The sequence below is a fragment of the Chelonia mydas genome, chromosome 1 (genome assembly GCF_015237465.2).
Source record: "Chelonia mydas isolate rCheMyd1 chromosome 1, rCheMyd1.pri.v2, whole genome shotgun sequence".
NCBI classification, from domain to species: domain Eukaryota; kingdom Metazoa; phylum Chordata; order Testudines; family Cheloniidae; genus Chelonia; species Chelonia mydas.
The window spans coordinates 341,952,258-342,075,194 of record NC_057849.1 but is presented as its reverse complement, the minus strand read 5'-3'; the positions used below and the strand labels follow the sequence as shown (position 1 = coordinate 342,075,194).

General features: G+C 46.5%; 4 protein-coding genes and 1 pseudogene across 10 annotated transcripts in view; 2 read left to right on the top strand and 3 right to left on the bottom strand.

Moving 5' to 3' along the window:
- Window positions 1-2,243: 2,243 nt before the first annotated feature.
- Window positions 2,244-43,896, bottom strand: CEP41 (centrosomal protein 41). 2 transcript variants are annotated; one of them, XM_043521143.1, is made up of 11 exons: window positions 43,592-43,896; window positions 26,154-26,217; window positions 22,366-22,413; window positions 16,931-16,992; window positions 15,711-15,780; window positions 14,551-14,695; window positions 13,067-13,233; window positions 12,529-12,596; window positions 10,348-10,462; window positions 8,849-9,064; window positions 2,244-7,132 (listed from the first exon to the last, which is right to left on the bottom strand). In XM_043521143.1, the coding sequence occupies exons 1-11, from the start codon at window positions 43,655-43,657 to the stop codon at window positions 6,987-6,989; spliced, it is 1,167 nt and encodes a 388-aa protein (XP_043377078.1). In that variant the 5' UTR covers window positions 43,658-43,896; the 3' UTR covers window positions 2,244-6,986. The 2 variants fall into 2 exon arrangements, with proteins under 2 accessions (XP_043377078.1, XP_037745332.1); XM_037889404.2 differs by lacking the exon at window positions 43,592-43,896 and adding an exon at window positions 27,066-27,469.
- Window positions 43,785-75,665, top strand: MEST. Of its 6 annotated transcripts, none has more exons than XR_005223826.2 (12): window positions 43,785-43,871; window positions 50,192-50,346; window positions 53,147-53,226; window positions 54,760-54,837; window positions 55,885-56,021; window positions 57,398-57,456; window positions 58,287-58,327; window positions 60,025-60,095; window positions 62,671-62,772; window positions 69,594-69,670; window positions 71,517-71,639; window positions 74,097-74,182. XR_005223826.2 is itself a non-coding variant. In XM_027818307.3 (12 exons), exons 1-12 carry the CDS (start codon window positions 43,801-43,803, stop codon window positions 74,212-74,214), a joined length of 1,053 nt encoding a protein of 350 aa, XP_027674108.2. In that variant the 5' UTR covers window positions 43,785-43,800; the 3' UTR covers window positions 74,215-75,665. The 6 variants fall into 6 exon arrangements, 5 of the variants coding, with proteins under 5 accessions (XP_027674108.2, XP_027674109.2, XP_043377090.1 ...); XM_027818307.3 differs by having other exon boundaries at window positions 71,576-71,639; window positions 74,097-75,665; XM_043521155.1 differs by lacking the exon at window positions 43,785-43,871 and adding an exon at window positions 44,401-44,848 and having other exon boundaries at window positions 71,576-71,639; window positions 74,097-75,665.
- COPG2 (COPI coat complex subunit gamma 2) lies at window positions 75,616-111,878 on the bottom strand. Its single transcript, XM_007055945.4, has 24 exons — window positions 111,697-111,878; window positions 107,147-107,199; window positions 106,235-106,315; window positions 105,199-105,270; window positions 100,953-101,032; window positions 99,988-100,063; window positions 99,341-99,433; window positions 97,476-97,562; window positions 94,202-94,359; window positions 93,289-93,422; window positions 92,232-92,299; window positions 91,249-91,437; window positions 89,989-90,084; window positions 89,239-89,482; window positions 87,039-87,114; window positions 85,319-85,422; window positions 84,250-84,375; window positions 83,177-83,239; window positions 82,533-82,672; window positions 81,967-82,138; window positions 78,964-79,061; window positions 77,732-77,870; window positions 77,175-77,273; window positions 75,616-76,063 (listed from the first exon to the last, which is right to left on the bottom strand). Exons 1-24 carry the CDS (start codon window positions 111,731-111,733, stop codon window positions 75,933-75,935), a joined length of 2,616 nt encoding a protein of 871 aa, XP_007056007.1. The 5' UTR covers window positions 111,734-111,878; the 3' UTR covers window positions 75,616-75,932.
- An 8,797-nt stretch (window positions 111,879-120,675) lies between these two features.
- Window positions 120,676-121,508, top strand: LOC102937941 (annotated as a pseudogene).
- A 1,426-nt stretch (window positions 121,509-122,934) lies between these two features.
- Window positions 122,935-122,937, bottom strand: part of TSGA13 (testis specific 13) — a 9,389-nt gene continuing 9,386 nt past the window's right edge. The window contains exon 5 of the mRNA XM_007055960.4: window positions 122,935-122,937. This exon is cut by the window's right edge and continues 194 nt beyond it. Coding sequence (XP_007056022.2) covers window positions 122,935-122,937 — 3 coding nt within the window.

Below are 122,937 nucleotides of genomic sequence, written 5' to 3'. Positions count from 1 at the left end.
ACTATCGTCTCTCCCATCCTTTACCTGCACCTCCTCAAGAAATCTCCCCTTCATTTGATACCTTAGACTGAAAGCATCCGTATCCTTCCGAATGCTGCATCCTTAACTGCAACAGGGACGACTTATTCTATGAAGCCTTATTCTATGAAGACTTATTCTATGGAGGGGATGTGATGGGTTGGGTCACAGAAACCCCCTTGGGACTGCCACCTGATGTGCTCAGACTACCTCTGAGCCTGTTTTTCCTGGCAGCTTGGGTCTTCAGTACCCTGTCTTGTTGAGCCAGACGTGCTAGCCTGCTGCAAACACAGACCCAGGTCTGAACCATGTCGCCTACAAGCTACAGACTTAACTGAAAACAGCTTAAGAAGTGCTCCAGTCTCTAGCACCCAGACACCCAGTTCCCAACAGGGTCCAAACCCCACATAAATCCATTTTACTCTGTATAAAGCTTATACAGGGTAAACTCATAAATTGTTCGCCCTCTATAACACTGATAGAGAGATATGCACAGCTGTTTGCTCCCCCAGGTATTAATAAGTAAAAAGTGATTTTATTAAATATAAAAAGTAGGATTTAAGTGCTTCCAAGTAATAACAGACGGAACAAAGTAAAATACCAAGCAAAATAAAACAAAAGCATGCAAGTCTAAGCCTAATACAGTAGGAAACTAAATGCAGGTAAATCTCACCTCAGAGATGTTCCAATAAGCTTCTTTCACAGACTAGACTCCTTCCTAGTCTGGGTCCAGCAATCACTCACCCCTCCGTAGTTACTCCTTTGTTCCAGTTTCTTTCAGGCACCTCTTTGGGGTGGAGAGGCTATTTTCTGAGCCAGCTGAAGACAAAATGGAGGGGTTTCCAGGGCCTTTTATATTCTCTCTCTTGTGGGCGGAAACCCCTTTGTTCTCCTGTGCAAAATCACTGCAACAAGATGGAGTCTGTAGCCACCTGGGCAAGTCACAGGTCTATGAATGATTCAGCTTTTTGCAGGCTGACGCCATTGTTTACATGTTAGTTTGAACATTCCCAGGAAAGCTCAGATGTGGATTGGCGTCTCCCAAAGTCCATTGCTAGTTAAGTACTCCCAATTACTTGAATAACCCCTTCACACTATGTTGTCCAAATCTGCCTTATGGGATTCCTACAGCAAACACTTTAAATGCAAGCATAGAGCCAACGCTCATAATTTCAGATATAAAAATGATACGTGCATACGAATAAGATGAATATATTCAGTAGATCATAACCTTTTCAAAGATCTGTTACATGGCATATCTAACATAAAACATATTCCAGTTATGTCATATTTACACTCATAAGCATATTTCTATAAAGCATTATGGGGTGCAACGTCACGGGGGAAAGGAATAATTCCACTCCTTGCTGTGCCATTTCTGTCTCTAGTGACTGGGCATGTAATGTTAGGACTCTTAAGCACTGCTGGCAAAGAGAAACCAAGTTACAGTGAGTTCCAGGCCCACTGTTCATTCCGCACAACGCACGTGAGCTTGATCATGCCAAGATACAGTTCTTTTGAGTCCAGCTTTCCAAGTGACTTTATGACAGCTGGAAACTTATGTTGGGATCCCATCACTTATCAGTATCCTCTGTTGTGTCAAGGAAGAGCGATGTCCACACCGTGTCCTGGGAGACAATGCAGGGGCTAACAATGGACTGACCGGGAGTCTTAAAAAAATGGTGCTAGTTTTTGATCTACAATGAGCCACTCATCTAAACATACATAAAGAACTGAGCTTGGTCCCATTGGGCCTCAAGGGAGCAAGACTGGAGCCCTGCTTTGTAACAGACCAGAGAGCTGGCTAGATCCTTTGCTCTGCTGGTTCAAAGCCAGGACAGGCTGGCAAAGGCTGAGAGTCATTAAGTGCAAGCCAGATGGGCTCAGTTCTTAATGGGCAAGCCCACATCTCACAAATATTAATCAGAGAATTAACTCCTCTCACCCATAAAAAGAGATTGCTAGAGTTTAGGGCTGAGGCACGCGGGTGGGCAAAGCTTGCCTATGCTGTATTTTTTTTAAATGCTAAACAGAGAACAGTCTCCGGCACGATCCTCTCCCCACACCCACTATCAATTCCCCTGCCACACTGTGGGGCTGGAGCAAAGCCCCAGCCAAGGCCCTTTTTGGCACCCTGGCTCTGCAGTTAGTGCCCCACATTGATTTTTCTGTTAGCTCTTAAGAAAAAAAAGAAAAAGAGAGTCAATTAAAACGATACGCAGCCATCCTGCATCATTTGCTTTTTATTGAATCAAACAATTTAAAAACCAGAAGACTCTATAGAAATCTGTGCCATCCTCCTCCCCCCGAAAACAAAACAAAACAAAAGCACCAACCTAATCATATGACACAGTTAAGCTAAGATGCAAAACATATGAACCCTCAAAGACAATAAGAGGATCAGAAGATACGTTCATCAGCTCCTCCTTCGATGCACAGGATTAAGAGGATCTTAAACAACCCTGACTGGCTCAGACTCTTCCTCTGATGCAGAAAAGAGTTTCCTAGTAGCCCAGGGCAACAGGGGATTTCAGACCCTGGTACTGTAGCTGGATAATAAAAATCCTTTCCCTCAATATCACTATTTCATTTCAACTGAGACACTCTATCCTTCCCCTCCCCTCCAATTTTACTCTGTGCGTGTGTGTGTGTAACAATCCTTTTGAATGCTTGCACACTTTAGATACCTTGTATTCAGACATAAAATGTGTTCTTTTTAAGTTGCATTGGTCCCAGTGTTTTAAGCATGTAACTAACAAACATTCTCTTTATTCCCTCCCCCCACTCTTATTTTAAACATTCAACAACATTGACCAGATGCAGCAATTTTTAGGGGCACAACATTATTGTCAACTGTCTTAAGCAAAAAGCTAATTGGATTCTGTATGAGATGCCATTTAGCTCAAGCTTTTATTTCATGATAGAGTGAAAAAGTCAGACTCTTACCGCCTGGAGGGGAGTGATGAATGCAGCCCATCAAGCTAACATGCAAACCAGCACGAGTCAGTTTTAGCCCTGATGTTCAAAATTAGTAAAATACTTCACATTTTTATGACACTTTCCTAATATCAAGTAAAATCTTTTCAAAGCCTGCAACAGACATCAAATAACAAAGCCTTATAGCACCTCTGCAAGGTAAGGAAGGATTATCAGTCCCCTTTTACAGATAGGAAAACGGAGGCAGAAAGCAGTTAAGTGACTTGCCCAAGGAGTACTTGGGAGTCCCTGGCTCCCAGTTCTGGGATCAGACCACCAAACCACACTTTGCTTTCCAGTTGACTCGCAATATCACTGATCAGCAAATAAAAGACAAGCCTACCAGAGTTGGCAAACGCCATGGCCTAGCTGGTTCGTTAAACATAAATAAGTGCAGAAACAGACCAACAAAACCTTACTTACCTCTCACATAGTCTGACTTATGTTATCAGGTTTCTGATAAGACCAGTTTATACAATTGTAAGACTTACTGAGCAGATTGCTTCCTATGGCTAGACAGAAAGGAGAGCGAGAGAGAGAGAGAGAGAGAGAGAGAGAGAGAGAGTACCTCACATTCACCGTCCCAATTCAACTAGTCTTGAAATCCTGCACATCTGATTAACCCAACTGTCCGATACACACAGAAGTCAACTCTGTAGAAATCCAGTGTATTAGGCTATCCTTGGACAGTCAAGGATTTGTACAAACTCAAAAAGCCTTTTCTTTCTGACTAAATAAAATGGAACTTCCTGGATTTCCTTGGGAAGTGGGGAGCTGTAATTTATGAATTGGGATCAGGGTTTGTTACATATAAAAATATATATATTTAAAAATGTATAATAATGCCAAATGTGGCATAAGGTCTCAGAAGTGCTTGGAGCAAGATGTACTGGGTTAGGTGTTGGCTGGCATCTGAAACCCACTTTTAATGCCCCACTCAGCAGGCCCTGTCCAGAGCCCCCTTGCACATTTGATCCCAGCAGAGTGTGGGAATAGTTTGTATTCATGGGAGCTGTGTGTAGAAGGCTGCTTTCCTGCTCAGGACTACAAAATGTACACACACAGTCCACCTCCCTGAGTCTTGTCACATCCTTCTCTGTAGGAAGCCACGTCCAGGTGGCCAGCTTAAATCCTGCATCCCCGGGGCTGTCAGCATTTTTTGTGGCACTTGCCTATATGCAGCACCCAGATTGCACGTACTAAATAAAAATTGGTCTGTCAGTGCTATAAGGCGGAAACGAAAGCAGGGAATTTTTGGCATGCTACAGGACAACAAAGCCACTCTCAGAAAGGTGAGACGATGCCCGTTTGCAGGGATCCGCCTTCCCATACATGCCCTGTCCCAGTGCCACCAACTAGTTCTCTAAGGAAGGAAAGAGAAGTGAATCTATTTACAATCTTTACACCACTTAAAGACATGCTGCTGTTGGCGATACACATACATTGGCAGATTGCTACAGAGGAGGAATAAGATCAAGGTAGGGCTTATCCTGCACAATGCCAGAGCGGTGTGTTCTTCAGCTTGGTTTTTGAAGGTCACTAGCAGCTTCTGAGCATCCACAGTTCCCACATTGCAGAGTCAGGCCCTGACAGCGCTAAGCAGGATCAGCATTAGAGCACCAATCCCTGGCCACTGGAAAGTCACCTAAACAAGCAAGCGCTCTTTCTATGAGGATTCAGATTAAGAGCCTTGAAGGAATTACTTCCATGGCTTTAACTGCTGCCTATATTTGATGCAGTCAAGGGCCAATACCACCCTGTTAGATGAGTGCTGACCCCACTCCACTAACACCCTCCCGCCTCCATCTAAACCTACCAGCAAAATCACATCTCAGCCCCCATAATTTTCCAGTGATGGAAGCAGAAGTGTAGACAGGGTGCAAGAGCGTTGATCACTCACCCGGCTCAGAGTAGAGTGAGGCAGCACTGCGGTAATATGCCAGCACTCTGTGTAAACTTGCACTTCTGCTATTGCTACTTCCAGCTCAGCACTATCCGTGGTGAATCATGGGTCTGATTTTTCTGGTGTAGATGAAGCCAGGGGACAGCAAGCTTTAAAGGACAAAATAAAATAGTTGGACTAAATTCAACCAGTACACTAGGTAAAAACTAGAAAGCAGGGTCCACAAGTGGCTGTCCCCTGAGTCCCCAAAACACAGCCTATGTAGAGTGAAGACAACACACCAACTAGGTTTCTACTGCTAGTGGGCTCCAAACAACTTCTAGCCCGTCACCAAGGACACTGCAAGCATAAGCCAATACTGCTGGCTTGGGACCCTTTGTGTTTGATTAAGAGGCGTTTTAAGCTTTGATACACATTATATTCAAATCCTCAGGCTCCCAGAAAGTCACCAGATTCATGGCCTCATAAATTATGGGCAGCCCCCACCAGCAGGGAGCCTTGCTGGAATGTCATTGTGACAACCGGGGGACAGTTTTTTCTAGCCCCGCTAACGCCAAGAAGTTATTATGACAGCAGCTGCAGAGAGACAGTCATGCAATAGACAGCAATAGTTTCACGCCTCCACTAGTCAGTTAAGACGCAGAGCCCCTCACTACTCTAGTGACCAAGCCCTGCTGCCATAAGCTCCATCAGAGGAGCTCAGCAGAGCAAGTTTGAGTTCTGCCCCTTAACCTTATTTTAAGGTGATCCATATGCATCGTGGCAAGCAGGCTCATTAACATCTGCCCTTCAGACTGTCTAGACCAGCTCAGAATAGCTGCGAGCATTACTGAGACCCACATGCCAGGTGGGAGTCTGGTCTCAGGTAGAGCGAATGAGCCTTGTTCATCTAGTGCACCCCATACCACTCCGACACACGACTCAGCAGAAAGCGACTCACTGACCAAATGGGCTGGAGAAGCTAGGATCCTTCCAAGCATCCAGGAACACCTCTTCTCCCTCACACCCAGCCACCAAGATGGGAGCAGAAAACACTGTGAGAAGAACGGCTGGGAGTCACCAGACAATGACAAGAAGGCTTGACATTGCAGGGCTGTGACAGAGACCTTACGACAGATCATTGTGTGATCAGTTCACTCAGCACTGCAATGTCATCAGGAAAATATCACCACAAAGGACCAGGACATTCCTCCAGACTCACTCTGGGGTTCTCTTCACTACTCCAGTCACCAGCAACCCGGCTCTGCAAGCAGAAATTCACTAGGAGAGACTGAAGCAGGATGAGTCGGCGCCTGCTGTGAGCGAAGTCAGTCGGAGTTTTGCTCAGCCCATCTCAGCACCATGCGCAAAGTTACCTTCTAATCTCATTCACAAAACAAGATACACATCGTTACATCACTTCGCTCAGACCCAGAGCACTACCCCACCGCATGGAACACAGAACAGAGACCGAGTACTCAGGACACGAGGGGGGAAAGATTTTAAATGCAAATATATTTTGTAAACATACTGTGGATCAAGGGCCACTGTCAGGTGAAACATCATTCTGTACATTCTTTACAAGAATGCCCTTATTACAAACACTTTGGATGGTTAAAAAAGGTGTTTTTGGTATCTTGCTCACTTGTCACTAGTTGTGCTATTCGTTTGCTCCATTTCTGTATTTCAGCTCGACACCAAGACTTTTGTTTACAGACAGTGGCTAGTCTATCCACCTTTCGGGTTCTCATGTACTAGCACAGCGCTGCATTACTAAGATCCCAGATCCCAGGGGGAATATTTTCTAAGAACACAGATTCCACTGGCATTTTTTAAAATTAGAAATTTCATGGACCCACCTCTGCGGGTCAGAGACTTCGGGGAAAAGTTCATTTTCACAAAACAACGTTATCCCTTTAGATCAGTCTTGGAAAGGGATACCTTTACTTCTTCTACTAAATGTCAGCCTGCCACACCCCACCCCTCTTGCCGTTGTTAGATCATTGATTTATTTTTCCTCTTTGCAGCTTCCTAAAATGACAAACGGGATGTACTGATCAGGGGTTCCCAGAACCGGGACATTCGTTTATTCAACGGAAAGAGACAGTCTTTACTTCCAGGGTTTGTTCTGGAGGCTGCTGCTGCTGAAGGAGCGGGTGGCGAGGGAGCCAGCTGGGCTGGCGGTGGGGAGGTTCTGGCTGCTCCGTACAGCCGTTGCCTTGGAATCTCGGCCTGAGGAAGCACGGCTAAGACGGCCTGGGGAAGAAGAACAGAAACCCATGTGATATTGTGCTGAACAGACAATCAGACTAGAAAGGTTTTGTTTTCCTTTGCCGATAGCCGGGTCAGGTTGATGTGAGAGACTGGGGTACAGATACAACCTGCCCTGTCATTTTTAACTGTGTCCAGACAGGCAGAGATACAGCCCAGATACCAAACACACCTTTCACGCTTCCTCAATACAGACAAAGCCTAGGAGACACTTGGCAAAGCCAAGCCAAATTGATGGCAGTCTCTGGCTAAGAGAGGCCCAAGACTGGAACAGCCATGGCTTTGTTGGCCAGGACTGGAACACACAGGCAGAGCTGTGTACTTTGCTCTAGAGCCAGCGACCTGCCACAGAGGGAACGTCTACACTGCAATTAGACGCCAGCTGACTTGGGCTCGCGGGGCTGTTTAACTGCAGTGGAGATGTTCAGGCTCAGCTCCAGCCCGGACTCTAGGACCCTGAGAAGTGGGAGGGAGAGCTCCTAGCCGGAACCTCTACACTGCAGTTAAGCAGCCCTGAGAGAGCCAGAGCCCGAGTCAGCTGACACAGGACAGCTGCGGGTTTTTAATTGCCGTGTAGACATACCCTGAGTGGCAGGCTGTGTGGAATATGCAGGCCCAGCACTGAGAGAGCTGGACCTATTACACCACATTACAGCCCCAAGACTGCCCAATGCCAGCATTAAGGCGAGGAAGCCTGCCTGTGTAACCCACACACCTTCTGGGCGTGGTGTTCTGTCCCATCCAGTGGCACAGAGACCACTTAGAGAGAGATTAATGAGTCTGCTCTACAGCCTTAGCTAACAGCCAGGTCACTTTTAGCTCGTGGTAGAGGCTCATGCACTAGGCTCCACAGGTCCAAGGTTCAATCCCGCCCACCACCGACCGGGGTCTGTCAATGTTACACCTGCACTTGGGAGGGGGAAGGGATGAAAACAGTTCTGCACAAAGGGTCTGAGGTGGACCTGGCGGATGGTGGGGCATGACTGCCATGGCTATGCTTGTTACCACCCACACAGTCTGTGCCCGGCTCATCACCTTTCCCCAGAAAACCCTCCCACATCATTCTGGGGCCCCTAAAACCTGCACGGTGTCCCCTCATCACTGCACTCAGTCTGCCGTTCGGAAGGTTTAATCCTCTCCGACACTCCGGAGCAGACTGGGGATGCTCCTTGCAGAGCACAGACAGCAATCTGAAAGATACACACCCTGCTGATCTGCTGTCCCCAGCATCCCTGTGATGGACCTACACCCACACAGACCTTTCACCAGTGCAGCAGCTAGCTGGAGGAGTGATACAGCACCGTTTTAGTGAAAGGCTGGATGAACTGGGAAAACCAGGAAATTGTCATAAGGGCTCACAGGTACTATGCGGTGTGGCACGTGCCGGCCAATCCCCTGGCCCCTGGATTATTTTTAATAGTCTATGGGACAAATCCTGAAGTCCTTACTCAGGCAAAGCTTCCATTGTCTTCAGTGGGTGTTTTAGTGCTCTATAAATACACACAAGAAAAGCCCCTGTCCACAATGGGATCAGCATGGCACAAGTTCCAGCCTACAATCCCTGGTCAGTATGAAAAAGCACTTCCTTTCCCCAGAGAGCTGGTATAAAATGGTGCTGTAGCCAGCTCAGGGGAAGTCTATGGGAGTTTTGCAGGCATAAAGACTTCAGGGGCAATCCCACTGTTTGTCAAGGAGTCTTACTGGCAGTATCTGAGGGGATCTGCTCCTCTTCCAGGTAGTATTCTATCTTTTGTAGATCTTCTGTGGCAAATCTCCATTTATTCTCAGCACGTGCGGGTGTCCCTCTTGGGATGGCCCTTTTCCGGGCAGATCCAGTGTAGGTTGCCAACTGGCAAGACGTGGGGAATGAGCCAGTGACCAGTCCTTCAGGGACCTTCTGTGCAAGGACCTTCAGGCCTGGAGACAATACAGATCATATGGTTAGGGATGGCCAGTTATTTGCAGTGATTGGTCAGACTCAACTTAACTTTCATCTCCTGATCAGAAGCGGCAGGAGGAGAGCTACTGATAGTACTACTCTGGAACTATGAGGTGAGGCTCAGGAGACACCTATATAGAGGTCACTCTTCTCAACTGCTGGAGCATTTCGAGTCATATTCCAAGAGGTACTGAGCTCCCTCGACTGCCACAGGTTTCAGTGGAAGTTGGAGGTTCAGCACATTCCAGGATTAGCTCCTAGAGTTTGCTCTTGGGAGCAGCAAGTCTCAAGAAGCAGCTACAAGATGCAGGTTTTCAAAAGGGCTTTGGAGACTGTAGCTTATTTAGGGAATAAACATGTATGATGCAAAGCATGAAAAGGAAAATAAAAGTCTAAGTGCCCCCCCCCCCCCCGCCATCTTATCATACACGCTCTTCAGGAGGGTACTGATATAAGGGATGTTAATGAAGCTAGGAGAGCCAACCTCTGCCAGGATTCCTAGGTCCTGAAGTGATGGGCTTTTTCAGTTTGCTTAGAACACACAGAGGCTAGCTGTCTCAGGCTGTTCTTGGTGAAAGCTATTTACATGATGCTGACACTATAAATCATGGAATCAAAGTGGGCCCTCAGCGGTGGGATGGATTTGACACCAGCCTTTTACCACTGGTGACTTGGGTTAAAGAATGACCTATTTTAGGGCAAGTGAAAACAAGTTGCATGACTATATATTATCCCCCCCAACCCTTGTTTACACCAAGGATATCAGAGATTATTCCCACTGTTACTTTAGCACAAGTGCCTCTCCAGTGCTGCTAGCAATGGCAGGAGCAGCATGATGTGCAGGGCATTCTTCCACCAGCCCTAGAAAAGCATTTGGTATAGACCAGATATCAGCTTTTAAAAAAAAAAAAAAAAACCCACGTCCTCTTGACCTGATCTGAGCAGGGTTGGATGTCACAGGGGTACGAACATGGCAGTCTAGAACTCCCAGCGGGTGAAAGAATTCCTTAAAATCTTCAGTGCAGACAAAGCCTAGGAGACACTTGCCAAAGCCAAGCCAAATTGATGGCAGTCTCTGGCTAAGAGAGGCCCAAGACTGGAACAGCCATGGCTTTGTTGGCCAGGACTGGAATACACAGGCAGAGCCGTGTACTTCGCTCTAGCCCCATATCTCATCATTTAATTCGGGCAAGCCTCGCCCCCAGCTCTCAATTTTAAGCCAAGTCCCCACATTTCTGATGCAAAAGGAAATCCCCCTCACCTCCAGATAACATGAATACGTTCTCAAAGCCTCTCTCACACATGGTAGTGGCAGCCTGGCTGGCGAGTCTCTCATCATCATCATACAGGATGATAATCTTCCCATGTGCATTTTTCTGATAGGCAGAGATGTTAAAGATCCTGTATATTTTTTATTAAACTTAACATGAATTGGATGTCTGACGTCATCTTCTTGATGCTACATAAGTGGCAGAGACAAATTGACATGATTAGCCTGGGGATTACAGTGGACGAGAGGCTGGATACGAGTCAGCAGTGTGCCCTTGTTGCCAAGAAGGCTAATGGCATATTGGGCTGCATTAGTAGGAGCGTTGCCAGCAGATTGAGGGAAGTGATTATTCCCCTCTATTCAGCACTGGTGAGTCACATTTGGAGTATTGCGTCCAGTTTGGGGCCCCCACTACAGAAAGGATGTGGACAAATTGAAGAGAGTCAAAGGAGGGCAACAAAAATTATTAGGGGGCTGGGGCACATGACTTATAAGGAGAGGCTGAGGGAACTAGGCTTATTTAGTCTGCAGAAGAGAAGAATGAGGGTTTTGATAGAAGCCTTCAACTACCTGAAGGGGGGGGCGGGTTCCAAAAAGGGCGGAGCTCAGCTGTTCTTAGTGGTAGCAGATGACAGAACAAGGAGTAATGGTCTCAGGTTGTAGTGGGGGAGGTCCAGGCTGGATCTTAGGAAACACTATTTCATTAGGAGGGTGCTGAAGCACTGGAATGGGTTACCTAGGGAGGTGGTGGAATCTCCATCCTTAGAGGTTTTTAAGGCCCGGCCTGACAAAGCCCTGGGTGGGATGATTTAGTTGAGGTTGGTTTGAGCAGGGGATTGGGACTAGATGACCTCCTGAGGTCTCTTCCAAACCTAATCTTCTATGATTTGAAAGCAGCCAAAAAGTTTGGGCTTGAACTCCCAACCTCCTGTCTATTACCAAGCTCAAAACCTTCCCCCACCCCTACTGATTCTAGTTTTGCAAGTGGATGGGACTCTTAGTCAAGGAAAGGCAAAAATCACTTTCTCATGCTGGGACTCAAGGCCTGAGAGTAATCCTAGAGTCATAGGCCTGGTCTACACTAAAAAGTTATGTCACTCAGGGGGTATGAAAAATCCACACCCCTGGGCAACGTAGTTAAGCCAACCTAACCCCTGGTGTAAACAGCACTAGGTTGACAGAAGCCCAGCTCCAGCTCCCCAAGAGGCGGTATTACCTGTGCCAATGGGAGAACCCCTCCTGTCGGCATAGGTAGCGTCTATACTGTAGCATTTCAAGTGTAAACAAGCCCATAGAATTTAAGGCCAGAAGGGACCACCAGATCACCCAGTCTGACCTCCTGTATATCACAGGCCATTGACGCCATCCAGCCTCTGCCACACTCAGACCAACCACCAGAGTTAGACCAAAGTATAACACCCTTCAGGAGACTAACCCATTGTGTGCTACAGGCAGCAAACAGGAGGGACAGAGGTGCACCAGTGCCCAAGGCCCCTGCAATGGCAGGGAATTGATTTAGTGAGAGATACCCAGATGATCCTAGCAACTGACCCGTACCCCATCCTGCAGAGGAAGGGGAAAATCCTCTGCCAGTCTGACCTGTGCCACCACCCTTCTGCTGGTTAATGTAGAAACACAGAAGTTGGCAGTAAGAAGTGAGGTCTACACACAGCCATCCCTTCCCCCTGTGGGCCTGGAAGTCAATAGTTTGAGATATTGCCCACTTAATCCTAAACTCTCCAGAGAAAGGCTAACCCCTGCTGTGGGGAAGCAAACGGAGCACCGTTTAATGCCTCAGCCAACGAGTGTGGCAGCTCAGCATCAGCAGTGGGTAGCCATCCAAGCTGTTCAAGTCTTGGCCCACACATCAGCACAAAATGGTCTAATCCTGAGAGCTGCAACACGCACACAGCTCCCACTGTAGTCAGTGGGCTTTGCAAACGACAGGTGCTTAGTACCTGCATTTTACAGCTGTAACACAGAATCCTAACATCAGGTAAATCACCGTCAGCATGGGATGACCCTATCATGCCCTCTCGTGAAGTCCCAGATAAACTCCCATTGAATGTAATGGGAGCAGGAGTTGGCTCGGTGTTCAGTCAATGCAGAAGTCATGGAGTTTCTTTGCCAAAACATTGACTCTCTAGAGCACCCACGCTTTAAAAAGGATACGTATTCCAGAATGCTATTCGTATAAGGATTCATGGTTCTAGACAGCGTTGCGATAGGGTAGGAATAAGCTGCAGATACAGAAGAAAAAGGGGTTAGGGAATGAACAGCTACCAAACAGCCTAGAGTGACCTGATTAGGACTGTCAGAGTACAGAGGCCTGGTTTGCAGTGAAGATAGGGTTAATTTCAACTCAGCTACTCCCTTCTCCTGCCCAGGTGCTTTGGGAAGGGAGGAGGAGAGGCTATAAGAGTGGCTGCTTGGGAGAAATAGTGGAGACAATGTCTTTGGGATCTCTCAAACTAAGGAGTCCATCCATCATCCCGCCTCACACCCCACCCCGCCAGTTTCCTTTTCTGCTTATGTTGGTTTATTTTGCTTCCTAATCACAGACATTGAGGCTGTCTCGATTTTCATTTTGCAGGATCATCCTGCTGCATTCATTGAGGCCCATCTTTGGGGCAAGAAGTGTTGAACGTATTATGCAAGCAGCTGACACTGATCGAGGTTCAGAGAATCCTGCAGTGATTCCCTCCCTTACCTCCAACAATATGACACTGGTCATACGCATCTCGATCTCGTACGTCAAGCAGCAGGAACGGGCAGTCGGGGTAAGGCTGATCTTTAGTGTTAGAGTCTTTAGCATTAGCATCAGGTTTCTTCCGCAGGTTTTTGCCTATGTCTAGTTCACCTACACCACTGATCACACTACAAAAGGAAAGAAAGCAGATTTTGATGCAAGTTCTCCTTCTGTAAGCACTTCTGTTCCTCTGTATTAAGATCAGGATACTTTTCAGTTTCTTTCTGATCCATTCACAACCTAACACAACAAGTTATCACACAAGACTATTGAAAAGGCTATTCCCACCTTTCTTCAAAATTCATTAATAAACTTAAGGAGTCAAGTGAACAGCTAGAGATCAGATTTTACGATTTTTCCTTACGATTACTTCTTAAAAATCTAGGATATTTATTTTCAGAGGTTCTGCACTCCCACAGTCTCAGCGGCTGGTCTGGGAGTACTCAGTACCTCTGAAACACAGCAAGGCCCCTTTCAGAGAAGGTTTTCTGAAAGAGTGTGCTGCATCATTTGCTAAGGGGAGAGTGGTTGAAAGTTCTAGTACTTCAGTAGGTTACCAAAATGGAGATTTTGGTAGTTCATTCACAGTAAATTATTTGCCTATTCTCTGCAAGCAGCATGCTGCACAGATTGTACATGCCATCACCAAGCTGGAGGCGAGATGCTCAAGAGTGAAGATCTACATGGTGATCATACCACTGGGTCCTATTCAAGATAGGCTGATTGATAGTCAAGATACACAAGGTACCAGCCTGACAGCCTTGGAGATCAAATCCTCCATTAACCCAGACAGACTATGGGTAGTGGTGGTACAAGATTCCCCCCTACTTCTTTCTAATATGCCTCAGACCTGGAAGGGACCACATCTAGAAAAGACGAGAGCTCAATTTCCATGATCCAATCACTAGCACTTCCATTAAGACCATCAACAAGGACACATTAGTTTTAGTTTGGTGGTGGCAGTTTGTAATGCAGATTCTTGAACAGCAGGATTTGGACTGAGTCACACGATCTCATTTCAGGTCGGTCACTGGACAGCTGCCAGATGGTAACAGCTTCCAGTCCCTACCATCCAGGCCAGGATTCAAACCTGAAAAGCTCTGCCTCCCACTGCAACCCCAAGTCTGTGGCGTTAGGATTTCTAACTCCAAACAGAACATGCTACTGGGGATGTTTTGCAATGACTAGAAGTGCAACAATGAATTATTTGCAAACAAATGATTCTGACAAAAGATCGTGTCTGAGTCACTTGAGATCTCACTGGGATTAGCTGTTAATTGATGACAAGTCCATGAAAGCAGCCATCTACAGTACCAGAAAAACTGAGACTTCTTATACGAGACATTTGGAAGGGACAGGTGGAGTGTACCACAGCTGGTGGGGAAATAGGAGGAATATAGTAGGTGGGAGAGGAAAGCCGTTCTTTGTGCATTGCTATCAGGTACCTTTGCAGAGTAGACCGATACGATTCCCCTGCTCCCGTGTTGTTTATGAACAGGACTGGACTGGCTGGCTTCTCTGTGGGGCTTCCTTTCCCGTTAGTCCCAGCTGTGAGCTCAGCATCAGTTTCTGAAATAACAGTATCACCATCTAAAAGGGCAAAAAGGTAATGGAAAAGTAAGTTGCTTGTGCATGAATGACTCACATATTTGTAAACTCAAAGACCAAATTCCATTCTTGGAAGCATGTGTGTAGCAGGATTTGGTGTTTGTTATTAATCCCTTACATTTAAGACACCATGCTCTCTCAAAGGATCCCAAAAAGAGTCATTAAAAAAAAAAAAAAAATCTAAGCACTGGTCCTGAACCAAACCCCAGATCTCATCATGGCTTAACTTGGGGGAAGTTTGGACATGTATCTAAATTTCACCATTAGTACTTCATCTCTGTAATGGGCCAAATCAAAACCAGGAGCCACATCTCAGAACACTGGGAGAATTTTGCATCTAGACCTTGATTTTGTAAGTCAGGCCCATTCCTACTAGATATAAGGATCCTTCTCCCACTACTGAAATGCTGCCCCCTATGGCAACCTGCAACACTAGACAGGAGAACAGGGGGTTAGGGGGATGCTCTGGGGTTTTTTTTGTTTTTTTTTTTAAAAAGAGGCTTGAAAGGAAGTGTGTAAAGAAGCACATATCCAATGGAAACTACCAGGAAAATCAGCCAAACACATTCTGTACCAGAGAATTATGATCACAATAGTAGGGCCAGCACCCCAATCTTTCTAAAAGTGGCCATGTGATCATTAATGGCTCAGGACCTCAGTTCTAATTATTATCCAAAAAGCAATACCTGCTTCAGTAATAAAAGGGCCATGTACTGGGCCAGCAACACTACTCCCAAGAGTGCCATAGTGGGAAGTTTCCTATACAAGAACTGACCAGATCCAAACCTGCTTAGCTTAATTAGCTCATAGCACACGGCAAAACAGCTGCAGACTAAAACTGTTTTTCTCTCCAATTAGACAAAATTCAGCAAGTTGTCAAGTGAGTTTGCAAGCATGATGTTTTCTAAGACACTGAACTCCAGAATCAGAGGACACAGCTCAAGTTCAAACACTGCAATTCAGCACGTCTCATCATTCCTACAATAAATATCATTACCTTCCAGCTTTTGGATCTCCTCAGCTGATACTTCTAATGTTTCATCAGATAGAGAAGCAACTTGGATGACCTGTAGGAAATAATAATAAACCTGGTAAAAGTGTCTTGTTGGAGCAGGGGCAGCAGCACTGGCTTTTCAAATAATCAGAGCATTCTGCGCATCAGAACACAGGGAGTGAGGACATCCTCTCTGTTGGGCCAAGGTTGCGAATGTGACTCCATGCCCCCACGTCACACAGAGGTCTCACATCTTAATTAAAACAAAAAGCCACTCAGCTTCAGAATGAAGAGACCCCAGAGAGTCCATAGACATATCCCTTGAAAATCATAGCGGGTTCTGACATTTATAGAACGTTACCTCTAAATTGTGATCTACACATTTCAGAGCCTTCACTAGCTCAGCGAAAAAGACTTGTAGCATTAATCTGCAATCATGCAAGAAGCCTTATTTAATATAATATAATATAATGCATTCATAAATTAGGGGCCAACCCTACAAGCCTCACTCATACATGTAATCCTATTGAAGGTAGTGGAACTAATCCTATATAAAGATTGAAGGAGGGGGCCTCTACCAAAGCAAATTTATGTTCTACTTTAGGAAGGGGAGGGGAAGGAGTCTTCCCTTTCAGGTTTTTACTAGTTACCTTGGCCCATGTTCTCTGGCTTCTGTACTTCCTGATCATGCTTTGTTTCATTTAATATTTTACTTCATTGGTATGTTGCATTTTTCCACAAAGAAACATACAAAAACCTCTAAACATAACAACCCTCCAGTCTTTTAGAGTTATGATTTCAACTGGGCACTACATGCAGTGACTACTTTGTTTAAACCACTTACAGCCCCATTCATTAGGCACTCTCTAAGCACCTTACGAAGGGTGCATTATTATTACAAACTCATTTTAGAAATGGACAGAACTGAGTGTTCTAAAGCATTCACTAATTCGGAAGCTCCATATAAGTGCTGACAGCTCAGAGTTTCCATTGACTTCAGTTGCAGCGAAGGGTGCTCAGCACCTCTAAAAGTTATGGCGTAAGTGATTTACTTGATATAAAAAACAAGTGTGTACAGGGGAACAATGGCAACAGCCTGTCCTCCAGAAAAAGCTTCAAGTGCAACAAAAATAACATTAGTCACAATATAAGAGTGGGGCTAACAAGAACCTCATCACAAGCAGGCAATGTTCAGAAGCCAGCTGGGAAATAGTCATACGTACCAGCTGGGCAAAAGTAGTCACTTTCAGCCTCTTGAATAGCTCATCTTTTTTGTATCTGTAATCTTTAACAGAAAGAAAGAGTATGTATTTTCCCACATCCATTCACAGCATCAAAATGATGAGAATGAGCGAGAGCCATTAGCACACAACCCAACCTATAAAGAGGCTAGAATTTCTGGGTGATACAGGCTGCTGTAACTGATGGGAAGGTCAGAACAAACCTGAAGGGCCAAAAGAATTTACACCTCGGACAGATCCTGACCTACTTACTCTAAATACACATTTCTTGAGGGACGTTTGGTTGAGCTATTTCCACTACTCCAGCGCAGGAAGAGTTCACAAATTCAGCACTCTTATGGCAGGTCTGAGAAGAAAGGACACTGCACCAGCCAGACTCCTTCCCCACAAGCCCCCCTTACCTTCGGTGAGCTAATCTCCCCTGCTGTTCGGTTCAAACCCATGGCTGCTGCAAAGCCTCTTGAGCCACCGACAATGTCCCTACGACCTAAATTTTTATCCCATGCGTTGTTTATAGCAGAGTTAGATGACAAGGATTCTGAGGTAAGGGATGGGTCTAAGTTTAAGAAACTGCTGCGTACAAGTCATAATTTGCATACTATAATTGATTGGTGAAAATGCTTCAGGTTTTTCTACTTTATTTTCAATAAAAGTCAAATCGGGGACCCCACTGGTTACGACAGTATGACAATCTACAGAAGAGTGCGAGTCTCACGAGACACTAGAGTACAGACAAGTGAACATTACACAGTTCTGACGGGGATACCGCATTCAGGGTTGGAACCCTTGTTACCAGAAGGATATCGGACTAATTGTATGTAAGGACTAGGCAAGCTCTCTAACAGCCACAAAAGTGATCAGAGGGATTGATTTATGAAGAAAGATTAACAGAGCTAAATATAGATCATCTGGCTAAGAGATGACTAAGAGGGGCAATATAACAGTGAACAGAGAAGCCTCCATAGAAAGGAGGAGAGAAATTCTTTAGTGTGATACAAGAGGAGTAGTGGGGTAAAGGTAAGAAAGGAAAATGTAAGATGAATATCAGGAAGAACTTCTTGATGTGAATCTGTTAGGACGTGAAAGTCTCCCAAGCGAAGCTGTAGAAGCCTCCTTCCTTGGGGCATTTAAAACTAGACAGGACAGAACACTGGAGACTGTCCAGTAAGAACAACCCTGCACTGGCAGCGGGGATGCACCAGATGTCCTAATAAGGCTTTACTGTCTCTAGGGTCTGCAGCTGTTACAAAAGATTATTATGCACACAACTTTTTAAACACTCAAAACCCATGTTTCTTTCCCTCATCCACACTCTATGGGCTGTAGCCCTTTAAGAAAACCAAAATAGGGCCAATCATTCCTCCATTTCTTTACTTCTTCCCCACTGAAGTCACAGGTCAGGGAATCACCATCAGAAGGATGTTAATAATTTTAAGAACATGTCCCAGAAATCTCACTCCAGCTGGGGACTGATAATGGAATGCAGACCCTTTATCAAATCCAGACTGCTAGGGACTTAAAATTGCTACCATCTGTTGACTATTCCATGGTTTATGTAAAGGAATTTGCTGAGTCTCAATCCAGATCCCAGCAGACACCACAAGATCACCAACATAATTAGTACTAGTCAGCTCTCTTGCTGACATCCTCTCGGTTGAGAAGACTATGGAGACTGTGGGCCATGGAGACTGAACTCCCCTCACAATCCATAGGTCCTGGCTACATATGGAGTGGGGAGAAGTCTTGCATTGCCAGTGCCTATAATTGCCCTTCAATCTCCAGGGCACCTTTCAGCCTGACAGTCACATAAAACAGACCCCAAGAGCATCCCCACCAGTTTTTGCATACACAATTTGAAACATTCTCTATCCTCGCTATTTGCTTACTCTCAAACACACACTTCCTGGGGGAGATTTGGCAGAGCCATTTCCACTACCCTAGAGCAGGAAGAGTCCACAAATTCAGCATCCTGCCCTACACGAGATCTGTTGAAACATGGAGAGTAATTACTAGGTCCTAAGTGCCCCATACTGGTCTGTGCCAAAGTAGAGCAGAAAAAAAAAATACAGGTGTAAAACCTTGAAGCCCTCTTACAAAGGTGACCATGGGATCCATTAACATGCCTTCAAAACCTTGGTTATAAAGTTTCATATGAAAAATCTTCACATAAGATAAATCCTGTGAAATGAGCTACCTTGGACATATGAAAGACTGGGGTGACCCTTGTGGTTCTAGCAAGACTAGATGTTTCAAGCCTTATGCTTAGACCATTAAGCCACCTCCTACACCTCCATTCTTATTAGCCAGTGTCCTAAACACCAACATGACTCTCAACTAATGGAAACATCTTTCTTCTGAACAGCTTTTGCTTCTCTTGCCTGATGCAACAAAACTCAAAACCCCTGAAGTCAATGTAATTTGTCTCCCAAGGCTGAGATCCCCAGCCATGGCTCGGAGATGATCCCTCCCTCAGTTCAGTCGTCTGGATGAAAGAAGTGAAGATAAAGCCCAATTATAGTTTAAGAAAAAGGTTTTGAAGACTTATGTATAAGAGTCAACGGATCCTTATTTTTTGTATCATAATGACTAATACAGTAATTACATATTGCAATTACTGGATGGTGTCTAATCTTCTTCAAACCAAGTTTATTTACAAAAAAAGAAGCTGTCACAAATCTTTACGACTTCGTTCTACCCCCTAGCAGTTCATATGAGCTCAGAGGACTAACACTTTTACCAGATCTGTATCTGAAATGGAGCAAATCATATCAAATATTTTGTTGGGGACTTGCACTGAACAGCAGAAAGCGCAGGAAAATGCTGCTTCTGATTGCAATATCAACATTACGTACCTGGCTGTGACTCGGAAGATCCATTTCGATTTTCTGACATTATGAATCAAGGATCTCGTATTAAACTGTAACTGTCCTGCTGAATATTTACAAAGCCTTGTTTCCCTGGGCTTCAGCAATGAGCGAAGCAATATATATTTAAGAATGGATCACATCTTGCAGCAGCTTCTCTCAAGTCTCTGCTTCAAAGGACTAAAATCAGAGTTTCAGCTATCTTATCAGTTTTGATTTTCCAGCAGGTTGACAGTATTGAATCTGACTCTCTCAAGTTACACAGGAGACAGAGAATTGACTGTTCTAGGCATCTGATGTTGTGTCCAACTGGTGTCATCTATCCATGAGAAATCAAGGGGGAAAAAGTTTCTAAATTTCCCAGGAACACAAGGTGCCCATTCAGCAGAAATGTGATGAGAAAACCTCTACTGTACTCTAGAACTGGGATTTAAACAAGACGCCTTCAGCACAAAAGGAAATTAGATTCACAGCAGAGTTTAAAACTGAAGACAGCAACACAACAAGATTTGTGGTACAGATACCACTGGACTGCCACTGCTTTGTACATACTGAAATCTTAGTCAATTGATCAACAAAGGATAGCGTGAAACAAGATAATTTTCCTTTTCGTTTTACCAAGAGACTCACAACTGAAAACAAAGAAGAGGGAGCAAAAAGTGAAAACATTTTTTTACCAAATCAGCAACCAACACTTTTGTATTTCAGATATGTGATCTCCCTTGTAATTTGAACTTTATAATGTTAAAGGGACAGCATAAAATAGTGTTAAAAAACCCTGAAAATGGGCATACAAAATCCTAATGACCTTAGTGTTTTGTGACTTTTTTCTTCACCTCTCAATAAAAGCAGGGTTATTTGGATTTAAATAATTTTCCTGCCTTCCCATGCATTTATAGCAGTGCTGGAGATTGAGAACAAGAAAGCAAAACTGACTAGAAATAGAAATAGAAAGTGACAGTGACTAGCCTAGTTTCACTGGCCAAACTAAGTGAAATGCAACAGAAAGACACTAAGTGGTGAGGAGTAGTTAGGGTTTCATCAGCTTCAAAATCTACAGAGTTAAGATATGCTGGGGCAAATTCACCTCATAATAATGCCACTGACTTCAGTGGGTTTACACAGGGATGAACACGGCTCATTTACTTTTTAACAAAGTGTCCTGTTAAAAGTCTAACTATATCAGAATCAAGGCCTCAAGTTCAAGCACACAACCAGCTGAAGTAGAAACAAAAGCCATTTAACTCTAAAGAGATTACAGATAGCTCCTGTAGAGGGAGGTATTTTAGTTATGCCATTTACAATCGGCTTAGGTTCACTATGGTTAATACAATTACCTCCTACCACTCCTATGGAACAGTTTGTCTATCAAACCTAAAATTGCCTTTACTCGATAGAACAGGGGTGGCCAGCCTGAGAAGGAGCCAGAATTTACCAATGTACATTGCCAAAGAGCCACAGTAATACGTCAGCAGCCCCTCATCAGCTCCCCAGCCCCCAGCGCCTCCTGGCAGCCAGCAGCCCCCAACAATCAGCGCCCTCCCCCCCCACCCCCGTCCACTGCAATCAGCTGTTTCATGTGCGCAGGAGGCTATGGGGGGGAGGAGCAAGGGCATGGCAGGCTAAGGGGAAAAGGCAAGGGCCTTGGGGGAAGGGGTGGTGTGGGGGCAGGGCTTGGGGCAGAGAAGAGGGTTGAGCAGTGAGCCCCCAGCACATTGGAAAGTTAGCATCTATAGCTCCAGCCCTGGAATCAGTGCCTAGGTAAGGAGCCACACATTAACCTCTGAAGAGCCGCATGTGGCTCCGGAGCCACAGGTTGGCAGACCTGTCCAAGTGTGTGTAAGGTCACCTTCTAGTGGCCGTGGTGTACAGATAATCCAGAAGAGCAAGGGCAGGAGAGGAAGAAGAGAGAAGGAATTATTATGGTTTGAGGAAGAAGAAGAAAAGACAATTTCCAAGGTTTTGGGAGAAGCGAGCACAAGCCAACATACAACCTAAAAACAGGAGTTTGGGCATAAATAACACATGTCCTTCTAAGCCTGGCCAGGGTGGCTTTAGGAATAAACGTAGATCGTTGTCTACAGCACCACAGGAACAGTACTAGACTACTAAGGTCCCTCATCACCAAGCCAGTCCTGAACTTGTCTTTTCCATCTGCGGAATTCTTTGTACTTGGTCCCTCCCTCCCACAATCTATCCGCATTTGTCCTCGGTAATGCAATGTGCACCAGGCATCTGACTGTTTCTGGATTAGCTCCCAGAACTCTCTGCTCTGGTGCTTTATTTAAAAGCCTAACTGTAAAGGCTTTTGGTAATCACATTGGGAAATTAAAGGTGCTAGATGAAGAAACAGGGTAGACATCCAAAAGAGATTTTGGTACACTATCTCTGCACCACACCCTCTGAATGCTTACAGCACCTATTTATAGTTAATGGGATTTGGGCACAGGTCCCACGAGCAGATTACACCACTCACAATGAAGGGGTCAGGATTCACTGTACACCTTTCAACAAACCCCTTGAGTTAACCTCCACTCCGCATACATTACTCACTTCTCTTGATCTCTTCCAATTTCTCAATGTATTTGGTCAGGCTGTTTCCTACAACAGAAAACAAGCACTTTGTAACAGATTGTTTTTATAATAAGAGTTTTCATAACATGAATGCTTAAACGCTTATAAAGGGAGAAGACTGGATTCTAGCAGCCTAGCAACTCTGGGAGAAGCAATGCTTGCACCAGCTCCCCCCTTACCATGATGAGTCCACCCAATACCAAAAAGGAACAAGGAAGGAGTTTCTCCTCTTAATAAACATCTCTCATGGTGAGGGGGTCTAGCTGAACAGCCAGGTCAGGCAGAAAACGGGCTGAACTGACGCAGGCAAGCAACCACGGAATGGGCAGTGCTCAGTAGGTCTAAGCCTGTAAATACTTGGGAGGAGGTGGTCTTTGGGAGGCTCAGTGGCTAGCAGGAACTCAAATTGTTTCGCACAACCTTATTTTTAAAGGATATGTTTAATTGCTATGCAGTAAGCCAGCGAGCATTCCACTTAATTTATTAGAAGAATTTGCAGTAAAGTGATGCAAAGGCATCCACAGTCTGCCAACCAAAACAGCAGCACGCTTATAAGTGCCGAGAGGGCTTGTGTGCAGACTACTGGTTCCACTCAGAATTCCCCAGCCAATTAAAAGCACACGTGGTTTTGGCAATGCTTTGCAGAATGGAGACGTGATCGTTACAAAGGATGTTATCTGGGACATCTACAATGTGATTCGAGGAGGGGACTGGGAGTCACAACTTCGGGGTTCTATTCCTGGCTCTGACCACTACTTCTAAGTCATTTTCTCTCTCATTACTCTGTGACATAGGGGTAAGTATTACTGCGAAAGATTCTGCTCTGTTACCCCAGTGTAAATGCAGAGTAACTTCCTTGACTTCCAGAGTTACTCTTCATTTACACCAATTAATGAATCAGAATTTTCCCCAATGCTACTTACCCCTACCTCACAGAGGGACTGAAGTTTAGATGTTTCATGTCTCAATTTAGATTCTTTGGTTTCTTGGGCAAGAACCATAGGCGCTGACTCCGTGGGTGCTCTGGGTTTGGAGCACGCACAGAGAAAAATTAGTGGGTGCTCTGCACCCACCGGCAGCCAAGCTCCCCTCCCTTCCCACCCCACCTCCTCCCCCGCCTCCATTTGGCCACTGTTTGGCCTCTCTGGTGGGGGGGAAGGAGCGGGAACGTGGCGCGTTCAGGGAGGAGGTGGGGAAGAGGCGGGGCCGGGATTTGGGGAAGGAGTTGGAATGGGGCAGGGAGGGGGTGGAGTTGGGGCGGGGACTTTGGGGAAGGGGTTAGAATGGGAGTGGGGCAGGGCCTCATGGAAGGGGTGGGGTCGGGGCAGGGCTGGGGGCAGAAGGGGGTCGAGCACCCACTGGCAGAAGCTGAAGTCAGCGCCTATGGCAGGAACTCTGTCTTTCTATGTGTTTGTTCCGTATTCAAGGTTTGTTAAGTACTACCATAACCTACATAGTTTATAATAAATATCTTAAGTGTCTGGAGCCCCTCGGACACAGTCACAGTTTATACTATGTCAGATGGAGCAAGTCTGATCTCTACCAGGAGAATATTTTTTAATTTCATTCAAAGGTCTGGTCTCCACCTGAAAAGTAGGTCGAACCACGTACATTGCTTGGGGTGTGAAAAATTCACACACCAAACCCCCCCAAGAGACATAGTTAAGTTGACCTAAGCCTGAGTGTAGACACCACTTGGTCAATGGAAGACAGCAACTGCCTCTTGCGGGGGTGGATTAACTACAGCAATGGAAAACCATTTCTGTCGCCATAGCAAAAGTGTCTACACTACAGTGCTACAGCAGCAAAGCTGCAGTGCCATAGCTGTGCCACTGTAGCATCTATAGCTTAGACAGAGCCATAACCCGAGCACTGGTCTACACTACAAAGTTAGGTTGACTTAACTACGTTGCTCAGGCCTGTGAAAAATTTCATGCCAAGAATTCTTCCATCAACCTAGCAACTGCCTCTCAGAGAGGTGGATTTACTACAGTCACAGAAGAACTCCTTCCTTTGCTGTAGAGAGCATCTATACTACAGTGCTACAGCAGCGCTTAGCATTTCTAGTGTAGACATATCCTGAGATGGACAGGGAGACACTGAAGGTTAAGCAATATAGTCCTGTTTCCAGTGTTAACTTGGCTTCTGCATTCTAGATCCCTTAGAGGAGTGAAAGGAAGACTATTAACAGAACATTTACAACAATTAAGATAAGAAAACAATTAAGATACAAATAGGGATTTAGGTGAAAACAGGCTCAAGAAGAAAACTAATTCTGGAAGTATCCTGAAAGTTCTGATGTGGGATTTGAGACAATAGAGATGAGGTGGTGGAGGAAAAGAATTGGGAAATGAGGTTAGATTTTTAGATTGCTCCCAAGACAAGGTCTGAGATGGGCTGAAAAGGTAGATAAAAAGGACACTCATACACGTCAAAGAGTTCAGTCTTTGACGCATTTGTTAACTGGAAATATTGTGTGGTCAAGGAGTGACTGTGTGAAATTTGGGTCCTTTTAACAGAGGAAAATCTGGAGATATTGAAGACCCATCCCCTTAGCCTAGCATTTAGTTAATTCTTTACCTGCCTTTTGTTTTGTTTCTTACATTGTGATGCTTTAATAATTTCTAGCATATTATACTCATTTGAGGGAGATGCATTCGGGAGTATCTGCCCTAGAATCAGCATCCAATGACATTTCATAATGGGAAAAGATAAAAGGACCACGGTTAGATTCTTAAGAATCCAGAGAAGGAGGATAGTTCCATCAATGGCTATTAGCCAAGATGGTCAAGGATGCAACCCCATGTTCTGGGTGTCCCTAGGCCTCTGAATGCCAGATGCTGGGACTGGATGATAGGGGATGGATCACTTCATGACAGCTAAAGATTATATATGATCATAACTTCTATAGTCAGTCACATGGGAACTCATCCCACCTTCTCCCACTCCCCCAGTTGTGCATTTACTTTAGAAGGGACGACTGTCATCTAGTCTGACCTGCAACTTCTAACACATGCCATACACAGAACTTCCCCAAAATAAAGCCTGTTTGAACTAGACCACATATGTACACTAGCGTTAAGACTACAACTCAAGAGTTGTAAAGAACCCATCACACAATAGGTAGACCCTGGCTATTAAATGACAGCTAAGATAGTGGAGAGGGTAACATGATATATCTACAAGTATTCAAATCGTGAAACAACAAGGCAAGAAAATAACTTAGGATGGTCCAACGGGGCATAACTAGTTGTAGTGGAATGAAAATGAAGGAGCAAAAGTTTAGGTTGTATAATCAGGAAAAAAATTAACAGGAACCTATTAACTGGTGGCATAATTTACAAGGGAAAGTGGTGGAAGCATCATTACTTAAGACATTTAAAAAATCATCAGACAAGTCACATGAAATGCACAAAATATAATTCTGTGTTAGCAAGGAAAAGGATGGGGAAATGGAAGGGGGAAATCTAACAGGGGCCATTAAAATACTAGCTGTAATTTCAAATCATGGGTAAAACAATAGCATCTATAAAAAGGATACACTAGAAAAGTCAGGGCCATGAATTTTACCGAGCACTGTTACATCAAGGGTCTGACATCAACAGTCAGTTGAAAGGCTCCAATTATGACAAAAAATTTGAAGTTATTTCAGTGCAAATTTTAAATAGCTGGCTGAACACAGGCAATTAGAGGTGTAACATAACATACTTGGGTATAATTTGACATCCGATTAGCTGATTCTTACACAAGGTGATATTTTCACTTACCTGTGTCAAGGCGAGATTTTATGTGTTGATATTTAGGATTCTGTGGAATTCTTTTGGTCAAACACTGTTTAGGGGTGGAAAAAAGACAGGCCTTGACTATGTTGCCATGTATTGGCTGCAGGTGCTGCAGCCCTTTAGTGAGATTGCTTCAACCAGTCTCTCTGGAAGGGCCCTAAACAGCTGTAGAAAAAAATGTGTACGGGGGGACACAGAGCTGGGCCCCACATCCCTTACAGATAACTATAGCCAGAGAAAGCCTGAACTCATTTTAAATGGCCTCAGTACCTCAGTCAGCAAGCTTGTTTGATGGTGAAACACCTGAAGGCCCCTTGCTCTGGGGTAAAAGAAGGAAAACGCTTTAAGCTCTCAACTTCCATTTCAGGATCCCCCCACAGTATAATTTCTCCCCCTCACCCATACAAAGAGGCCGCAGCACAGGGCCCCCCAGGGGATTCTCCCTCCAACGCTCCCCCCCCCCCCGTCTGCTGGCAATGTTCACCGTCCTCCCCCCAGAAACCTCTCCCAGCTCCTCCAGGGACCCGTGGGATTCCTGCCTGAATCTGGTTCCACCTCTAGCCCCTCTCCCGGGATCATCCAGCCTCAGCCCCCTTGCCCTGAGCTCCCCCGCCCAGGGGCTTCATCACCCCCCCCCCCCCCGCCCCAGGATCATCCAGCACCAATCCCAGGACCAGCCCCCAGGTCTCAGGGTTTGTTCCCCGCCTCCCACGAATTTATTTCTCACCTCCCCCCCCGGGATCATCCAGCGCGGCCCCTGGGGCCCCCGCCCCATGGGATTCGTTTCTCACTCCCCTCAGGATCGGGGCCAGACCAGCCCCCTCCCAGGGATCCCCGGCCCGGCCCGGCCCGGCCCGGCCCGGCCCCAGACGCGGCCCCCGCGCTCCGCTCTCTCACCTCCGGGTCCCCGATGCGCCTCCTTCCCGACATTTTTTCAAACTGGCAGCTGAGCGGTGACACCAGCCCCCCCAGCACCGCCCCCTCCGCCTCGAGCGAGCCCCCCCCCCCCCCCAACAACCCGCCCGCCCATTGGCCGGCCGCCGGGCCGCGAACCAATCACGCGTTCCCTTGCTCGCGGAGCGGGAGGTGGGGCCCGGCACGCGCGGACAGCGATCAATGGTAACCTGGCAACGCGGGACGCCGCTGCCGCCGGCCGCATTGTGCCGCGGGGCCGGCGCGCGCTGCTGTCTCGCGCCGCAGCAGAACCGCCGAGGGCGCCCTGCGCTCTGGGGACCCCGCCCCCTCCACGAGCGGCTCGCGCCCAGCTCGTGTGGCTGGCCCCGGTCCGTCCTCTCGGCGGCCCCCCCTGCAACCTCTCCCACGGGGCTGCCCCCGCCGCTCCCTCCATTGCAACCCCCCCCCCAGCCCCGGGGCGGCCCCCCGCCGCTCCCTCCATTGCAACCCCCCCCCCAGCCCCGGGGCTGCCCCCCGCCGCTCCCTCCAATGCAACCCCCCCCCAGCCTTGGGGCTGCCCCCCGCCGCTCCCTCCAATGCAACCCCCCCCCCAGCCTTGGGGCTGCCCCCCGCCGCTCCCTCCATTGCAACCCCCCCCCCCCAGCCCCGGGGCTGCCCCCCGCCGCTCCCTCCATTGCAACCCCCCCCCCCCGCCACCCCGGGGCTGCCCTCCGCCGCTCCCTCCATTGCAACCCCCCCCCGCCACCCCGGGGCTGCCCCCCGCCGCTCCCTCCATTGCAACCCCCCCCCGCCACCCCGGGGCTGCCCCCCGCCGCTCCCTCCATTGCAACCCCCCCCCCGCCACCCCGGGGCTGCCCCCCGCCGCTCCCTCCATTGCAACCCCCCCCCGCCACCCCGGGGCTGCCCCCCGCCGCTCCCTCCATTGCAACCCCCCCCAGCCCCGGGGCTGCCCCCCGCCGCTCCCTCCATTGCAACCCCCCCCAGCCCCGGGGCTGCCCCCCGCCGCTCCCCCCATTGCAACCCCCCCCCCGCCACCCCGGGGCTGCCCCCTGCCGCTCCCTCCATTGCAACCCCCCCCCAGCCCCGGGGCTGCCCCCCGCCGCTCCCTCCATTGCAACCCCCCCCAGCCCCGGGGCTGCCCCCTGCCGCTCCCTCCATTGCAACCCCCCCCCCAGCCCCGGGGCTGCCCCCCGCCGCTCCCTCCAATGCAACCCCCCCCCAGCCTTGGGGCTGCCCCCTGCCGCTCCCTCCATTGCAACCCCCCTCCGCCCCGGGGCTGCCCCCCGCCGCTCCCTCCATTGCAACCCCCCCCCAGCCCCGGGGCGGCCCCCCGCCGCTCCCTCCATTGCAACCCCCCCCCCCCCAGCCCCGGGGCTGCGCCCCGCCGCTCCCTCCATTGCAACCCCCCCCCCCGCCGCCCCGGGGCTGCCCCCTGTCGCTCCCTTCATTGCAACCCCCCCCCCCCCAGCCCCGGGGCTGCCCCCTGCCTCTCCCTCCATTGCAACCTCCCCCCTTCTCCGGGGCTGCCCCCTGCCGCTCCCTCCATTGCAAACCCCCCCGCCGCTCCCTCCATTGCAAACCCCGCCCTGCCCCGGGGCTGCCCCCTGCTGCTCCCCCCAGTGCAACCCTCCCCCCTCGGCACTGGCCCCTGCCACTCCCCACACTACAAACCCTCTTCCATGGGACTGCCCCCTCCCTGCCGCTCCCACCACTGCAGCCCCCCCTCTCGGGAGCTGTCCACTGCCACTCCCCACATGCAAACGCCCTTCCCCAGGGCTGCTGCCCTGATTGCAAACCTGCCTCCCCAGGGCTGCCCCTTGCCGTTCCCCCCACAGCAGACCCCCCCTCTCTGGGGCCGCCCTCTGCTGCGCCCCCCCCCGCAACCCGCCCTCCCCAGGGCTGCCCCCTCCATTGCAAACCCCCTTCCTCGGGGCTGTCCCCTGCCGCTCCCCCCATTCCAACTCCCCCCACGGCTGCTCCCTGCCACTCCCCCCACTGCACCCCCCCCTCCTTGGCACTGCCCCCTGCCACTCCCCCCACTGCCAAACCCCCTTCCCAGGGCTGTTCCCTGTCTCTCCCTCCACTGCAACCCTCCCTCCCTCCCTGGGGCCACTCCCTGCTGCTCCCCCGATTGCAAACCCGCCTCCCTGGGGCTTCCCCTTGCCGCTACCCCCCCATAGCAAACCCCCCTTTCCCTGGGGCCGCTCCCCTCATTGCAAACCCCTCTCCCCTGGGCTGCCCTCTGCCGTTCCCCACATGGCAACCCCCTTCCCCAGGGCTGTCCCCTGCCGCTCCCCCCACTGCAAACCCCCTTCCCCGCGGCTGTCCCCTGCCGCTCCCCCCACTGCAAACACCCCTCCCCGCCTGGGACTGTCCCCTGCCACTCCCCCCACTGCAAACCCCCCTCCCCGCTCGGAACCATCCCCTGCCGCTCCCCCCATTGAAAACTCCCCTCCTGAGGGCTGCCCCTGCCGCTCCCCCCATTGCAACCTCCCTCCCCTGTTAACACTGTGGGAGCTGCTCCCTGTGTCCCCCACATTTGCAAACCTACATCGCCCACTAATACTATACGGCTGCACCCAGCAGCTACCCCTCATTTCAACGGCAAGCCTCCCTCCATCTCCTTTGGCTACTCCCTGCAGCACCTCCATCTCCTTCCCCTTTCAAAGCTAACTCATCCAAGTGATCCCTTGTGACTGCTCCCTGCAAGTTCATCCCACTGCAGGCCCAGCTGGCCCCATCTCCTGCATTTCCCTCATACTTGTAAACTCAACTCTCCCTTCCTTCCCTTCAGCTGCTCCTGGCAGTTCCACCCATTGCAAACCCAGGCACGCCCAACTCAAATGGGTGCTCCCTCCAACACCCCTACTTGCACCCCATAATCTCCTGCAGTCAAAATTTAGCTGCCTGCAGATCACCCACTAGAAACCAACTCTGCACCCATCAATTAAACTACTATGGCTACATCCTGCACTGCCACACCCTCCATCCGCACTCTCCCCCACAGGTCCAGCCCAGACAACCAAAGCCTGCGTATAATCTACTGGGAGGGACAAATCTGTCTGCCCCAATTCCAGTCCCCCTGGGACATGGCAGGGCAGGAAGGGCTGCGTGAGCACTTTTGTGTTCACATTCTGCCTAGGAGAGACCGAAGAAAGAGGGGAAGGGAGAGAAAACAAATCCAGTGGAAATATATATAGAAAATGGGGGGTTAGAAAATTAAAGAAAAACAGGCTGTTAAAAATGAGAAAGTGGGAAAGAAAAATTCTACTGAGGAAGTAAACACACTTCATATATCACCTACAGAGCCATATATTTGAGCCAGTCCAGTTCTTGGGAAGGGTATTTCTATTCCTATAACATTGCACAGGCTTCCCCTTATCTAGAAACCCAACTGAACCTCCCTGGGAGAAACAACGGGGAACAAAAAGTTGTGCAAACGAGCTCGCTTTGCTGACTTCCCCTAAGAATCATTTAGCTTTGTTGGGTCCTGGCAATTCCAACCAAGTCCTTAACGCAGTGTAATTTCATGCCTGTTCCTTTGGATTATTCATTGGAAAAGGAGGTGGGCAGAGATTTGAAAGTCTGACTGAGATGTTAAACATCTCATTGGCAGCACATAGCAAAATCCTTCTTCCTGGAAGAAGAAAAGACTGGAAATCAGGAGTCTAGTTTCCTCCCTGGCTCTGTCATGGCCGGAGTATAATTCTTGTCAAACAGGACTGTTTGTAGGTGTCCAATCTGGGCCTGACTCTCAGAGGTGCTCAGCATCCACAACTCCAAATGAAGTCAATGCAAAGTAGGAGTGCTCAGCACCTGTGAAAATCAGGGCCCACCTGTCTCAAATTTGGCACCCAAAATCAGTGGTCGCTTTTCAGTATGTTGGCCGGTCTGTGTCAGCTGCAAACTGAGGCTAATGATACTTACACACTTCAGAAGGAATCTGTAAGCATGAATTCACTGTGGGCCTAATTCAAACGGGACACACTCCCCCTGACTTCATGGGCTTTGGACCAGACTCTGATGTTTGAAAAGTGCTTTGAGATCCTCAGATGAAAGGCATTCTATACAGTAAGGGCAACATATTATACTACTCTAGGGAGATGGTTTAAACATTCAGGTCCCCTGCAGATTCTCCTCTTGCACAAAGATCTTAGTAAGGATTTAACTAAAAAGCACATTAAAAAGCCTTAAAATATAGAGGACAGATTTGGCACGATGGCCATCAAACCATTCCAGACTTGAAGGACCCCACACTTGCTTCAGGCCCTTCATTGAAATGAATACAAAATAAGTGCAACTTGGCAGATTGGAATGCTGGAAAGTTTTCAGTTCTTGATTTTCCATTCAGCGCTGCCAAGCCAACCAGACTGTTTCCCCTTCACTGATTTCCTTTTCTTACCAAATTATTTATCTTTGACTGGGGTTTCTTCCTAAACATCCCAGCTAACAATACTTTGCACTGATATAGCACTCATTATGTGAGGATTTCAAACTGCCTTACAAAGTTTAATTCAGCCACCCAAACCCTTTGTGAAGTATCTATCTATCTTAAGGGTTTTCTTTAGTGCTCAGCACCATCGTATCATCATGTCTAGATGCTGTTTTACATATGGGGAAACTGAGGCATGAAGTGGTGGCATGTTTTGCCTGGGGGCACAGAGTGAGTCAGTGAGCGAATGAGACTGGAACCCAGGAGTCCCTAGCCTCTGTACCAACCACTAGACTGCACTGCTTCACCATACTGGCTTCTCACAGTCTCCCCTCTGCTGTCGAGTCAGAGGATACTATGCTTTAAGAATAAAAATCCCTACATCTATGCAGCACCTTTCACTGCAAAGAGCTTTAAAAACTAAGAACTTCATTCTGCAGCAGCTCTGCCTGTGGAACACCCATTGGCATAGTCAGTTTTTGTCATAGGTGTGTCATGGTCTGGCATGGTTCATGCCCGTGAGAGCCAACTTCACGGCAGACTATCGAAGAGCAGGGCACATACCCCACGCCGGTGGCATGTTCTATAATTAGATTTCACCGACCCAGTAACAAATGTGAATTCCTGGATCACTGTAGCAGTTTTACCATGGAGTCACAGACAGTCCCCTTGGTGCTCTCTAGTCTGCCTTGCCACCCAGGCAAGCGTGACTTAGTGATAGCTGGTTGCTATACACCAAAAATCCCAAAATATTCAGGTTGCTCCGAGTCCCAAGAAATCAGTCACTTACCCCAGATCAACTTGTACCTTAGCTCTCACACCAAACACAATGCTCACAGCCAATCCTATAGTAAACTAACTAAGGATTTATTAACCAAGAAGAGATGAGAGACTTATTTACAGGTTAAAGCAGGCAACATACATGCACAAATGAGTTAGTCTGTGGTTCCAAAAAGTGATACAGATGCTGTAATCTGTCCACTGAATGTCTTTTAGGGCTAACCCAGGCCAAGCAGCATGGGGATCTCTTTGCTTATGTTTAGGGTTGCCAACCCTCCTGGATTGGCCAGGAGTCTCCCGGAATCGGCCTCAATCTCCCAGTTGCTATTGAAAGCAACCCGGGAGATTTTAATAGGTGAAAAGTCTGGTCAGTGGTGCAGCAGGGCTAAGGCAGGTTCCCTACCTGCCCTGGCCCCGTGCAGCTCTCGGAAGGGATTGGCATGTCTGGCTCCTAGATGTAGGGGCAGCCGGGGGTCTCTGCACGCTGCCCCCGCCCTGAGAGCTGACTCCGCAGCTTGCACTGGCCAGGGACCACAGCCAATAGGAGCTGTGGTGGTGGTGCCTGCAGGCAGGGACAGCGCACGGAGCTGCCTGGCTGCCCCGAGCCTAGGAGCCACAGGGACATGCCGCCACTTCCAGGAGCTGCCTGAGGTAAGCCCCTCCCGCACCACAACCCAGCCCTAAGCCCCCTCCTGCACCCAAACTCTCTCCGGAGCCCACACCCCAAACCCTCTCCCACACAGCAACCGCTTGCCCCAGCCCTGACCCCCCACCCGCACCCAAACTCCCTCTGAGCCTACACCCCAAACTCCCTCCCACACTTCAACCCCCTGCCCCAGCTCTGAGCTCCCTCTCACACCCAAACACTCTCCCAGAGCCCAAACCCTCTCCTGCACCCCAACCCTATGCCCCAGGCTCAGCCCGGAGCTCCCTCCCTGACTCCAAACCCCTTGGCCCCACCCCCCCAGCCCGCACCCCAACCCCCTACCCCAGCCTGGTGAAAGTGAGTGAGGGTGGGGAAGAGCGAGGGACAGAGGGATAGGGGATGGAGTGAGCAGGGGCGGGGCCTCGGAGAAGGGGAGGGGCAGGGGCATGGCCTCGGGGAAGGAGTGGGGCAAGAGTGTTTGGCTTTGTGTGATTAGATAGTTGGCAGCCCTACTTATGTTTAGGAATCTTTGCCCCTCAGGCTCCAGCCAGCATAAAAGAGATTGAGTTTCTCCTTGTCAGGGATTTTTATCCCTTCCATTCCAGAGTCCAGATTGATGGGATAAACTCAGGTGTAGGTCTCTCCTTCCTGCAAGAAGTTAGGAATACAATCAACAGGGCCTCTCTCCTTTGATGCTACACAATACAGTAGAACCCGGTTTATCTGACCCTCCATTATCCGGCTCTCCATAACCGAACAACCAGCGCACATAGGTCCAGAAGCGGGTGATCTCTCCTGTGGCCACTAGCTGGTGCTGCAGCTTCGCACTTTCCCATTCTCCGGATTATCCGATCTGGCCCTGGTCCCAGTTAGATCAGATAAACAGGATTCTGCTGTACCTCCTTTGCCTTCATCTTGTACGCTGGACAAGCCCTTTACCTTAATTAATGTTTCTTTTCCCGTTTGGTGAGTTGCACAATTACAGAGGTTTACAATGCAAACACTCAGTGTAACTTTACACATGAGCTACAGCGGTTATAAGTGAGATCAATACATGCAGCATCCTACAAGCATTTTATAAAGTCTAAACACATCAATTTTACATCTAAAATCTATTTTGATAAGGGGTAACCCAAAGGTAAGCAAGACTGGGGTCCAGTTATGCATTTGTCAGTGTTCAATGAGGCCTGGGGCCTTGGCATAAGTTGGCACCTGATCAGCTTGCATCACAATAGGAATTGTCAGATTGCATCAGACCCAAGGTCCATCTAGCCCAGTATCCTGTCTCTGACAGTGGCCAGCACCAGTTGCTTCAGAGTACGGTGCAAAAAACTTGCAGGAGCAGATGTGGGATAATCTACCCCATACATAGGTTCTCATTCTGATCTCCAATAGTTAGAGACTGGCATAAGCCCTGAAGCATAAAGTTTAAATATCCCTTCCAAAATTGTTATTGTCATTAATTAGGATAGCTCTGGATGTTCTTGACATCCATGTAAATATCTTCCAGTGGAGCTGCTACAGAATTGGTTCATACATATAGGGATCACGTCACCTGCTACTGAAATGCAGCCAGTTCTGGGGTGGAAGGCCAATACTGAAACAGACAACTAGCACACCTCAAGGAATAAGGTGAAGTGGGCAGGAGGAGACTGGAAGGTGAACCGGGGGAAGCACGTTAGAGCTCGATAGAAGGATAATGACTTAAAATTCATCAAAATGAATAAACAAGTCTCTGGAGGCTAGAGGTCTAGCAGATGTTTAGAAGAAAGCTGCATAAAGAAACTTTTCAAATGCTGACAACCCATCAACTCTTGAGAAAAGTGCTGGAGGTCTATAATAGCCACAAATGTCAGGAGTGCTGTTTTCTGTCCAATCTGTCAGATGACAGCAGTGCTCGCATCACACCATGTGGGGACGCTGGGTCATCAGATCTTAGTTGCAAGAAATAAGTCCTCATTTGGTAATAACTCACGCAAGGGATATGCTCCCTGAATTGATCTGAAGGCCTCTGCCTTCTCCTCTTGCCAGTCCTTCAAAATACCCTTCTGCCACAACGTCTGAAAGAAATCAGCCAATTAATGACCATCTGATTGACATTTGGGGATAGCTGGCCCTGACTTAATTTATAAACAGAGGGAGTTTGCCTGGGAGTTCGCTTAGGGGGAGTTTCCACAGAGTTTTTTTTTTTGTTTTTTTTTTTGCCTTTCAGTCTTCTGTGAGCAGTAAATACAATGTCTGAAGAGGCTATTAGAAGGAAGATGCTATGGATAGTGAGCGATCAGCTGTTGTGACCGGAACAGGATGTGCCATGTTTGTCTTTCTCCCAGAGGATAGAAGCGACTTCGTCTGTACAAAGTACAAGCTGGTCTCCATATTCGAAGAGAAGGTTAAAGGACTAGAGACCCAAGTATCAACCCTGCGTTGCAACAGAGAAAATGAAGACTTTCTGGGTAGAACTCAGCGTTTGGTGTTATACCAATAAAATAAAAACCAGCAGGATCTTATTAAAGGGAAAAAGGCAAAATACCACATTTATTGTGAATACAGAAAGAATCATAGTAAGCAGTTAGTTATAGCTATAACATTCCATTCAATCTCATATTTATTCACACATTCATTCATACAAACACACACACACAGGTTCTGCAAGGTTGTTATCATAGTTACCAGCCTTAGAGTTGCTCATGCCAAGCCACTGGCCAGGTGGCCTGGACATGTGGAGGGAGCAGGGCCTTGTCAGATGCTCATCTGATGCTCCTGGAAGTTGGTTTGCAGAATCAGACTCCAAAGTTCTCACTTTTTAGAGTCTATTTTTATAGGAATTTCTTCCTATGCCAGTCTATGGGAATTGCTTCATCATGCTGTTGCTGAATCAATCAGCAGATAGCACATTCCTGACGGCTCCGTGCTGCTAGATGTTATCTTGTTCTTTGGTTCTCCCATTCTTGAGGCTGTTGGGTGGATTCCAGTCTGCCCTCCGGGGGTCCTCTGGTTCTTTCCACTTGACGCCTTCTTCAGCCAATTGACACTGGATTCTTAGGCTGGCACCTCCCTGATCATTCAATTATTATCCACACCAAGCATCCATCCACATACATCCTCTATCTCTATTTTAATCACAACTGTTAATACAACAAAAGGGTGGGGAGTCTCTGGGTGCTGTTTCTGTTAGAGTATTGCTTTGGATCTCTCTCTCTCTGTGAATTGCTTTGAGAACAGACTCTGTCTTAGAATGCACTAACACAATTAGCAGCTTGCAAGTTTCACACATAGAGGGAGAGAAACAGTACCAAAAACCAAGAGACCTCTTAATTAGTAATACCCTGGAATTGAAACTATGGGGATTCAAACTCATTTGTGATTTTAATACAGAACTTCTTTAATATGATCCAACATTGGTACTGCAGGCACAACATGATGAAGAATCAGAGAGGGCAGTACAGAATGGGGAAGAAAATTGGCAGCATGTGCCCTCCAGAAGAAGAAAGAGGAGAACCCATGTACCCCCAATATAGATAGAGGTAAGAAACCATTTTCAGGTTCTCTGCACAGGTACTACAGTGGAGAATGGTTTGGAAGAGTCATCTGAGAAAAGGGATCAGAAGGAGACGCCATTGACTGGAAGGCATGGGATGCATTGTCCTAGGGATGGGGGGGTTCCACGACCACCACTCCAAAGAGGAGGAGACGGGTGGTGGTGGTCGGGGATTTCCTCCTAAGGGGGACGGAGTCATTCATCTGCCCTCCAGACCAGGAAACTCGAGAAGTGTGCCGCTTGCCTGGAGCTAGAATTCAGGATGTGACAGAATGTCTGCCAAGACTGATCAAGCCCTTGGGATCACTACCCCTTCCTACTTCTCCATGTGGGCACCAATGATACTGCCAAGAATGACCCTGAGCGGGTCACTGCAGACTACGTGGCTCTGGGAAGAAGGATAAAGGAGTTTGAGGTGCAAGTCATATTCTCGTCTATCCTCCCTGTTGAAGGAAAAGGCCAGGATGGGACCATTGATTTGTGGAGGTGAATGCATGGTTACGCAGGTGCTGTCGGAGAGAGGACTTTGGATTCTTCGACCATGGGATGTGGTTCCAGGAAGAATGATTGCTAGGAAGAGATGGAATCCACCTAACGAAGAGAGGGAAGAGCACCTTCGCAGGCAGGCTTGCTAACCTAGTGAGGAGGGCTTTAAATTCAGTTCGCCCGGGGGTGGAGACCTAAGCTCAGAGGTAAGTAGGGAAGTGGGATACCGGGAGAAAGCACAAGGAGGTGGCCTCCTGATACATAGTGAGAAAGCAGGGCAATCGGCTAGTTATCTTAGGTGCCTGTACACAAACGCAAGAAGCCTGGGAAACAAGCAGGAAGAATTGGAAGTCCTGGCACAGTCAAGGAACTCTGATGTGATTGGAATAACAGAGACTTGGTGGGGTAATTCACATGACTGGAGAACTGTCGTGGAGGGGTATAAACTGTTCAGGAAGGACAGGTAGGGGAGAAAAGGTGGGGGAGTTGCACTGTATGTAAGAGAGCACTGTGATTGCTCAGAGCTCCAGTATGAAACCAGAGAAAAACCTGTTGAGAGTCTTTGGGTTAAGTTTAGAGGTGAGAGCAACAAGGGTGATGTTGTGGTGGGCGTCTGCTCTAGACCACCGGATCAGGAGAATGAGGTAGACGAGGCTTTCTTGGGACAACTAAGAGAAGTCTTCAGATCACAGGCCCTGCTTCTCATGGGGGACTTCAATCACCCTGACATCTGCTGGGAGAGCAATACAGCAGTACACAGACAATCCAGGGAGTTTTTGGAGAGTGTTGGAGCAACTTCCTGGTGCAAGTGCTGGAGGAACCAACTAGGGGCCATGCTCCTCTTGACCTGCTGCTCACAAACAGGGAAGAATTGGTAGAGGAAGTAGAATTGGATGGCAACTTGGGCAGCAGTGATCAGGAGATGGTCGAGTTCAGGATCCTGACACAAGGAAGAAAGGAGAGCAGTAGAATACGGACCCCGGACTTCAGAAAAGCAGACTTTGACTCCCTCAGGGAACTGATGGGCAGGATCCCCTGGGAGGCTAATATGAGGGGGAAAGGAATCCAGGAGAGCTGGCTGCATTTTAAAGAAGTCTTATTGAGGGTGCAGGAACAAACCATCCCAATGTGCAGAAAGAATAGCAAATATGGCAGGCGACCAGCTTTGCTTAACAGAGAAATCTTCTGTGAGCTTAAACACAAAAAGGAAGCTTACAAGAAGTGGAAACTTGGACAGATGACTAGGAAGGAGTATAAAAATATTGCTCGAGCATGCAGGGGTGTACTCAGGAAGAACAAAGCACAACTGGAGTTGCAGCTAGCAAGGGATGCGAAGGGTAACAAGAAGGGTTTCTAGAGGTATGTTAGTAACAAGAAGAAGGTCAAGGAAAGTGTGGGCCCCTTACTGAATGGGGGAGGCAACCTAGTGACAGATGATGTGGAAAAAGCTGAAGTACTCAGTGCTTTTTTTTGCCTCGGTCTTCACAGGCAAGGTCAGCTCCCAGACTGCTGCACTGGGCAGCACAGCATGGGGAGGAGGTGAGCAGCCCTCTGTGGTGAAAGAACAGGTTAAAGACTATATAGAAAAGCTGGACATGCACAAGTCCAGGGGCCAGATGCAATGCATCCAACGGTGCTGCGGGAGTTGGCTGATGTGATTGAAGAGCCATTGGCCATTATCTTTGAAAACTCGTGGCGATCGGGGGAGGTCCCAGACGATTAGAAAAAGGCAAATATAGTGCCAATCTTTAAAAAAGGGAAGAAGGAGAATCCGGGAAACTACAGACCAGTCAGCCTCACTTCAGTCCCCAGCAAAATCATGGAGCAGGTCCTCAAGGAATCCATTTTGAAGCACTTGGAGGAGAGGAAGGTGATCAGGAACAGTCCACGATGGAGTCACTAAGGGCAATTCATGCCTGACCAATCCAGTTGCCTTCTATGATGAGATAACTGGCTCTGTGGATATGCAGAAAGCAGCGGACGTGATAGATCTTGACTTTAGAAAAGCTTTTGATACGGTCTCCAACAGTATTCTTGCCAGAAAGTTAAAGAAGTATGGATTGGATGAATGGACTATAAACTGGATAGAAAGCTGGCTAGATTGTCGGCCTCAACGGGTAGTGATCAACGGCTCGATGTCTAGTTGGCAGCCGATATCAAGCGGAGTGCCCCAGGGGTCGGTCCTGGGGCAGTTTTGTTCAACATCTTCATTAATGATCTGGATGATGGGATGGATTGCACCCTCAGCAAGTTCGCACATGACACTAAGCTGGGTGGGAGGTAGATATGTTGGAGGATAGGATCCAGAGTGACCTAGACAAATTAGAGGATTGGGCCAAAAGAAATCTGATGAGGTTCAACAAGGACAAGTGCAGAGTCCTGCACTTAGGATGGAAGCAGCCCATGCACCGCTACAGGCTGGGGACCAACTGGCTAAGCAGCAGTTCTGTAGAAAAGGACCTGGAGATTACAGTGGATGAGAGGCTGGATATGAGTCAGCAGTGTGGCCTTGTTGCCAAGAAGGGTAATGGCATATTAGGCTGCATTAGTAGGAGCACTGCCAGCAGATCGAGGGAGGTGATTATTTCCCTCTATTTGGCACTGGTGAGGCCACATCTGGAGTACTGCGTCCAGTTTTGGGCCCACCAGTGCAGAAAGGATGTGGACAAATTGGAAAGAGTCCAGCGGAGGGCAACGAAAATGATCAGGGGGCTGGGGCACATGACTAACAAGGAGAGGCTGAGGCAACCGGGCTTATTTACTCTGCAGAAGAGAAGAGTGAGGGGGGATGTAATAGCAGCCTTCAACTACCTGAGCTAGGCTGTTCTCAGTGGTGGCAGATGACAGAACAAGGGGCAACGGTCTCAAGTTGCAGTGCAGGAGAATAGAACATAGAACAAAAAATCATGCTGTCAAGGAGAGGTAATTTAACCTATTCTCCCCAACCCAGTGATGGTACAGTATCTGTTCCCACTATGAAAGCTCCTTATGGATCATCACATTATAGTGTAGGTGCATATCTTACAGTCTAGTAGTAACTCCTCATTTGGGGGCTTTTCACTTATTTAAATGTTTTTACACAATTTTACACATATTTAAATATTTGCAGAATAAGAGCCTTAGAATTCCCTCCCCAGAGATTCAATCTCTCATTCTCTCTTCCTTTTCTCCGTCTCCCCTTTTCTGGCTTCATTCCACACAAAGTGATAAAATGGTGATGGATAATCTAACCTCAGCTCTTTGTTTCTTTAAATCAATGATGAACTTCTAATTTTTTTCCTTGTGGCTTCCCACCAATTGCTCTGTTTGTATCTATTGAGTGGATTCATTTTTTAGAGACTTCAACCAAATGTTTTTTTCTGTAAATTTATACTTTCTCATAGTGTAATTCAGAAAACAAACAAATTAACCACCAAAACATATCAGTGGCTCAGTCCTAATTATCTTTCCTTCCTAGTGCCGAATGTCCTTATTGGTCGAGTGAAAAGTGGCCCTACTTTTCACTCAATGGCATGTCCCTGTCTGTAACGTGATCACTTTTGACACGGCATCTGATCAAAACTGGAAAACCCGAGAAACCAGATTTCCACTGGTGAGGAAAATTAGACCTACATTGTCCAATTGGTGCTGCAAGTAGAGGAATCTCTGGCACCATCTGCTTCTTCCTACACATAGTGCGGGGAGTAGCTAAATGCACTACTACTCTCTCTACTCTTGGGGGAATTCTGCACCACTGTGCATGCACAGAATTCATGTCCTCCACAGATTCCTTGGCTTCCTCAAAGAAAAAATGACTTTCACACAGAACCCTCTCAACCCACACCTGGATTCCCCCACACTAAGCCCCTCCACACTTGGATCCTGCCTGGCTGAGCCTGCCTGCCCAGACCTGGTGCACTTGGCATGGAGGGCAGGGCCCTGGGGTGTTTCTGGGACATGCTCGGTCCTTGTGCTGTGCAGGGTTGGGTGCAGCCTCACTGCTGAGCCATGTCTCGGGGGGTGGGGGTGGTGAGAGCTGCAGAGTGATCTCCTACCTCTGTGCAGCCAGTGGCCTGTATTCCCCAATGCCATACTGGAGCCTCCACATTTATCTGACAAATAAAATGTGCAGAATTTAAAAATATTGTGCGCAGAAGTTTTATTTTTTTGGCACAGAATGCCCTCAGGATTTCTCTCATTAGATGTACGGCTCAGCCTACATAAACTACAAAGGGTGCGTCCTCTAATTATGAGGCCAAGTCTACATTATAAAATGTATATTGGTGTAACTACATCGCTCATACCCCTGAGTAACCCAGTTATACTCACCTTACTCCCAGTGCTATGTCGACGGGAGCACTTCTCCTGTCAACATAGCTACTGCCTCTCACAGAAGTGGATTAACTACACCAATGGGAGTTGTTTTCCCATTAGAAAATTAGATCAGCTTAACTACATTGCTCCGGGGTATGAAAAATCCACACGCCTGATTGGTGTAGTTATGATGACCTAAAGCCCAGTGTAGACAGTGCTAGGTTGGCAGAAGAATTCTTCCATCAACCATTCCCTCTCAGTGAGGTGGATTACCTATGCTGATGGAAAAACCCTTCTTGTTGGCATCAGCAGTGTCTACACTGAAGTGATACAGTAGCCCGGCTGCAGTGTTGCAGCTGTGTCACTATAGGTTTTCAAGTGTAGACAAGTTAGTTGTATTCAAATCAGCAGGGCCTGACCTCTTAGAATACTTGAGGAACTGGATGAAGAGATCTTTGTACCATTAGCAATTATCTTTGAGAACTTAAGGAGGATAGGAGAGATCCCAAAGGATGGGAAAGGGCATACAGAGTACATATCTATAAAGAGGGAATAAGGACAACCCAGAGAATTATAGACCAGTCTGCTTAACTTTGGTACCCGGGAAGAATATGGAGCAAATAACCAAACAATCAATCTGTAAGCACCTAGAAGTAAATAGGGTGATAAGTAACAATCAACATGGATTTGTCAAGAAAAAATCATATCTAACCAACATAGTAGCCTTGTTTGACAGGATAATAAGCCTTGTGGATGGGGGAAGTAGTAGAGATGATATAGCTTGACTTTAGTAAGGCTTTTGATACTGTCTCACATGACCATCTCTAAAGACACTAGAGAAATAAAAGCTAGATGGGGGTGGGCAAACTATGGTGCGCAGGCTGGATCTGGCCTGCGAGCCATTTTAAGCCGGCCCGTGAGCTCCCACAGGGGAGTGAGGTCGGGGTGTGCACCACACGGCTCCCAAAAGACGCGGCATGGCCCCGCTCCAGCTCCTACGCGCTCCAGTGGCCCCCTCTGGTGCTCCAATGGGAGCTGCAGGGGCAGTGCCTGCGGACAGGGCAGCGTGCAGAGCTGCCTGGCTGCGCCGCTGCATAGGAGCTGGAGAAGGGACATGCCACTGCTTCTGGGAGCCGCTCGAGGTAAGCACCACACAGAGCCTGCATCTGGAGTACAATTTCCAGTTCTGGTCATCACACTTCAGGAAAGATGTGGACAAACTGGAAAAAGTCCAGAAGAGAGCAACAAAAATGATTAAAGGTCTAGCAAATGTGAGCTATAAGAAAAGATTGAAAAAATGAGTTTGTTTAGTCTAGAGAAGACTGAGGGGAGATCTGATAACAGTCTTAAAGTATGCAAACGATTGTTATAAAGAGAAAGATGATAGGACAAGAAGTAATGGGCTTAAATTGCAGCAAGGGAGATTTAGATTAGACATTAAGAAACCTTCCTAACAATAAGGGTAGTCAAGCACTGGGACAAATTATCTAGGATGTGCGTGGAATCTCTGCCACTGGGGGTTTTTAAGAACAGTTTGGACAAACACTTGTCAGGGACTGTCTCTAATACTTAGTCCTGCCTCAGTGCAGGGGACTGGATTAGAGAGGCTATTGAGGTCCCTTCCTGTCCTACATTCCTATGATTCTATGCCTACAATGAAGAGCTGCAACTGCAGTCTGCATCCCAAGTACTGTTGCTAGCAGCAGGGTGCACGCATGTTTTTAGACAATGTGATCAGACCACATTCCATTGGGTACCAGACTATTTTAGAAAGAAAATATTGGAAAATATATCCTTAAGGCCTGATGATGTTGCCCCCACTAAAGTCAGCAACAAGATTCGCTATGACTTCAATACAGTCCTTGTTTGGAATACTGTTGAATTGCTTGATTGACCTGTTAGGTCAGTGCCGAAGTTTCTTTGTGGTACCTGTACAATGAAAATTAACTCCATTCCTGGTGCACAAACTGCAACAGCAGATAGCTCCTGCACAGACTGGTTTGCCTGAGGCAAAGAGTTGCAGCAGCTGCATGTTAAAACCCGCATACCTAGTACAAAGAACTGTAGTAGCAGGATGAGTACAAAGACCCACAACTGTGGAGGGATGTCTGCACACCTCGAGCAAAAAACTGCAGCTGCTAACGGATGCATGCGAAAACCTGCATGCCTAGTGCAAAGACCTGCAGCAGGAGAGGTGTGCATGCAAATTCCTACATGCCTAGTGCAAAGAACTGCAGCAGCAGAGGGAAGCAGGAAAAGGCCTGCATGACTAGCACAAGGAGCTGTACCTCGCCCGCCCACTTCCTGGATCCCAATAAGGCAAGGAGCTGTACCCGCAGCGATGGCATGCATTTTCCAGTGCAAAAAGCTGTTACCAGCATCCGGCACCCAGGAGGCATCCCCCTTGCAATCAGAGCCGCAGAAGCCTGCGCAGTACCACCGCGCCCCAGCAGGTGTCGATGGCGCCCGACCTCCGTTGCGGGACTTTCTAGCGACGCTGGGGAGGCTCTATGGGAGGGATGGGCTGCTGGGTGGGCCGCGCATGCGCATTCCGACGCCCGCGGGGGGCCGCCCCGCCAGCAGCAGGGAACCCGCCTTCCGCCCTGAGCCCAGGTAACCGGGGTGCGAAGCGCGCGCGCCCAGGAGCCCCTCAGCGGGGACTAGGCGCGGCTCCTCTGTCCCGGGGGGCGGGGCCTGGCTCCCCCCCCCCGCAGCCCCAGGAACCTGGGCTGCCCCTTGGGGGGGGCTGTGTCCTGGGGAGGGGCGAATGGGGGGGAGGGGTCTGTGCCCCTGGAAAGGGGGCGTGGAAGGTGGGGGGACGCTCTGCCTCCCAGAGGGGGAGGAGTATGGGGGAGGGGCTGGTGGAAGTGCTCTGCCCCCTAGAGGTGATGGGGGGGGGGGCCTGTTTCCTCTGAAGGGGTTACATGGGGGGGCTGTGCCCCTGACCCCATAAGTGAGGGTGGGGTCAGGGGGTGGCTGTGCCCCCTGGAGAGGGTGCATGGGGGGCTCTGTCCCTCCCTGAGGTGAGGGTGGAGTTGGGGGGAGGTTGTGGCCCCTGGAGGGACTGTGCCCCCTGAAGGGGGTACATGGGGGGATGTGCTCCTGCCCCCAGAGGTGATGGTGGGGTGGAGGAGGGCTGTAGCCCCTGGTGCATGGGGTGAGGCTTTGTCCCGTCCCAAACTGTTCTGACAGCATTTTGTTTTTCTCTCTTGCTAAATACTAAGCACTTGGTCTTGTAAAGAGTTGTCTGCTGGGGCATATCACGCAGCTCTGTGCAGGATGGACTTGGGACTGGTGACCTATCGATCGTTAATGCTATAATTGCACAGTTACACTAGTGTTCTCCGGGAGACTCCCACAGCATGGGGCTCTCTCTAGGGGCCTCTCTAACTCGGTGTGGGTCTGGTTTGGGGTCTGTGTAAAGTTAATTATTTATGCTTTTGTTTGCATTTTTAAGACACTTTTGTAGATTCTGCTGAATGCATGTAACATTGAATAATGTAATAGTGAAAGGCTAAGACTCGCTCTGGAGGCTGAGACGGTGCTTTGGCTGACTGTATACAAGAACGTGTGGGGAGAACCAAGCTTAGATATTGTGACTGTAGTCTTTGGCAGCTTAAAAAAATTGACATTGTACTGTTCACTTTAAAATAATTCATCGGATTTTTAAATTGATGTAAGCAATTTATTGTTCAGTTTTGTGATATAGCCTTACACGAGGCTGATTCGCCCCCCCCGCAGCAGACCAACAACATAACAGTACTGACCAGTTCTAGGATTCTGTTGATGGCTTAAATAAAAAGATCACAATTACATTTCCCTTTAAAAAGAAAAGGAGGACTTGTGGCACCTTAGAGACTAACACATTTATTTGAGCATAAGCTTTTGTGAGCTACAGCTCACTTCATCGGATGCATGTAGTGGAAAATAGAGTGGGGAGATTTTATATACACAGAGAACATGAAACAATGGGTGTTACCATACAGACTGTAACAAGAGTGATCAGATAAGGTGAGCTATTACCAGCAGGAGAGCGGGGGTGGGGGACCTTTTGTAGTGATAATCAAGGTGGGCCATTTCCAGCAGTTGACAAGAACGTGTGAGGAATGGGGGAGGAGGGGGGGAATAAACATTCGGAAATAGTTTTACTTTATGTAATGACACATCCACTCCCAGTCTTTATTCAAGCCTAAGTTAATTGTATCCAGTTTGCAAATTAATTCCAATTCAGCAGTCTCTCGTTGGAGTCTGTTTTTGAAGTTTTTTTGTTATAATATTGCCACTTTTAGGTCTGTAATCAAGTGACCAAGGAGATTGAAGTGTTCTCCGACTGGTTTTTGAATGCTACAATTCTTCATGTCTGATTTGTGTCCATTTATTCTTTTATGTAGAGACTGTCCGGTTTGGCCAATGTACATGGCAGAGGGGCATTGCTGGCACATGATGGCATATATCATATTGGTAGATGTGCAGGTGAACGAGCCTCTGATAGTGTGGCTGATGTGATTAGGCCCTATGATGTTGTCCCCTGAATAGATATGTGGACACAGTTGGCAACGGGCTTTGTTGCAAGGATAGGTTCCTGGGTTAGTGTTTTTGTTGTGTGGTGTGTGGTTGCTGGAGAGTATTTGCTTCAGGTTGGGGGGGGGCTGTATGTAAGCAAGGACTGGCGTGTCTCCCAAGATCTGTGAGAGTGATGAGTCGTCTTTCAGGATAGGTTGTAGATCCTTGATGATGCGTTGGAGAGGTTTGAGTTGGAGGCTGAAGGTGATGGCTAGTGGCGTTCTGTTATCTTCTTTGTTGGGCCTGTCCTGTAGTAGGTGACTTCTGGGGACTCTTCTGGCTCTGTCAGTCTGTTTCTTCACTTCAGCAGGTGGGTATTGTAGTTGTAAGAACGCTTGATAGAGATCTTGTAGGTGTTTGTCTCTGTCTGAGGGGTTGGAGCAAATGTGCTTGTATCGTAGAGCTTGGCTGTAGACAATGGATCGTGTGGTGTGATCTGGATGAAAGCTGGAGGCATGTAGGTAAGAATAGCGGTCAGTAGGTTTCCGGTATAGGGTGGTGTTTATGTGACCATCGCTTATTTATGTGCTGCACTTTGGGCAGCCTTAAGGGAAAGAGAATGGCACTTTTTGCTTTACACTAAGTGCACATGGATGGTACAAAGGAAGCTTCAACAAAACCTCCATAGTCCTGAAAAGCCTGCAGGGAAAGGTTGGTTAAAACTGATTCTCTTTTGCAAGCCCTCTGCTTGCAGTTGTTTGCTTGCTTTATTTCACAATGGCAATTGCAAGGGTGTGCAGTAATAGTGTGACCAGACAGCAAGTGTGAAAAATCGGGACGGGGTGTGGGGTAATATACACCTATATAAGACAAAGCTCCAAATATCGGGACTGTCCCTATAAAATCTGGACATCTGGTCACCTTATGCAGTAATACAAATGAAACAGCAAGCAGGGCAGGGCAATTTGGGCCATCGCCCAGGGCACTGTAGCCAGCCTCCTGGTGCAGAAGCAAGGGGCTCAGGCTTCCTCTCACTGCCTGCAGGGTGCAGCCGGGTGTGGCAGGAATGCCCGCTTCCCTACTCCTGAGCAGAGGCCCCCTGCTCACCACCCGACATGGTGTCACTCTCAGCCAGGTTCCTAGTCCTGCCTCCTCACTCTGCAAGTCGGCTCTCCCCATCCTAAGGTTGGGGATATTTCGGGGGCGAACCTTCCACCATCACCACCCATCTTAGTTACCTTCAGTGCACTGGAGCATTTTAGCCTCCCCCTCCCCTAATAACCCCCTTACCTGGGACTGGGGAGGGGCACTTGAATATTGGGGATGCTCAGTATTGAGGTGGGGGGAGATCTGCCCTTCTGGAGCCCCCCTGTCACCACCCTCCCTTTCCCCCCATTATCCCCACACCAGTGGGATTCTATCTATACACCTTTGGTTCCCTCCCCTCTTTCTGGCTCTCTCAGGTCACCATGCATCCTTGGCACCACAGCCCTCTGGTGCCCTCCTGTCACTGCCTCGCCTTGGGCTGCCAACCCTCTGGGGCTCTGTCAGAGAAGCTGGATGCTGTGCTGAGTGGGAGAGGTTGGGAGGTGATGGAGAGGTATGACTGTGCCCCAGTGCCTGCTCACCCTGTCAGAGTGCGGCAGACTGCTTGCTACATTATCTTGGCTGTCCTGCTCAACAACCAGATGAGGGTTCCCTGTAGCACTGGCTGGGGGCGACAAAGTGACTGCTGTGGGGTTTCCTATGATGCCTGTCACCATAGCATCCAGATGTGACACACTGCAGGGCAAGACCGGCCCTGCGGGTGGGTGATGTGGTCAGGGCGTGTCAAGGTTCCTTCCCCACTCTGAACTCTAGGGTACAGATGTGGGGACCTGCATGAAAACCTCCTAAGCTTATATTTACCAGCTTAGGTTAAAACTTCCCCAAGGTACAAACTATTTTACCTTTTGTCCTTGTACTTTATCGCTGCCACCACCAAATGTCTAACAGATATATAACCGGGAAAGAGCCCATTTGGAAACGTCTTTCCCCCCAAAATCCTCCCAAACCCTACACCCCCTTTCCGGGGGAAGGATTGATAAAAATCCTCACCAATTTGCATAGGTGAACACAGACCCAAACCCTTGGATCTTAAGAACAATGAAAAAGCAATCAGCTTCTTAAAAGGAGAATTTTAATAGAAGAAAAAGTAAAAGAATCACCTCTGTAAAATCAGGATGGTAAATACCTTACAGGGTAATTAGATTCAAAACATAGAGAATCCCTCTATGCAAAACCTTAAGTTACAAAAAAAACACGAAAACAGGAATCTACATTCCATTCAGCACAGCTTATTTTCTCAGCCATTTAAAGAAAACAGAATCTAACACATATCTAGCTAGATTACTTACTAAGTTCTAAGACTCCATTCCTGTTCTGTCCCCAGCAAAAGCATCACACAGACAGAGAGAAAGGCTTTGTTTCTCCCTCCCCCCAGCTTTTGAAAGTATCTTGTCTCCTCACTGGTCATTTTGGTCAGGTGCCAGTGAGGTTATCCTAGCTTCTTAACCCTTTACAGGTGAAAGAGTTTTTCCTCTGGCCAGGAGGGATTTTAAAGGTGTTTACCCTTTCCTTTATATTTATGACAGGGGGGTGCTGTGGTTAAGAAGCAGAGTGGGGCTGAAGTGCGAGTTCATGGATGGGAGTTTGGGGCAATGGGTTGGGGGGGGAGAGGCAGCAGGGGCTGGGGCGATGGGGGTCAGGTGGGGAGCCTGGGAAGGCAGCTGGGGCTAGGGGCGCCAAAATACAAGTTTGTCCAGGGTGCTGTTTTCCCTAAGACCGGCCCTGTAGCATGGGATATTGCAGATCAACATTGAGATGCTTTGGAAGAACTGCATATGGGAAATCCCAGGTATGAATAGTGTGGGCTGCTGCCCGGTCACTGGACGTGCACTGGTAGAGCTGTGTGTGAAGCTGGACTGGACTAGCCGGAGATGCTGCAAATCACTCAACATTTAGGTGTGTTGACAAAGCCCTGTGGGGGTCAGGATTTGGAATAATATCAAGTGCTGCAGATTAGATTGAGATGCGTGAGTGTAGATTCAGGACTGGAAAAGCAGTGGCTGGTGCAGGTCAGGGCTCAGGTGCATTGACAGTATGGGTGGACTAGTACTCGGCAAAACTGGAATAGCCCAGGGTTTTGCTAGTCAGAACAACAGTGTGATCTTGGTGCATTTCTTTTCTGTGTTTCAGTGTGGTGTCTGTGTGAAATCCAAAACTGGAGGTGGAGCCCAGCACCTTTGTAAGAAAGAAAATCCTCTTAATAATGTCACTAAGTGTTGTGTATGTGTGAATTAAATTTTCATGCCAGTGAGGGAGCTGATCGTGGTGGCTGGAGGTTGACACAGTGATGAAATGCATTAATGTCACTTTCTATTTGTTAAGATCCCAAAGTAGATAAATAATTTCAAGTGATATTTACAGAATTTCTACAATTATACAGAATGGTCACACAATATAGATAATAGTACAAAGAGCGCAATCCTGCTCTGATTGAGGTAAAATTCCCATTGACTTGAGAACAATCAAAAATGCAGAGATTTGAGTAACTGAAAAAATTGAATGATTCACAATCCGTGTGTGAATTTAATGCTTGTGGAAGTTGATGGCTTGAGAGTCCTGGAATTTGAAGTCCTCTCTCTAACCCCAGAATAAATACAGTCGTGGTGCAAACTTGCCCAGCACCATTCCACATGTGTGCTTCAAACTCCTGATTTGGAGGCACCAGGGGTTAGGGGACAGTTTAATCTCCATGGCCCATTGAGTCCTTGGTCTCTAGGCTAAGATTGGCACTTCTCTGGTTGGCGGATGTTGTAAGGTGGTGATGTTATGTAGACACTTGAGCTTTAGGAACTTGACTGACACACCAAACTCATTTCACACAGGCTGCCTGTCATAGAAGGCACAGAGATGAAGATCATGTAAATGCCTAGAAGAATACCAAATAGGCAAACCTTTGGTTGTTGCCAACCTGGACTGAAAATCCGATGAAGTACAGAACTGCACTACTGATCGGAAAAGGACTGTATAACCCTGGGAGCAGTCAATCTGGCCTTGTGGTTGCTACAAAACTGCTTAGTTTTGGTCTGAGTTGTGATTCCCTTACTAGTAGTTTTGTGGAAGGCTTTCAATTTTAACAGCAGCAGAAAGAAAGCTTTCAAGACTAATATATCTTGGTATCTTGAGAAGGTGAAAAACAGACACAGGTGGAAAGATGTGGTTTGAAGGTGAATTTCCCGGTGAATGTTGGGTAATCAGAGCTTCATAGTAAACCAGTGGTGTGTGTCACAATGAGGCAGACACAGGAGGCTTGATGCAACTGTGCAGTCGTTCAGATGGGCAGATTGTGCTGTGTTTGCTCATTCTGTGTTTGTTTTCTCCTGCAGGATGAAAGAGTGGTGGATTCAGGTGGGGCTGCTGAGCGTACCCCTCCTTGCTGTCTACCTGCACATCCCTCCGCCTAAGCTGTCCCCAGCCCTTCACTCATGGAGGGCGTCAGGAAGGTACTTCACATACAAGACCCAGAACATCTTTTACAGAGGTGAGGCGTGATGGGAGTGGTGCATCCACAGCTTCAGGGAGCTTTCTGCAGCACTGAGGAGATCCTGTGTTCCTCAGCCTGGGGATGCCAGACTAGCAGACAGACCTTTGCACTGTGACTGAGAGCTTCTGGACCTTCGCTGTCCTCCCCCAGGGTGGTGCTACAGACTGCTTCTCTCTCCAGTGCTGCTGGTCTGTGCCACCAGGCAATACTAGAGAGAAGCTTTGAAAGCACTGGGAGAGAAGGATGGGGAGGAACATACAGAAGCTGGTTGCCTGGCACAGAGTGGAGATCCCCTGCAAGACTCGCATGGGGAAGAATGGTGAGGGAGGGAGACACGGAAGAACTTAGGGGAAAGTAAAGACAAAGGCATGCTGGAAAAGCACTGGAGAATCAAGGAAAACATAGACACAAGGGGAGATAAGGAGCCCAAAACAAAAAAAGAGAGAGAGAGAGAAGAGCAAAAAGTTTTAAAACAAACACATAGAGAAATAAAACTGGGATGTGGAGAGAGACAGACTGACTAGAGACAGACTGGACAGAAACAAGTGAGATGGGAGCATTTGTACTGGGATGTGGCCTGAAGGGGCATGCAGATTCCAGTCCATTGTGAGAGGGGAGCTAAAACTGGGTTGAAACTATGGTAATGATTGAGTAGAAGATATGGGGAGTCCTTGCTCCTTAGCTCTTGAGGTGTTTTCTCTCCACACTACACTGAAATGGAGCCGTCTGGCCTCCTTAAATTAAGTGGCAAATGTCGGTCAGTTAATTCATTTCTGGGGGAATGGACCATGGGTCTAGGACCAGGGTCTGTATCATTACTATGAAACATTTGTATTGTGGTAGTACGTAAAGGCCACAAGCAGGTTGGGCCTCATTGTGAAGTGTGACAGGGCCTAGTACCCCCCTCTAGGCATTGTGGGAGCAGATGCTAAGGTTCTGGGTGCCTCTGATAGCCTGGTTATGGGTAGCTGAGTGCAGGATAATAGTAAGAAAAAAGTTGTGAACCCCGGTTGCTGGGGTATTTAGTCAGTGATGGCATTTTGCCTGCACTTTTTGTGCTCAGAGAGAATTTTTGGAGCCATGATTAAGCTCTGTTGGAGAAAAACCTGGTTCAAAATATGCAACTTGTGTCTGCAGCTGTACAAACTTGTGCTTTTATCCCCTTGTGTTTAATAAGCTAAGCTGGGACCGTACTTGCTACTCCTGAGGGAATTCTGCGCCAACAAACTAAAAATTCTGTGCAAAACATTTTAAAAGTCTACAAATTTTATTTGCCAATAAATAAATGTGGAGGCTCCAGCATGGCAGTGGGGAGCACAGGCCACTGGCTGCATAGAGGTGGGAGATCACCCTGCTGTTCCCCACCCCACCCCACCCCGGGACATGGTGAAGCTGCACCCGACCCTGAGACAGCACAAGAGCCAGACCTGCCCCAGAGGTCCGTGTCCCAGCCTGTGTGTGTGGGGGATCTGGATGCAGGGGGTGAGGCTCAGCGGGGTTGGGTGCGGGGAGCTTGGTGGGGGGTGTTCTGGGTGTGAGGGAGTGAGGCTCAGTGGGAGGGGTCTGGGTATGGAGGGGTTCGGATGCATGAGGGTTGGGTGGACGGGGTGGGTCTGACCTGGCCTTAGGGGATGTGTCTGACCCAGGACCATCCTGGGTGCCCCCAGCCCTCCATACCTCCACCCTGTGGCGATTTACCTCTCCACCGGCTGCTCCAGGCACCTGAAACAATGTGCCTGCACTGCTGGGGAGGAGCATGTGACCGCTCTTGTGGCTTCTCTTTGCTTCCCCATCAGAAAGTAATCTTTCTATGGAGAAGTAAAGAAACCTGCATGGGATGTGAATTCTGTGCACGTGCCGTGGTGCAGAATTCCCCCAGGAGTAGCTTGCATTAGACTCCTCTCAGGAACAGTTAGGTCCCGCAGGAACTGGAAGTGGTAGGTTTATTCAAATGGCACACTTGCGTTTGTGGGCACTTGGTGTTAAGCAGCACTGTGTAGCTGGAGGTGCTGTTGTTTTGGATGAGACGTAAAAATGATGTCCTAGCTGCTTGTCATTGAAGATCCCACAAATCCCTTCTTGAGAGCAATGGTGTTTGCTCCAAATTATGGCCAAATTCCAGTTTTAAGTACAGATGCTCACAATATACATACTTCCTAAGTCTTCCCCATGCCACAGTTTCAGTTGGGAGCAGTATTTTTCTCCACTTCCTGTCCTTAACCTGCTGCTGTGTGCTGTGAAACAGCTGTCATGTTTTACCCAAGGGATGGCTGCATTTGAGTGTCTGATTCCTGGTTTCCCTATCAGTTTAAAATTTGCATTGTGCTTTGGGATCATTCAGAATGAAAAGTGTTATGTAAATGTAAGCTCACTCATTGCTCCCAAGTTGTCTGTGTACATAGACTGATTGATAGCCTAATGTGGTGAGCCCCCACCTGGTGCCATTACATCAACAGTGTAAACTCTCTCCTCTGCGAGGTGCCTCTTTCCAGCTCTTAAGGAAGAATAGCCCTAGTAACAGGTTTTTGTGCAAGCTGAGAAGTCTCTGAATGGCAAAGTCTCGGGGGTTTTGTCTGTGTGTTAGGTTCTAAGAATGTTTACTGTGAGGGAGCCTTTGTGGCTGGAGAGATCTGATTTTTTAGTGTTAAAAAATCAACAAAACTCTTATTGGGAGCCTGGAACACAACCTGGTTGATGTTACTGTTGGGTCCCTGATATGGTCTCCTGTACAGCTGCTTTAAAGTTAAAGCATCCTTGGAGTGTAGCGTGCCTTGCTGATGTCGTATTCTCTCCTCAGATTCATCGGGTGCACTCGGCAGTTCAGATATTGTGGTTCTGTTACACGGCTTCCCAACCTCCAGCTATGATTGGTACAAGGTGAGGGGACCACGTAAGCACAAAGTGTGGACTGAGTGAGTAAAATCGGTGATTCTCACTTCCCCTGGAAACCAGAGGGGGATCCCTCAGGGAGGAATAAATGGGCCTGTCTGACTAGTGAATCATGGAGGAGAGATCGATGAATGACAGGCTTCCCTAGTTTGAGGCAGAGTTCTTGTTTTGGCTCTCCCAGCCCACTTCACTCTTTTTTTTTCTCATAGCTAAGACTTTGCCCTTGGGTGAAACTTGGCACAGTTTGTCATAGCTTTCAAAGTGTGGCTAAGTCATCACCTACAAGACCCTATGTAACCTCGTTTCCACCTACCTATGTCTCTGATGTCCCTTCCTCTCCCTAAATTCTTCCCAGTTCTCTCTCGCCACTTCCTCCTTCATCTCACACCCCTTTTCATGCCTGTTCTGGTGCTGCTTCCCATGCCTGGAGCGCTCTTTTCTCATCTGCCAAGTGTCCTGCCCCACTTCAGTTCTCTCCTTAAGACTCACTTTCAAGCATCCCTTCTACTCCCTTGGCACTTCGGCTCCTAAGATTTTGTCCTATGATTTATTTTGCTTGTGTGTTCTTGGGGGCAGGAAACTTGTCTTTATACAGCAGAACCCTGTTATCTGATCTAATTGGGACTGGGGCCAGATCCGATAATCAAAAATTCATATAATTCAGAGAATGGGAAAGTGCGAGGCTGCAGTGCCATCTAGTGGCTACAGGAGAGATCACCTGCTTCTGGACCTGTGTGCGCTGGTTGTTTGGTTAATATGGAGAGCCGGATAATGGAAGGTCGGATAAACAGGGTTCTTTTGTATGTGTGAAGAACGATGTCCATTTCCTGTGCTGTGTAAGTGTTTGGTGGTAATCAGTGTGGCATTCCTGGGACCAGATGCTGGATTTTGTAAGATCCAAAGGGAGCAAAAATCATCTCTAGCTACACACAGATTCCAAGGTGATGGAGGCAGCTTCTCCCAACTGGCCTATATGAATATTGGTATTTTCTTTTAAAAATAACTCCATACAGGCCTCTTGTGGGGAGGCGCAGCTGTCGTCTCAAAATCTGAGTCCTTTGGTATATTCACATTTTTTGGGGAACAAGGGCACTACCCTTGTAATGGATGAGAAGGTGGACTTCCCTGTTGAATGATTGTGGTGTCAGTTTGACAGGTTCTGAAGGAAATTCCCATATGGTACATCTGGCCAGAGGATATAGCTATAGAACTGGGTCTTACGTTGGAGGGAGATGCAAACCAGAGGGGAACCTCAGGATCTAGCCAATATGGCCTTTGCAGGGAGAAACCCCACCGCGGGGCTTGGGGGAAATAACTTTTTAGAAGATCTGTTGGCTTTTGCTGTCATGAATATACTGGTTATTATGATAACTCAAATCCACTGCAGTTCAATTTGTGTTTGCAGCATGGGTGTCTGGGAGGAGCTTTAAGAAATTATGGTGTAGAACTGTCCATCTTGGTGCGTAGGCCTCAGAGATATGAGTGTAGCTGCTCTTATGATTTCCTGTCTTTCTCTTACAGATTTGGGAAGGGCTGACCCAGCGATTTCACAGGGTGATCGCTCTGGATTTTGTAGGATTTGGTTTTAGTGACAAGCCTGTAAGTGATCCTGACAGACGATTGTGTAGTTTCTTTTGGAAAAGGAATTTAATGACGAAAGTGCATCCAGACCAATGGCATCACACAAGGTCATGCCTGGGAAGATGGATTTTATTTACTATGGATTTTGATGAAATCAGTTCATTTCCCAGGTTGCTTTCTGTCTTTATCCACCTACATTTTTTCCAGGATGCAGTGTTGTTGTAGCTATGTCACTCCCAGGATATTAGAGACACAAGGTGGGTGAGGTAATAGCTTTTATTGGGCCGACTTCTGTTCATGAGAGAGACAAGTTTTCAAGCTTACACAGAGCTTGAAAGCTTGTCTCTCTCACCAGCAGAAGTTGGTTCAGTAAAAGCTATTACCTCACCCACCTTGTGTGTCTAATATTTTTCAGCAACAGAAATAAAGATACAATTGTAGAATATGATTGGTGTCAAAATCAAACATCAGAAATGGGACGTGATGCAATGGTCTCTAAAGTGACCACACTCCACTGGAGTGTTGGCTCACCTCTGTAGAACAGGTTTGCTTCACTTGTCACATTAGGCAGCTCTGACACAAGTAAAATGCTGGTGAAGGGTTACTAGCTTGTGGTTACGCTTGTGTAATTGTAACCTTGCAAACAAATCACGGAGTGAGTTTGATAGTACTTAGCTCTTCATCTTCAAAGAGCTTTACACACACTAGGTAATCATCACAGACCTTCTGTGAATTGAGTTTCATTATCTCCATTGTATAGATGGGGAAACTGAGGCACGTGGTGGTAAAACGATTTGCCCAAGGTATCTCAGTAAATCAGCAGGAGCCTGGACTAGAATCTGAGTTGTTGGCTGTCAGTCCTGGGCTTGTCTCACGCTTCTGCATTTGTCCACGAACACTGGTGCTTAGTTGTGTCCAGGCACTGAACTTAGTCAGACTGGAACTGCCAGGTGGGCTGTTCAGAAGAACCTGCACAGTGATATTCCAGCTCTCTGTAACTAACAAGATAGAAGTGTATGATGTTGCTCTCACTGGAGCTGCTCTCTTGCTTTGCTTTTTAAACAGAGGCCCCATCACTATTCCATTTTTGAGCAGGCCAACATCGTCGAGGGGCTGCTGGGGCACCTGGGTCTCCGAAATCAGAGGATCAACCTCCTGTCTCATGACTATGGAGACACAGTTGCGCAGGAACTGCTCCACAGGTCACTGGAAGCACTAAAGCTCTGAATGCTCTTCGTCATCCTCCTAGGGTTTAATTCCCTGAAGCTAAGTAAAAGTAAATGGTGGAGAGCCCCCTCTTTCCCCATCCCACAGCTGAGATTCAGGGTGACAGCAGGAGGTACCAGTGTGATACCACGCTGAAGGATGCAGTAGTATAAGAGCCTAGGTAGGTGGATGGAGGGAAGCTGATATGCTGCCTCCATTGACTTCAGTGGAAGCTGTGTACGCAGATACAGTGGAAGAGTCTTGTCTAGCCATCTCCAAAACTAGATGTGCAACATACTCTTTGTCTTTGAGACCTGGAGGCTTGTCAAGGATGTGAGGATTGAACAAGGCAAGTCTTCACAAGCCAAGAGCATCTTCTGTCACCATTGACCAGGGTCTGTGTGAAACCACAGGGGATGGCTAGTCACAGATGGAAGGACTCTGCCTAAGTTAACACTTTTCTTCCCGTCAGAAATTTAGCAGCAGCTGATGAGGCTTTGCCTTTTATCTTGTCACCTCAAAGTCGGTGGCAAATGTTAGGGATTTGGCCTTGCCACCCTGCTATGAGGAAGGAACCAGATAGAATGCCCCTCTTACAGATGGGGAAAATTGAACCAAAGAGTGGCTGAGGGATTTGTCCAAAGGCAAGTCACTGGCAGAGGAGGAGTCAGAACCGAGGTTTCTTAATGTGCGATCCCTTGTTCTAATCAGTAGATCAGGCTCCCTGTGGCTGGGAAGTGCTGCAAGGTGTAACTTCCACACAGAACTCCTTACAATGGTGTGGTGTGGAATCTCTAGCTAATGAGTACATGTCAGATGTATAAATGTGTGTGTATTGTATTAGCATTTAAGAAGGTTTTTTTAAAATTGTTTTACTTATTTAGTACAAAAAAACTTAGCATGCTGTGAAGTTCCCAATCTAACCAGTTAATGATCTGAGTGGGGGAGGGTGGGTGGCAAGCACTGCTGATTTTTTAATTAGTCTAAAGTGAAAATTATTCAGCAAATAGAACATCCAGTAGTGCAAATCCAGTGTGCCTATTTTCTGTATCCCTCTTGAGATCCAGGGAGAGAAGACTTTCCCCAAGGCTGCTGAGACTGTTTCATAAAGCATGCATTAGAGAAGGTCTTGTTTACTCTCTTAACAGTGATTATTGCAATGTGAATGAGTTGTACAGTGAAGGAGAGCTGTAGGGAGTACTTTGACACTGCTGTTCCTATGCTGCTTTTGAAATGACATCTCATGGGTTAATTCGCATCCTGGATTACGTTTTAATAAATGGCAATATTACTGCAGTCTGTTGGTCAATCACTTCTTGGAATTGCCTGAGAATTGCTCCAGTTTAATTCAGCCTTGTCTCTTGTTCTCCAGGTATGAACACAATAAAACTGGATGTGTCCTGATCAATAGCCTATGTTTATCCAATGGAGGTAACTGTTTTGCTTAGAGTAACGTGATCTGTGCAAAATAAATTAGTGGCTCTCCATCTGCTTCCCTGATATCGGTGCCTACATCACCACTGAGACTAACTGCTCCCTTTGTTGGCAGTCTCATCACGGTGCCAGGGGCTGAATGGGCAATAGAGACTGAACTCCCCTCGGACCCACAGAGGGGTCCCTCCAGGCCAGGGATGAGGCACACTGGTGGAGCAGTGTGGGGAAGCTTTCACTGCTCTCCCTTTTCTATGGGTTAGTGGAAGGCTTTAGTGCTGTCAGTGCAGCACCTTTCACAACACCAAAATTCACTCTTAAGTGGGGAAGATGGGGCGGGGGGCTGGTTATAAAACATGGGAAGGCGGATTAAACTGGACAACAGATACGTCTCCCTCCATTGTTTTATTAGTAGCAGATTGATCCTGTTAATGCAGCTTGTAAGGGCAGACGGTCTCTATTGTGGCCCATTTCTGAATGGTGCTGCGACTGAGGAGTAAGAATTTCTTCCCTTCTTTAGGACATGTTTTTTGGCCACTCTTTGTGAGAGTAGGTGCCTGTCCTGATGTGGCTGGTTCGGTGCCTTGATGGCATTTGTAGTCTATAACAGTGGCGTTGCCGCCTCTCTGCCATGCACAAAAGTAAATTCTATTGAGAGGTGTTTAAAATAAAAAAAGACTCAGCAATCCCCATTTAAGATATTGGTATCTGGCTGTCAGCAAATGCATTCCCTGAGGCTGCGCAGGTGCGGGGAGGGCAGAAGAGGGAGACTGGAAAATGTCAGAGCAAACTTAAGTAACTGCAATGTCTGTTTTCTGAAACACTTTCAGGTATTTTCCCAGAAACTCATTACCCCAGGTTCATTCAGAAGGTGAGCTGCTTTGGTCTCTAGTTTTATGAAATCTGGACTCAAGTATCAAGAATAAAACTTCTAGGCATGAGTTTGAGTGTGTGCCGTTTTTTGGTCCTAGAATGTGTCCTTTTCCAGCTACTGTAATTTGTTGGCGGACTTTAAATGACTGCATGTAAATGTTTAGCTGCAGTTAAGGGGGGAGCAGTTATTCAGGCCACATCTACACTAGCAAACTTACAGCAGCACAGCTGCACCGCTGTAAGATCACTTGTGTAACTGCTCTATGCTGATGGGAGATAGCTCTCCCGGCAACATCATAAAGCCACCTCCACGAGCAGCAGTAGCTAGGATGGCGGGAGAAGCTCTCCTGCCGATATAGCACTGTGCACACTACCACTTATGTCAGCAAAACTTACATCACTTAGGAGGGAGGTTTTTTTCGCACCCCCGAGTGACATAAGTTTTGCCGATATAAATGGTAGTGTAGACACAGTCTCAGAGAACAAGAGTCGTTAAACATTCTGTTTCATTGTACCACCTTTTGCTTTGATCTTACCAGAACTTGCAGGGTCAGGTCAGGGTTATTGGGGTGGAATATCTATTGGAAACACCGAGGGTTATGCAGGCGCTGGGGGTGTTATTCCTCTGACTCTGCCCAGAGTCAGTGGTCTCATCTGGTGGTAGTGGCTGCTATGCTGCTGGACAAGCAGTTCTTTCAGATGAGTCATAAAACTGATAGCCACAATTGGTGCAGTTTAAACTAAGCTTCCATTAAGAAAAAAAAAAAAAGTCTTAGACACCAAAAATGCGTCTCCAAGACACACTAGCCTGGTTATAGTCTGTTTTTGAATTTCTGCTGCTGCTCAGAGTGAAGACTGAGCAGAGCCATGCCAACTTTTACTGCTGTTGTTGGGGAAGCCATTGTGTCCAGCTCTGGGCACCACACTGTAGGAAATTGACCAAAAGCAGGTCAATTTCATGCTGCTGGTGCTTTTGGAAAGCTCTGAGCAGCAGCAGAGGCAGGCACTGGAACTCACTGGGGGAGGACCCAGAAATGGAGACTGGAGGAGGGGTCAGAGAAACAGATGTCTCCCCATTGCAGCAGCCAGACAGCAGAGGGAGAGGTAGACTAGTGGACACCTTCACTCTTTGCAGTAACTAGCAGGTTCTGGGGTGGGAGGCTGGAAAGAGAGAATGGAAATGCTCCTTCTCTGTACAATAATAAGCAGGTGGGACTTGGAAGGGGGAAGGGATTCAGATTTATCAAACACCGACTGTCCAGATGCTGATGTGAAAGATGGAGCTTCTTGTAGGAATCCCTTCACCTTTCCCATTCTCATTAGTGATGGGTGAGCTGCTCATCCCAGCAAAGCTGCTTATCCTTCCCTGACACCACCTCAAAAAAAAAATCTTATTGCCTTCTGGTTACTAGCCTAGTCTTTTTCTCAAGTCTTGGTCTTAGTGTCTTTGATCTGAGGTTCAGATGGCCTAAAGAGATCAGTGGCTGAAGGTGCTTTGGTTCAGTGTATTAATAACTTTGAAAAATCTAGTGGTAATAATGGATTTACTTCAGTGATTGTGGGGAATGGTTGTTCTGTAAGACGGCTGGTTGGTGGGGGCCTGGTAGCTCTGTAGGAAAGGCCCTCTGAACAGGCAAGGAATCATTGCTCTCTATATGGCATTTAATGGCATTTTTCTCCTTTCTTCTGCCAAAGATTCTCAAGGATGGTGGCCTACTGTCCCCCATCATCACCCGGCTAATGAACTACTGCCTCTTCTCAAGAGGGTGAGTTGGTGTTCTGAGCACTACGCACACTGTGGGGGACAACCCTGTTGTGACAAATGTATAGATTAGGTTGGAGTATAACCCAGGAAACACTCACTTGTATAAAAGTATTAAGTCATGCGTCCTCTATAGGCTGTAGTTACTAGATGGCTGCTTGTTCACACACACTTGAGCATGTTTCATCTGGTAGAGGACAGTAGCTCACTGTCGTTCCATCCAGTTCTTCAGTGGTAGGTGGATGTACCATATTATGCTGAAGATATTCTGAAGTTGAGACAGACTTCACTTGGAAGCACTGTTAATGTCTAAATAACTTATTTCCCTTTCTGACCCTGTGCCTTACACTTGGTCCCGCAACATTGTCCTAAGAAAACTAGAAAAATGTGGTTTAGATGAAATTACTATAAAGTGGATGCAAAACTGGTTGAAAGACTATTCAGAGTCATTATCAATAGTTCAGACAGGGGTTGGGGGGGAAATATATCTATTGGGGTCCCATAGGGGTCCAGTACTATTCAGTATTTTCATTGATGAATTGGATAATGGAATGGAAAGAATGCTTATAAAATCTGTGGCTGAAACCAAACTGGGAAGTGTTGCATGGACTTTGGAGGACAGTATTAGAATTCAAAACGACCTTGACAAATTGGAGAATTGGTTTGAAATCAACAAGATGAAAATCAGTAAAGACAAGTGCAGAGCAGGAAGGAACAATCAAATGCACAACTACAAAATGGGGAATAACTAGTTAGGTGGTAGTACTCCTGAAAAATAGCTGTGGGTTATTTTGCATCACAGACTGAATGAGCCAATAATATGATGCAGTTGCAAAAAAGACTAATATCATTCTGGGGTCCGTTAACAGAAGTGTCGCATGTAAGACATGGGAGGTGATTGTCCTGCACTGCTCAGCATTGGTGAGGCCTCATCTGAAGAGCTGTTTCCAGTTCTGGGCACCACACTTTAGGAAAGGTGTGGACAAATGGGAGAGTCCAGAGGAGAGCAACAAAAATGATTAAAGGTTTAGAAAACCTGATCTATGAGGAAAATATAAAAACCTGAGCATGTTTAGTCTTGAGAAAGGATGTTGGGGTGGGGGGGGACCTGATAACAGTGGTCAAATATGTTAAGGTGTGTTATGAAGAGGACAGTGATCAATTGTTTTCCATGCCCACTGAAGGTAGGACAAGAAGTCCTGCAGCCAGGGAGATTTAGGTTAGATATTAGGAAATACTTTCTAATTATAAGGGAGGTTGTGGAATCCCTGTCATTGGAGGTTTTTAAGAACAGGTTGGACAAGCATCTGTTAGGACTGCTCTAGATTTACTTGGTCCTGCCTCAGTGTATGGGGCTGGAGTAGATGACTTTTCAGTGTCCCTTCCAGCCCTATATTTCTATGATCCTTAAAGGTGCTGCCTGCAAACAACAAATATAACTCCTTTAAAGACACATCAGTCAGGACTTGGAACAGGAAAAGTGGAGAGGGAGTCCCAGGATTCCCTCATCTGTAGCCACGCAGAGTTGCAGTTTAAGCATTAGGGGTGAAACCTTCACCTTCCTGAAGTCAGTGGCAGTTTTGCTATTGACTTCATTAGGGCCAGGATTTCACCCTAGGTTCAGAATGCCTAGATCAGTGCTCTTCAACCTTTTTACGCACAAGATCACTTTTTGAATTTCAGACCAACCTAGGATCTGCACCCCCCTTCCCCGAGGCCCCACCCCGCTCACTCCATTCCCCCCTCCCTCCGTCGCTCACTCTCCCCCACCCTCCCTCACTTTCACTGGGCTGGGGCCGAGGGGTTTGGAGTGTGGGAGGGGGCTCCGGGCTGGTGCAGAGTGTTGGGGTGCAGGAGAGGGTGAGGAGTGTGGGCTCTGGGAGAGAGTTTGGTATAGGAGGGGGCTCCAGGCTGGGGCGGGGGTGCGAGGTGCAGGCTTTGGCCGGGAGGCGCTTACCACAGGCGGCTCCTGGCCAGCGGTGCACGCCGCTCCCGGAAGCGGCTGGTTGCTGGCAAGCCTCTGCGGCCCCTGGGGCGGAAGGGGGGCAGCGGGTTGCCATGCACTGCCTGCCCCCGCAAGCGCCGCCCCCGCAGCTCCCATTGGCCGGTTTCCGGCCAATGGGAGCTGTAGGGATGGTGCTGTGTCCAGGGGTAGCTCATGGAGCCACCTCATCCCCAACACAGCATGGAGATTAGAGAGCCACAGCTGGTTTTTACACTAGTACAATGCTGTTGTACTTGGTTTTCCAGCACTGCGTGGGGAACAACAACAAAATTACTGTCTTCTCCCACAAATAATTCATTGAAATTAGACCAAACATTTCTGTTCATATTAGATGCTATGAAACACCTTTCCTTCTCCACTTTGGGATCACTGCTAAATTTGACACTGTTCTTTTAAGTTGGATAATTTGGGGTGCTCCAAGAGTGTGTATTTTACAAACAAATCTTGTAATCATTTGACACTTTTGCCCTGAGACTAGTTTTTGTGTCTGATATTAAGTGGCGTTATATCCTGTTTATTCCAGAAGGGGATACATGCTGTAAAGATCTTCATGCCTCTCTGAATTTTTTTTCAGACTTGGAGCAGTCTTTGGTCCGTATACGCAGCCTTCAGCTGCGGAATACTGGGACATGTGGACAGCAATCCGGACAAATGATGGAAATCTTGTTGTTGACAGGTATGTTGCTCTCTAATTTCCTTGTCTGTTGATGTCTCACACCAGCTCATCTCTGTATTTCCAAACTGAGAGCCATGGAGCACTTACTGGTGGTCTGCAGAGAGCTGCCCGGTCATATAAGAACACAAGAGTGGCCAATGCCTGGTGCTTCATGGGAATAAACAAAACGGCATTTATCGAGTGATCCATCACCTGTCGTCCAGTCACAGCTTCTGGCAGTCAGAGGCTTAGGGACACATGAGGCATAGGGTTTGTCACTGATCATCTTGGCTAATAACTATTCTCCATGAACTTATCTAATTTTTTTAACCCAGTTATACTTGTGGCCTTCACAACATCCCCTGGCAAGGAATTCCACAGGTTGACTCTGCATTGTGTAAAGTAGTACTTCCTTATATTAGTTTTAAACCTGCTGCCTAATAATTTTATTGCGTGGTGGTTGTGTTATGTGAAGGGGTAAATAACACTTCTTTACTTACTTTCTCCACACCAGTCATGATTTTATAGCCCTCTCTCATATCCCACCTTCGTCATCTCTTTTCTAAGATGAAAAGTCCCAGGCATTTGAATCTTTCCTTCTATGGAAGCTGTCCCATTCTCCTAACCATTTTTTTTGGTCCTTCTTTGTACCTTTTCCAATTCTAATATCCTTTCTGGAGATGAGGCGACCAGAACTGCACACACAGTTCAAGGTGTGGGAATGTCATAGATTTATACAATGGCATTATATTTTGTCATCTTATCTATCCCTCCCCTAATGGTTCCTAACATTCTGTTAGCTTTATTTGACTGCCGCTGCACATTGAGAAAATGTTTTCAGAGAACTATCCAAGATCTTTCTTGAGTACTGACAGCTAAATTAGACCCTCATCATTTTGTATGTATAGTTTGGATTATTGTTTTCTAATGTGCATTACTTCGCATTTATCAACAGTGAATGTCATCTGCCATTTTGTTGCCCAGTCACCCAGCTTTGTGAGATCCCTTTATAAGACTTCTCAACCAGCTTTGGACTTAACTATCTTGAGTAATTTAGTATCGTCTGGAAACTTTGCCACATCACTGTTTACCCTCTTTTCCAGATCATTTATGAATATGTTGAACAGTACAGATCCTTGGGGGGCCTTGCTGTTTACTTCTATCCATTTTGTAAACTGACCATTTATTCCTGCCCTTTGTTTTCTATCTTTTAACCCATTACTGATCCATGAGAGGACCTTCCCTCTTATCCCATGACTGCTTACTTTGCTTAAGAGCCTTTGATGTGAGACTTTGTCAAAGGTTTTCTGAAAGTCCAGGAACACTGTGTCAGCTGGATCCACCTGTACCCATGCTTGTTGACATCCTCAAAGTATTCCTGTAGATCGGTGAGGCATGATTTCCCTTTGCAGAAGCTGTGTTGACTTTTCCCCAACATAGCGTGTCCTTGTGTCTGATCATTCTGTTCTTCAATATAGTTTCAACCAATTTGCCCTGGTACTGATGTTAGGTTTACCAGCCTGTAATTGCCAGGATGGCCTCTAGAGCCTTTTATAAAAATTGGCCTTACACTAGTTACCCTCTAGTCATCTAGTATAGAGGCTGATTTAAGTGAAAATTTATATACCACAGTAAGTAGTTCTGCAATTTCACATTTGAGTTCCTTCAGAACTCTTGGTTGAATCCCCTCTTGTCCTGGAGACTTATTACTGTTTATCAATTCGTTCCAAAACCACCTCTATTGACACCTCAATCTGGGACAGTTCCTCAGATTTGTCACCTAAAAAGAATGGCTCAGGTGTGGGAATCTCCCTCACTTTCTCTGGAATGAAGACTGATGCAAAGAATTCATTTAGTGTCTCCACAAAGGCTTTGTCTTCCTTGAGCCCTCCTCCAGGCAGTGAAGGAAGAGCATGAATACCTGTAAAAATAGCTGGAATCCAGGAGGAGAGGCCAGCCTATCTGTACTAGCCAACGTAGCTGTTGGCATGTGGATGTTGCACAGCTATAAATGGGATTGAGGTTTGGAGAGGAGATGGGCCATGCACTTGTGAATGGGGAGGGGAGGAGGTGGTCCACAGGAAGATCTGAGGCATGGTCCACACTGTGAAAGAGTTTGACCAGCTCTGCTCTATAGGAGTGGTAAAACTGCATGAGCATTCCTGTGGGTGATGGAAAATACCGAAGTGTGGTCTGGGGGCCAGGAATGCCTGAGATCTAGCTCTGCCCCTGACTTTTCCTGTAGCTTTGGACAAGTCAATTTAAACTAGCCCAAGGGGGGAAACGGGCTTGTGCTTTTTTTCTATTTCTTGATTATGTATGATGTAGCTTGACTTTATTTTTCTTCAGAATAAGTTAGGGGGTTCCTGCTTGTGGTTTACCTTTGAATAACGGCTGCCAAGTTTGGTCCTCTCTGATTTGGTTGGAGGCTTTTTTTGGACAACACAGAGATGTGGAGTGGGAGCTGGGAGCTCTTTTGGCTCTCAGTTTAATCAGTAACAGGGAAGGAAGTATTAAATCATCAACGGACGAGCTGTTCTTTCAGCTGTTTGTTCAGCAGGTGTTTGAGTGTTGTTAAATGGAAGTGTTGTTAAATGGAAACAAGCAAAAGTTGTAATCAGAATAAAAATCACCTCCCTCGTGGGTTAATTGGATTTCACTTCTTATCACTTCACTTCACTTTATCTTTGGCATAAATCTTCTAGTTCTCCAGTCATGCCTAGTGTCTTCTAGGAAAAATGTAACCTCTTCCCCAAAACCCCCTAAAGAAAAATACCCTTTCTGTTAACAAAGTTAGTAATAATACCTTTCAGGCCTTCAGTATATATACTGAGGAAACAAAACGGGGGAGAAACCCAATGACTTTTTCCTCTGCTGCTGCTTTTTAACTCCTGCCTCATTTTCTAGATCTAAAGAATGGGGCTAATACATGCTTCACTCCTGTGTAGAGAGGCTGTGATGGGGAATAAGCCAGTGTCTGTAATGCACTTTGAAGGTATATTAAGTAGGATGATAAGAGGGTAGAGGAAAAACAACCCAAGTAGCAAATTTGCACCTGTACTAGCTTGTGTGTGTGTGTACCTGGAGTTCTGCACACTTAGCACATGCATAGCAATGTATTCCTGTCGTGCCTCCTTAGTGTGCAACTTGATTCAACATTTTAACAAGAAACTCAGTGCAGAAATCTCTCCTGCAGCATTACGATTGAAAGTTCATCGTGCATTTCCTTTCCCAGCTGAACGTTGCTTTGTCACGGTGTCTGCGGTGCCCGTCCCTGCTGCCGTGTACTGCGTGCCTCCCTTGCTGGAGGATGGAAGAACCAGACTAACTCTCTTAATTCTGACCCAGATAGATTGCCTTCAATGAACAGGAACTGGCTGTACGGCAATTGGCTGTTTATAGTAAATCTAGCTTCTTTTAGTCGGATTTGAGCCCTGACCAAACGAGGAGGGTGAAAGAGGATTATTGGGATTGGCCCAGATGGCTGCATTAACCAGCTCTGCTAGTTAAGACCAATGCAGCCAAGACAAGGCAGGGATGGGATCAGAGTGGGTTTTGTGAGCCAGGTCCATAGCCTAGAAACCCCATTCGTGTCTCTTACCCTGCGTTAGGCTACTGAGGACTTTCCATGGATTTTGGCTGATCGTGATATGGATTTTGCACTCCCTGGCGCTGTATGTTCAGTAAACCTAACTAATGTGGATATCCATGCTTGGATGGGTCTCTGCAACCAGAACAATTGGAAACCTTGTTTTTTAAATGCAAGCTTTAGTTCCTGTAAGAAAATGGTATGGCCCTCGTAAAACAGCATTGCAGCTGTCAGATCGAGAGCCACGGATCTGCGGAGCTGGCTGTCACTGAGAGGAGGGGGGCTTAGAAGTATTTGGAGTTAAAGTTGTAACAGTAAGATAGAGAGAGCCAAATATTGTGATTATATTTCCTCTCTCACATGCCCTCTCCCTGTGAAGGTGCCTTACTACCGTGTCCTCTTCTGTAGTAAACTGAAACCATTTCCTACCTAGGTGAAAAGGCAACACAGAACCCAGTGTACTGCCTGTAATATGAACCCTGGAGTTTTCAGATCTGACTGTCTGCGACTCAGTTTCCTCCATTCAGACAGTACAAGAATGCCAGCACAGTAGAGAGATCTCATTTCAGATGTTGGATTCCTAGTTTCGCATTGATGGCTGGAATAGAGCACTTTAGAGGTTTTTAAAGCAGCCTTGTGGTAACCAATAGCTGTGAGCTCAGTTACTGCCCTCGGCCTGCAGCCCGGGGGCGTGTGAGGAGGGAGTTTGTGCTTCACAGTGGTAATCAAGCTGCAAATGTGGATATAATAGTTGAGTCTTGTACGTTTAAAAGCAGGTTTGTACTTCTGAAATGTAGAGCTAAAGTACTTCAGCAGGGTAGGTTGGTACCATTATCCCCATTTACTATTGGTATAACTGAGGCCCAAGGTCCAGTCCCATGACTCGGGCCAGGTCTATGCTACAGAGTTAGGTTGATATAAGGCAGCTTCTGTCGACCTAATTACGATGGTGTACGTGCTACAGCCTTGTTCCTGCTTATGTAAGTGCCCAACTACACCGACATCATAATTACACCTCCACGAGAGGCGTAGGGCTTATGTCGGTGTAGTTAGGGCGACACAGTATCTGTGTAGACTCTGTGGGTTACCTACATTGGCTGTTGGCTGTCATTCTTGTCAATTTCATGGCACCCTGCTGGAGCTGTGAAATTGATAGGAAAACCAGGTTCCCAGCTTGGGCTGTCACCCCGGGGTAGGTGGGGACCTCCAGCTTAGAGCCTGGCTGCTGCTGGGCTCCCTGCGCCTGACCAGGCTGCTCCCCAGTCTCCCTGTTCCCCGCTGGGCTGCTGCCTGGACTCCTGGCTCCGAGATGGGCTGCCATCCTGGCTCCGAGATGGGCAGCTGCCCAGGCTCTCTGTTGCCCGCTGGGAGCCCGGCTGCACTAAGGCTCCTGGCTCCCTGCCGAGAACCTGGCAGCCACCTGGGTTCCGGGTATGGAGCTCCCTGCTGGGAGTCCAGCAGCTGCCTGGGTTCCAGATATAGAGCTCCCTCCTGGGAGCCTGGGTGGCTGCCGTGCTTCCAGCAGGGAGCCGAGAGGCTAGGGGGGCAGGGAGCCTGCGCGGCAGCCGAACTCACAGCAGGGAGTTGCGTGTGGAGCTGCGAGCCTAGGCTCAGCCCTCCATACTGCCCCTCTTAGGTCAGTGGAAGCGCTCCTGGTGAGGACACGCAGCACTGCCAGAAGGAGAGTAGTGTGGACACGAACCACTGCAGTAATTACTGGGGTGGTTGTAAGTCAACCTAACATAGGTTGCCTTAAGTTTGCAGTGTAGACAGGCCCTCAGTCATTGGAATATGCTGCCTCCCCGCTTCTACACGAAAAGGAAGTGGCTACTACGCTATACTTCGCCTCTGGGCAGCAGGCTTGGCTAAGACACTTAGAGCTTTAGGAGCACAGGATTTGCCATACGGGAACACACTACGGAGCCTTCTGATGTGGTATCCTGACTCCAGCAATTATCCTTATTTCCTGCTTTGGATGTAGGCACATTTCCCCACCTCAGCTGCTGCTTCATCCCTGAGCCACCTGTCAAATAATGTTCCTAGCCAGTTGTGCTGTGAACGGCTTGTGGGAGAATCAGAGGCCAGTGACTTCCAGTCCAAACTGAGGCAGGCCAGGAGCAGATGGGGCTGATTGTAACACACAGAGGAGAAAACACACTTCCTACCCAGACCTGGTGAAGTCTCTCCTCTGAAATGTTTTAACACTAATTAGACGCTGTGTACTTGGCAGAACCACCCACTTGCGTTTTGTACAATGGGAGACTGTGCAGCCTGTTTGGGATTTTTAACTTTTTCTATCAAATTGTTGGGCCCCTTTTTAAGGGCTCAGTAAAAAATAATCTCCAGAACTGCCTGAGCTGGGCTCAGGGAAGAAGGATGCTCTTGTGGTTCAAATACAGAACTGGGTGTGAGGAGACCCAGGGTCTGCCAAAGAATCATTTTGTGACCTTGAGCAAGTCACTTGTGACTGGATGCTTCAGAGGTGCTGAGCACCTGTGCCTCCCACTGAAGTCAGTAGGGGCTGGGGGAGCACAGCAACCCTGCAAATCAGGCTATTACATGCTTTATGTGAAATGTAGGGGCTAATGCCTACTTTACAGGGGAGTTGTGTGGTTGGTTGTAAAGGGCTTCATGATCCTTAGACAGAATTGGAAAGTATCCTTCTTATTACAGCACGTCTCTCCAGGCAGAAAACGCAGAGGAATCTTCCTGGGCTGGAGAACTAATGCTTGATGCGGCTCGGCAGAATTCAGTGTAGGGAAGCTTTGGTCTCAGTCCAATCCTAGGGGACCCATGACCACACCACACCACTTGGCATCCCCATGGCAATCTCAGCAGAGAGACCAAGGCCTGTGTGGCCCTGGAGACGGAAGTTCCCTCTCCCATTTAGAGCTGGTTTCTCCGGGGCAGGGTTGAGAGGTGCTCTCTGAGCAGTAAGGGGGAAGCTTGCACCTGTTCTGGGGACAGAAGAGTTCAGACTCCAGGCCTCTGAATCCAGCAGCTTTCACCAGCACTACGGAGTCACGGGGAGAGGCGAGGAGGGGGAAACACTGCACTTCTGTTGCAGCTTTAGCAGCCTGTCCAGGTAACTGACACCGATTCCACTCGGATTCTGTGCTACTGCCGGATGACATGACCGTGGGCAGGTCTTTACTGCTAATCCTTGTTCGACCAATTCTGAAAGTGTAGGTTTAAAATGTCCCTTTGTTTGATCAAGCCCTGTCATCTCTCTAATGAGTCACTTGTTCTTTAGTATTTTACAGTATATAAATCAAAGAAAGAAGCACAGAGACCGTTGGATTGGGGCTCTGACATCCACCTCTGTTCCATGTAAGTAGGAAATAGTTTCCTCTGAGTTATTAGTTTGGGGAAATGCCTTGACTGGTGTCTATCCAGCCTGCGGAGTCCAAGCCTCCAAGCACGGCACTTGATGTATGACCTTTCCACTTTCACACTGGGACCAGCCAGGATTTTAGTCCCACGTGACACTGGAGCGTATCTTTGCTCCCTTGCAGGACTGTGCCTTACAGCTTGGATTTTTTTCTACACATCCTTGTTGGAGTTGCCAAATGCAGGGACTGGTACCCAAGGGCCGTTGAAGTTTTGGAGTGGCCAGGGTATCAGCCCTGCTTTCTGTCTATAGCAAGTTGTAAATGCCATGGCAGAAGTGGGTTCTTGGAAGGGATTTGAATGAGCCATGGGGACGATTTGGTGAAATAGTTTAGGGAGGCCAGTAGTGTGGACGAATGCACAGACGTGAGTGGGAGAAGGGAACAAAGGCTGGCAGCAGTGGTTCAGGGAGGGGAATGGGTGATAGAAACTGGAGTATGAGGATAAGGAGCTTGAACTTGGGGCATTGGGGAGCCAGTGGCAGGATTGTAACCAGTGTAATTCTTGTCTAAGCCAATTCCTTTGAGGCACTGTGGATCCTATTGCAGACCTCTAACACCTATTGTGGGTGTCAGGTTTGCCCCTGAAAAGCCAAGGCACTCCTCAAATTTGGGAGACTCTTCAGGCCCCCAGGGGAAGGTTGGGTGCCGTTTGGGGTGGGGATGTTCATTTCAGAGGAACCTGCCTTGAAGATAGAAAAGCATCTTCAATCTCCTATGACTTCCCGTCTAGAGCTTCCTGTGACTTTATTATAGGTCATTTGTTTAATCTGATTAGCCTTGTTACATGGGGAGGGGGAGGAGGGAGCTTGCTGAGACAGTTGCTTAGCTGCGTGTAATATGCTTTGGGGAAGGACAGCTTGAAGAAATAGGAACGTTACAATCCAACTTAGTGTATTGTCATTCCCTGCCTTCAGCTGCTCTGTCATCCCCCAGCCCCATGAGATGGCTGCATTTCAGTGGAGGGTGGAGAACCTCTGTGAACCCCCACATCTACCTCGGAGGATTTGAGATCCCAGGGGGAAAAGGGCTAGAGCAGTGCAAAGTATAAGGGAGCTGCCCTTGGCAAGGAAAAATGAGATTCACTTATGGCTCCGGGTGGGCATCTGACGCTGCTCGCGGCATGGAAATGAACTCGTTAACTAGGGCTGTGCATAGGTTTGGTACCAGCACTATCATGGTTGGGGGGAGACTTTTTTTTAAACTGATTCCAGTTAAAGCAGTAAAACCCCTAGTGGCCACAGCTGCATTGGTGTAAAGGTGCCTTACAATGGTATAACTTGCTCTCATTAAGAAGCCTATAGCTCAAGAAGGCACCTTTATACCAATAACTGCACCCACCCTAAGGGGGCTGTGCTGCTTTAACTGTATTGGTATGAAGTGTTTACAATCTGTGTGAGCAGACAAGCCTTTAAGGGCCTGACTTTCCTCTTCAGCGTGCAAGGGTCTCACTCTTGAGGTTTCACTCGTGTGCAGTCTCTGTGCTCAGCCCAGGCTTGCATGTTACACTTTGACTATCTAGGGGGAAACTGTAAGGCACGTGCTTGACACAATCAATCAATCCCGTCACTTTCAGGAGCACTGAACTCTCACCCCCCTCAAATGCTAGGCTACAGCTGTGTGCCAGCCATGGTTCCTGGCTACCAAACAAGCTAGTGAAAAATACCCCCCTCAGACTGGTTGTAAACACTCATTGTGCCTTTTTGAGAATATACTTCCAAGGCAGAAAGGTTCTCACGTCTCCAGTGGCTGCTGGCTTTAATGCGGGATTTCTTGCGTGGGTAAAGGTACAGTGCATGTGGACAACTTGGTGGATGGAAGCTGTTTGTGTTCTTCCCGTTTGCAGTGCATCTAATCTATGGGCCCTTGGATCCTGTAAATCCATATCCAGAGTTTCTTCAGCTCTACAGGTAAGTCTCATGGCCACATTTTAGGCACAGCTAGAGACTGATTTTTGATGCAGTGGCTGCTGTGGTGAAAGCACTGGAAGTCACTGCTTGCTGCGGTAGTTTCAGCACGTCTCAAAACACCACTCATTTTAGATGACTTGAGTTTAGGATCCGACTAATCATCCATTTGAAAATGACAACTTTAGACTTTTCTTCATCTCTGTATGAGATCATTAAATTGTTCAGTGTTTCAGTACGTAACCAGGAATAACTGGAAATCTCCCACTGCTGAATGTGAATTTGGAAGAATCTGTCAAGGGGAGATGAGAGTTCCAGTCTGGTGTGGATTCAGTTAAGGAATAGGTTTGGGGTAAACTATAGTCTGAGCAGGATCTTAAATTTGTAATTGATCTAATGGCTAGGATTAACTAAAACATGCCTGAAAAATTTGAGACCTTTGCTATAAATTGAAGGAGCAGCTCTCTTCCTGGGGTGGCTTCTGGCAGTGGATGCTTTAGTTGGGCTCTCACTCAGTCTAAGGGACATCTGACCACACTAGAACCCATATGGTGTATCATCAAACTATAGCCCATACTCTGTGGCAGTGGTTCTCAACAGGCTGCATAAAAAGCACTAGCAGAGTTCAAACTAGGGCTATTAATCGCAGTAGAATACCAATTGAAATGTATTAAATATTTTGGATATTTTGATTTCAGTTACAATACAGAATATAAAGTGTACAGTGCTCACTTTATATTTTTTATTACAAATATTTGCACTGTAAAAATCAAAAGAAATAGTATTTTTCAATTCACCTCCTACAAGTACTGTAGTGCATTCTCTTTATTGTGAAAGTGCAACTTACAAATGTAGATTTTTTGGTTACATAATTTGTTTTGTTTTTGAGTTCAATGTAAAACTTTAGAGCCTAACAAGTCCACTCAGTCCTACTTCTTGTTCGGCCAATTGCTAAGACAAACAAGTTTGTTTACATTTATAGGATATAATGCTGCCTGCTTCTTATTTACAATGTCACCTGAAAGTGAGAACAGGTATTTGCTTGGTACTTTGTAGCCAGTGTTGCAAGGTATTTACATGCCAGGTATGCTAAACATTCGTATGCCCCTTCATGCTTCGGCCACCATTCCAGAGGACATGTTTCCATGCTGATGATGCTCGTTAAAAAAATAATGCGTTAATTACTTAGTGACTGAACTGCTTGGGGGAGAATTATATGTCTCCTGCTCTGTTTTACCCTCATTCTGCCATATATTTCATGGTATAGCAGTCTTGGATGATGACCCAGCACATGTTGTTTGTTTTAAGAACATTTTCACTACAGATTTGACAAAATGGAAAGAAGGTACCAATGTGAGTTTTCTATCAGATAACTACAGCACTTGACCCAAGGTTTAAGACTCTGAAGCGCCTTCCAAAATCTGAGAGGGACAAGGTATGGAATATGCTTTCAAAAGTCTTAAAAGAGTAACACTCCAATGTGGAAACTACAGAAACCTTCCGCAGGTGGCATCTGACTCTGATGATGAAAATGAACATGTCAGTCTGCCTGCTTTGAATAGTTATCAAGTAGAACCTGGCACTGGCATGGAAGCATGTCCTCTGGAACGGTGGTTGAAGGGACATTTGAATCTTTAGCACATCTGGCCATAAATATCTTGCAATGCTGGCTACAACAGTGCCATGCAAATGCCTTTTCTCACTTTCAGGTGACATTTAAACAAGAAGTGGGCAGCATTATTTCCTGCAAATGTAAACAAACTTGTTTGAGCGATTGGCTGAACAAGAAGTAGGACTAAGTGGACTTGTAGGATCTAAAGTTTTACATTTTGTTTTTGAATGCAGGTGTTTTTGTATATAATTCTATGTAAGTTCAACTTTCATGATAGAGAGATTGCATTACACTACTTGTTTTAAGTGAATTGAAATATAGTATTTTTTACAGTGCAAATATTTGTAATAAAGTGAGTGCTCTACACTTTGTATTCTGTGTTGTAATTGAAATCAATATATTTGAAAATGTAGAAAACATCCAAAAATATTTAAAGAAATGGTATTCTATTGTTTAACAGTGCGATTAATTTTTTTAATCACTTGACAGCTCTAGTACAAACTAAAATTTAATGCAGACAATGACTTGTTTATACTGCTCTACTATATTCACTGGAATGTCAGTACAATATTTATTTCAATTGATTTTTTTTTTTTGGCACAGTGCCTGGCAAAAACACAGCAGTGGTATAAAAGCATGCAGACTACGTGGGTGATAATGTAATGCCCATGCTAATGGAGGTACCCCTTTGGTTAAGAATGGCCACACAGGATCACAAGATCTTATTGCAGTTGTATGGACCACTCCACCTCTTGGAGCAGTCTTGAAGCCTAGTCTGATTACTTGTCTACTCCAGTGCCTGCTCTCTATTGAGCATGCAGTTACTAGCTGTTCCATTCTTTCAACAGGAAGGTGCTTCCCATGTCTACAGTCTCTGTTCTGGATGACCACATTAGCCACTATCCACAGCTTGAAGATCCTATGGGCTTCCTGAATGCATATTTGAACTTCATCAACTCCTTCTGAGCAGCTACGTAGTCTTTCCCTCTCATGCTTTGGTTCAGAGGTGTTTGGGAAAGATCCTGCTTTTATTTCCAGACCGGACACTTACCTTTCCTGTGCAGAGTGATCTTTGGGTATGTTAGACTGCTGCATATGTGTAAGGAACTGAACCTTTGGACACTGGGAAGGATTAACCTCGAGGGAGTTGTGAACGACCATGTGAACATCCAAGGGAAGTTACTGATAGTAGTTCTGGTCCTGGGCCAGAAGGGAACTAGTGGTAAGGACGAGGTAGGTCACAGGGGGAGGAAAGATAACACTGCTAATCATGCTATTCCAAGACTCCTTCCCTGTCCTTGTGGCCAGAAGAAGCCCGGCCTATTCCAGGAAGCCATTTGCAACCACATGCCAATTAGCTTGTTTCTAGAACAGAAAGTGGCACAGTAGATCTTTCTCTTCTCTGAAAGTGCATTTAACTGACCTACTGAACAGACAAGTTTTAAAATGGGAAAATATCTACATTATAAAGATGTGAACAAGTAATTAGTTGTCAGGCATGGTTACCTAATTCTTCATTGGAAGGGCTTGTCTACACATTAACTATACTGCTCTAGTTAGGGCAGCAAAATCCCCTTCGTGTGAATAGTTATACTGGGGTATGAGCACTTCTCTTGGTAGAACTGTCTACAGAAGGGCTTTTACTGGCACAGCATCTCCCCTGACTAGCCCAGTTATGCCAGTAAAATGTAAGTGTGGAACAGTCCTAAAAGGCAAGTTTCCTTAACCACTATTAGTAGTAGTCAACTCCATAATGTAATAAGGTGCAAATTAAATTGCACTGTAGCCTCACCAGTATGTCATGGAAGAGAGGTGCTCTACTGTGCCAGAATCAGCCTGAAGCACAAAGTCAAGAGGGCTCTTAGATAAATTGTGTAGTATACACATAGCTTAACAATCCTAAAACTGATTGCCACTATTAAAGCAATAACTACTTTAAACCACAGGAATGTATAAAGTATTAAAAACAAGTTTTAAAAAACCCAAAGTACTGGCTCTGCTGCATACAGAGGCTTTATGTGACCTCATACTGTGGAAAGTAGTATCTTTCCTAAAGAGTTGCAAGTCCTCCCCTTAAAAGGGACAGTGTTTAACTCAGTTTTAGGCTGACGGTTCAGAACTGAAGTCATATGCCTTTCACACAGCACCAGAGGCAGAAACATTACAAAACTGATTGTCAAGCCAAGTTGGCAGGAGGACTGAGAACCACTGCTTTTTGCAACTGAACAGATTTCTAGTTACTAGCATCCCATCAAGAGGAAAGGTTTTCCAGTATGGGCTGCTTTGTGCTGAACTGAGGTTTGTCAGTTGCTGTGGCAAAACTTTTAACGATTCTATTTTATTAGCAACAATTCAACAACTTGAAACTGGAATGATCAATGTTTATTTTCTGTTAATAAAAATCTGTTTTGACAAAAGACTAATTCCAGTTTGTTTTTATCCCCTGTCAAGTCTTGTAAGGTCCACAGATGCAATCAGTCAGAGGAACATATAACTGATGACCAGGGTAGGGGTGAGATCCAGCATTAAGTATGTTACAGAGACCAGCCAGAGCTGCCCTTACTGCAACCTCATACAAAATGACAAAGAATAAAAACTCCATGCAGAAGGTCAGACAGGACAGAGCCAGGCTGTTTAAGATCCTTGAGGTGAAATTCCCCTGCAGGTATTAAAAATAGCATGACTTAGCCTACAGAGGCCAAGATGACATCTACTGGTGTTTCATCCTTGCTCCTGACAGTCACCTGCATGGTCACTCCATCACCTAATGCCAGCCTGGATCTCACCAGCACATCATAGCCACCTCTGTACACACCTGGGGACAAAGAGCAGGATTTTGAGTAGATTAATGAAATAGCTCCAGTAGTTACCCTTCAGTGACTCAAAGCCCAGCCTGTGAACCTGACAGCTGTACAGCCACAGCCTAAATCATGGAAGAATTAGTTAAAGCTGCAGCCACCTACAGAATGGAGCAAATGCTTTCAGTCAAGTAACAAGATTCAGACACACCCTCCTTAAAGACTGCTAATGTCAAATAGATTCAGGTTTAAAATGTGTGACACAGTGGATTAAACACAGGGCTAGCACCTGAAGCCCAGGCCCCTCCAAAGAGGTAGTGATCATTCCTGCTACATGCCCATAAGCAGAGCTGCTCTGGGTTCCGAGCCACAGCTGAGAAAGGAAGAGCCTGTCAGGACTCACTTGAGCCTTTCCTCCTACCACTGTGCCCCTTGCGACATTAAAGCAACCCTGGAGAATTAGCCATTTTCCTAAGGGTTAGGGCTCCATGCACAGAACTGTGTTCCAAACCCTATTTAATAGTCACTGCATATACAAACTCCCACTGGAGTCGCTAGGAATTCTGTGCACGGAGCAGATACAGAATCTGAGCCCTTAGAACTGGATACTATAGTTTTAAATGCAATTTTCTATTTTACTGTTAATAGCTGAATAAGAGAGTAGAAATAAGTTGAGTCTTTCCCATTTCATGTATCCCCAAAATGTGAGAGGAACAGGGAGTGTGTCACCAAATAAGTGCCTGGAGTGTTAGGGCAGGTTTTTAGTGAGTAAGAAGATGCACTAGGAAACTGAGAAGTGCTCTGGGGTGTTCTGGCCTGCCCCTGGAAAGCTACTGGAGATGGGTAAGGAGCTTAGTTTAAGCATTTGACTGCAGGTTAGATCCTTTCAGAAAGGGGTTTAATATACTTCCTGCTGACAAAAAGCAGCAAGGAAAGAAAAGATGGAAAGGTCTAGGCTGAGGTGCACCTAACAGCATCCTGTAAAGGCAACATGCTGTTGTACAGAGCTCTGTAATCCATTCTCTCTCAGTATTTGAAAACCATCTCTTGACCCCCTGGAAATTTCAGTAGAATAAGTTTGTGTTGCAGAGGAGTATGGAAACAAACCCATCACTGGTGGATGCTTACCAGCAAGATACAGCGTGTGGGAATTTTTGTTCTCTGGCACTTTATCGGACCTCTCACATGGCTGCATGCCCAGGAACTTGATGATGTTACTGACAGCTTCTGCATTGAGAGATTTAAAGAGGAAAAAAGGTTATTTTTACATAGTCTGTTAACATTCTGATGTCAAGTTTCCTGTGCAACTTTAATTCACAGTTAGAGAACATGTCCTGAGCATGACTTAGGGTTTAGCCAATCTAGCTCATTAAGTGGGGTGCGAAGCCTCGGGGACTTGCCAACCTTTCATTACCTCTTCCCCCATCACAAATAGTCACTGAAGAGTGCAACTTTTCCCCCAAGCCACTACTTTTCAGAAGGGAGGTGGGTGGTTTCCAAACCCATCATTGCAGCACACAGCCATGCAGCTGCCACACTATGGGTACTCAAATTTACCAGACCCCAGAATGATCTTTCTAAACTAGCATAAAAAGTCTCTCCCCGAACACCGCACATATTGTTTCCGCAGCTGGACAGTGTCCCGTCTGGGTTACCAAACAATTAGGGAGAAGGGATCATCTCACCATCAAGGGTTTTAATTGAACTGAGAGCAAAGGTTTCCTCTTTCTCAAAGTCATCTCCTACTTCCTCCCAGGCAGCTGCGAAGTTGGGCTTTAGGACCTTCTGAATATGATCTGACACTGTTACCTCCAGATCTTCCAGCTGGCAGAGAAACAAGGGAGAATTTGGGGCTGCACAGAATCATACACAAAAGGATCTTCAGTTTATGGTACGTCTGCACTTCAAGCTGGAGGTGTAATTTCCAGCTTGGGCAGATGTACACACGCTAGCTCAGACTGAGCTACTGCACTAAAAATAGCCCTGCAGCCTCTGCGGCAGGACAGAGTAGCTGCCTGAGTCCATCCCCAGGGTCCCAAGGGGGACTGTACTCAGGGCGGCTAGCCCATCCCGCTGCTCACACCACCACAGCAATATGTTATTTTTACCTCACTAGCTTGAAAGAGTTCACACACATGTCTACCGCAGCTGCAGATGTCACCTCCAGCTTGAAGTGCAGACATAGGCTTACAGAGCGGGGAGGAAGACAGCAGCATAGGATATAGTTATGACTGGCACAGGGCCAGTACACTAGACTCATTTCAGAGGACAGCTGCAGTTTAACATGTGCATGAAGGCCCTAGAAAGTAGAGGCAAAGTAATGCTTGTGGGCTTTATTAGCAAGACTTAAGACTTTTAAACAAATGTCAGTGAAATGAGCTCCCTAGCAGAGGTGCCATCCAAGAAGCATGCTCAATTACTACAACTGGAGGACACGTTCTAGATCCTATTATAAAACTAGGAGAAGTTACCTTGCAAGAAGCCAAGAGCACAAGGGAAGACTTCAACTCCCCAAAGCCTGAGGAGTTACTTTGTATGCCAACACATGCACCTCGCTGAACAGAGAGTCAAGCCACAGGGAGCTTCTAATCTAGAATGCAGACATGACACAAGAGTGCAGGCAAACAAAATAGGGTGGGGGTAGGGTTGGACAGGGTCACACAAATAAGATGAACAAAGTACACGTAAATGGAGTCACCGCACAAAGATTTGGCAGAAGCGAGGTTTTAGGAGGGATCTGAACAAGGCAAAGGATGAACAGCTGGAATGATTTTGGGATGGTGTTCCAGACAGGAGGGTAGCAGAAAAGAGTGGGGGGTAGGGAAGACACAAAAGGAGACTATGGCAGAGTGATCAGAATCCCACAGGGACAGGAAGACACACACACTTTAGGTGCGGCAAACAAGACTGAACTTACCACATATTCATCATCATAGCCATCGTCCTCTGGCACCCCTGTGTTTGGGTTGCAGTCTCGGACTGTAAATTTCATTGTGCAGCTGAAAGTACAAGCGACTGGGAAAAGGGGAGAGAATCAGGAGCGTGTAGTTTCTTTTGTCTAAACTGAGTGCTGAAGCTCTCCTTTCTCATAAAGGGAATAGCAATAGCACCATACCAATGATCTCCTCCCCAAGATAGAGATGTAGCAGATTCCCCAGGTAGCCTGGGAATTAACACCACAATTTAGAGAGAGAGTTTATTGGGGAATTTTACACTAAATTTAGGGTAAGGGAAGTTCCCAAGACAGGGAATATGCAGAAATTAAAGCACACTGGGACCAGCCAATGCCCTTTAAGACTTTGGAGTCAGATCAGATAGGTGTTCCTAGCCATTAGAAACCACGGCAATGTTCTCTAGCCATACCGACTACGATCTAGAAACCTGAACCACACTTCAGTGGTCCAGCCTAATTCTAAAACTTCCTAATGACATTAAAGTGTAACAAAAAATCCAGTCCCAAATACAATATTTAACCAAGTTAAACTAACCTCAAGCCCAGTGGGATTTTTACTATGAATGAAAGGCAAAAAACAGCCTCTTCTACCCTGGAAGAAAATTCTCTCAATCCCATACATCAATGATTTTAACCCAGTGTATGGGACAGAGAACTGCACCAGTAAAACATCTCAATCTCCTTTACACCTAGAGATACTGTGAGGCCCATCTTTCTGGCCATCTTTTCATTTGAATTAGTGTTACAAGCCCTGTCACTACAGCTCTGTGTCTAATACATCTGATGGAAGGGGGGATTCTGATCTGGTTCATTACCTTATTGAACAATTACAAAAACGGATACATTCAGTTCATAAACCAAGGGAAATTGGCAGTAATGCAAAAATTAAAGGAAACAGTTCAGCTGAATGCTGATACTCTGGCAAAACGGGCCACAAAAAGGAGGACGGTTACAAATTTAAGGCAGGCCAAGACAGAGTATCACAAGCGTCTAGGGAATGACTCTCTCCCAGTCCGGAAAAAGAGGTAACACCAGGCTAAAGGGGCAAAGCTTGGTGGAGGTACAAAGATCAGTCACCCCGGTCTTTGTTTAGATGTGGGCAGTTAAACAACAGTAACAAGAGTTTAGCTATTGAGTGAGTAACAGGATCCATGATGTGTACAGGAATAACTGACAAGTTATTAGACCAGGCATACTAAAAAGCCTAGGGAACAGGGGATCCAAAACTGAACCACCTAATTGGTCTCAAATGGAGACAGTGATTGGGACAAGGGCACCTATCCAAAAATTGGGTTTGAAGCTTGGACCACTGAATTTGAACAAGACATCTGAGTGGCTGAAACAGTGGATGAGCTAATAATTGGCTTGCATTTCATAGCAAGGGAAAGATAGAGGCTTGTTAAAACCCGTTTTGAGACGCAGGGTTTCAGGGCAATCTTTGCTACTAAAGCTCTTGCAGCTCTGAAACAAGAACTAATCCCTGTTTGTTTGCTGAATTTTTCTGACAAGCAGAAAATAGTAAGAAAAAGGGAAACCATTTCAGTGGTCAGCAGGGCGGGATTTAGCATTTTTTAGAGCTGAAAAAGGCTCTTGGGTCTGCTCCTGTTTTGGCCTATCCTTGGTTCAAAACCCCCTTCATATTGGATACAGATGCTACTGCTTACAGTTTGGGGGGACAGCTTGGCTACCTCTCCTGAATCTGAGACTGTAGCTGTGCAAGTTGAGTCTGGAAAAGTTCCAGAGGTGAATTCCCCCATTCAAATAGAACAGCCAGTAAATGACACAGAAATGACATTCCAGAGGGGCTGGCTGAATGGGGCCCGCTCCCTCACACCCTGGTGGTGGTAAGAAAGTCCAGCAAAGAGCAAAATATCCCACAGCGGGTTGGGTGGAAATAAGGAATCAATCTGGGTTGGTGATGTGAAAACATCTTGATAGAAAGACAGAGCACACGTGTAAATAATTAACCTTGTATCATTTGTAATTTGTTAAACTGTTTGTTTTCTTTCTGTTTGGAACGGGCCATACAGGGTGCCGCCACCATTTTGGGCGCCAACAGGACAATGGGTGGAGCTAAGACGGGGAGAGGGACGTAGCCATACGGAAGGAACAGCTAAAGCACAGCGTCCGACCCCGGAAGAAACCTGGGTAGAGGTTTTTGGGTCAGGGGGATGCGGGCAGGCTGAAAAGAGCGTTCCTGGTGCTGTGAGCAAAAGAAGCTGTTTCATGCTGTTTGATTCCTTCTGCACTCAGAGACGCAGGGCTTTGATCGTTCTTTGTAAATACACAAACCTGTGTCGAAGAAACACCTAGCCACAGTTTCTACTCCCAACATTCCCCACGGCCCCAAAGCTGCTCGGGTCGAAAAAGGGCAACATTAGGCTGATTCTGCTCCTGTGTTTCGTTTCAGGCAGTGTCCATATTTTCCAGTTTGCTGCTTTAATAACCTCAAGACAACAAGGAAAACTCAGTGTCCCGTTGTTATTAACTGCATTGCTCCACCTCCTTTAACATATTTTTCTTTCCATCATCCAGTATAGTTGTATGTATTTCGAAGTGTATACATTATTTTGACTAACTGTAGATCTTACACAGAACACTAGTGATAGTTTACAGAGTAGCAGCCGTGTTAGGCTGTATCCGCAAAAAGAAAAGGAGGACTTGTGGCTCCTTAGAGACTAACACATCTATTTGATGCATTCAGTGGAATCCGATGAAGTGGGCTGTAGCTCACCAAAGCTTATGCTCAAATAAATTTGGTTAGTCTCTAAGGTGCCACAAGTCCTCCTTTTCTTTATACTAGTGATAGTGAAACTTGAAAACAAAAACAAAACAATGGTAGAATCTAACATACAAGACATACAAAATTAACACATTAAATGCAAATCCTAAGCATCTCGCCAGCGTTTCTTTGAGAAGTCATTCAAGTGGCCTACACATGCAAAACATTATCCTTCCATTTGGTACCTGCAGTGGGATCATCCTGGGGCAGTCGGACGAGAGTGTAACACATGCCTGGCTGGTTGTAAGAAAGGCTGGCTGCTGGGATAGAGCGAATCACATCGTAAGCATCCGATGGTTCCATCTGCACAGTGACCCTCTCTAATAACTGGTCATTTAGAGTGTTTGTGCAGTCGAACTGCAAAAGTGAAGCATAAAAAGGAGGGGACTTGAGTGCAGCAAACACTTTTCTATTAAACATTTTCTGAAATCAGCTACCGTATTGCCATAAACATGGAGAACATCCCACCTCATTACCAATCATGCTCTCTGTGGTCCTGATGGCAGGGAGAACTCTACAGACTGACTCATGTCTCCCGCACTCTTCATTTTCAGGACAAGACTGCTCTTCACTAGTCTAGAAGCAGAAGACTGGAGGTCTCCAGGTGTCACAAAGACTCAACTTGGTCACCACTATAGCTCCCACTAGGACAGGATGTTCTTCTCCAGCACACACTAAATACCAATGCATTCATGAAATACCCAGTCTCTAAAGGGTCCCTTTGGAACTCCAGCAAATGTACTTGTCTTACCTGGAAAACCATATGATTAGTGAACACGTGCTTAGTACAGCAAACAAAGTATTCTGTTTCTGCCTCTGTAAGCTGCACTGGCTCAGATGACTTGAATAAGGGACCCAAGCTCTTAAACTCAGGAATGGCAGCCAGTTGCTCTGCACAGAAACAGATGGACAGTGTTAGACACCTTCTGGTGACAGGTTTGAGAATCACCTCCTTCCCTACCAGTGGTAAAATACTTGGCATATCCACACCTCCCTCCACTGGTCTTCAAGCATTAGAGCAGTGGTGCTCACACGTTTCCTCTCACGTCTCCCCTCCCCCCAGTAATGGCATGTGTCCACACCCGCATGGGCCAGAAATGGAGTTGCAGCCGGGCTGGAGGCTGAGAGTGGAGCCACAGCCAGGGGTAGAGAGCAGGGGCCAGTGGCCGAGCTGCAGCCAGGAGCGGCGCTGCAGCTGGGGCCACAGCTACGACAGGGAGCAGGGCTGGAATGGAGCTGGGGGGCTCCCTCCATGCACACCCGCCCCTCCCTCATGAGGGCTGACCTAGGCCCTGCTGTGCCCCCCGAAACATCCCTCCGTACCCCCCAGGTGGGCATGCCCCACAGTTTGGGGACCACTGCTTTGGAGACACCATTGATCCCCTCTTCCCATACCTTGGAATATGTCGTGGAGGGACGGAGCAACTTTCTCAGGCTTGCTGGCCACTAGTGCAATTTCTGCAGGAAGAGAAGCAAAGATACTGTGTGGTAAAGTTCCTCAGAAACTCATTTCAGGCCCCATTAAATCTTCCCCTACAGATTCACTAAGCAGTCATGTGTTCCACACATTTTACTGCATGTTGTTTCTCATCCACTTTTTTGCACGCACTAATCAAAGCATCGCCTCTTCTTCTCACAATGTGTGGCCTCCCAAGAGAAGAGAGATTAGTGAATCACGGTAACAGAATCCCACCTTTGGCCAGGAATTAAACGCTGTTGCCTTCACCAACATATTCGGAATGCAGGTCTGCCTCCAACTCCACGCCCACTCCAGCTACTGTGCATAAGTCAGCAGCTGAGCTTTGTTGTATGAACACAGCATTGCACAAGACAGGCTACCACTTCTCAGAAGGCACCAGCTTACTATTTACTCTGTTCTCAGGAGACTGTATCATTAATCTGATTCCAAATCATTAATTTCCCCCAGCCTCCAAGATCTAATGGCTAGCATGAAAGAATTATATGAAAGTTATTTCTAAAACACTGGGAGATCAGAAATGCGTTAAGCATGAAACAGAAAACTAGCAAAACCCTTTTAAATATTTTTGGTTTACAGAGCTCTTCTAACCCTTTAAAGATCCAGAAGCTGTTCATAAATTACACACACAGCAGCCCGGATACGCATGCGCCTCTGGGGTAGAAGGCAGCAGCAAACACTGCACTAGAGTAGGAGAGAAGACTCTGGGCCAAAGACACTGGGGCAGGCAAACCACTTCTTCGTATGGAAAATGCCCTGCTTTCCAGTGTCAAGGAGACGCAAACAGGACCTCATCAGACCAAACAAACCAGGAGCTAGGTGGTATTAAATGTATCCATCTCCAAAGGGTGATGGCTGTGCTGACCCCGCTGTGATTGGAGCATGCAGCTTCAGGAAGTCCCCCAAGTATTGGGATCATAACCTTGATGCTTGGTCTATGAAGCCAGCCCCTTCTCTAGTAGGTGCTACTTAAAGGAAGCCTGAATATTACCTGCTTTCTGTTCAAAGATTGGTGCAGTAGCTAATGGAACTGTCTTCATGTCAAAAGGCTTGTCAGAAGGCTCCAGTGTGTACTGGTGCAGGGCCTTCTCCATCCCAGGAACGGAGACTGTCAATCCTGCAAAATACAGGTGATTAATACAAAGGGTGTCTGCTTCACATTAGAAACTACAAGGTGCAGGGAGGAAGCAGAACACTCAGTGCTCACTACACTGGTAAGAATTTAGGGCTGTCTACTTAATTGGAAGCTGTTGAACAGTCCCAGAATTTGATCATCAGGCCTGTGTCTCAACTACCTCTCTTCTGAAACCACACAAGGAAAACGTCAGAAAGGGCTTAAAGCTCCTCTACATCCTTGCAGTTGGTTTGCGTCAGTGAGTTGGATGCATGGAATAGCCTGGCATAAACTAAACCTGGACTGTATTTAAGAGAAGGCGGCAAAAAGCATTTTAACCCCATGGTGAGCAGAGCACTGCAAATGCCTTCAGATGTTAAAGAGCTTAAAAAGTCTGCTCTCAACAAGGCAGTGACAGAAAACTGGCACATAGATGGCACCTGAGGACGGAAAGGGTTGACATGCAGCATGAATACATCGTCCTAGGAGTGGCAAACTGTTCTGCAAATACATTGTGTCTTAATAATAAATCCTTTGCATGTACAACATTTCATCCAGGGACCCCAAAACACTTTACAGCCAATCACCAGCCCCCTCACCAAGATTGCCTTTTCACCTTACTCGCTGTAAAATGGGGATAGGGGCCTTGTCCAAAGTCACACAGCACAACCGTGCTGGAAACAGAACCCAGGAATCCTGACTACCGGTGCCTATGCTCTAGCCACTAGACAATACTCCCTCCGCAACTATACATTACGTAGTATTCAGATACTTTACTCAGAAGTGTTAATGCCACATATGTTTGGCTCTGTTCATTCCAGGCATCTTGACTGGAGTTATCCGGGTTGCATTGGAAATGATTGCTATTTGTAATGGAATCAACCCAGAAGATGAAACAACAACAACGTACAATAAGAAACGTGCTGCATTCACTTCTATTACCAACCATTAAAGATATAGGCAGCGTTCAGTGCAATCTGCCTCTGCTGCAGCACGTTTAGGTAGAATGTTGCTCTGTCACGAACTTCGTCATCGCTGTCCATCATACACCTGTTTGGGGAATGAGCGCGTTGGGGTCAAAATGGTTCAAAATCCAGCACCATGGACGAAAGTCTGCGCTTGATACTGCAATGCTAGCCTAACCCCTCTGATGGGTTTACAGATTACACGAGGAAAAAACCTCACACAGTATTATACCTGTGATCTATGTAAATACTCTGTGCCATCCCGCATCTCTAAAATATTAAAATCCAAGTCTGTTTAGCACAGTAATTCACTTGGCTTCCTTGTGCACACAAGAGTCTTCTCTATTATGTATACGGCAGTCACTTAAAGAGTTCATACTCAAGTGCAACATATCAAAGGAACTGAGGAGACCAACAATTGGGTTGCTACCCTGTAAATCTGGGTCAGGTTACATAAAGAACACACCTGCAGCCCATATTTTGGGGCTACTGATTCTGACAGGGGTTTGTAGCTGAGGCCTGGCCTGACACGAATAATTAACACATGGAGGGAGGCCTCATTTTTTGGAAGATAGAATTAGGGACATAAATGACTCAACAGGTTGAAAACAGAATGTTTATGCTAAATAAGATAAATAAATAGGTCAGTAGGCTAAGTTGACTGAATGTCTGAGCCAGCTAAGATAAGAGGGAGAACACACAGGGAATTAGTTAATATGAAATAGATAACAAGGGAAGTTAGTCATGTAGAGATGAGGTAAAGAGGAAGTCGAACCACGGTCAATGCGTGGACAACACATGGTGCACAGGGATTGGTTCCTGCAAAGTAATCGAGCCAATCCAAAAATATGTATAAAAAGGGAGACGGTTTCTGTATAACTTCGGAGCGGTGATGTACCCTGTATCCATCCCCCCTGCATTTGAGTTTGGTCAACTCAGCATAGCACTGCTGCATGCCAAACAATGATATCTGAGAGATAAAGGCTGGAGTCAAACGAGTTCTTGGGAAGCCGAACGGAAAGAGGTCTTGGAGGGAATCCCAACAGGGTTTTAAAAAGCTTTATTGTCAGATACATGAACCACAGAACGGGGACACATACATCAACATGGCTATCAAGTCATCTTTTAGGAATTCAGTTCTAGGTAGATTACAATTACTACTATATACACAGGGTACCTTTCACCCCAAAAGACCTCAAAGCACATTTCATTACCCATTGAATTGCTGCCCACCGCTGAAGTGAAACATGCTAATTGTTTTAAAATACACAGCAGTGCTACGTAAGTGTAGGTGACTGTTTCCAAGTACAACTGACCGTACAGAGAATATTAAGGAGGCTGGATGGTTTTACTGGACATTGCACAGGACTGGGAGCCTGGAACACCTGAGTTCCAATCCTAGCAGTCATTATTTGGCCTTGGGCATGTTACTTAACATAACAGTAAAGTGAGTTAGTACCTATTGCTTCATGGGGCACGAAAGCAAAAACATCTGTAAGTCACCCCCTTGGTGAATTACCCACAATGGCATGTTTTAAGAACAAGTTTAACACCAGGAGTGACTCAAAGGGAATAATGCCACCTTCCAACTCTATCTCCTGTTCAGCATATCGGTTCACTTCTAGTCAAGTCCTGACTTGGCTTGACCCTGTTTAGTGTATTAAAGAACAAAGCACACGCACTGGCATTTACTCTGCTCACCTCTGCAAAAGCACCAGGATGCTTGGAAGAAGGCTCTCATTCTGGGCCCCAAACTTTGCTAAAGCACTCACAGCAGCTAGAAGAGAAAACAAAGGGATAGAAAAGGTGTTCAATCTGTAGCCAGAAGTCTATTCCAAAACATGCACAGAGGATTTTTAAAGCAAGCATGTATGTGATTGTCATGAAGCTACAATCAGGGAGGTTTCTCTTAAAATCTGTGCTTCACCAATTGTAGACTCTCACACAAGGGTTTGAAGAAACATCCTTTAATACTAAAAGGCGCCTGGCCAACAACCCTGGGGCCTGCCCTTCAGTCACAGAAGAGGGACAGGATGGGAAGCACCAATACAATCTTCCTCGGCATCATACCCCACCACACTACTTTGCCTCAAACCAGTTCTGGAAGAATTATCTAGCAGTGAGGGTAGTTCAGTCTCCATAGCACGTTCCAATCCTTGGCTGCTCTGGCACTTGCCGTCATGGGTGCAAATACACACGTGCCCGTTAGAAAGTACACTGAAGCAAGCTCGTTTTCCATAGGTGGCAGTGACTTTCCTCGCTACTGACCTGGGACATCAGATTGGAACCAATGACTTCAAGATGAAAGGCTCTGTATCCCAGTACCTATCCCCTAAAGCAGCCAGTCCAAGCTAATAAAAAAAAACCCAACCTAATTTGACTTCAACTCTGGTTTTGAGGGAGCTTTATATATGCAAAGGGGAGAATTTAGCTCTTTATTAAATTTCACTTTTGAAGATCCTTCGGATAGAAAGATCTGTGGCTACGATGCTGAAGTTTCTGTACAACAGGTCTGTGTTGGGGCGTCTACCCCCAATTAACTGCCCATGCTGCACTTGGAGGAGCAACCTGGGAGCAGGGAATTAGACAGGAGGCTCAGCTGGACTGGAAGTGGAGGAACCTGTATAAAGCCCAGGAGCTGAAAGCAGAAAGGGGCTGTACGGGAGTAGTCTGCAGTCACTCCTACAGTGAAGGGAGGTGTTTTGGGGGCTAGAGAGAGTATCCTACAGTCACTCCCGGGGAGGAGGGAGTTTGGGTTGGCAAACCCAGGGAAGGGGGAGAGCCAGAAAGGTGGGAAAGGCTCAGGGGAAACTCAGCAAGATATGGGTTAGGGCCGACCTTGGCTGCTGCTGAGAGAGCCCCTGAACTGGAACCCAGCATAGAGGGCAGGCCCAGGTTCCCCTGCCAGCCACTGAGGCAGTGGCACTAAGAGGCAGTGAATGGGAAGACTGCCCAGGATTGCTGAGAAAGACTTTGGTATTCCGGAAAGGGAAAACACATGACGTGACCTGGCCGGAGGGCTGAGTCATGAAGAGGCAGCAGCAGCAGCCGCCCATGGAGTGAGAGTGGGGCTGCAGACCCAGAAAGAGAGGCAGAGGACGGCATGCAACTGCAGGTGGGGGCGTCGACCAGGAAGTGGTGCCGTCCGAGCAATGAGTGGCGCACCCCATGACAAGGTCTTTATGGCTCCCATCGGATGCTGCGTATCTGGCCCCAGGCCTCAGTGCTAAAACAATGGCACTCGGTAGAATAGGATTCAATACAATACAATCTGTTTCACAACAGAAATGTAAGCTCAATTTTAATTCCCCTTCCTAACATACTAACTCCTCTACTGGCTCAGAGTGGAGTGATCTAAGGGGTATGAGTATATTCCACTCTAATCTGAAGGTGGAGGGGGGAAAGGCAACTACCTTTAAAAACAGTCTGAAGATTCTCTGTGGGAGAAAGGAGTGCAACAGATTTCAGAGGAGAGTTCTTAGAAGAAAAATCACTTTTCCACAGAAACAAGAGACACACACTTCAAGTCCTGAATAGCGTGGCTTTTATGATGCCAAGTCTGACTGTACAGATTCATGCATCAACTTAAAAGAGTGGGTAACATTTCTCCTCCTTACTCATTGTCGCTACTTTACTTTTGACATTGATGCTCACAAGGGAAGAGCCAGAAGGTAACAGCTATACATAGCAGATGATGATCACACCCCCTAGAGTAGAAATATTTAGCATTCATGCTAACATGACATGAGAAGAGTTAATGCAAACAGCCAAGAGCAGGCACAGTGAGAGACAGCTGTGGACTGTTCCTTTAGAGCACCCATTCCCTCCCACCCCAGCACCTTGTTCCAGACTCCAAATTTGCACACATGAAGCCAATCAAGTATTTAATTGCGTAGCTTACCAGCTCTCACTGCTTCGTTCTCCAGAACTACCCTGTTGAAGATGAAGCGGATGTATTTGGATGGGGATGGGGTCCTTGGCCCTTCTTTGCCCAACAGGTGAAGTATCTTTGTGGCTAGAACAGTGTGTTCACAATCTTCAATGAACTCACAGAGGTGAGCCAAGCCCGATTCCTTACTCTCGGGATTCTCCTCGATAATGCTGATTATACAGTCCACAATGGCTCGCTTGTACTCAAAGCCACCCTACGACGGAAAAGGAAAGGATGCTCATCCTGCAGGTGCTGCTCAGAATGCAAAGGCAGCCCTTTATTGTACAATAACAGGTGCTCATTTGCCCTCATGCTATGAATACAGTTTCCCTCCATTAAGGAAACAAAAGTGTTCATATACACACAGAATCGGAGGAGGAGGAGGAGGAGGAAGAAGAGGAGGAGATGGGCTGGGTGTCCTCATAGGTCCTTCCCAGCTCCCTGAGGCCAACGCAGGGTTGTTCTTGATAATACATTTTATAAATGTTTATCCAGGCCAATTTTTGATGTACCAAGCGATTATGTCAGCTGATCTGAAATGTGGCAAAGTCACATATCAGACAGCTCAGGAACCGAAATAACCAAGGTCTTGTTCAGAAATATCAATCAAGCCCCACTGATGCTGTCCAACCACCAAAGGAAAACACTAGCAACATAGGATTCCCCCTATACCACCACAACTACATGCTAGTAACTACATGAGAAAGGCTTTAAACCTACATCATCCCTGAGCATGTTGGAGAGGAAGGTCATCATTACACTGTGTTTCCGTGGGTATTTCTGGCACAGAGCACTGATGGCCTGCACTACCACCACCTGCAAGACAGAAGAGGACACAGGACTTTAGTATCATGCATTAAATTCTCTATGAGACGTAAGAAGCTTCTTGCAGACACATCACCTCAAGCTGTGATCTTGCCAGATATAAGCTCAGCATTCAGACAGGAAACGCTAGGTGCTAGTGATTCAGAAGGTGGCACTCTTACCTCCAGCTCGGTACTGAGCCAATGTGTTAGCATGATGCTGGAGGAGCGGTTTTGAGTTGGAAGTCATAGGCCTCCCCACTTAGTAATGGGAGATCCTATAATGCTTTTGGAAAGGGCAGGAATGATTTTCTAAGAGCCTGGCCCAATTTCAGTTTGGGTAATTGTGTTGTGTTATAAACATTCCCTCTGCAGTTTCAAGTACATCTAACATTCATCCCCTCTCCCGTCTTACAATGAACAGTGATTACATAGGTTTGTTGTGCAGAGGTAGACAGTTGCCACATCTCAGCAACTACATTTCACTGGGTGTGTGTGACGGGTGAAGCAATTCCTGTATCGTTATAGTGTGTGTCCTCCCATACCCCATGGGGGACAAATTAACCAATGGTGTTAAGAGGAGCATCTCCTGCAGATCTCTGCCTCATTCTGGGGTCTAGAGGAATAGGATGTGATTATGCTATTAAAGACTGATCGGAAGTACACAGGGGGCAGAGGTAAGAATGTGTAGGCAGCCTTCATTTTGGTATTTCCTGTCGAATGACCAGCCTTAGTAGGTTTTTTCTGGAATTTGATATAGTTTAGAGACTGTGTGAACTATCAGACATTAAAGTGTGCTGGGGTACACCTGGGTCAGATGTGCTGGATATACATAAAGATCATTATCGAAACTTAAAACCATCCTTCCTCCCACAAGACCGTTACAATCGACAGTTCCTTGCTACAATGGTGCTTAGAGTGCATTGTAGTTCAGTCAACAGCAGACAGAGAGAGTGTTTCTTATCCCACAGGATCTTATCCCATAGGCTCTTTGGGGAAAAGGAAGAGAAGCAGAAAGGTGGCCCTCTGCTTTTAACAGACTGTATCTCAAGAAACGCCAGCTGGCTTCATGGTATAAGGCTAAATGACTGAAGGCTTCTCTGCAACTGGGAAAGCTTCACAAAACAGGAGGAGGAAAATCTGCAATAGTAAAGGTCAAAGGCCTCCCATGCCTCACCTTAAACTCATCTGATATTTCTGACACAAAGGAGGAGATCTGTTTCATGAGCCTGTCTACACTGCTCTCACTCCCTGTTTTCAGGAGTGTGGTGATGGCCAGAGTAGCAATGCTGCGGTTTGAGTCAGTAATCAGGTTTTCCAGGTCCAGGTTGCAGGCAGTTACTGCGGATGGGTGCTTCATAGCCACCTGGAAAGAAAAAAAATCTGTCAATAATATACTAGAGCAAGGATCAGAACATTTGCTTTCTGTTCATTCATCGGGGCCTAGTGCTTGCAGAACAAACTGGCCACATATACATAGACCATGGCTGTCAGCAGGGACCACACCAGACCCCTTGATCTTCAAAACACACAGGCCTCAGGCTCTCACTTGAGCTGCAGAAAACTCCTTTAGCTGTAAATAGCAGGTAGTTATAACGAGCAGAGCCAGAAGTAGAGGGAGACATGGTTACATGCCCTACACCAGCGCAGGACACTTGGAAGGGTTGGTTGGTGTGGTAAGCACTGATGTTGCTCTATTTATGTGTTCCTAACCTTTGCAGTTTGCCAGCTTGAAATCAGGTCAGATTACTGTTTTACTCGCTCCACACTCTTCCAGTTCAGACACTAAATACAGGAGCCAAATCACGAGAGTTAGAGATTAATGCTTTGTACCCCAAACTTGAGAATCCCTACTTTCCTATGGTAGAAAGCACTGATTTATAGCCATAGCAGATCACAAGTTATCCAACTATAAGGTGTCATGAGTCCCTTGATCCACAACTGAGCATCACTAGCCTGACTACTATCGGATAGTTTTTTGTTGTAGTGGAAGGCTGATCTGTCAGCATGGAGAGACTGCTCATAAAGTAATTACATGAGTAACAGTCCTACTTCCTTAGGAAACACCTTTCAGCACAGAAGTTTGGTTTCCTTTAATGCTTTGCTTTGCACACTAAGATTTATACCTTAACACTTGCTTAAGAGATCTCACAAACTCACCTTGTTAAGGGTCCTTACAGCTGCATATCTCAAGACAGGTTTGGGAGAACTACAGAAGAGCTGCAACACTGAAAATAAAGCATTTAGAGAAGTGACTTATGATGTACGAGTTTACAGAGTAGAGTGTTTCAACAGTCACTGGCTTCCAGTGCTGCAAATCCAGACGCTAACATGCCTGGGAGAAAAGACCAATAACCTTGTGACCAGGATACACTTCAAGAGTGCAGCAGAGAACTACTTCAAATGACATACAAGGGGTAACAGGTTCTGAATGATGCAGGACTACCACACTCCAGTACACAGAGCGAAACACATAAGCATCGCACAGTTCCAGTCAGTTTCACCCACATCTGATGCTGAGAAAGAGATACACCTGGAAGAAGCAGGGGCAACTAGAGAGAAGAATGTCCAGTAGTCCGCACACATAGGTTGGCTCTACTGTTGGGGCATTTAAAGGTCCTAGTCAAATATGTATTGCTATCTATCTCCTCATACTGTTACATTCACCATCCATCAACAGTTTCCTAGTCTCCCAATCCAATTTAAATTTCACCTCCCAGTTTTCAGCTTATTTCAAAGACATGAGCTTTTCTACCACCTGGAGTTCATATCTACCAATCCACCCTCCTCAAAATCTTCCTCTGTCCCTTCCCCACACCCTGACTTCCCTTAGTTAGGGAGAGGATAAAGTATTCTGTCCCTTTTTGGTGACCAGGCTCTTGACCCTTCTCTTTCACCCAAAGCCCAAGTCATTTCCCATCCAATTGTTTCTAATTTAGGAGAGAGTCAGGAAAAATTACAGTTGCAGATATGAGAGAGAAAATGTATTCTCGTTAGTAGTTAATATTTTAATGTATAGTATAGCAGATGTTACACTTCAATTTCTTGGTCGCGTGATCTGCCACCTTGCCTAGCCTTAGTCCTACAGTATGACAAACCAAACCTACCCTGATCTCCTTCACTGTTAAAATATCTTAGCCAACAAATCGTGCAGCAATAAAGTATTTCCAGAACATCCCAGCAGCAGAGGGCACAAAGGGTTCATTCCTTGACTGACCTGACACAGCAGGGGCCAGCTCCCTTGGTGTGCAGTTTGGAAGATGGATGATTGCAGAGGCAGCTTCGTAAATAACCATCTCATGTTTATTTCGCAGACAGCTCTCAATGAAGTCAAACAACGGACTTTCGTGCCTGCCAATGAAATGGAGTGCATACAATTTCAAACAGAGGCACTCTTTATTTCATAGTAACGTGATGAAATATTTATTAACAAGTTCTGCTACAACACTATACGGATCTCTTATCTGGGGACAGACATGCAATCAGATTTTTTTTAAGCTAAAGTCATAAGTTACAGTATTGACTCTGCTAGCACATAGCTCAAACAATTCACATTACCATGTTTCCCTACTTGTAATACAAGACTAATGCTTGGATACCCAATAGCACACTATAGTATGGTTCTATTAGCGAGTACATTAATCTCTAAATATGTCCAGACACTCATTCCATATTCAACAAGTCAGAAGGGATACATTTAGAAGAGAAACATCTTGATATTTATTGTATGTTACACCCAGTAAGCAACAGGTTCCACTGATAAAGGACCCTCAATCCAGAGCTTAAAGTCCTAAGCAGCACAACCTTTATTCTACTAGGATGAGAAATCAAAGATGGAAAGAGACCTCTGATCAACCAGTCCATCTCTCTGCCAGTACAGATAGATTCTTAATGGATTTTTTTATTGCTGTCCAGTCTTGTTTTAAGTGTCCCAAATAGCAGGGGCTCCCCAATTCCCTTGGGAGACTCTGCCACAATGAAAAAGCACACGGTCAGCAAGCTCTTTTTTGAAATTCAGTCTAATCTATCCCTTTGCTCCTAGTTACACTCTGTTGGATCACCCCAAGTCGTTTCTCTATTCTTAGTGTTTATACACCGCCGTATTTTTAGACGGTTGATTCTCCTCTTACCCCTCTTCAGACTCTTTCAGAAGCCGGCTGGCAATTCGGATCAGCATGCAGTATGCAAATTGAGATTTCAGTCCAGATTTGGTGAATTTATTCAGCATCTTGGAAACTGCAAGGCGATCATTCTTCCTGAGGTGGTAAAGCAGCCCCAATGCGTGATACTACAAAATCAGAGGGAAAATACACATAAGGACAGTCCCTAACAAAACTAAATACCTTAAATACATGTTCCCTTAGGAAGGATTTGATATTGCCACATTTTCTGAGTGCCACAAGTAACCAGACCAGCTATTTCCTAAAAGTACCTTGTCATATTTATATGAAAACAAGTTACTCACAAATGATTAGAACTACAGTTCCAGCTGTTCCCGCATGGTCCTTAAGGGTAAGGATGTCAGAACCAGATATTAGAGAGGGAAAGATCTATAAAACCAACCCGTCCACCACCCTGATGGGGCTTGCCACTGGAACATCAAATGTACCCATTTACAAAACCAGGCTGTATAGAAACAATATGTGCATTTCCAATGCACCTTCCATCAAATAACTCAGCCAACGCCCCTGAGGCAGCGAAGTATTATCCCCATTTTATAGAGTGATCCCAAAGTGGGATTGCTTTATTTTGCCTTCTAATTACTGCCCAAGCTTTTTCTCCTGAGTAGATTAATTTATATTAGGGCTGTCAAGGGATTAAAAAAATTAATCACGATTAATCGCAATGTTAAACAATAACAGAATACCATTTATTTAAATATTTTTCATGTTTTCTACATTTTCAAATATATTGATTTCAATTACAACACAGAATACAAAGTGTACAGTTCTCACATTATATTTATTTTTCATTACAAATATTTGCACTCTAAAAAAACAAAATAAATAGTATTTTTCAATTCACCTAATACAAGTACTGTAGTGCAATCTCTTTATCATGAAAGTTGAACTTACAAATGTAGAATTATATACAAAAAAAACTGCATTCAAAAATAAAACAATGTAAAATTTTAGAGCTTGCAAATCCACTCAGTCCTACTTCTTGTTCACCCAATTACTCAGACAAACGAGTCTGTTTACAGTAAAGGAGATAATGCTGCCCGCTTCTTGTTTACAAGGTCATCTGAAAGTGAGAACAGGTATTCTCATGGCACTATGGTAGACGGGTTACAAGATATTTATGTGCCAGATGCGCTAAAAATTCATATGTCCCTTCGTGCTTCAACCACTATTCCAGGGGACATGCGTCCATGCTGATGATGGATTCTGCTCAATAACGATCGAAAGCAGCATGGATTAACGCATGTTCATTTTCATCATCAGAGTCAGATGCCACCTGCAGAAGGTTGATTTTCTTTTTTGGTGGTCCGGATTCTGTAGTTTTCACATCGGAGTGTTGCTCTTCTGAAAGCATATTCCACACCTTGTCCCTCTCAGATTTTGGAAGGTACTTCAGAGTCTTAAACCTTGGGTCAAGTGCTGTAGCTATCTTTAGAAATCTCACATTGGTACCTTCTTTGTGTTTTGTGAAATCTGCCGTGAAAGTGTTCTTAAAATGAACAACATGTGCTGGGTCATCATCCGAGACAGTTATAACAAGTAATATATGGCAGAATGCGGGTAAAACAGAGCAGGGGACATACAATTCTCTCCCAAGAAGTTCAGTCACAAATTTAATTAACGCATTGTTTTTTTAACAAGTGTCATCAGCATGGAAGCATGTCCTCTGGAATGCTGGCCAAAGAATGAAGGGGCATACGAATGTTTAGCATATCTGGCATGTAAATAACTGGCAATGCCAGCTACAAAAGTACCATGCAAATGCCTGTTCTCACTTTCTGGTGACACTGTAAATAAGAAGAGGGCAGCGTTATCTCCTGTAATGTAAACAAATTGGATCTGTCTTAACGACTGGCTGAACAAGTAGGACTGAGTGGACATGTAGGCTCTGAAGTTTTACATAGTTTTTTTTAGTACAATTGTGTAACAACAAAAAAATCTACATTTGTAAGTTGCACTTACATGACAAAAAGACTGCACTACAGTACTTGTATGAGGTGAATTAAAAAATACTATTTCTTTTGTTTATCATTTTACAGGGCAAATATTTGTAATAAAAATAATATACACTTTGATTTCAATTACAACACCGAATACAATATACATATGAAAATGTAGGAAAAACATCCAAAATATGTAATAAATTTCAATTGGTATTCTATTGTTTAACAGTGCAATTAAAAACTAATTTTTTTAGTTAACCGCGTGAGTTAACTGCAATTAATCAACAACCCTAATTTATATCAAGGCTTAATAAATAGCTGAATCTGGAAAGTCACAAATCCATAGTTGTAGGTTTGTGTGTTTAGGTAAGGATCTAAATACCAACTGTTGTCAGCTCAATTATGCCCTAAACCTTCAATGATTATTTTTACATTTCCTAGCTCCCCGAGAGACTTATTTAAAAACCATCCCTATACAAACACACAAACAGATCTTTTAAAAAGGCCAGACTTAAGGTCTTTCCAGTCATCCTAACGAAGTTTTCTTATCAAAAAATCCCTACATCTCTTGTTTTTTGTCTTGATTCACTGAGATTAATCCCTGAAGAGATTTCAAATTCAAAACAAAACTCCTTCTATCTGGACGGGTCACGAATTCAGCAAAATAGGATCCCAAACACCAGAGAAAATTAGTGGGGAAAAGGTAGACGGCTATACCAAACTGCACATATAATTAAGAAGCTAACATTGTAATTTGGAGAAACTGCATATAGTTTTTTTATACTCATTTTTCACGATTTCCTAAAAATGAAAAGGATGCCTACTTTTGCTGAAAGTCCAGGTGTTTTTAAAAATTCTCCATTAGTTTGAATGGCAAGTTAGAGGCAATTTTCTAAGTGTAATCACATTGACTGGTGTCATGAATTTTACTAATTGCAATAATTACTTCAATAACTTAACATTTTCTGCTACTTACAGTGATTAGTGACACTGAATGAACAAATGAATAGGGTCCTGATCCTGTAATGTGTTGTATGAGGATGGACCCCTTCACCCACCCTCTCCCACATAAGTTAATGGACATCTGCCCACCATATCACATGGCAGGATCAGGGCCTAAGGGTAGTGCTTCCCATTATTTAAGCATTGTTCTATCAGCTAAATTAAGCTCTGAAATACAGACTCCATGGACTTATTAAAAAAATTACAGAAAACCACAAGCATGGTATAGCATGTTTATCGCACTTCATGATACACCAACCTTATGCTCTGAAACATACCTGCACCATGATGTTGTCACTAGAAGCAGCTTCTTGGGCTTCGTTGATCCACCGTTTGACCACATCATAACTTATCTTCATCATGTGCTAGGAGTAGAAACAAAGAACGTTATAAACTAACCAACCACACGGACTTTTACAAGCACCTTTTTTATAATGATAATTTACTGGGAAGTTTTAAGAAAAATTACTAGCATAAAGCATGATTTATCTATCTAGGACTCTGCTCCAAGCCATTGAGACAAAGAGATAAGATCCCCTGCAATAACTAATTTGTATTTTGCATTCTGTTAAATGCTGACACCTGTACATAAAAGCAACTAAGAGTTGGGGGCTTTTATTAATGTTGGAAGAAGAGAGGAGAAAGCACTAAAACTGTCTATCACCCTACCCCTTTAGCCCCATAGAAAGCGCTAATACTGGCCACAAATGCAACTTTCTGTTCCAACTTTCAAGACCCTGCACAGCTCTACTCCTGCCTACCTATGGGGCCTTGTGTACCAAGCGCCTCCTCTCCCCCTTTGCTCTAATGATGACACCAGCCTTATTGCTCTACATGTCCTCTTCCCCGTGCCTTCCTTACGTGCATCTCCCAATCCCAGGGACTGCTGCCCTGGGCTAACGGAGTACAATGGGACCCAGCTGGAGCCACCACTTCCCCCCAGCACACAAAACTGTGCAGTGAGACCCTCCAAACTCTGGGGCACTAGGACCCAAGTGATGCCTCCCCTCCCACCCATGTGGGTTGCTGAGAAGAACCAGCCAGAGACTCTAGCTGGTAGGGGCAGAACCAGCCAAAGCAGGGACCTTTGGACCTCTGCACATTCAGAGAACTATAGAGTTTTAATTGGCCTTTCTTTGCGCTCCGCTGATTGTGAGGGAGGAAGAAGGTTGGTGCAAACAGCCAGTGTCTTCACCTCAGCTTCATTCAACAGCTGCCCCTCTTCTCCCCTGCCCTGCCCGCCTCATACACCTTCCCTTCTGCTTTCTTTCCATCTACTTGATCCCCTCCTAAGTAAAATCACATACCAAAAAATTGCGGAACTAACCTGACATTTGCTGCCATCACATTGTTCACTCTGCTGGTGTGTTCTACCACTTTGCTCACACTGAGTCTGTCTATTTAGCCTGTATGCTCTTTGGGGCAGGGACCATCTCCCACTCTGTGTTGATACAGTGCCTAACACAATGGGGCCTATGCTTTGGTGACCCTTAGGCACTACCATAATAAACATATTAAATACAAACTACAATACAGGGAGTCAGGCCCTCACCCTCATTTCCCCCTGGCACCATGCCAAGCACCTTCTCCCACCCAACACTGCTTAAGAGGAGGAGGGAGGGAGATTACAATACAAATATAAAGCTAATTCCTTCCTCCAGGGCTCCCAGTGCATCTTGTCCTCTCTATGTTCGTCTTAGACTGTAGGGTTATCAGGGCAGAGACCATCAGTGGTTGTACAGAACCAAGCATGCTTGTTGGTACTTAAATAATAACAGAATTGATAAACATTTCTTATTTATACAGAGACACAGGTGGGCGCAGCACTTGCAAACATGCAGGGAGACCAGGTTCCTGCCCAGAGGAGCAAATGCTCTAAATTAAACCCAAACACGAAACAAGCTATTAAGATATGGAATAGAAGTAGTTAGTGCTAAGGAAGAAGCTTGCTTGGGGCATGGGAAGTGAAAGGCAGAAACCTCTAAGTAGGAGAAGAGAGGACGGGGCAAAGAGAAGGGGAATAGGAGGAGGAACAATAGCTAACATGAAGGCAGGTCAGAGCGATACATAGAACACACAACCCTTCCCCTGTCATAACTAAATAAACCAGATTAATGTAATGTAATGCTATTTCTGCACTTACTAAGGAAGACACTAGAGCAGAACTCGATACACTGGGGACTTTATCCACAATGGCCTGCTTCATGTACCTCTCAATGGCCTGCAACATTGTACCCTATGAAAGGAAAGAAAAGCAACACTTCATGTTCATTTCTAGAAGCAGGAGGTGATCAATGCACTAACCAATGTAATTTCAAAGAGACAGAAAAATATACATAGTATTTGCATATATTTACAAATACAACAAGGGAACAAAACATGCACCTTGAAGATGGCACCTTCAGACTGCTTTAATGACATTACAGTCAATCCTTGCAACACGCACCTCTGTGAGATAGCCAAGCAGAGCGTGCTTCCTCCCTGGAAGTTAAGTTGACCAAAGCTACAGAGCAAGGCAGTGTTGGAGCTGGAATTAAAATTCCAAAATTCTTGTCTCCTAATCCCATGTTCAGTCTGCTAGCCAAGATGCTTCTCTGTGGAGTTAGAGAGAAGTTTTGGCACATCTGTTGGAGTGGTAAAACTAGGTCTAAACCTGATTCTTTATAAACAGTTCTGCCCAAGGTGGCTGCTCATTACTCCCACAGGGCATTCTGCAAAAGAGATGTTCCTCTTCTCCAAACCCACCCAAACCGATTCTCTCCCTCACTCATGGGATTGTTCTGTACTTACATCAGTGATTCTGCAGAGAGCTCTAATGGCCGGGCCTCGGTATACATCTTCCTTCCCAGTCATGTCTTTGGTCAAACTAGAATAATTAAAACAGACTGTTAATATCATTGTTATTATATTATTAAATATTTATATTACGGTACCACATCCCTTCTAAAAAAACATAGCTTGTTATTTTTATAAGGCATCATTCAAGTTATTACCATGCAACTGCTAAGACCCACTGTTGGCTAGACAGCACCTGAGAGTCATTTGAAAATTATTAACATTTGGCGCTACAGAACGGAAGTACACAAATCCATAATACAGAACATAAACTAAAAAGATTCCATTGCCATAAGTCTAGGACTTGATTTTTTTGGACAAGATTGGCTGTCCTCCTGTATTCCTGTTTCCTCTAGCTCCATGGATGTTGACACTAAAAACAACATGTTTAATGGCTAATTTGTTAGGTTTACTAGTCAAAAATATTACTTCTTTCCAACTGCCAAGCTACCCGTTCTATCTAGGATCTGAAAATCTGTCTGGAGTCTGGCTCTTACATTAGTTACACACAGTGACAAAGATTCTGTGGCCAGAACCTGACAGTTCTGTTGATGAAGTCAGTCAGACTATAACTCAGTTCTCCCACAGCTGCATTGTCTCTGCAGGGTGAACAGGAAGGTACAAGCTTGTTTTTGTCAGAAACATTAAGCAGCTATGACAGGGAGCAGATATGCTTAGCATGAAATAATCATTTTATGCTTTAGTCTCTCTTCTGTTTACAACCACAGCTTAAAGAAGTTAATAGCTCACTTTGTAGATCTGATGATGTACCTGATTTCACAGAACATATTTAGTTTCCCTGGCTGTCCACTTTATACAGATCAGGGAGCCAACCTTGTGAAAAATGCTGCAACTGAAGTAACAATACAGTAACATTTAATTATTTGCTTTAGAAACCTGTAGCTGGATTTTTCTAATACCTGCTGGTGACAATGATGACATCCTCAGAAATGTTGGCCATCTCTTTGATAGTAAGGTAGCACATTCTTCTTAAGGTTTGCTGTGGGAGTTTAATCACAAAAAGCATTAAGACTTGCCTACTCAGAAACAATATTTAACTCTAGTTACTATAGACAAATACTCCTCCCTCCAATTATATGATCTTAAAAATAATACTAACCACTGTAGCAACTTTCATAGAAAACTGCTTATACAGAGACTAGAAACTTGGAAGCTACACACTCCTGCTAACAGGGTTCCCGCCATGTTTCATGTTATTGCCCAAATCCATAGAATAACTTGGCTTGTACAATATACCTGTCCACACTGGTGAGGCAGACTAGACTAGAATACTGTTAGTTTAGCCTGTATACTTCTGATACCAGCATAAAATTTTTGTGAAACTTGCTAAAGTGGTTATTCATTTTTCAAGGTTAAATTTTTTTGGTTATTTTAATCTACAGTAGCTAGAGTTTTAACAGAGCAAGTTTTGACCCTTCATTATCATTAAGTTAAATCAATGCGATATTACTTTAAATGGGACTTTGTGCAGATCATAGAGAACCGCAAGAGATTTCACGGGCTAAGCAATAGGTTTCACTGGTTAGCCATGACAGAAATCACATTTTAAGACTGTTCAGTACTGAGACAGTCACTCGTACTGTGTATTATAATTAAATTAGAAACTTTTCAGCAAGTCTCCCCATTTCCAATTTTCAAATGGAAGAAATATGCACAAAATATCAATGATTTACACTCTAAATTTAACTATTTGAAGGCAACTGATGAAGCCTAATAGGCTCATGGTACAAGAGAAATTGGTACTGCAGAATCTGGATTTAAAAAAGGTCACAAAAATCTGACATTTGTGATATTTTGCGTCCGGGCAGAAGCACTCTGAAGCACCTGACGCTGGCCATCAGAAGACGGGATACTGGGGTAGATGGACCATTGGTTTGACCCAGTTTGGCCATTCTTATGTTCTTATAAGGTTGCTTATAAAACGTTCCCTATGATTAATACACTAAAAAAACCAGTAAGTTAGAATTCTAGCAGGGATGAAAGAGACTCATCAGACTCAGTCCACCCCCTGAGACGATACGATTTTCCCATGCTTCCTCAGAGAAAATTCGGTTACTAACCTTCCATAACCATTGTTCTTCGACACGTGTTGTTCATGTCCATTCCAATGTAGGTGTGTGCTCGCCCTAAGCACCGCCACTGGAAAGTTTTTCCCTCAGTGGTATCTGTTGTGTTGGCTCTGTTGCCCCCTTGAGTTGTGCACTTAAGCGCCAGCATAAAGGGCCCTGCCAACCCGCCACCTCTTCAGTTCCTTCTTGCTGACTAACTCCGACAAAGGGGTAGGAGGGTAGGTTTTGGAATGGACATGAGCAACATATCTCAAAGAACTACAGTTATGGAAGGTTAGTAATCATTTTTTTCTTTTTTGAGTGCTTGCTCATGTCCATGCCAATGCAGCTGACTCCCAAGCATGTGTAGGAGATGGGTTTGGAGTTCATTGACAAGCAGATTGTAGCACTGCTCTGCCAAATCCAGTGTCAGCTCTGGCCTGCTGAATGATGGCACAGTGAGATGCAAAAGTGTGGACCGAAGACAACGTTGTTGCTCTACAGATGTCCTGGATAGGAACCTGTGCCACGAACGCGCATTGTGACCGCTGAAGCCTTGGAGTGGGCTGCTGAGTCCGCTGCACCCAGGGATGCCTGCAGGGACGCCTTTGCCACAGCCATGCCTTCCTTTATGAGAGTCGCGAACTCTTGCTTCCTGAGGTGGCAACTCCTTAAACTTTTCCTCAGAGTCCCAGGAGTTGAAATGGTACCTGCTCAGGAGTGCCTGCTGGCTGGTAATCCTGAGCTAGAGACCCCCTGTCAAATAGACCTTCCTCCCAAAAAGGTCTAACTTTTTGGCATCCTTGGCCTTCAGTGTTGGTTCCTGTTGGCCCTGCCTTTCCCGCTCGTTGGCAGCCGACACCACCAACGAACCCAGTGGTGGGTGCATGTACAGGAACTCAAACCCTTTTGCCGGGAAAAAATATTTCCTCTCAGTCCTTTTTGCCATCGGCTGCAGGGACGCCGGGGTCTGCCACATAACCTTGATGGGCTCCATGGCTCCATCGTTCAGGGGCAGCGCATCTCTTGCGGGGCCCGTTGCCGCGACTATGTCCACAAAAGAGTGGGAGGATTCCCTAATTTCCTCCACCTGGATCCCCAGATTTTGAGCTACCCTCCTTAGAAGCTCTTCATGTGCCTTAGAATCCTCCTCCAGGGACAGAATATCAGTTCACGTGACAGCCTCATTGGGGGAAGAGGAGGATGCTTGGACCGGCTCTACTCTTTGCCCTCGGCGCCATCCAGATCCTTTGGTACCATTTCATGATACATGGCACTGGTCTTGGTAACGGAGACTGGATCACGTTCTGGTGCTGGAGGTTGTCCGGGCTCCAAAGCCACCGAACATGACCTCCTGGAATGGGACCCCAGTTGCACTGGGAATGCCAAGGGGTTCCAGAAAGACCACTGCATGGGGAACTGCCACTGCCCCGGTGACCATGCCACCAGTGGGACCCCTTGACTCGGGGCCACAGCCAGATAGTATCTAGACTGGCAGTGCCAGCTCCTTCGCAAGACGTAAGACTCCACGTCCGAGTCCATCACTGATCCCTCCAAAGACCAGGCTGTAGCAGTGCTGACCGGTGCCGGTGAACGGTGCCAGGAGGAAGGGGACAGGGACTGAGCCATCATGGCTGGTTTTCCCTTCGAAACTATCTGCGGCCTCAAGCCTGCAGAGGTCTGCCCTGTCGGTGCTGCCCTCAACAGTTCCCGTATGGCTGGGGACGACTGTACCAGTAGCACCAGTAAGTCCCTTGCTGCCATGAAGGCCTGCACTGTCAACCACACCGGTGATCACACCGGTAGGGGCTCTGGTGCCTCTCTCGCAATGGCGAGTCTATCCATGCCGGACTCAACAGCTCCCGTTCCAGGACTGGAATCAATGGCATGGCATGGGATGCCAGTGCCACAGGGTGGCCCGACCTGGGTCGTACCCTGACAGTATCCCTCTGTGGCACCGATCTCAGTGTTGGTGATCGGCCTGACACTGAGGCACTGGCGATGTTGAAGAGTGCCTAGTGTCTCTTGCCGGCGCATCCTTCTTGGGCTCTGGAAATGCCTGACAGTGCTGGGGTTCCTTAGATGAAGTCGGAGTGTCTCTCCTCGGAACCAGAGATGAGGAATGACACCAGGTGTCTCGAAGTGAAGCCAGGGTACTCCTCACCTAGGCTGAGGTAGTTGGTGCCGAGTCCGAGTGTGCTGGAGGTTGGAGCACTGTCTCCAGGAGGACAGAGCGAAGTCTAGTGTCCCTATCCTTCTTGGTGCAAGGCTTAAATTCCCTACAAATCTTGCACTGCTCTCGCATATAAGCTTCCCCTAGGCACTTAAGGCAGCTGGAATGGGGGTCACTCACAAGTATAGGCTTATGACAAGAATCACAAGGCTTAAAGCCCAGAGACCAAGGCATGCCCCGGTGCTCAGGGGTGGTTAACCCCACTTAGCGGGGTTAACTAACTAATAACTGAAACTTACTGCTAAACTACAATAAACTATATACACCAAGAGTAGAGATATTCCACTGGGGAGTACTTGCAGAAGCAAGAACGAAACACAGTTCCAGCAACCGTCATGGGCTGAAAGAAGGAACTAAGGGGGTGGCAAGTCAGCAGGGCCCTTTATACCGGCGCTATGAGCACGCGACTCCAGGGGCACCAGAGCTGAACTGACATATACTACTGAGGGAACAACTTTCCTGTGGCGGTGCTCGGGGTGAGCACACGCCTATGTTGGAATGGTCATGAGGAAACACTCGAAGAAGAACATATCACATATTAAATGGATACTACATACATCTTAACCAAAGACTTAACCCAATTCTTTGAGAACATTCTAATCCCTTTACTTCTAGCAGGTTGAGTCAAACGCCTTTCTAAGGAATGCTGGAGCTCTAGTCTGTAAACAACACTTTCTTAATTTTGAGAGGCCCATATGGTGCTTTCAAATCGAGCATATTCCTCTATCTAAGCTACTTATATCAGAGCAATGGGACCATATCTGAACACTTCACAATTTCTGCTACTATCAGAGGGTTCACAAAGATCCCACTGAGGGTACAACGCAGCACGTGAAACATTTTTCCTTAAATACAGAGACTTACATCATTAGACTGAAATAATCTGGTCATTGCAAAGAAGGCTTCTGTGGCTTCAGTAGTTCCGAAATGTTCACCCTAAGGATCATATGCAAGCAGCAGACGTTAGAGACCAATCAAAAGTCCAGTAGCTTTCTCTTTTTAGTTCTCTCTCGTCTATAATGCCCACTTAGATCCTTGGACTCCATCCTCTGCCTCTAAACCTTTTTCTTTTTTAAAATCTTTTTTAGAAACACTCCCTTCTTCACCTTGTGTTTCTCATAGAGCACACAACAATCTAATTACACTTTTTACGTAGCTTGTTTCAACAGGAGCATCATCCATGATACCAGCAAAGTAACAGGAACAGGGTTTGTTAATTAACCTGTGCTCCCTCTGCTGTCTTTACAGCAGCAGGGGTTATGGTTTTTGTTTTAAGTTTTCGTCAACTGAGAAGAAGAGTCTCCTAGGATTTCCCCATCACAAAACTTGTGCTGATTCAGATACAGCAGAACATGTTGGACCTTGTAATCCCTGCTGATCACACCTGAGTATTAAATATTGCCCCATCAGGCCATATTTCATGTACTCACAGACATCTAGGTATCTAAGCTAAACATAATTCCTCAACATGGAGTTCTGTTCTCTACATAGGCAAAGAAAGAACCATGTGACAATCATTACCCAACCATTTTACCATTCAAACTCTTGTTTAAACATGGCTATTTCTACAATATAGAGAAGGCTGGTTCTGGCTAATACGGCATCACTGTGAACAGGAATAAATGGGATGCAGCTCCCAGAAGTCTATCATAAAAAGTCTTAAAAGCTTCAGTGAGCTGTGTCTCATCTCCACCAAGGAAAGCTGAAAATCAAAACTAAGATCATAACATTATATAATAGGGTTCAATTTTTGTTACCCTTAATAAGCTGCCCTCTAGACTGACAGCATAAAGTGCAAGTTGTTTTGCTATCCTTGAAGTACAGTAATTCTTTCATGCTAAACTTTTTATCAGAAAAGACTAATCCTAGGTGTGTGTTTGGGTTAGGAAGATCCACTTACCTGGTTCAGTAAGTAAAGGATCTTGGTAAGTATATGCAGACATCTTCGTGGATTTATGGGAGTCTCATTAAAGATACGAGCCTGCAGACACAGCAGAAAAATTGCATTATTGCATAACTCATTGGTAACACTTTACCCACTCACCCCATGGGATCAGGATAACTCATTTCACCCAGTCTTATTGTATACTGCACCTTAACATGAATGCCAATTAATAAAAGCACTTAGCTGAAAAATGGACTCAGTTTTAGACAGATGGCTTTGAAGTGATTTGAACCAGGGACTGGATCTCAGGTTCCTAGGTTCTAATCATATAGCCAATCAGTGGTAAACCTTGGGCAATTCTATTAATACTGAAAGTCTTTGTGTTTTCTGTATGCCAGTTTAGTTTAGATTTTAAAAGTTTCCTTTCCAGCATCTGCAACCAAACTCAGAAGCATTGTACTAGTGCAAGGGAACCTGAAAGTGAAATTAAAAAATCTATTTTTGGATGCAAAGAGCTATAAATGTGAAAAGAGCCCCAAACACTTCACAGATCTTATACATATAACTGCAGTGACATACAGCTAGCCACCTCTCAGGTGCACAGATGTAGCCAGGCGAAGAACTACTGAAAAGCATGCTGCATGGCATGACAATAGGGACACAGAAAAAAAGCCTCTTCAGTAGGGGCCATTAGATCTTTAGTGTCCATGCAAATTAAACAGGTCCTCTGTCTTCCTGAAAGATCCCCACACAGTAAACTGCATGTGCACTCAATTTATTGTATCTACCCTGGAAGGATTAATTGACCGTGTATCAGTTTTAACCACTGACTGCACAAAGTCCAGGTATTTCAAATCTGTTGCTTAGGTCACTAGAGCATCCAGCCCAAAGCTATAGCAACATACATAATAAACTTTCTGTTCATACCTCTTGAAGGACAGCACTCTTCTCCAAATGCTGGAAAGGATTGGAGCCACTACCTAAATAATAAAACAAATCATAGATGGTTACCCACGTGCTAGACGCCATGGAACTGAGTGCACAGAATGCCAACTCTTACACTGCCATAAGCTATCTCACTATGAACTGTTTCAGAGTAGCAGCCGTGTTAGTCTGTATTCGCAAAAAGAAAAGGAGTACTTGTGGCACCTTAGAGACTAACCAATTTATTTGAGCATAAGCTTTCATGAGCTACAGCATCCGATGAAGTGAGCTGTAGCTCACGAAAGCTTATGCTCAGATAAATTGGTTAGTCTCTAAGGTGCCACAAGTACTCCTGTTCTTTTCACTATGAACTGTGCAGAACGACCTGTCAAGTGGCTCTTAATGCTGCTAAGCGGCATTGCAATCTGAGGATCTGATGTTCACCAGGAGCAGCATCTAGGCTAGTTTCAGGCGCTGCCTGTTTAGGGTGCGGGGAAAAAACCCCAAACCCAACTCTTTCCATACAAAAAGAAAAGGAGGACTTGTGGCACCTTAGAGACTAACCAATTTATTTGAGCATAAGCTTTCGTGAGCTCCTCTTCTTTTTGCAAATAAGACTAACACGGCTGTTACTCTGAAATTTTTCAATACAGTGTCTCCAGCTAGCCAATTGGTGAAGTTATCACAGCATCAGTGCCAAGTGAGGCTGCTAGCTCCCTTTCTTCCCACCCCAACCTGCCAAAATAGCACTGCCACTACACACGCTATAATCCAGGGGTGGCCAAACTTACTGACCCTCTGAGCCCATACGAAAATCTTCAGAAGTTCGAGAGCCAAAAGACATGCACAATCTGCCCTACAGGGTGGCTCCTGCTGGGGCACAGAGCTTAAGCCCCAAGACCCTATTCCCCACAAGGCAGAAGCCTCTAGCCCCACCACAGGGCAGAAACCCCAAGTTCCCTCTCCCCAAGTCTGGTAGTTGGAGAATAGTGGGGGGCTCTGCAAGCCACACTTCAACTGTAAAAGAGCTCATGCGCCTCGGTTTGGCCACACCTGGAATAATCACTAACACTGGGCAGCTTTAGCAAAACATTAATATAGGGCATGATAAAAAAAAAACCTGCCCTTAGAAAATTAAAAGTTACATTCCATAGTATATGCCTAGTCCAGATACCTACTGACCAGAAGACTAAACCTACCAGCCACAGGTAGGTATGAAAAATTGGAAGAGGAACTCCAGCAGCAAGATCAAAGGACAACGATCTGATTGAAAAATCCAGCCCTAGTGTCACCTTCAGCTCTAGGAAGGGTAAAGGTGCTTGCATTTCTACCATGGGTGCTTGTCCCTGAATACTGCTTATAGGCACTCTTAACCTCTGACTTTTAGATCATCTTCTCTAGCTAATAATCCCAGTTCCTGCCTCCACAGCAGGGGTAGTCACTAGGAGGACTGTGGGCCAAATCCAGACTGTCAGATGCTTTTGAACAGACTCCGAAATCTTTTTTCTACTTATTATTATTATTGTTATTTTTGTATTATTTTCTCTGGAGTCTGGACCTTGACCATGAAATTTGGACCTTGATAAAAGATAATTGACTACCTGTGCTCTACAGCTACTACGGGTATGTCTACACTGCAATTAGATACCCATGGTTGGCCTGTGCCTGCTGACTCAGGCTTGCAGGACTTGGGCTAAGGGGTTGTTTAACTGCGGTGTAGACATTGGGTATGTCTACACTGCAATCAAAAACCTGCAGCTGGCCCATGCCAGCTGACTTGGGCTTGTGAGGCTCAGGTTGCAGAGCTGTTTCACTGCACTGTAGACTTCTGGGCTCAGGCTGTGAGGTGGGAAGGTCCCATACCTGAGCCTGGAAGTCTACACTGCAATGAAACAGCCCTGCAGCCCCAGTAAACCCAAGCCCGAGCCAGCTGGCCCGGGTGTGGGTTTTTAAGTGCAGTATAGATATACCCATTGTGACTTAGGCTGCAGCCTAAGCTCTGGGACCCTCCCACCTCCCAGGGTCCTAGAGCCTGGGCTCCAGCCCGAGCCCAAATGGCTACATAGCAATTAAACAGCCCCTTAGCCTGAGCCCAGTGAGCCCAAGTCAGCTGGCAGGGGCCAGCTGCAGGTGTCTAACTGCAGTGTAGACATGCTACTTGACACCAAGGGTAGCAGGCAACTGATAAGACTCTCGACAGTTTCATTGCTGTATAAAGGGTTATGAAGAGCAGAAGTAAAATTGTGCAGTCTTGTTAATTCTACTCTTCTGTTTGTCGGCAAAGCTCAGAGGAACAAAAGTGGCAATGGAACGGTGTCTGCAGACTTAGGAAATGACAGTTCCCTGTTGGAAGATTATCTTAAAAACTAGAGGGTCTAGAAGAATTTGCTAAATTTAAATTCTGAAAAAACTCCTGGCTTAGCTCCCCCTAGCCACCCATGAAAGCTTCCCACATGTGAGTAGATTTATTTTCCAAACCCTAGCATAATTGTCTACATGTCTACTAGACCACAAAGAATTTTACACCACCAACTGAATGATCTGTGTAGCATATGCAAGTTACCATGGTAATGAGCACAGAATAGACAGTGTACTTTAATTACTACAGCGAGTGTGGTATAGATGGACAAGGTAATTTGGGCCCCAAACTCATTTCCTTCTTGGCCTCATCGCTGAGGGGCTGCCAACAAGACTGACTGCAGTTGCCACTCTTGCTATGTTTTATTTTTATGATGTTGACCCCTGCCCAGCAGAGAGACAAGGTGGATAAGAATATCATTAATTGGACCCTCTTCTGCTGGTGAGATAGACAAGTTTTTGAGCCACATAGAGCTCTTCTTCAGGTCTGGGAAAGATACTCCCAGTGTCACAGCTAAATACAAGGTGGAACAGATGTGACACTGTGAATACCTTTCCCAGACCTAAAGAAGAGCTGTGTGTGGCTCAAAAGCTTGTGTCTCTTACCTTATCCCTCTAATATCTTGGGACCGACACAGCTACAACTACACTGCATACCTGCCCAATAGAAGTGAGACTAAACCATGAATGGTTTCAGAGTAGCAGCCGTGTTAGTCTGTATTCGCAAAAAGAAAAGGAGGACTTGTGGCACCTTAGAGACTAACAAATTTATTTGAGCATAAGCATAAGTATATAAATCTCCCCACTGTATTTTCCACAGTATGCATCCGATGAAGTGAGCTGTAGCTCAAGAAAGCTCATGCTCAAATAAATTGGTTAGTCTCTAAGGTGCCACAAGTACTCCTTTTTCTTTTTGCAAACCATGAATGTGACAACAGCTTTATTCGGAACACTGAATGGTATTTTAAATTTACTATGAAACAATTTAAACAGCACAGTTCCTCCAGCCCAACACACTGATGGGTTAGGACATAAGAATGGCCATACTGGGTCTGACCATTGGTCCAGCTAGCCCAGCATCCTGTCTTCCATCAGTGGCCAGTGCCAGATGCTTCAGAAGGAATGAACAGAACAGGGCAATTATTTCCCACCGTTTCCAGTCCCCAGCATCCGGTCGTCCCAGGCTTAGGAACCCCCAAAGCATTGGGTTGTTTAGCAGCATTAATTTGACAGCACACCTCACTAGAAATGAGCCCTGCTGGTTCGTATTTCTCTTTGGCTATGGAAAACATCCCAGCTGCCACCAGCCTGTTCCACACATGGTATTGTAGCGTTTCTCGCATGCGGCCACAGTGGCTGCACTGGACACCAGGGGATTTTTCCGGGGCCACAACAGCCTCCTGGGTGGAGGCTGGGGGGCAGGGGAGCAGCAGCGGCCTCTCCCCGCGGTGCCCAGCTGCTGCTCCTGGCTGCCCTGGTGTCTGCAGGGATGTGGTGCTCTGTCCCATCTAGTGGCACCCAGACCACTTAGAGAGAGAGAGAGAGAGAGAGAGAGATTAATGAGTCTGCTCCACAGCCTTAGCTAACAGCCAAGTGGCTTTTCCCTCCTGCGGTGGAGGCTCCTGCAGGAAGCCCCGGAAGTCCCAGGTTCGACCCTGCCCGCCGACAGGCCGGCGTTACCCGGGGAGCAGCAGCCTGCACCAGGCAGCCCCCTGGGGGGCTCTGCAGACACCCGTGGTCACGGTGCGCGCTCAGCGGGCTCCGGCCCTGGGTGGCGGGGCTCGGGTTGGGAAAAACGCCCCCGGAGGCCACCGAAACCTTTGTCCTGCGAAGCCCGGGGAGAGGGGGATAAACCGGGCACCGCGCAGCCACCCAGCGCACTCCGGATCAGCGGCCTGAGCCAAGCCCGCGGCGGCGGCCCCGCCCGGCCCAGGGCGGAGCGTTAACCGCCGTGGCCGCCCCGGCAGCGCGCCCGGGGCGGGGGGAAAGACCCGCCCTCCCCCTGGCCGCCCCACGGAGCCCAGCAGAGCTAGTTAGGCCCCAGAGCGAGCCCGGAGCGGGGAAGGGGCGGCGGGAGAGGAGCCGGGCGGGCCTCTCAGCCGCCGCCGCTGGGCGGCAGGAACCGCACCGGCTGGACACGCGCCCCCTGCCTGCCTGCCTGCCCGCCCGCCCAGGCCGCGGCCCCTCCCCCGTACCGGTCTCCTCGTCCTTCTTGTCGAACTTCTTAATCATACCGGGCCCGCGCGCTCGCCTCCCTCAGAGCCGTGAGCAGCCGCCGGAGCCCGGAGGGAGCGCCCGCCGGAAGGCCCGCCTCCAAACCCTGCAACGCGCCACATGACTGGCCCGCGTAGCCGCCAGTCACCGTGGAGCCACGCCCCCTCGCCTGACGCCTTGGTCCACGCCCCCTTCCAGGCTGGCCGCAACCAACCACGTCCGGGACACGCCCCCTTCGCTCTCCGGGTGCCTCAGGAAAGCGGGGGAGGGGGAGTTCCCATTTAAAGGGACAGAGCCCATATTTAGGACAGGTTTCAGAGTAACAGCCCTGTTAGTCTGTATTCGCAAAAAGAAAAGGAGAACTTGTGGCACCTTAGAGACTAACCAATTTATTTGAGCATGAGCTTTCGTGAGCTACAGCTCACTTCATTGGATGCATACTGTGGAAAATACAGAAGATGTTTTTATACACACAAATCATGAAAAAATGGGTGTTAATCACTACAAAAGGTTTTCTCTCCCCCCACCCCACTCTCCTGCTGGTAATAGCTTATGTAAAGTGATCACTCTCCTTACAATGTGTATGATAATCAAGGTGGGCCATTTAGGACAAGCTTCTCCCCATAACCCTCCTTCTCTCCCAATGAGCTTTGCTTTGGAGCCGAAGCCCCACCAGAGGCTGGAAATAGGGCTGCCAACTTTGACTGGATGAATTCCTGAAGGTTTCATCAGATGATATTATTTTTAATTAAAGCTTAATCTTTAATTCCTGGAGACACCAGGACAATCCCGGAAGCTTGGCAACCCTCGCTGGAAAGATGCATATAAAAATGATCGGCAACTTTAACAAAAGTTTTGTTTAAAGATTTTTTTGAAAATTTCATAATACTTAGAAAATAGTGAGTAGTTTCCCCAATTAACGGTTGAAGAATTAATCCTGAATATTGGGGATAACTACTATTCTATATTGCTAGATGGGAAGAGACCCAAAGTGCTTTACACCCTGGATGCACACAGCCTCACTGAAACCATCAGTCACTCGCTAATCTACACACAGCTGTATACATGCAGGTCACTTTACAGACCATGGCCTTGATCCTGCATTCTGAGCCATAGAGCAGACACCAGCACTAATGCACACCCCCACTGTCTTCAGTGGACTGCTCACGTGGGTAAAGGTAACCATGAATGGCCTGGTCTACACCTAAAACTTAGGTCGACCTAGCTATATTGCTCAGGACTGTGAAAAATTTCACTGTCTCTGCAACATAGTTAGGTTGATCTAACCCCCATTGTAGTTGCAGCTATGTAGATGGAAGAATTCTTCAGTCAACTCACCTACTTCCTCTCGAGGGGGTGGATTTACTACAGTGACGGAAAATGCCCCCTCCATTGCTGTAGTAAGGGTCTACAGTACAGCAGTTTAGCTGCAGCACTCAACTGTAGCACTTGTAGTGTATGTAAGTGGGGGAATAGTCCCGCTCTTGTGGGGAACTTTCCTGGCTTCTGCACTACCCCGGGGAAGTGGGCTAGCGAAAGGATCTGAGTCCTCGCTCCCACTTCCTTTACCAAGTGGCCTCCTTGCCCTTGAGGACTCCCCTTCCACTCTCCTGTCTGGCAGAGTCCTCGTAACCCTAACAAGGCTGGGCCCAGGATTCCTGGGGGGCTTGACCCCCAACCCTGCTGTGGTCACCTAGGGCAGGGGCTAGGGTGTCCCCACTCCGGGGTACTCTCTCTGCACTGGGCACTTCTCTGACCCACTGACCATTACCTACAAGTTAAAGCAAATGCAAGTTATTTAATCAACAATTAATTTTAAAAAGAATAAGGAAAAATGGGAAAGTTTAAAGGAAACACATCACCCCGCTCTGTGGCAGGGAACATCACAAACAGGGTCTCTGGAACGTCAGGGCAGTTCACAGTCTGTTCCTTGTAGGTTTCAGGCCTTCTTCTCTGGCCCTGGCTGTGCTGCAGGGATGCTGTGGGTTGGACACTTGCTGTGGTGGTGGCCACACGCTCTCAGGCTTTAAGTGGTAGGACACTTCTTCCCAGTGTCGCCCCCGCCCTGTCGGGGTTACGATCCAAGCCTGGCCTGCAGAGCCCCTTGGCTGAGATGTCTCCCTGTGCTGGACCCACTGCCCAGGGTCCCTGTCGCTCTCCCCAGCTGCTCACCGCACCCAGCTCTAGACAGCTCCAGCCCCAGCTGCACCACTCGGTCTCTGCCGGGCTGCTGCTCTGCCTCCAGCTCCCTGGGCTGCTTCTTTGGCCCCTCTGGCTCTGGTTGCTGCAGCTCTGCTCCCAGGACAGGTCTGCTCTGCAGGCTGCTTCTGTGACTCTGCTCCCAGCACTGACCTGCTTCCTGGGCTGCTTTCTGGCCCCTCTGGCTCTGGTTGCTACAGCTCTGCTCCCAGGGCCAGTCTGCTCTGTCTGGGCTGTGCCTCTGGCTTTGGGGCTGCAGCTCTGCTCCCAGGACAGGGTCTGCTCTCTCTGGGCTGCTTTTTTGGTCCCTCTGGATCTGGCACAGCTCTGCTCCCCAGCTTAGCTTGGGCCCCTGCTTTCTCCTTAGCTCGGCCCTGCTCTGTCTGACCCAGGAAAATCCAGCTCACACGGAGGATGGGACCTCCCTGGCCTCCTGACTCTCTAATTAGCCTGCCCACCATGTCATTCGGGCTGACCTGGAGCATTGGCCTCTCCCCATTGTTCCTGGGGACTATCAGTCTCAGGGTCCTGGTTTCCCATAGACCCTTCCCCTTTTAGTACTGGGAGCTAACCAACCAAAACACCCCCACTGAATGTTAGTAAGGGGGCAACAGTCCCCTTACATGTAGACATACCCTAAAGGTGTTTGTAGAATTGGGGCCTGAAATTATGCATCACCTAAGCCAGGTCTGCATAGAAATTAATTTCACTGTCATTCAGGCGCAAGTCCCACTGCTTAGGTACAGACAGAGATCCTAATGATGCAAATATTTGCTCCTAGATTCTAAGGCCAGAAGGGACCGCTGTGATCTTGTCTAATCTCCTATATAGCACAGGCCATAGAACTCCCCCAAAATAATTCCTAGAGCATGCCTTTTAGAAAAATATCCAGTCTTCATCTAAAAATTGTCAGGATAGAGAATCCACCATGAAGGCTGGCAAGTTGTTCCAATGGTTAATTACCCTGACTGTTAAGAAATTACATCTTATTTCTCGTCTGAATTTGTCTAGCTTCAATTTTCAACCATTGGATCCTGGTATACCTTTCTCTGCTGGATTGCAGAGCCCACTATTAAATATTTGTTCCCCATGAAAATACTTATAGACTGTAATTAAACCACGCCTTAACGTTCTCTTTGTTAAGCTAAATAGATTGAGCTCCTTGAGTCTATCACTATAAGGCATATTTTCTAATCCTTAATCATTTTCTTGGCTCTTCTTTCAACCCTTTCAAATTTATCAACATCCTTATTAAATTGTGGGTGCCAGAATGGGACACTGTAGTCCAGCAGCGGTCACTCCAGTGCCAAGTACACAAGTGAAATAACTTCTCTACTCATACTTGAGATTCCCCTGTTTATGCATTCTAGGATTGCATTAGCTCTTTTGGCCACAGAGTCATACTGGGAGTTCATGTTCAGCTGATTATCCATCATGACCCCCAAATCTCTTCCAGAGTCGCTTCTTCCCAGGATAGAGCTACCTATCCTGTAAGTATGGTCTACATTCTTTGTTCCTAGATGTTACTCCTTAGGGAATTCTGTGCACAGAATTCATGTGCCCCTCAGATTTCTTTGCTTCCCCACAGAAAAATGACTTTCTGATGGGGAAGCAAAGGGAAGCTGGAAGAGCAATTATGTGCCCCTGCCCAGATACTCTGGTGCATCATTGCAGGTGCCCAAAGTAGTCAGCAGACAGGTAAATCACTGTCCCCGCTGGTGGCTTCTACCCTGCGCCAGGTTCAGCTGCTGGTCCTGGCTGGGCTGGGGGTGGAGGAGGATGGGACTTGTTCTTCCCCTGTAAGGAGTGGCCAGGGCCGGGCCCAGGGCAGGGTCAAACCCATCCCCAGAAACTTCCTCTGGCTGTAGGAAGCTCCAAACACACATCCCTGCTTCTGCCTCCATCGCTCCTCAGCCACAGAGGAGGGGGCACTGTATGGGGAGCTGTTCCCCTGTCTGCCAACCCCTGTGCATCCAGACCCCCATACCCAGACCCCGCACAGAGTCCCTCCACCCAAACCCCCACCCTGCTGAGTCTCACTCCCTGCATCCAGAGCTCCCTGCAGGCAGACCGTTCTGCCGAGCCCCACCCACTCTGCATCCAGATGCCCACCCCTGCACCCAAACCACCCCCTCCTGTGCTCCCTGGTCGAACTCCCAGTCGGCTGAGCAGCCTCACACACACCTGGACCCTCTGCACTCGGACTCCCAAACCACTAAGCCCCAACCAGCTGCACCTGGACCCCAACCCCACCAAGCCCCAAGCCCCCAGCACGCAGACTCCCTCACTGAGCCCTCGCACACCCAGACCCTCCCTGCTGAACCCCATCCCCCCACACCCAGACCCTCCCTGCTGAGCCCCAACCACTGTCACCTGAACCCCCTGCAGAGTCCCATTGCCCCTGCACCCAGACCCCGAAAAGAGCCCTTGTGCATCCAAATCCCTCCCCCGGCACCCAGGCCCCCCCCCACTGAGCCAGCCACACCCAGACTGATCCACACAGAATGCTCTCACCCCACACCTGGATCCCCCCACACTAAGCCCCTCCACGCTTGAATCCTGCCGGGCTGAGCGGTCCTGCCCACATCTGGTATTTTGGGGGCAGGCCCAGCCCTTGTGCTGTGTCAGGGTTGGGTGCATTCTCACCACAGAGTCCATGTCCAGGGGGCGGGGGGCTGCTGGGTGATCTCCCACCTCCGTGCAGCCAGTGGCCCGTACGCCCCACTGCCATGCTGGAGCCTGCACATTTATTTATTGACAAATAAAATTTGCAGAATTTTGCAGAATTTTAAAATATTGTGCACAGAATTTTAAATTTTTTGGAGTAGAATTTTTAGTTTTTTGGCACAGAATTCCCTCAGGAGTAAGATGTATAGATTTATATTTAGCCATATTTAAATGCATATTGTTTGCTTACACCAGTGGTGCAAGTACGGTGGTATGGTATGGTACGCCATACCAGTAAGTTATTTATAACCCATACGGCGTGCCGGAAAGACACAGGAGGAGCCTGCCCTCAGCCCACCCCCAGCCCTTCCACTCAGCTGTGTCTCCTGAGTCCTGCCTGGGGTCTGTACAGCAGAAGACACTGGCGCAGCGGGAGGAGGACAGATCCCCCCCAACAGGTAATGTGGGATGGATGTGGAGCATGGGGAGGGGACGGGGAGAGCGCAGGGGCCCTAGGCTGGGGGCAGGATGGGGAGGAGTCACATGGGGGGGGTCATGTGGGGAGGTCATATGCCCCTCCCCCCCGCTTTGTGTCCCTCCCATGAGTACAGTGTACCAGAAAGAAATGATTTCTACTTGCACCACTGGCTTACACCCAGTTCACCAAGAGATCTAGATTGCTCTGAATCAGCAACCTGTGGTCGTCATTATTTGCCACTCTCACTCATCTGCCAACTTCATCACTGAGGATTTTATGTTTTCTTCCAGGTCATTGATAAAGATGTTAAATAGTGTAGGGCCAAGAACCAGTCCCTGCAGGACCCCTCTGGAAACACACCTGCTCAATGACGATTCCCCGTTTACAGTTACATTTTGAGACCCATCAGTTAGCCAGTTTTAAATCCATTTAATGTCATGTTAATTTTATATCATTCTAGTTTTTTAATCAAAATATTGTGCAGTACAAAGTCAAACACCTTACAGAAGTCTAAGTATATTCTGCCAACACTATTACCTTTATCAACCAACTTGTAACCTCATCAAAAAAAGATATCAAGTTAGTTTGATGGGATCTATTTTCCATAAACTCATGTTGATATGCATTAATTACATTATTTTTCTCTCGTTGTTAATCAAGTCCCATATCAACTGCTCCATTATCTTGCTTGAGGTCAACTTCAGGCCAATTGGTCTATAATTACCTGGGTCATCCCGTTTACCCTTGTTAAAAAGTGGCACAGCATTAGCTTTCTGCCAGTCTTCTGGAACGTCCCCAGTACTCCAAGCCTTATTGAAAATCAACATTAACGGTCCAGCAAGCTCCCCAGCAGATTGTTTAAAATTCTTGAATGCAAGTTTTTTTGACCTGCTGATTTAAAAATGTCTAACTTTAGTAGCCTCTCTTTAACATCCTCCAAAGATACTAGTGGAATGGAAAGAGTGTTATCATCACCATATGATGTGACTGTATCATCTGTTTCCCCCAATTCAGAACAGAAATATTTATTGAACACTTCTGCCTTTTCTACATTATTATTAATAATTCTATCATTTCCATCTAGTAATGGACCAATAGCATTGTCAGGATTATTTTGTTCCTAATATATTTTAAAATTCCTTCTTATTGTCCTTATCTCTGCTGCCATATATTTCTCCTTGTATCCCTTGGCTCCTCTTATCAATTTGCTTCAATTCTTACCTTCTCATTTATATTCAGTACTATCAAATTCCCCTTTCTTCCATTTGTTATATATATAATATTTTACTGCTGCCTTCACTTCCTCTCTAAATCAGGATTTTTTTTTTAAACAGAAGAGACTTCTTCAACTGTAGGACTGTGGCTTTTGGGGCATCTAGTAAGGTGTTCTTAAATTAGTCTCAATTATCATTCACATTTTTCTGATTAAATTCTTCCTCCTAGCTGATTTGGCTCATAATTGTTTTCAGCTTTGTGAAATTATTCCTATTAAAGAACCAAGTATATGTATTGCTGGTCTGGACTTTATTCTGCTTGCACATGATCAATGTGGTCAGTCATGATCACTTTTACCTAAATTATTAACTTTTAGTTCTGTGATCAGTTCCTCTTTATCTGTTAGGACAAGGTCTAATATAGAATTTCCCCATCTTGGCTGCAATACTTTTTGAGTTAGGAAATGGTCATATATAATGTTTAGAAATTTGAAGTCTGTTTTAGCACTGGCAGCATGAGACCTCCAGCGTATGTCACTCAAATTGAAGTCCCCCAAGATCACACAGTTTATTTCCCCTACACATTATAAATAAGTGCTTAAGGAGGCGGTCAGTCTTGTTCTCTGGAGTGATCTGGTGGTCGGTAATAGACAATAACTAATACCCCATCTTGTGCTTTATCTGTTAGGACATTGATCCATAAGCATTCCAGATCATTCTCTTCTGGATTATCGCTGACTCAGAAACAGGTGATGCCATTTTTGACATAGAGTGCCACTCTCCTTCCTTTTTGCCCACTTGATCCTCCCTAAATAAGTTATAAACCATTCCAATTGTGCAAATCATCCCTGTCAAATTACTAATGCATCATTAAATAATCTCTTGGCATTAAGCATGCTAGTTACTCGGGTCCAAATCCACTAAGATTGTTTTCTATGGCAGTTAGAAGCTGTGATGGGGTGTATCAGCCCCACACTGGTACAGCAGGGGTTAACCCTTCTCTCTTAGCCTGGGAGGCCTCCCCCCCCCCGAACCCCCCTGGCTCCAGCTGGAAGCAGGATATAAAAGCCTTCAGAGCAGCTCAGTCTGGGCTGACTGCCTGTGAGGAAGGAGGTGTGTTGCTAGTGCCTGAGGGAGGATCGCCTGCACTCCAAGATGCCGAAGCTAGCCTGTCGGAGACGGACCCCGACGCGTGGCACGGGACGTCCCGGAGAGGGGAGAGGCTGGAGAATCCCAGAGATGGAGAACTCCAGAGACTTGGGTAGGAAGTAACCCAGGGAAGTATTGTGGGGAAATGGTTACAGAACCAGACCAAGGCTCAGTGTGTTTTGGTTGGAGCCCCACCAAGCTGGTGGCGGGCAACCCTGCCACCGATAGGTCCCTGGGTTGGGACCCAGTGGAGAGGGTGGGCCTGAGTCCCCCTATCCTGGCCACCATCCACCCCAGGGTAGTGGCCCCACTCACCAGTATTACGGATTCTGGCTGCTAGGTTGCACTGCCCCGAGAGTGAGGGCTATAGTACTGACTCTAGCCATTAGGTTGCACTGCCCTGAGAACAAGGGTCATATTAAGGACTAAGGCCACAAAGCTGTGCTGCCCGAGATGCGGGGCAGCCCTTTCAACTCGACTGTGAGGCTATGATGCACCTTTCCTCCTCCCCCACAGGGTGATGGGGGTGTATCAGCCGCGCTACAGAAGCCTAAATAACTTTGTGGATTTGGTGCAACCAAGGGAGGTACTGGCATGGTGTACTAATAAGAAGACCTACTTGATGTCTGACTAATTTGGGGCTTTGTCTTCACTAGGGAAAAAGTGTGGTATTTTACCACATGTTGACTATCACATGGATTGATGATTAGCTTGTGGTGGAAACCTCGTGTGGACAAAACAATTTTAGTTCTAACATGTATTATCAGGTTCAGGTTAACACTAGTGGCCGGCCAACACTTGGCATTTGACCGGCCAACAAGTTAATGTTTATGTTGACTTGCTATGTGTTAAGATGCTACTGTGTTGTTAACACTAGGATTTTATGAGGTGTTAGCTAACGTGGTGATATACCTTTTCTTTTCCTAGTCTGCATTCTTAAAGACTTCCTCTTAACTGTGACCCCAGTCCTGCAAATGATTATACATAGCTGCATGTTGGCACCATATCGGTTATTAACTAACAATCGCTGACTCGAGGTTGACGTTTAATTTATGCTGATTGAAAACGCTGGCGTGAATGGGGGTGACATTCATGAATACATCTTAAAACTAAAAAGTGAATTTTACAATCCCAATAAATCTTCTATCTAAAGGGCATAGACCCAGGAGCATTCTCCCATGAACTGTCACTTGCAAGGCCTGTGCTTTGAAAGCAGTAAATGCTTCTAGGCATTTCCTATGCATCTAGTGACTATGGATGAGAAAGGAATTGAAGAGGCCTTAAATGACAGACTAAGACCTTTCGCTGCTGCCCAAAAAGAGGGCTTCTCTCTTGCCAGTACTTTGGATAAAGCCACGTGGAAACCTAGGGGCATTCAAAGGTTCCTAGTCTTCCACAGCTTTGAAGGTGGCACCAGCTCTGGATTCACATTCCTCCTGATGGAACAATTCTCAGTAGACTTTGGTAAGAAATCCAATATGGAGTTCTTGGTGTATCCTGCCTACAGGTCTCCACTGCAGTGGGAGAACTTACAATTCCATTCTAACCTACCATATCATGCTGGAGCATTCCGACTGTTCTTTCATGGGGCCATTTACAACATCTTCAACCATAACCTCAAAATCGAGTGTCCCTCCTACCCTAACTTGAACAGGCTAATAGCCCAGATAGTGTCGTCCATCACTGCTTCCCTGAGGTTTGATGGTCCTTTGAATGTGGATCTTGCTGAATTCCAAATTAACTTGGTACCTTATCCCTGGATGCACTTCTCCATCACTACCTATGTGCCCATAGTTTTGGCAGAAAAAGCTTAGAATGAGCAGCTCTTGGTGCCTGAAATCACCAACGCTTGCTTTGAGTTCTCCAACCAGATGGTGAAATGTGACCCTCGCCAAAGCAAATACACGGCTTTCTGCCTGCTGTAGCAGGGGGATGTGGTGCCCAAGGATGCGAATGCAGCTATATAGCAACCATCAAAACCAGGAGGTCCAACTAGTTTGTGGACTGGTGCCCAAATGAGTTTAAGGTTGTTATCAACTACCAGTGATGTAGCTGTGGGAGACCTGGCTAAAGTTCAGCTCTTCTTTCAGGTTTGGGAAAGATACTCCAAGCATCACAGCTAAATGCAAGATGGGACAGATGCTCTGAGTATCTTTCTCAGATCCGAAGAAGAGCTCTGTGTGACTCGAGAGCTTGTCTCTCTAACCAACAGATGTTGGGCCAATAAAAGATATGACCTCACCCACCTTGTCTCTCTAATATCCTGGTTCCGACACAGCTACAGCTACACTGCATACACAGGAGAATGACATACTAACAGTGTCTGTTTAACACAGCTTACTTCTCCTGAGGAGTTCACTGTTTGGCCTCTTGTTGTTCACTCTTTAACCCAACATCCCATCCCACCTTCCCAACAGCATGCTCTTGGTGGAGTCAGTTAAGACACTAACATCTTGTCAAACCTCTAATCTACAGCAGGCCTTCCCTGTGTTATGACTAAAGTTAAGCATGCGGTCTGTAAAGCATTTTAAGCCTTGTATCTTCTTGCAATTTGCCATTGGAAAAGATGTAATGCTTTCAAAATTCTTGAATCAAATGTAGTATTTCCATACTGTGTTTTGGGGGTGGGAGGGCAGGGGGGAGAAGTGAGGGGTATTCAAACTCTCCCATTCATAGATTCCAAGGCCAGAAGGGATCATTGTGATCTAGTCTAACTTCCTGTATAACACATGCCAAAGGATGTTCTTGAACTAATTCCCATTGATCTAGACCATATAATTTAGAAAAACTGCCAGTCTTGATTTAAGTTTCCACCAATGGAGAATCCAAAACACCCCCATGAAAATTGTTTCAATGGTTAAACAATCAGGGTTATTTTTTAAAAAAAAATTGTCTTCCTAGGCTGAATTTAACTAGCTTCAACATCAAACATGCATTGGATTTTCTATCTTTGGCTGCTAGATTGCCCCCTACTCAAACTTTTGTTCCCCATGTAAGTACTTACGTTAAGATCTCTTCTTCTGTAAATGAGGGGGAAATGTGTTAACTCCCCGTGTTGCTACTTTTTGATGTACTTCTCCCTATCCACAAGCAAAGCCTTGGAGAACTAGAGCTATTTTATGAAACTGGAACCAGAACAAGTGCTCTGGGGGTAGGTGCTCTTTCTTATAAAGAATGAGATGCTATTGGGAGCTCTGCCAGGCACGGGAGTTCACTTGGCTAAAGAATTCAGTGTAATCCTAATGGCTGACTGCTGCCATAACGCTAAAGATGGAGCTGACCGTGCCCCCTTCTAAGGCAATGTTCATAGCCCAACAACTAATATTTTGTAACGACCCTTGTTCTTGGTCCCCCAAATGTTCACTGCAGCCTCATTCTCCACAGTAAACCCCAAATCATGCAACCTCTGTTAAAAGTGTCTTTGCAGGGGCCAGCTGAGCTTTTTGGGCTCCAGAACGTTTAGTGGTCTGATGGCTGCATTCATCCAAATAGCAGTGACTCAATGGAAAGCTTTA

What these genes read in the sequence shown, in the direction of transcription:
- MEST (XM_027818307.3), top strand. Translation starts at nt 43,801, where the DNA reads ATGCGCATTCCGACGCCCGCGGGGGGCCGCCCCGCCAGCAGCAGGGAA. An exon ending in CCAGAACATCTTTTACAGAG is followed by an intron (nt 50,347 to 53,146) that starts GTGAGGCGTGAT and finishes TTCTCTCCTCAG; the next exon opens with ATTCATCGGGTGCACTCGGC. An exon ending in GACATCCACCTCTGTTCCAT is followed by an intron (nt 69,671 to 71,575) that starts GTAAGTAGGAAA and finishes TCCCGTTTGCAG; the next exon opens with TGCATCTAATCTATGGGCCC.
- CEP41 (XM_043521143.1), bottom strand. Translation starts at nt 43,657, where the DNA reads ATGCCTCCTGGGTGCCGGATGCTGGTAACAGCTTTTTGCACTGGAAAA. An exon ending in CCAGTGTCATATTGTTGGAG is followed by an intron (nt 12,597 to 13,066) that starts GTAAGGGAGGGA and finishes CTGTATCTGCAG; the next exon opens with CTTATTCCTACCCTATCGCA. An exon ending in CGAATAGCATTCTGGAATAC is followed by an intron (nt 10,463 to 12,528) that starts GTATCCTTTTTA and finishes TCTGCCTATCAG; the next exon opens with AAAAATGCACATGGGAAGAT.
- COPG2 (XM_007055945.4), bottom strand. Translation starts at nt 111,733, where the DNA reads ATGATTAAGAAGTTCGACAAGAAGGACGAGGAGACCG. An exon ending in GTGACAACATCATGGTGCAG is followed by an intron (nt 94,360 to 97,475) that starts GTATGTTTCAGA and finishes CTGATTTTGTAG; the next exon opens with TATCACGCATTGGGGCTGCT. An exon ending in TTCAATTAAAACCCTTGATG is followed by an intron (nt 77,274 to 77,731) that starts GTGAGATGATCC and finishes CTCTCAATGCAG; the next exon opens with AAGCTGTCAGTAACATCATC.